We start from the raw sequence: 143,010 nt of genomic DNA, 5'->3' as shown, positions 1-143,010 counted from the left end.
TTTAGCATGGTTTAGCAGCGCTGCACTGCGTCCTGTCCTTTTGCTTAGAAGCGCTGCTAAGTCGCCCAGTGCGAAGGAGCACTTACGAGTATTTACTTTGAATTTTGCAAGTATGAGCATTTGCTTACTTTTATTCATACGGGCCATTGTCTAATCAGTTCACCTGCATGAAAAACCTAGTTTGATCCGGTAACTAATTTTTTGGTTAAAACATAGTAGAGTTTTGTGATCGATGCATTATCAAAGTTTTACATCTTCCAAATTAATTTTCTCAAATCTAATTGCAACAGATTAAAAAAAACGGTATATTGCTAAACAAAGAATTAAAATTCATTTTAAACAAGCGCCACCCCTTATAAATCAGAGGGCTTGTTAGAGGTGGGGTGAGCTAGTATTTACATACTAATCGTAAATTTAAGAACCAAAATCGACTTCTTCAGGTTTTTTCCCAAACACTAGGTACATAATAATGCTAACAATGAATTTATTTATGTTGGGGCGTCTAACGTACTTAAAATTCGTTTGAGGCTAATACCGCCTACCGCTTTTAGGATACGCAAATTTCTTGTACATAGCGGTCGTCAATTACATAAAGTATACGTACATATTTCCAGTTTTCCTTTTAAATTCCAAAAACAAAGGAAAAATTAAAGCTTTAAAGTATAAATATTACAAACCAGAAGGGCCATCCTCGAAAATAATATACGGCTTAAAGTTCGCAAAGTTTCTTTACGGATAATGGAGTTTTATAAAAGATATTATTTGTAAAGTTACTGCGGTTCGTATATTATATGGATGGAATTATCGATTCTCATAATATTAGCTTGCTGTTGCGAAAATTTTAAATTTAAAATTTTAATCTGTGGTGTACATAAAATTTCATCAGCCGGAAATATGGCGGTAACTTTCAAACTTTAATGAAACCCCATTGAAGTTGTACCTTGACGGAATGAAAGTAATTAAATATTTTTAGATTATTCACCTTTTTAGCTTTTCTTTAGTCTTTAATTTAACATCAAACGAAATGACTGGGCATTTAATGAGACTGGTGCCCGAGAGAATGGATCTGAATTGTAGGTAATTAATTTCTTTTAGTTTCCCTTGCTGGCTAAAACAGAGGTCCGTTTTTGTAATACGCTTTATAATCGAAAAGGAATTTATTGCCCAACGTGTAATGGAATGCGTCATTGTGCCCCTTTGCACCGTTGCCCATGTGAAACGTTGGCCGGTAATCGCAGGTTGCGAAAGTGAATTTTTTTGTACCGTAATTTATATAGAAGTTGATTCTAATTTGTAGTGCAGTTTTAATCATTAAATAGATTTTCCTAGCAAAAAAATTGTCAAATAAAACAGTAATTTTTAAGTTCGTCGCAACAAAATGCCAAGGTAACTTCACGGAATTCTCGAGGAATATCAAACAAATTCTATATCAATACGTCGCTGCGCTCGTGGACTAAACATCTCACTCATCAATAAAACGCCTCATTTATACACTCATTGCATAAATAACTATTTAGTAACGGGAACGAGAATGTTTTTACTATTTACAACAATTACAATCTTGATTAAATATTTCCTTCCAAACGGATATTGTACTATTTATTTTTAAGTTATTGACGTATTTACAAAGGCACTTCACTTTCATACGTGAATTTATGTTATGACCTCTTACCTTGATTTTGTTCAAATTGCATGGTATTTTTTAAGTATAACAATGTTTTCCTTTTTCTGTTTTTTCCACTTTTTAGAAAAGAACTGAATTTTCCCATAGATGATTCTCTAAAGGGATTGCGATGAGTATTCTTCAAGAATTCCTGATAATGTAAAAAACTTAGCTATTCCTTATAAAATGTTTATTGATGAACGAATCTTGCAAGAATCTATCGGTTTTTTATAAGATCTTTTACCCTAACAGCTATTGGGATATTGTTAAGATTGGGATTATCTCTGTGTTCATTGGAGTCTGATCAAGCATATTTTAGAAATTCCTACAGGTCGTTGGTCTTTCGCGAGGATCAAAATTTATAAGATAACCTTAGCAATTTTTAATTTACTTGATGTAATTATGAGTAACAGAAACAAAAGGTCATTTTGAAACGTTTTCATTTCATAAGGCAACGAGTTACTTGAATTGGATTTTTTACTAACCTTCATATTGGAACTTTCAAGGCACCTTTTTATTAAAGCGTCTAGGATCCTTATTTTTAAACATTTTACAAGCACTCGCGAAACTATTTAATTCGATTAATATGGCAATTCCCGCACCAACATGCATACAGGTGAAAGCATCTGCTTCCATTCAAAGTCAAAATCACATTAAACTAATAGAAACTTCCCAACCTCTTATCTCGAATGATTCAACGCATTACCAAACCATATTGATGTACCCGTAACTTGTTAAAATTATTTAAATCAGATCGAGCGTTATCAGTTCCAATATAATTTGGTGAATTTGCGTCACTTTTTCTAATTTTTCAGAAATCTTCATATGTGAAATTTAATTTTTTGGGGCGAGGACGAACTTCGGTTGGCATTTTTTATCCTTATTGCCTATCCAATTTCCTCATGCCCATGCTTTAATGGAGCTGGATTAAGTTGTCTACGTAAGCTGGGGTAGATTGTTCCATTCACCATTTTTACAAAAGTCTCAGAGCCGTATAGTCTACTAGGAGGGTTGGTTGGTTTATTGCAAATTACGCGGGGTTACAATATCCAAATTATTTCCAGAAAAATAGAAATTAGTTTATGAAAAGAAGTAAGTACAAGAAGTTATGTAAATAGAAGAATCAATAACATTATGCTAGGCTAGATCAATAGAATTTATAATTAAACTGTAACGCTATAGATTTTTGTTCTGAAGTAAGGGGATACATTACCGGAGAGTTTACACCCCGCAGCCACAAAAGAGAATTGTTTAATTTTGAGTTACACTTTTTTAGCTCGGGAGTATTTCATATCCCCCAGACCCACCGGTGGTATATGCTCCTTATTTTCAAAAAGAATCAATAACGTTCTGCTGGATCAATAGAATTTATAATTAAACTGTAACGCTATAGATTTTTGTTCTGAAATAAGGGGATACATTATCGGAGAGTCTATACCCCGCAGCCACAAAAGAGAATAGTTTAATTTTGAGTTACACTTTTTTAACTCGGGAGTATTCCATACCCCCAGACCCACCATTGGTATATGCTCCTTATTTTCAAAAAGAATCAATAACGTTCTGCTGGATCAATAGAATTTATAATTAAACTGTAACGCTATAGATTTTTGTTCTGAAATAAGGGGATACATTATCGGAGAGTCTATACCCCGCAGCCACAAAAGAGAATAGTTTAATTTTGAGTTACACTTTTTTAACTCGGGAGTATTCCATACCCCCAGACCCACCATTGGTATATGCTCCTTATTTTCAAAAAGAATCAATAACGTTCTGCTGGATCAATAGAATTTATAATTAAACTGCACAGGGTGATTCAAATTGGAGGCTCACAATTGGGGTCTCCGAAACGGTGAGAGATACAGTGTAGGTTAAATGGGGAAAAATTGTCCCTTTTTGTGACAAAAATTTGAAATTTTGGAAAATCTTTGATTTCGTATCCATGGTGTCCATAAGAAATTAGAAAGCGGTAGCATGTAGCTTCTATATCTACTTTAGTAACTACAACAAAATATAATAAAAGTAGCCGAATAAGCCGAATACTGAATAATAACGGAATATTCGTTGCAAGCCTAGTTTTTACTGTCACACTTAAGCTCAGTCTGGCTATCAACTAAAAATTTGAAATTCAATTAGTACCATTATCTGAAAAGAGCTGCAAGAGACCCCCTCTTTTAAATATGAACCGTGTAAGGCATGGAATGAATTTTTCCGAGGTAAGCCTAGTAATGCTAGTAACAATATCAAGGTGAATGGCGTTGGTGGAGACAAATAAAGAGGCAAACCCAAGCCTTAAACGTTTTATACCCGCGTCCTTTTCTAGGAAAAACGGTGCACCGTAATCTACGCCGGTTGAATGAAAAGAAGGGGTTGGAGTGACCCGTTCTTTTAGAAGATCTCCCATTGGAAGAGTTTGAAACGAAGGTTTTGCCCTAAAACATGTTATACAATTATTCCGAGCAGTGCTGCGGCCTGAAATTGACCAGAATGTATCTCTGATAGATGACAGTAAATGGTTACAGGGTCTCGTTTTTCGAATGACCATGAACAATGTTTGAGTCTACCACCAACAAGTATCATCTAACAAAGGCGAAAGACAACAAATTAATACCTACTACGCTTTCCTACTTAGCTGTATTATTTATTCAATGAGCTTATTTCTGAGCTGAACTGGTCTGCTTGCGTACTATTTTGATCTGAAGGTTTTTCTCCCTAAATAATCAAGATTTCTCTGTGAAAGTTTAATTAAAACCTGCCCGATACATCTTACATATATTGTGAAACGACATAACTGTGCCATCGGAAACGGAATAAGATGAAAAACAACTCTTGTTAGACGGTTGGTCCGACCATTTGTATGCCGTTTAAGAACCAGTCTGAAGATAAAGAACACAACCCAAGCTTGGTAGTGAGTGGAGAATGAATTAAATCCGCACACCCCCAGAAGCGAGTATGGTTAAATGTTGTAAATGAATGTAAAAGGAGTACTTAGTTGTATGTTTGAAGAAGTACTTTTGATAAGTCGTCCACCCACTATCCAACCAAATTTAGTCTTATGAGGAAAGGGACCTGAAGGTGTGAAAAGGATTAGATCTATGCATAATGATTCCCGAAATAAATCCGAACATATCAGTAGATCGACTGGTTTGGGATTATGAAATTGAGGATCTCCCAATTTAATAATATAATAATAATATAGCTTTATTCCGGGTGATGCAGCAGTTCACAAATACGATCAGGTACCTGTCTACAATTTCAATTTAGATATTAAGGCAGATGCACATATATAACTCTCGCCAGGAAAGATTGCCGGTCACAGCACACCTTGTGTCGATCTACAATCTATGTTTTTCTTTAAAGTCCCTAGATTGGTAGAGTACCGCAATTGACGCCATTTTGACTCCAACACTTCGGTGGGAAATTTGAAAAGACGTCACATTTAGTCTAGATAAATCTACAAAAAGCACAAGGGTTGCCAGTGCGCTATCGAGGCGATTGTGGTACGGTATTCTTGATTCATAATTAAACCAAATCATCGACCGTTTACCGACTTTCATATACACCAGACGTATAAAAAGCCACTTTGTTAAAAATTATTATCATGAACGCTGGAAATTTCCATCAACATATGTATATATGTACTTACTTCACAAACAGATGCTTTTGGAGCTAACTCATCTTTGTTAATAAACTCCATCCACAGTTTAGTTCTCTCTACATTATTCTTATCACAAGGTAACCTAAATAACCTGTAACCACGTTCGCTTCGATTGTTACACCCAGGAACACAACAACCCGGCATTGTTTCAGTTTTTTAAACCAAATAACACGAAACACGTTCTCTCTGGCAAACACGAAAACACGATGACGAATTGACGAATATCAACAGTGATATCAACGAAAGCAGGTTATGATCTGTGGTTATGATATCAATACGATGCCGCGATGCCGTCAGATGTTATCGGCGGCAATTTTAACTCCAAAGGAGTGGACAAATCAATTGCGGTACTCTACCAATCTAGGGACTTTATTTTTCTTAAGATGCGAGCGACTTCCGGAATAGGATCGTGCCAGTGTTGAACGAAAAGTCTTTTTGTTCAACATTGACACAATACTATCCCGGAAGTCGCCTACATCTTTCGAAAAGCATAGAATGTAGATCGGAATCAAGTGTTCTGCGACCGGCAATCTTTCCTGGCGAGAGGTTTATGCAATAGACTGCAACCCCAATAAGGCGAAGTTCGGGTGAAGAGCAATACTCAAGGACTGCTCTTCTCCGCTCTACCACTTAACCTCGAAATTGCTGCGAAAGACCCCTCTGTATTTTTATCTTCTATTTTCTTGGGCATTTTTGCTTTTTGATTCAGAAATGAAAGGAAATTCTCAAAATTGGGTAAATCATTCAAAAAGTCGTTAGATTGCCACTTCTGATTGTCACTAAATCAAGTCTTGTACATACTAAATATGCAATTAAAGTATCCTAAGATTCTGTGGGTTGTCCTAATTCTTCTTACATTGTTCACCAAAAATGGCTGAGATTTTTGGAAGATTCTTTTTTGATAGGTTCAATATTGAATAAAGGTTTGGTGTGTACATGTAATAATGCTCTTTTATCTATATATTGTTTACATAATAACTATTGAAAAATTGTCATTTGTGACTTGAATATTGGCTATAATTTCAAAAGTTTCATCCCGGAGGGCTCTTATAACTATTATTAATGATTAAGATGTCAAATGAATTCTTAAATTGTGATCAATCACCTGACTCACCTGAAAATGTTGGTAAATTTATTACAAGCAACTTTACTTCTGAGTACCTACTGATTAAAGATTTGATTATCATTTGAGTTACGACCCGAGCTCGCCTCGTTTTCTGCATAATTGCCTTGTAAGTTGTAATAAACTTTTTGTTGAAGGATACTCCTTTTCAAATTATTCACGAATATATCGATTTTCCAAATCTTCATCCTTTATTAAATATTTAATTTCTAAATGTTTGGCCAGAAATTCATCCAATAAACTAGAGGAAATTCTGTTTTTAATTTCCCTCTCGTTGTTTGCACGTGACTGAGAACTACATATTTATTTATGTAAGTTCGAAAATTAGTTAAAGGAGCTTTTAAACTATCACGTTGAACACGAAGTTTCGTAATTCTAGTGACGATTCCCTGATTAATATGCAAATACACTACACGTTACAGATTAGCTGCCGTCTGAATGGAATGTTGAACTTGAATTCGCTTGGGAACGACTAGAACAGCGCTTGAAGATGTAACTTCTGGAGAAATGTGTTCCCGGTACTGGATGTGTTTTTCAATACAAAATTATTGAGGTATATTGTCTAATATCGGATTATTGAGTAATAAAATCGGCACTCACGGAGGACCATGTGTAAAAGCTATATGTTTTGAAGTACATTCTGTATTTATTGTAAACTCTTTAGACATTTTTTATTTGTTGGTGTTTTTGCATTGTCATTCTTATAACAAACCATGTATGCTTGGAAAATAGCCAAACGTCGAGTTTCAGTCTTGCTCTGGCACCGATGGGGCGTAACATTTTTACCAATATTTACCCTAATTACATTGAAACTACTATACCATATTGTGGATTTTGTTCTACTTTAATTCCTTGTAAACCCAAGTGAGGTTATTCATACTAAAAATTTTCACATTCTCTTCTTGGATCAATCGAATTACACACCACAGTTTTCGTTTAGTTTCAATCGAGGTTTCAATTCGAAATTTATCCACATTTGCAGTCCCTTTTATTTCTTTAACTAATCCTGACATATAACGCGCACAATAGTTCTCCAGTAAATGAGAGGCGTTGAGTTACAGTACGAGATTCGTTAGATCGCTCAATACAATTTTCATCATAACGTTCCAATTCCACCCTTTTCCCTTATTTGAACAATCCAAATGCCTATTTTAGGTAGGTACATCGTACATGGCCCAGATTTCTAAGAATAGGTAAGTTGTGTGCAATATTAAATTTCCTTAAATATTCCTCGTATATCTAACCACACAACTTATTTAATCTTACAAATCGGGACCTAAAATACACATTTCTAAATAATTACCTACACGTCACCCTGCTTATTGCTACAACAACAACTTTCGGGCAAATCATCCTCGTTAAATGATAAAAGCGATAAGATGTTTACGTCGGCTTAGACAAGAGTTTAATTTGTACGAGCAATTCCTTCGAGTTTTATACAAGACGTTATATACGGGTCTCCAGAGAATAAATTCAAAGGGTATTTAATAGCGCGCTAGCACGCGAAGTTAACGACAAACTTACTTATGTGCCACCGACCTCTCCCAACGTTATCACCAAATAATCAAGGCAATGCTTTAGCGTGAGTTTTTAAGGTGAAAGGTAAATTCATTCTCCAAGTTCAAAGCAGTGGCGTGATATTGGAGATGACATACAACCGAGCTGTTTCACTTAAACACTTGTATATCACATTTCCTTTGTAGGAGAGCGAAGGTAAATTTTATCTGGCACAGCACGTCAACACGTTGCTATTGTGAGCGTTTATTATAACGGTAAACATTGCTAAACCACAACAACACAGTAGAAAGACTCTCCATTATGTATTATTTCTGCTTTTCATTCAGCAATCAATATAAATTGTACGTGACAAAAGATTCATTTTGAGAGCTATCCGCTCGCATAATTGCATTAAGACAGATTTTAGTAAAATATTGGGCTTTTTTTAATATACAGAAGCAGTATCTATAGAAATAGAACATTGGAATGTGATAAGTGAGGCTCCAATTTAAGCGACATTGTAGATGATGAGGCACGACAGATGAGTTTGGTTCAAATATGCAAAATATGCGAGACGCACCATTTCAAAATTTCCATTAAACAGAATGGTCCCTGAATTTGAAGGGAAAGAAGGAGGGTTACTCTCACTCACTGTATCACGGTAGATAACACAACGAAAAATGTTCAAGAATGGGACATGTCAAGTTTCCCAGTATTTAAAATGTGAAAACTCCTTTGTTCGCCAAACCGAAAATTAAAGGTAGCTTCTAATTACATTCCTAAAATTAACATGAACAGTTTTTGTAGAAAGTGGACCGAAACGAAAATTATACAGCCGCCGTCACATCTTTAATTAGTTTTTTGGCTTTTATTTAAGGAAACTGTAAAGTAACAAAAACCAAAATGGAAGAAAAGTCTGCGCTTTATTCAAACAGATCTTGGTTCTGTATAATGGGTCTATCTTGTACATGGCAATAGAGTACATTTTTGGGAAATATTGAAGAAACCTAAATAATTCAACAATAGTTCGGTTTAGGCTTAGAAATAACCGAAAACTGAAAATATTTTAACTGAAACAATTTATTTAGGACCTGAGAGACACTTTGTCCAATAGACACAGTCAGGATTGCAAATTGTGAATTAGTATAAGTAATTTAAGGATTGTTATTCCATTTATTGAGTGTAGGAAATTCAAGGAACGTATAAATAAGGAAACATTTAATTTAAAAAGACGTAAGAACGTTGTAAGCTGTTATCGGACAAATTAATCGGCTAGGTTTGTCAAAAGGACACTTGCATTGATTGGCGCCACACAGATGGGCATTAATTTGGCGACGTAGTCGGTTGTTTATCTTTCGTCGGTCAATAACGAGGCGGAAAAAGAGAGTGGAGGGGAGATTGCTTAAATAAGTGGAGCAAATTAACGACGCGGCTGTTCGGGTGAAAAATCTCTATACGCATGTTGTCCCAAGTTGATAGATGTTTATGTCAACGTTAAGTTCTGGCAAGTAGTCGAATGGGATTTCTAATCTGCTTCAAAATTTATGTAGCGTTGGAAATTAAGAAATTTGATTGGGGCATTTTATTTTATTATGAGTGTTTAAAGTCTACGTCAGGATTTTTTGTGCCGGGACCCAGCTGTACCCTGAATTTGGTGTTGAAAGTTAATACAATCGTGAATAATGATAATTGTGAGCTAGCTAGGTAGGAGTCCGTGCAGTAGTTTTGCTTTTATTATTGTTTTCCTATGTCCGTGGTAAGGGTCACAGCAGTTATTTTTAATAACGCGAAATATAGGTGCACACAGCAATATGTATAAATTTTCAGAAGCCTATTCGCATAAGTTTCCCATATACGAGTAGCAATCGACCCAGCTCGTCTTTAAACATCCAGTATTTAGGTTAAAACATAATTATGGAATTTCTATCTACCCTTGAGGTGTAGCGAGTCTTTTTTACGCTGAAATTTGAACCTCAATAGATGGAATCAACACATTCTAAATGGTGGTCCAAGAAACCAAGGTTTTGAAGAATCAATTTTTTTTAAATAAATCGATTAACTTGTAATTTTGACAGTAGGTAAATGACCAAAGGATCAAAACCTATATGATGCCAAAAGGCGCTTTCACTCAATCTCGGGGATCGAAATTTTTTGTTATAATTTGGGAACAGACACAAAAATGAATTCTAACCAAAAAGGGCTTTATACATTTTTTTTGTAAAATTAATACTTTCGAGTGACCGAAGGTATCAGCTTTTCATAGAAAAACATAAATGTTTTTAATAAGCTTTTCCAGGGAAAGTTATTTTAATAAGATTCCTTATTTCGATAACACTTTTCTTTTTAGGTTATGCCATATGTTTTAATTTAATTACCTATCTTTGACCTATATCGCATTCCGAAACCCCTGGGATACATAAGTTTGAATCAATAGAATTTTGGTCTGATTTTGTCATTGTAGTTTTTGCAAGGATCTTTCGTGTAACGAGCATTAACCAGTCCTATCCATGAAGTACCGTCCTGTAATGAAATGCTAAACGAATTCACCAACCTATGACTGATGTTCTGCTCAGCTGGAACTCATCTAATAAAAGGTATTTAAAATCAGACGTTCTGCAATGCAATGTGTGAAATTTCGCAGCAGCTGCCAAACTGTAGGTAATCTGTAATTGTCTTTGCCGTGTCTCTTCTGTTGCTATACATGTTTGCTACCGTCGTGACGAATCGCTCTGCAATTGATTACATGAAAGCGAGAAGTTGCTAATGTGTAATCAACTGTAAAGTGGCTTTTAATTTATCTTTTGCTTTTGGCGCTAATGTTAACGCGAGGTAACTCAGTTAATTAATTTATCTTTCTGTCTCTAAAGAAGATTTGATTAAATTATCCCTTATACCTTACAGCCATTTGAATTTTCTTTCGAAGTTGGTTTCTAGTCTATAACTTTTGATTGAGAAGTCTGATCGAAAAAGTACGAATTGTTTGGGATTCTACGCACCCAAATTAATAAGGAAAAGTGTTTTCCCGAGAAATTTTGGTGCAGTCGATTTTTGGAAAAAAGGAAGGTTATACACTGCCTTTTTTTTGCCCCGAAAAGAAAATTGTCTCAGATCGTCCCGGAAAAAAATTTTTCTTATAGAACGTGGCCTGTAGAATCCATAATTTCAAACAGTTCCAAGATTGGGCTAGTAGTTCAAAAGTTACAGCCCTTTGAATTTTCTTTCGAAATTGGTTTCTAGTCTATAACTTTTGATTGAGAAGTCTGATCGAAAAAGTACGAATTGTTTTGGATTCTACGCACCAAAATTAATAAGAAAAAGTGTTTTCCCGAGAAATTTTGGTGCAGTCGATTTTTGGAAAAAAGGAAGGTTATACACTGCCTTTTTTTTGCTCCGAAAAAAAAATTGTCTCAGATCGACCCGGAAAAGAAATTTTCTTATAGAACGTGGCCTGTAGAATCCATAATTTTAAACAGTTCCAAGATTGGGCTACTAGTTCAAAAGTTACAGTCCTTTGAATTTTCTTTCGAAATTGGTTTCTAGTCTATAACTTTTGATTGAGAAGTCCGATCGAAAAAGTACGAATTGTTTTGGATTCTACGAACCCAAAATTAATAAGAAAAAGTGTTTTCCCGAGAAATTTTGGTGTAGTCGATTTTTGGTAAAAAAGGAAGGTTATACACTGTCTTTTTTTGAGCCCCGAAAAAAGAAATTGTCTCAGATCGACCCGGAAAAAAATTTTCTTATAGAATGTGGCCTGTAGAATCCATAATTTCAAACAGTTCCAAGATTGGGCTAATAGTTCAAAAGTTACAGCCCTTTGAATTTTCTTTCGAAATTGGTTTCTAGTCCATAACTTTTGATTGAGAAGTCCGATCGAAAAAGTACGAATTGTTTTGGATTCAACGCACCAAAATTAATAAGAAAAAGTGTTTTCCCGAGAAATTTTGGTGCAGTCGATTTTTGGAAAAAAGGAAGGTTATACACTGCCTTTTTTTTGCCCCGAAAAAAAAATTGTCTCAGATCGACCCGGAAAAGAAATTTTCTTATAGAACGTGGCCTGTAGAATCCATAATTTTAAACAGTTCCAAGATTGGGCTACTAGTTCAAAAGTTACAGCTACGGAACGCAATACCGGGATCCCGAAATACCGGGATCCGGCAGCATTTTTGCGGGATTAATCCCGCACATAAATGGAGCGGAATCCCGCGGGATTTGCGGGACTGAGGAATTTGTCGACCAAGGGAACGACTCTGTTTGCTTTGTTAATGAAACGCATAACGGAGAAATTAGTTTTAAAATAATTGTTAAACTTTTTTCGTTAAAAATGTACTATGATTTTTGAGGCACTTTAGAAGTTCACCTTTTTGTGCTTTACAGGTGAGGTTTTTTTGAGTTCTAAGTTAGGCTGAAGGTACTTTTTTGTTGAATATTGTGATAATTAGCGATTTATTTTAATACAGAACTTAACTGCACAAAATTGCTTATTTGCCAATTTATTTAAAATTTTGCGGGATCCCGCAAATACCGGGATCCCGCGGGATTAACATCTAAGGATCCCGAAAATACCGGGATTGAGATTTTGCTGCGGGATTGCATTCCCTACTTATAAGTAATCAGCGGTACTGAACATTTGCATCGAGTTAAGTGTAACCTTTCCTAGAATTACTAGTTTGTTTACTGTTTTATGCCATTAAATAGCATTTCTGTAAATGTATTGTTCTTTGCGAAGACAAAAGTTATTATATCCGCCAGTGCATTCCTATTTTAATTTTAGTTTATATTGTTCACTTTTTGGTGTGACTTGTGCACACCTGACGTTCATGAAATGAACGAAGAATTATAGTATATTATTAAATTGATTAAATCATGAAAATTTGAAATTTATTTGTTTCTGTGAATAATGTATAAGTGTATAACAGCTATTTATTATACAAGGGGGAAAAGTGCGTATTTTTAACGCGAGCATAAAGTATGTGTCTCTTTATTCTGTATTGAAGCAAAGAGTAACTAATATAATTATTCTTTGATTGAAGTGTGAACAGATGTTCACGTGCGGTCCAGGAAAAATGCCACTTTTGTGTTTTTAAAAACATAGCCCCTAGATGTACCTTTATGAAAACGTTATCTAGTACACACATACAGACTGTGTCTCTACAAATTCAAATGGAAATGCACGTTTACTTTTGTGTTGTCTGAAACAGCATTATATGCTAGCTAGAGCAAATATACAATTCCACTTAAATTATTGGAGAAATACGGCAAAATCTACACCTCCATTTTAAAGCGCCATCAGATAGGTGTGAGTAATTCCAGTTTAATAATGCACATATGCCATCGAAATATCTAGTAACTTTGAACTTTTTCAAAACAAAATTTTTAACTCCCTTAACTCCCCTTATGACAAGACAGAAAAATGATGTATTCGTTCCCAAATTTCCTGAGCATAATACTGTTTTCGATACATCATTCCATTTTAGAGAAAATCTCGTTTTCAAGTGAGTGTTTCTCCCCCTAGCGGTTATCGTAGCAAACTAAAAACTTCAAAAAAGCCTTCGGAAGGAATTCTGTGACTCAAAGAATTTTTCAATGGGCATAAAATGTTTCTTAAGAAGATTTCTAACCAGATATCTAATTTTTTAAAGAAGGTAAGTATTTCTAAGGTTTGGAAATAACTTCTATAGTGCAAATTGTAGGAAAATATCTAAGGTTTGTGAACAGATTTCTAAAAGGCAGAAGATTCCCAGACAGGTTTTAAAACCCAGTTGAGGTTTCTATGTCCATTAACCTAGCAGAGCCAGATCAGCAGAACACATAAAATATATTGTATAATTAGGTGCTAATGAAGTGCCCTATTCTCCAAAATACGAAATACGAAAATACGAAATGTATGCTAATCGGTAATAAAATGCTTATTTTTCAATATACTATAAAGGGTTATACATTAAATTTATTGCTCTAGAAGTTTGGTAATAGGTAAAATTTAGATACTTTAAAAGATAATTCTGAATATTTCGTTCGATTCGTCATTTTGGAACGGCTGCCTATTTTAAAGTGTTTATATTTCCGGAACGATTCATCGCGCGAGCTTCAGTTACGTTATGTGGTTGTGTATTGAGATATGTAGGGACGATACGTATAAAAGGCCTCTGTAAACTTACCAAATTACTCCTCTTCTTGCTAATGTTTACGGACACAGCTTACCTGCAACAAAAAATTATTTTTGAGAATTTTGATACTATAAATTACTGAATTTACATTTTAATAAAGTAGGAAGAACAGTATCCGTTCTGGATCAATGAAGTCATAATGAGTAGCAGGCTTTAAATACAAAAATTAAATATCAATGGAAAGCATTTGGTAGTAAAAAAAATTAACGGCCAAATCGTAATTCGCTTTATAACTTGCAAAGTACAAGGCTAATTAAATTGGTAATTAAACTTTATACATTGCCTGATTGAAGTGTCTATTAATGTTACAAATGTACAACATCTAAAGGCGTAAAGCAATTCCATCCAATAACTTTAATTAGTAGGGCGAAGCTAAAGTGCCCTTTATCACTTTTAAGCGGTGCGAGTGTAGGGAAAGGGAACCTACTGAAAGTAATAAAATTAATTACTGTTTGTTGCTAATTGTCAAGGGTAATGTTGTGCGTGCATTCGTAAAGACTGATGAAAGCACCGTTTTATTCATGCACTTTATTGCCGATATTGTCACGATAATACATATACGTTTACCTATTTCAAGACATAATGAACAAATAAGTAAATAAAATAAATGTGTAAACAAATATAGCAAACCAGCTCCTGGGGATGGCTATAGCTTGGCATTGCCTATTATATGGTTAAAGCTGTGCTCATTTGGAAATTCATACAATTCGGTTCATAACTAACGGAGATGTCAAAAGGTTTACTTATTTTTTAGTCTACATTTCGAATTCACGAACTCCGATCTAAAAATTTGATAAAGAATCCACCTGAAAAATCGTAATCGCTCCATTCGATTTCGAGATATCGTGCTAACGGACAGACGGGCAGACATCGCAAAATTATTAACTCGCTGAGAGCTCGCTAATAATTAAAAGAACCTGTAAGAAGTTCATGTTTCGAGTAAAATTTGAAGCGCTAGGCTCTAGCAAAATACAAACATTAAATTTTTTTAGGATCTCAAACTAAAGTTTGGCTTTGAATGTTTGCCGGCACGAGCGCAATGCGCATTGTGTGGTGTCAGATATTTCGTTAAGACCGCCGGAACGCATCAAAAACAGACCTTCGCTATTCCAACAATCCTGCTTTTATTTAACAAAATTACACTTTCATATTAGCTGATATTGATCTAGAAGGTTCAGTGTTGAACCTAATATACTTTGTTTGTTAATATATTGCTCCATTTTCTCGTAATTGTTGGAATTGCGAGATACAAAATACAATGAAGCGCAGACACACACCCATGTCCATTAATTGTAAAATTGTAGCAGTCCGTACTGTTTCGTAGTTCAGCCACTATATGAAGGATGGCATTATTACCTATCGCGTTATATTTTCACAATTCGTATTTTGTAATTGCCGCGCCGAATGAAAAATAATTTCATGCAACGATTATACCTTATCACTCATATTGAATGATATATTGTTCTTCAGTAAACAATAAGCGTTTTGTAGTAGGTAGTAGGTAGGTAAACGTTTTAGAAACAAATGCATGCGTTGGAAAATCTAAAATTTTCGCAAGTAGGAATTACACGCAAGTGCATCATAATAATACATTTTTTTGAAAGCATGTTGTCTAAAAACTACATGAGCTATTTTCATATTTTGACCAAGCGCTCTTGCTTGAAACAAAATATGGAAATAACCAAATTCAATCTTAAAAAATTATCAGGTTTATTTTAAAGAACGAGTCTAATTCAGTACAGTATTTCTAGAATCTTTGATTTAGTTCAAATTAGCATAAATCTCATTAGCACAAAAAGCACTCGTTGATAAACACTAATTATTTTGCCTTGTTACTATAGACACGGGGTCTATAAGAAATTATTGGCGGTATCTTTCACATAGTGGGAAATTACCTATCACTGTAATTGAGTGATAATTGCCCGCTTCATATGGGAATTATTACGCATGAGGCGCTCTTCTCTCTTCAGTTTTTTAGCGCATTTTTTAAGAATGAAAAAAATGTGCTATTGTTTGCGTTATGTCCGTTCGTCCGTTCGGGCCCACTTCTACCGTTTTGAACTACTAATGGTCCTACAGTCATAAAATTTTTTGCAGTAGATACCCTATACCTTGAAGGCCATCAAATTTCGCTTTCTAGGGGGGGGGGGGGGGGGCAAGAATTATTTCCTGAGATGTTGTTTTTGAAAGTAAAAGGGCAATAGCTTATACATACGACAACCAATTGGTCTCAGATTTTGCATACGCATGCCTTTAATGGGCTTTAGAACATTGGCGGGGGGGGATTTACAGTGTTCTACCCTTAATGGTATTCTAATGAAAGGTCTCATCGAAATAAATTGGTTTGTACAAACTATAACTTTCCCGTGCGACTCTTTTTTGAGATCAGTGAGCGACGGGGCCTGAGGGGGGGAAGGGGTTAAAAATTAATTTTATCTCTCATTGTATTCCTCGTTGTATTCTAATGAAAGGTCTCAACGAAAGGAACACTTTTCTGCAAACTACTGCCCGTTTTTCTGTCCTCTTATCAAAGTACGGGGTGGAGGGGAAGGGGGGGGAGTCAGGTACTCTAATGAAAGGTCTCAACGAAAGGAATTAATTTATACTAACCATAGTCTTCCTCCTCGATCCCTTGTCGTGATCGGTTATAATTCCTTATATCTTAAGAGTGAATTATCAAACGAAAGTACCTACAAAGGGCGATTGGGACGTTTGGAAGAAATATAACCATTGGGCATTTAAATAAAATTTGATACATAGCCACTTGGAATAAAACCAAATTTAACGCCAATTTCAAAATTTCGTTTTGCACATGCGCAGTGCTAACTTTCTTATTTATGGAGGCATTTAAATGAAATTTGATACATAGCCACTTGGAATAAAAGAAAATTTGTCACCAGTTTCAAAATTTGTTTTTGCGCAAGCGCCATATCAACTTTCTTATTTATGGAGGGATTTAAATGAAATTTGATACATAGCTACTTGGAATAAAAGCAAATGTAGCGCTATTTTCTAAATTTTGTTGTGTGTAGGATGTGCAGTGCCAACTTTCTTATTTATGGAAGAAATTTCGTAGGGGTGTTAAAAAAGAATGCGCTTTACTTGCACAAGGGTTGTGCACAATTGGTACTTGTTAAACCTTAAATTTCATGTTTTCTTTCAGCCTAACAAAGTTTCGTGGTTCGCAGGATCTCGATTAGGGAATCGTTTGCAATACAGATGCACTGCTTGCCCACGGTTTTTATTGCACTCGAGGTACACTTGCAACATATCAGTTAATTGACTGAAATCCATTTAAAAAAATTTAGCCAGCAACCACAGTAAAGTGTAATGTTGTTTCCATGGCATTCCATAAAATTTCTCACGATTTCTGTTACATTCGATGCGTAAAGAAGATTGTTTCCTTGACATGCCAGAAAATTTTGAAAAACTAGCTTCTTTAATTTTCTGTGTAAAAAATTCCAATCAAATATCAAATTCAATTAACAAAACATAATCATGCAATTTAAAATATATAAGTCAACCATAATAATAATTTAAAACATTCTAATTACGGCCGTTTTGTAGTATGTTTACAATCATGAAATATGGTTTTTGTTGCATTTAATTCGGACAAAAACTGTAGGCGCTACAGGTTGAGGCGTTTTTTAAGTTACATCCTGTATTGTATCCAGACGATCCATTTTGCCTTTGTGGATGCTCTCCTCTCAGATATCCCAATCGCCCTTTGTTGAGTACTCTCCTCCGACACTGTGCTCTTTGAATATAAGAAATTATCACCGATCACGTAAAAGGGCCGAGGAGAACCGGTTTAACCTCCCCCCCCCCTCCAACTCTGATAAAATGTGGGCGAAAAGGGCGGTAGTTGATAGGGAACAGTTCCTTTCATTGAGACCTTTCATCAGATTACCATGAAAGGTAAAAACATTTCCGCCCTCCGCCCCTCCGTCTTTCCACGTCACTCTCTTATCTCTAAAAGCAGTCGCGGAGGAAAGTGGTAGAAACCAATCCCTTTCGATGACACCTTTCATTAGACCATGAACGGTAAAAAGTGTGATTACCCCACCTCCCATTTTGAAAATTTTATTTGCCAGGCGCATACCAAATCTGACACAAAAAGACGCAAATGAATATGATGCACCTTTTACTTCCAAACAGCATCTCGAAAAACAATTCATGGGGGGAGGAGGCTTAAAACAACAAAATTTGAAGACTCTGCAAAAAATTCAGCGCAATTACCTAAAATGAGTTCAATACCGCGGAAGGGGATCCGGACAGAAAAACGTACAAAACGCAAACAATAGCGCACTTTTTTAAATAAAAAAAGCATACTAAAAATTTACAGAGCATTCCGTAAAAATACTAATTTGTTGAATGTTTTAATAAACCTATGCGCAACTACTCTTCTAATTTAATTATTCTAATTTTGTCATAGTCACTATGCAGATAATTTTGACCTGTAAAAGGTGGCGTAAAAGATTTTATTGTTTTAAATAGCCCAGAACAAGAGAGGGATAACAAATAAATAAATAAATAAATTTGGCTCCAAATAACATGTATTTGGAAAGTGCACACCATTTTATTCCCGGCACAACTTTTGGCAGCCAAAAAACCTCAAAATGTTTGGAATTTTTTCAGTTTTTCGCTTAAACCTCGAAAACGGTCCATATTTAATGAATAACACTTATTTAGTGAATTAAAGAAATTAAAGAAATTCGGCGGTGATCAAAAGATGAACAAACAAAATCGGTCCAATAGAAAAAATTTTACAAGCGATCAAAGAACACCGATTTTTTCCAAGCTTTCTAAAAAAACTTAGTGCGTTGTGGCTCCTTGCTTGTTTGCTTGTTCATTTTTTTCACTGTTGATCGACGCAGAATTGTGTTTTCTTTAATATACTTACTAAAGAAGTGTTATCCATATAAAGTATAGACCGTTTTCGAGTTTTAAGCGAAAAACTGAAAAAAATACGAACATTTTGAAGTTTTTTGGCTGTCAAAAGTTGTGCCAGGAGAAAATGGGTGTGTACTGTTCAAATACATGTTATTTGGACCCAAATGGACCATTTAAAACGATAAAATCGTTTACACCACCTTTTGCAGGAATCGCCCCTTCTGAATGCTCGGGCCGTAGCCAGATTAGTTACTAAGAGCGGGCAGGAAAAATATTAATAATTTGCTGTGTTCTGCCGAAGGAATTCGTTTTTAGCGCAATCCACGAAAGTGGTGCGCTTATGACTTCACATTTCCGTCCGTCTGCGTGTCGTTCCGTACTATAGCTCAGTGGCTAAACCTCGTATTGACTATCAAAAATGAACTTTGGCATTCATCACGTGTTATAGCCCTAAATTGGTCAAAATTATTATTTATGCACCAATTTTGTTGAGAAAACGATCAAGCTCGATTGCTCGATGACCAAGAAATGATACATTTCTATTTTTGGCGACCAAAATATTTTTATCTAAAGGATGTCAAAATTGTTATTTATGCATCGATTCTCTTGGGAAATTCAATTGCGCAATGCCCAAGAAGTGGTCCATGTGTTTTTTTTGTTCACAAAAAATGTCAAAGTCGTTATTTATGTACCGATTTTCTTGGGAAGAAGAACTCGTCGACTTCTAGTTTTCATCAATACAGATAAATAACCGTATGAAACTTGGTCACTAAGTAAGGAATTTTACTATTACAAACATTAGTTACGGGGGTGTCGAGCTAAATATAGCCCAGGGCGTTAAAAACATAGCCCGGGGATATATTTGCCCGGGGTCTGACTGTTACACAGATTATTGAGAATGAAGTAAACATGGGATGCGTTCTTTACCTTTAATTTTACTTTACCACTGAATAAAGAATCTGAACTTTATTCAATAGCTGGCATAATAATAATAATAAATTAATTATTTTAGCACCTGAGTAAGTCTAAGTAGCGTTTTTTCATGTTAGGAACAGTTTTGGTTTATACGAGTACAAATTTTAATATCGTTGATTAGTTCGATTAGTTGATTGATTAGCAAAGGCGAGCGGGAAGCAAATATATTTTGCTTGGTCTAACAAAAAAGTGTAGTACAATTTTTTAAATAATGCAATCAACCAAATGCGCTTCATAACATGACAATCGTTATCATTAGGTATATAAAAAATAATCGCGTACAAGAACCTGCAAAACAAGCGTGTCGCTAAAAAATCATTTCAAAATACAGATCCATAATGATATTTGTCCCTTTGATAGTTTATAAATTCGAATTTCGAGGATAAATTACCACTGCATGAGTGTTCAAATATGCTCATTCGTGTAGACTGTAGACGGCGAGTTGAATTTCATTTTTACAACCGGTATAAAGAGGTATAATTTGCTATCAGCATTCGAGTGCAGCTATCAGCTTTCAAGATAAATTTAATCAATGTTATCTTTTATGAAGCGCCAAAAGCGGCATCTAGTTTTGTATAACCATGGTATAACCCAAATATTTAACATTTTACTTCGCAACTGCCATCTGTATATGTATAGTACAATTTTAATGTTTAGGGTAATTTTCCACGCTTAGCAAGAGAACACGAGGGATCGGGACGCGGGTCTTAATAAAGATACCGCGACCACGGGAGTTTTAACGTCCTGCTATTTCGAGACCTTTGACCTCTTTAAAAACCCGTACATGTATTGAAGTATTAGCAACCTATCAAAAAAAAAACTTAATTCAAGTACAGTTCAAAATTGACGAAAGAAATCCTCAATCTGACTTACCCGGGTCGACTGATAATGCCCCCCACACAATACACATGATGCCCTGAAAACAAGTCGGTATCGCCGCCACTGAAAAAAAATTCATTCGACTTCAACCATACACTTCTCGTCACACCGGCAAAAATTCAATAAACATACTTTAGGCATGTGTGCACGAATTTAATTGGAAAAAGTGAAGAGGCTTTAGAAATTCTAAAATATTCGCGTAATCATAAAGAATTGACAGCTTTCGCTTTTTCATTTCAGTAGGTACTTCATGTGTGACATTTGGGTCTCACTTTTGTATCGGTATAACTTGCCGACATTATTATTAAACCAGAAACGCCTTGTGCATAGATACGAAATTTCCGCCGCAAGTTAATCGGAAACGCATTGAAATTTGTATCTTTCCGATACTTTCGAGAGGTATATTTTGGTTGATTTCCGAAGTCCCTTTTTAGTGGCGAACTTTACAGGAAACTTGATTTTAGTTATTAGATAGGTCAGAATTGAAATACACGTTATATAATGAGATATAAAAGAGGTGTGACATGAAAAATGGTAGGTTTTGTCATAAAACGCTAGTTATGTACTGAGATTGTAGGTAAATGGGCACAGTTGGGGTATCTGCACCTTTTCACAAACAACTTAAAAATACATGCTGCAGTGCCTATGTCAATAAATTTGAGTGCTTTTAAATTGGTCACCAAGCAGTTATTTAATATCTTCTGATGCTACAAATTCAGTCAGCACGTCCTTCTGTTGGTCTCTCAGCTCAATATATTATTGCGCACCTTGCGGTTTTTGTTTTGTTTTCAAACGCCCCCTATGGAAGTGTGCCACATAGCATGAATAATGTGATAAATTAAACTATCAATGTGGATCAGTTTAAATTTTCGACTTTTTTAATTTTTCAATGCAATGCCAGTTAATGAAACTGGGAGTGATGGAGATTGGCTGTGAGGACTATAAATTCATTAATAACGTAAAGCCTGTCCGACAGATAAAAGTTTTCCCTTTATCTTTAATTATTCATCGGACAGTACGTCGAAGATGATTAAACGTTAATGCGAATTTTGATCAAGTTTCAAACTAAAATTAGTTTGCTAATAATTGATGTTTTCTTGGTTGCTAATAATCGACCTGACCGCATGCACTGAAGAAGCTATCAGTTCAGTTATCCGCGTTTATATAAATATCACGTAGGGATTAATCTTCATCGTTAACATAAGCATGATCATGATACGACGAGTATAAATTGGTTTCACGTACCTTAATGAATTAATAATTATTGAAGTGACACAAAAGAATGGAGGTGCATTGGTTTCTTGCTGTGTATTTACTTTATTTGGTGCACGTTTCAAGAGGAGGTAGATATCATTTGGTTCCCTAAACATTTGACATAAATTATTTTTAGCCGAGTGTCCAGAAAATGAAGAATTGGATAACTGTAAGAGCCCCTGCGAACGCACCTGCCAAAATCCAAATCCACCCCCGTGCTACTTCTTCGCCTGCAATATCGGTTGTGTATGTAAACTTGGTTTTATTCGCGATGAGGCCACACAAAAATGTGTAAAACAACATTTATGTCCTGTGGGTAAGTGAAAGATAGTTGAAATTGCGTCAGCAACAAAGTTTGTGCCACAAATCAAAACAGGATGTTGAAATAGTGTATATGTGTATGGTTAAGAAAAAAAAACATGCATAAAAAAATACATGCATCGCAATCTTGTATAAACTTTGCATCATTTTGATGTAGCACATGATCCTGTAGCTCAAAATTTGAGGGGTGGGGGAAATCTCTTTAAGGAATTGAATGTAACTTCGGTTTACGTTGACTGATTTTCACGTAATTGGTTTTATTGCAAAAAGCTCTCTTCGTGTAATCAGATTTTAGTGCGCGCGATGTGACATTAACATAAACTTTGCGTTTTTCTTGAAAATTTTAAATGGAAAGATATAATTATTATATGATATACATATATCAAACAAAATGAAAAAGTGAAAATATCAGTGAAAACCGAATTTTGATATCCGTTTCCTAGGCAGAGATATGGCGAAAAAACACAAATTTATGTTAGCCATAATTATTGCTTTCCTTATTATTTAATTTGTATTTCCCTGATTTAAAATTTAAATAGTTTAGGTATTTGTTGGTCATAATTTAAAAACTTAGGTATATAACGGGCGATCAAAAAGAGTTGTTGTCGAGTCGCCTTTGGAAGTTCAAGTTAAGTACAATTTTCCATGTAAACAAAAATTCCAAACGTGACTCGACAGCAACTCATTTTTGATCGTATAGTATTGAGCCTGGTATTGAGTGATAATTTTAATTGTCGATTGTTATGTGTTCTTTTGTTTCAAAGTCAACTTGGATTAATATAGCTATTGCAATTTGTGAATATGCGATTTTCGCCATATCTTAGAAATAATGGTTATATGGAAATATGCTTAGAAAACAGATATAAATATGCGGTTTTCACTGATATTTTCACTTTTTCATTTTGTTTGATAATATCATACAGAGTGGCCCAACGAGAAGTATACAGAGGGCTTTTAGGGTATTAAATTTAGAAATTTCGAAAAATCCTCGAACACGTTAATTTTGTATTCGAGGGGGACAACTTTTGGAACACAAATCACGAACCCAAGTCTTCACCCCTCTACGTAGGGAGCTTAACCCCTAAAATTTTAAATGAAATCCTATGGCAAATGGCACATTATTTGAAAGCCAATTTAATCTTGAGTACTAATCTGCTTTGCTTTTTAAATTCTATTGATTCGTTTGGAAGATATTCGCATTTGAAATAATAATAATAATAATAATAATGTTTATTTCCAATGAACATCATATAGAACAAAAGGAAAAAGAAAAAGTACATTCAGATTGGAAAAAGGACCACATTCAGTGCGCTATACACTGCTCTTCCATGTGGCCCTACATCATGAGATATGAACTTGAACTAAACATGGTATATGGACAAATACATTAACACTCACACGCAAATCAAAATAGTTTTTTCTAAACCAAAACAAATGCGATCTAAGTCACCTTGTATTAAAATTTTATTTTGACGCTTCAATTTGTTTGTTAAACTTAAGTGAACCTGTCAGTTCTCCGAAATGAATCAATATTAGAATTTAAAAAGCAAAGCAGATTAGTAATCACGATTAAATTGGCTTTCAAATAATGTGCCATTTGCCATAGGATCCCATTTAAAATTTTAGGGGTTAAAAAATTGACGTGTTCGAGGATTTTTCGAAATTTCTAAATTTAATACCCTAAAAGCCCTCTGTATACTTCTCGTTGGGTCACTCTGTATAATAATTATATCGTTCCATTTGAAATTTTCAAGAAATCCTGCAAAGTTTGTGTTGATGTCACATCGCGCCTTCTACCACTCACCACACTTACTAAAAAACTCTATTCATGTAAAATCTGATTACACGAAGAGAGCTCTTTCCAATAAAGCCAATTACGTGAAAATCAGTCGACCTAAAGAGAAGTTACATTCAATCTCTTAAAGAGATGTTCCTCTTCCCCCGCCGTTCATATTTTTTTAGCTAGTGCAACATGTGCTGCATCAAAATGGTGCCATATTTGGAGGAAAAGTATAACTATTCATGGCCTGCCTTCTATTAGCCGCTTGACTTCGTTCGGCGGCTAAACACAGGCGTGCCATGAAAAGTAATACCTACTTCTCCGCCGTTTCGGAAAGTCATTTTTCGACAAATATTTCTAAGGATACGCCCAGAATATTTAATTTTCAAGAATCCTAGGAAGATTTCGAAAATAATCCTAAAGTCTCTAAAAATTCTATAAGTCACTGTAAGACTATCTCTAAGATGAGGGTTAAATTGAGCATTTTTAAACTTTTCTACAATATGACTAAAGTGAATGTATGATGAATGGAAGAGATGCAAGGGAGGAAGAATGAAATCTCCAAATAAAACCCATTCCAATGGAATGAAATCAATGTTCAATCTTGAATAGGCTTGTATCTACTAAGTCAGTAGCTCAGTATTATAAAACTTTAACACGAGATGCATTCATCCCTCAGTTACCCTCTTCTTTAACAATAATATGACTCTTCTTAGTTAAGCCCCTTGTTTGCGCATAATTAATTGAATTCTAAAGTTACCTCGAACTTGCATGGAAAATGTAGTGTCAAAACCTGACATTTATTTTTCTATCCTATTTCCAAGACAACCCTAAACATGAAATACACGCTAAAATAATTGACCGCCCCGTTACCGAACCGTGACGTGACCGATAATGCGATTCGGCCTTTAAAACTAACAAGAACGTCTTTGGTGTAATGTGCATGATATTACATCTCTTCAAGTTTCAAGTATCTTTCACACGTTGATTGGAACTCGGACTTTTACCGTTGTTCCTGATCGCGTCACGTATGGTCCCCCACACGCCGTAGTCGATTGAGAGAAGAACGTTCCTTCCTCTTTCTCTCTCTGAGGTATTTATACCGATGCTATCTGCTCCATACTCACTGCTGGCGACTTCATCCTCGAATATCGTTGTCAATGCGGGAGTTGGAATTAGAATCAAATGAAATCGGTTACGGCGAAGATTTCTGCTTGTCGCGTCTCGAATTCTCGATTTGGAGCAACTTTGGGAGATCAGGAGTTACCACCGATTATTGGTACTAATGTCCAAATTCGTCGTCCGTTCAGTAGCTTAGAAGGTGATAAGCCGTCTGCAAGGGGGGTCGCTCTGAATCGGCAGCGCCTCAAAACCATCATCCGCCTTATTCAAACTGCTTGTCATTATTTTGCCGGCCGATATCAAGAATCCGTTACTCTCAGGAGAAGGAGGGCTTCTCGTGATATGAATAAAACGTCGCTCCTCGGCAAAAGCCGCAAAAGCAGAGCCGAGTAGTGAGCCGAAATGTGTGCCGTTGTCGGTGCATACAACTTCCGGCTCGCTCTATTCCGAAGATAATGATTTTAAATATTTCATTGATATCATCTCTTGTAGTGTTTCGATCGGATAGATAATGGAATTGGTAGAAATCCATCGCGACTCGTCAGTTCGATTGCACCGTTTGTACACTGAACACAGTCACCTTTTACTGGCACTGCAAACTAAAAGTCCTTCGCATTTCAGAATGCAAAAAAGACGAAAAAGAAAATGTTCAAAACACATGCGAGCCCACTTGCCCCTCGATTGCTCACGCTCGACCATTCGTCGTACAAATCAAAAAATGCATCTGTAAAGACGGACTGGTGAGACACAAAAACGGAACCTGCATTCCTTTGAAACAATGCGACAAATGTAAGTACGCAACATTTTTCGAACCACCATCTCACTTTTGGCATGCCACCAGTATGCGGGAAAAACGAGGAGTTATCGAACTGCGCAAATCCGGCGTGTCGAAAAACCTGCCAAAATCGCGGCGAGACAAAAGTTTGTGCGCAAATTTGCCAGAAGGGCTGTGTTTGTAAAGATGGATACATATGGGATGAAGATCGCGCAGAATGCGTACTGGAAAGTGAATGTCCGGAAGGTGCGTTTGATCGGTCCTGATGGTTTTAATTTAAATTTTGTTTTCAGAATGTGGCGAAAATGAAGTTTTTATGGTGTGCAGTGATATTTTGTGTAGAACCACGTGTAAAAATTTTGGGAAGACTGTTATATGTCCTAAGATTTGTGTACCTGGTTGCTCTTGTAAACCGGGATTTATTTGGGACGAATTACAGAGGAAGTGTGTTAGAAGAAGTCATTGCCTGAAAGGTAAAGGTTTCCACGTTTTCTCACGGTTCGAATATGATTACTTTTAGGCTGTGGAGTTAATGAGGTCTGGTCGGACTGTGTGAATGCTTGCGCGCCAACCTGCCAAAATCCCATTCCAAGGATTTGTACTTTGGAATGTAGAAGTGGTTGTACTTGTCGTGATGGATATTTGTGGGATGAGTATGCTCAGCGATGTGTCAAAAGATATCATTGCTCGCAAGGTGGGTTTTTCTACACAAAGGATTAAGTGTAACGCATTTTGTTTTAGTTTGTGATGAAAATCAAGAGTGGTGCGACCACGTAGCGGATGACCTACCTACGTGCCAAAGTCTTTATAGACCGCTGTTACCATATCGATATGCGCCACGCTTTGTACCACTGAGGCCAGGTTGCACCTGTACATCCGGATACATAATGGACGAAAAAACACGCAAATGTATTTCTTTGGATGACTGCCTCAACGGAAAACATACGACAACAACTGAAAGATATACTTCACCTTCCAAGACTCATCGCCCAGTGACCAAAAAAATTAGTACCACTCAAACTGCCATTACACACACCGAAATGGCGCACCCAAACCAAACTGTGCACTACCCCAAAACAAAGCATACTTCCACGTCGACAGAAAAGGCACATCCAACCCAAACTCAAACTGCGATCCACCCTAATACACAACATGATTCCACTTCGATTTTAGAATCAGCCCTGACAACAAAACATGTGCAGACACAGTAGACGATTTTCAATCCTTTGCAGAAAACAAGCCTGCGGATGCTTCCAATTAGCATTCACATTTAAACCAGGGTTTTCATTTTGGATTTATGTTAAGATAAGCAGTACACCTATTGTACATAGGAAAATAATGGATCAAAGAGTCGTCAACTTTTTAATTAAAAATATGTATTGTCATAAAGTAGCAGGAAATTTAATTAAAACAGATTTCGTTTTTAAAATCATAAAATATTTTTAGACTGTCACATTCATAGGTAACATAACCTTTGTGTTTACACAAGTTAGTCTTCGTGATCAAAAATTAATAACTAAATATTAAAACCCAATTGCATCGTATTATTCACAGAATTCCATCAGTCCGCGACCTGTGTGGATGTTTTTGTGAAAACGGTGTCCTATCAGTATCGACATGCTTTTATAACACTGGCATTTTAAAGCGCTTCTAAGATTCATTAAGCCCCAGTTGCAACAACAAAATTAAGCCTTGCTTAAAGTTAAGTCGAACTTAAAATCTATGGCGACGATTATTAAGAAAATCGTTACTACGGTATTTAAGTTATGCTTAACTTTAAGGGACACATTTTGACGGTGCAATTGGCCCTTAATAAGTACAAATTTTGTGTTCCAATGGTTACGGTAATCTCCTTTTTTTAAAATTCAATTCCACATTCACGAAAAAATTGCATAGACAAAAATGCGTCTTGGTCTGCTTTGTGCCAATCTGGGTTCGCTGTTGGAAATATTGTGTTTAATAGTGAGATAGGGTTGATAGCGTAACGCCAGTTTACAATGGATACCCCTAATGAAACTTGTAATACGAATGTGGCCGCAATGCGTGTGCTTAATTCACATGGACTGCCCCCTTTGTCTAGATATGGTGAGCCCGTAGTGGAATATTTCTTTCCCCCTCATCAACCTACTTGTCATACCACAACCACCCCTTACGTTGACTCCACCAGAGTTACGAAGGTCCCTCCATTATATCCCTGCGGTAAGTTTATAGTTTTCCGCTCCTATACGGGGCAAAATTTTGAAACAAACTGTCATACTAAATTAAAGACCAAAAACTGGAAATAGTTATTTGTACAACTAGAGAAGAAAGTGGAATTTTTCAACTCGGGTTAAAAACATTTTCTTCTCAAGTTTACATATATTTTTTTCTGAAACTACAATCAAAATTGAAAAATTATCGTACGCAATAATGAAGTTTGAGACATCGCAATCTAGATACGAGTATGTTTCAATTTTAAATGTCATTATTAAAGATTAACGCAGCAATTATTTTTTACTTTCCTCACTAGAGACGAAAATCCTCGGGAAAATCACATTTTCTTCACCCTTTTTAGACGAACATAGTTGTTTCTAAAGTAATTTTAGGAAAAATATGTTCTCTTTCTGCAGTGGACTACAATAGGCAACGTCCTTTAACAATGTGCCCATTTAAAAATCTGAAAAATAGGTTTCCGCTCAGTGACCCCTTAAGCATTTCTAAGACATGTTTTAGAAAATCTCCAGAAATTCATGGTAGATTGAAAGGTTTCTTTATAGTATATTCGACTAGGTGCATTTCAAACACCTTCTGCAACCCTCATGAATAATTCGCTCCTCTTGAGAGTTAGAAAACTTAAAGATTCCATGTAGGTGAAATGTTTATTGATTCTTGAAACCGTTGTTTCAAAGAGATCGGATATGTCACAGGTATGATACAAGAAAAAACGTTGCACTCTATAATTTCCCGTTACATAAATTATCGTATTCGGAGAAAGGTTGTCAGTATTCATTCATAAAGTGCTTCTCCAATACAGGAACATTGCGGTGGACTAATGATGAAAATGATGAAGATGTGTTTTTTTGTTCATAATTTCATGATGATTTTTGTAATAACTTCTATTGATGAACTTGGAACGGCAAAAATTTTCCGCATTTTCAAACTGTCACACACCCTTAATACGGCAAATAGCTCCTAGCGTATAAAAATGAATAGGTCCACGGCTGGAGACTTTTGGTCATTGCTAATGGTCAACCCTACAACTGAAAACAACAATCCGTTGAGCACTATTTATTTCCGAATTGAGGGATTTTTTGGTCTGGCGTATTGTATGAAAGTGAGTGAAGGTTATTGCTAGAAGTACATTCTCTCGCTCTTTGGCCTTTTGGAACTGTTTCAAATTCATTTCACCAAACATCTTTCATATAATTTCATATATGCCTTGACAATGGCCATCAAAATTATATGGCCAAGATATATAAATGTAAACAAAAAACGGAAGGAGTAAACAAATTTGGTAAAGGACAAATAGAACTTTATCATTTTTTGCGACTTGAGAATATACTGTTATCAAAAATTATATTAATATTAGTATTAATATTTAAATTTTGATAACCATACTTTTTCAAATTATGCATTACATTCTGAATTAAATGTGGAATTTTTATTTTCTTTTTATAAATATCTGCTTTTGTTGTTGAATTTTGCTCTTCGTCTTGAGTTTCACAATTAATGCACACCACAATCTGAAAAGTTCACATAAGTCTCAGAATCTAAAACCGAAAACCATATTTAGTTGAGAAGAAAACAAATATTTACAAAGTACAAGCAAATTTAACCACAACGCGTAACAAAGTTACTTACGTCAGACAGTTGACGAGGTATATAAATGTTCATATCAGCTGTTACAATATTCAGAAAGTACAGAAATGATCACCGCAAAGATCATCGTGTTGCTTATCGCAGTTTCTGATATTACAGTACGATCAGATGATGCTGATGATGGCCATGAAGGTAAGTCAGTTCATGTAACAAGGAACTTTAAGTAAACATTGCAATTACTTTCAGAGTATGAATGCATAGAAATCAATGAGATCTTCACCAACTGTTCAACTTCATGTCCCCAAACATGCGAAGATAGGGTAACAACATGTGATTATGTGTGCAAAACCGGATGTGTCTGTAAGCCAGACTACATACGAGAGGAGATTGGGGGTAAATGCATTCTTATACGGGATTGCAAGAACGGTAATTGAAAATGCTTTTCACATTGTGCACTCAATAGGATCATGAATTAACAACCATTTCTAACGTCGTTACAATGATTCCGATTGTTTTGCGGTAAGTGTTTAGAAGACCAAACCAAATTCTAATAAAGCTCTCAAAACGAATCCCTGTGAAATGTTAGAAGAGACCACCAAAAGTTTTTTTTCAAATAAACCGAGTTTTAATTTGTGGCCCCTTTTTTGTATCTCGGTGAAATTTCTTATCTGGATAGTTTTGAACATTAAAAAAAAAATATTAAAATCGTTGGCCAGACAACGAAAATGGTCAGAATTTCATGAAATTTTCATATCGAATAGTCCACTTTCTTTATGGAATCGCTTTAGTGAAGTTGAAAAAAATGCCCTCCGACAGTTTTTTTTAGTATAACCAAAGAATTAATTTAATCATTTATTTTCCAATCTAAAGTACTAGGTACCAATAATTATAAAGTTAGTGGAATCCTTTTTCTTATGCGTATTCTTATACACGGTGTTTTTTTTAAGAATTTGCATTGCATTAATTGTTTCAGTCATAGCTTCCTCGCGAAACATCTGCCACAGTACTGTAGACATTGTTTCTAAATCAACAAATTTATTCAAATCAGATATAAACGTATAAGATTACAATCGGTACTCGAATTGTTTTCCACCGGTAACCAAACAATACCCGGTACTCGGCATTGAATACCTCGCATTACCACTCAGCTACTGTGTCCACTCTTGTACAAATTGTACTACATGAACACCTTTTCGAGTGGCGGAATACAATGTTGCTGCTTCGTTGATGCAGTTTGAAGAAATCAGATCGAGAACTGTCAGTGAAATAACTAAACGCAAGGCCAAGATTTGAGAACAATTGGCGCAATGTAAATTTCCCTATGGCCCATTATAAATAACTCAACGCCTTTACATTGTCTGTTGTCACACACCTACGGTTATGATGTATGCTAGGTGTGTACTTTCTATGGCCCATCTTTAAAAAAACACCCTGTATGAGAATATCGACACAACACAGTTTTTCTACTAATTTGAAAAACTGTTAACGCACTTTATGCCTATGCTTAAACGGGCGGAGTAATTTCGTAATTTTTTTTGTAGGAAGGTTGGAGCACAATATTCTGGTTGTTTTGAATTGTACAGGCCCTATAAGAAAGTTTTTTCTCGCTCGATTTCGGACGTCATTTCTTGTAAATTTTGGCCTGTAGAATCCATAACACAAAATTTCATGATTAGAACATTTACCCTTGAATATAGTGATGATAATGAAGCCTATAAATTTGGATGTAGTGGTCCAATCTTGAATCTTCAATGTGTTCATCCCAGCGCAAATTATAATCTAATATCACTCCCAGGTAGTAGTCGATCTTGAGCCGATAATGTCATTACTGCCAACCTTTAGGGTAAAGATATGTCTCCGTTTTCGGTGGTTTTCATATTCATAATAATGGTATTATCTGAATTGATGTGCAACTTGTTATTGTTACGCCATTCTAATAATTCTTGCATCACAAGCCTTAATTTTTTAATTTTTCTTGCGCATGATTGTAGTTCTTGGCGTTAACAACAGTAGCCGTGTCATCGGCGTACATGAAGGTTACTCCACTTTTAATATACCTAGACAAGTCGTTAATAAATAAAAAGAAAACGATCGGCCTTAGATTGCTGCCTTGGGGTGTTATAATATTAAGCCTATATTCATTGGATACCGTGTTATTGAATTTAACAACAGACTTCCGATTTGATAAGAAAGAAAGTAGAAGATTAAAAATAGGATTTCGATACCGAATTGTTTCAATTTTTCTGATAATAAATATAGATAAATGCAGTTGAATGCTTTTCTGATATCGAAGTATACCACAACGCATTATTTTTTTGGCCTGATTTATTGTTAATATGTTGTATTAGCTGTATTGTGGCTAATCCGATTGACGATCCTGATCAAAACCCATACTGTTTGTTATATATGATATCATATATTATTTCTAGGAATGTAGTTAATCTGTTACAGATGCATTTTTCAAATATTTTGCTCTAAGTAACGAGATTACTCTACAGTTTGACATCTGTTTCTTATCCCCTTTTATCTCCACATTGGAGGGTCCGCCATGTATGTAATGTAATGTACGATCACAAATTTACAATAATTTTTAATTACCACCCCAGAGCCGACCAACACCACCCCAGTGCCGACCACTACCACCCCAGCATCGACCACTACCACCGCAATACCGACCACTACCACCCCAACACTGACTCCTGTCACACATCTCACATCCACAGAGTTGTGTCTCACCCATTCAACCACCCCAGTGCCAACTACTACTACCACCCCAGTGCCCACTACTACCACTCCAGCACCGACCACTACCACGCCAGTGCCTACTACTACCACTCCTGTGCCCACTACTACCACCCTAGCTCTAACCACTACCACTCCAGGGCCAACTACCACCACCCCAGTACCGATCACTACTACCCCAGTGCCCACTACTACCACCGCAGTACCGACCACTACCACCCCAGTGCCTACTACTACCACTCCTGTGCCCACTACTACCACCCCAGCTCTAACCACTACCAACTCCAGGGCCAACTAACCCACCAACCCAGTTACAGATCACCTACTACCCCAGTGCCCCACTAAACTACCACCGAAGTACGCATGACCACTAAACGCACGCCCCAGTGCCTACTACTACCGACTCCTGTGCCGCACTACTACCAAACCCCAGCTCTTAACCACTACCACGCCAGTGCCGACTAACCACAACCACTCCTGTGGCCAACTAACCAACCACCCAGTAACCGACCCTCACCCAGTAGCCGACTACTACTACCCAGTGCCCACTTTATCTGACCACCGCAGTATCCGAGTACTGCCAACGTCCAGTGCCGACTAACTAAAACCACTCGCTCGTGTCCAATTACCACCCACTGCCAGTACCGACCACTAACGCAACCCCAGTGCCGACCACTCCCCAAACAGTACCGACCACTTACCACCCCAGTGCCGACCACTACCACCCCAGTACCGACCAACTACCACTCCAAGTGCCGACTACCCCAATCCTGTGCCAACTTACTACCACCACCCAGTACCGACCAACTACCAACCCCAGTGCCGGGACTACTACTACCAACCCATCCAGTGCCCACTAACTACCACTCAGCACCGAACCACTAACCACGCCAGTGCCTACTACTACCACCTCCTGTGCCCCTACTACCAACCCTAGCCTCTAACTCACTAAACACTCCAGGGCCAACTAACGACCACCCCAGTACCGAATCAACTACCTACCCGAGTGCCCACTACTAACCAGTCACCCGCAGTACCGACCACCTACACCCTTCGCAGCTGCCTATGCTTACTGTAGCACCAACTCCTGTTGCCCACTACTCAACAATCCACGCATGCGTCTAACCACTACCACTCCAGGGCCAACTAACCAACCACCCCACGTACCGGATCCTAAACTACACCAAAGTGCCACTACTAACCACCCGGCAAGTTCCGACCAACGTACCGACCCAGTGCCTACTACTAACCACTCTGTGCCCACTACTACCACCTCCAGTACCTGACCACTACCCGACGGCCAGTGCCGGACTACCACCACTCGTGCCAACCTATTTCTAACCAGCCAAGTACCGGACCACTAACCACCCCAGTGGCAGGACTACTCTACCACCGCCGGTGCCCACTCTACCACTCCCAAAGCACCAGACACACTACCACTCCTGTGCCCACTACTACCACCCCAGCTCTAACCACTACCACGCCAGTGCCGACTACCACCACTCCTGTGCCAACTACCACCACCCCAGTACCGACCACTACCACCCCAGTGCCTACTACTACCACTCCTGTGCCAACTACTACCAGCCCAGTACCGACCACTACCACCCCAGTGCCGACTACTACTACCACCCCGGTGCCCACTACTACCACTCCAGCACCGACCACTACCACGCCAGTGCCTACTACTACCACTCCTGTGCCCACTACTACCACCCTAGCTCTAACCACTACCACTCCAGGGCCAACTACCACCACCCCAGTACCGATCACTACTACCACCACCCCAGTACCGATCACTACTACCCCAGTGCCCACTACTACCACCGCAGTACCGACCACTACCACCCCAGTGCCTACTACTACCACTCCTGTGCCCACTACTACCACCCCAGCTCTAACCACTACCACTCCAGGGCCAACTACCACCACCCCAGTACCGATCACTACTACCCCAGTGCCCACTACTACCACCGCAGTACCGACCACTACCACCCCAGTGCCTACTACTACCACTCCTGTGCCCACTACTACCACCCCAGCTCTAACCACTACCACTCCAGGGCCAACTACCACCACCCCAGTACCGATCACTACTACCCCAGTGCCCACTACTACCACCGCAGTACCGACCACTACCACCCCAGTGCCTACTACTACCACTCCTGTGCCCACTACTACCACCCCAGCTCTAACCACTACCACTCCAGGGCCAACTACCACCACCCTAGTACCGATCACTACTACCCCAGTGCCCACTACTACCACCGCAGTACCGACCACTACCACGCCAGTGCCTACTACTACCACTCCTGTGCCCACTACTACCACCCCAGCTCTAACCACTACCACTCCAGGGCCAACTACCACCACCCCAGTACCGACCACTACCACCCCTGTGCCAACTACCACCACCCCAGTACCGACCACTACAACACAAATGCCAAAAGGTACGAATATAAAGGGTGCAATAGGAGTCGTAGCTAACTATGTATTACAGTGTGCGGGTACAACCAAGTCTGGGAACAGTGCAGTGACAAATTCTGCAGAAGAACATGCGAAAATATCAACGGTCCAGTCGCTTGTCTTGATCTTTGCCTTGAGGGTTGTTCGTGTATGCACGGCTTTGTTTGGAACCACGACCAGACCGAATGTATTCCAGTTGAAGAATGCTCCATTGGTAATAACAGCTACTGTTTCGTCTGAACAAAAATAAGCGGATTATTTGCAGAATGCGGGCTTAACCAACACTGGTCCCAATGCAGCGACATTCAATGCAGACGAACATGTGCTAACTTCGGACAAGACGTTCCGTGTCCACAACTGTGTATGCCTGGGTGTACTTGCGATTCGGGTTACGTATGGAACAGCAACGAAACGGAATGTATTCAAGCTTGCGATTGTGGAAAAGGTTTGTTTGTGACACTACTTTTATACTTCTTACATAACACGTCATGCTTTAGACGTTTGCCATGAAAACGAAGAATGGGGTAAGTGTGCAAATCCCGAATGCAAGAGGACTTGCCAGGACACAAACGAAAAAGCGTGCTCGGATTGTTTCCCTGGATGTGTGTGTCGTCCGGGATATATTTGGGATGAAATTCTACAGGAATGCGTCCCAGAAAATTACTGCTCAGGTTACAGTCTTAAAAAATTAAGTAGTAACTAATGTGTGCATTTTTCAGGATGTGGTATAAACGCAATTATGTCTTCCTGTACGAGCGGCTGTGAACCAACGTGTCAAGGGCTGAGCCCTTTCCCTTGTCCAGCTGTTTGCATCCCTGGATGCACTTGTTTGCCAGGGTATCTAATGGACCACCATCAAGGCCATTGCGTTCTACCATCGGAGTGCTCTTCAGGTAAATTTTTGGAAATGATTTGTCGTTAGCTTGAATACGTCTTCTAGTGTGTCCAAGGAGGAAAACGTGGTGTAGACATCTTCCATCCAACAGAGTCACCTGCCAAAATATTTTATACCCCCAGTGTGCCCATCAAAGTCATGCAAATCAAACTTCGTATCCTGGTTGTGTTTGTAAGGAGGGATTAATATTAAACGAACTTACGAACGAATGCATTACACCGAAGCATTGCTTGAGGTTATTGAGATAAACCTGTAGAATTGCCAGAGTCCAGAATATCTAGCATGAGATTAATTATAGTTTACTGTTTGTTATAGCATCAATGTTCAGTTCTTCGCAAATAAAATAATAATAACAATAAAGTAATAATTGATAAGCACTGTTAAAAAATGTACACACAGTTTGGCACAAATTGGTATGTGATACTTGCCCAGTTTGTACAATCTTTCAGGGTTATAATTTCATCAAGAATCTCGAGGTAAGTATGACGATTTCTAAAGGATTATAATAATTTTCAAAGTGCTAGCAATTCTAAAGATTGTGAAGGTTCCTAAGATTCTATTTGCGGAATGCGGGATTAATCAACATTGGTACCAATGCAGCATCTCCAAAAGTTTCGAAATTAATTTTGCTCTTTAATCAACACATTTTTGAATAGGAGTAATGTCTCCGACAATTGAGACTGGATGTCATTTTCATCTACTTAATGAGTACATACGGGCTGTATCGCTTTCAGATACATACTTAAATAATGGAGGGAGGTAAAGAATTATCTTTATCCCCAAACCTGGCAAAGATGATCACTGTACATAAATCTACAGAACACCGCCCACTTAGTTTGGTGTCTTTTCTTCTGAAGACACTTGAAAGACTGTGCGATAGATACATAAGAGATACGGCGCTAACACGATTTCCGCTGCACTTAGCCAACATGCATACTCCCTAGGAAGATCTACAGCCAGTCCCGCAATGCGTTGTAGGGCGGATTGAGAGATCGCTCAGTCCACACTGAGAGTTTTCATAAATATAGAAGGGGTTTTTAACAAAACAACCTTCGATACCTACAATAGAAATGGCTTTATGCCACCACGGCGCGGCGTACAGAAAGTCATATGAGGCTTGCTGGCAGAGTCGCTTAGAACCAGAACCAAACACTCCATAAGCGTAGCACTTCTTAACCATGTGCAAGCCTTGCCTGCACGGGCGTATTCCGAACACCCACAGCCATCACGGGAGCCCTTCTGGGTTTTCCTCCACTAGATCTCCACGTGAAAGAGCAGGCTACTCTGGCATCCTTGCGTCTGAAAAATAAGGAGTTGTTGAGGTGAGCCGGACTAAAATGCGCGGCGAATTGTAAATTGACATTCTGAATTAACTGTGCGGAAATTACTAATTTTCATTTTTTTTATTAATATCACCTGATGAATTTGGTTCTTCGTCACAATTAACGCACAGCACAATCTGAAATGTTGACAAAAGTCAAAAACAGAAAACCAATATCGATTTTCAGTAATTTTCTTAAGAAGAAATCGTGGCCCGGGTTTGGATATCGGGTCTCAAAGAAATAAATTTTCTATTTTACTGACCCGAACCAGATCCCACTGAAATAGTCCACAAAATGCTTTATCAGACAGATAAAAGTTGCAATAAAAGCCTTGAGCTTTCCATTTGATTTTTTTTTAGTTGAAACTTTGATCGTTTCATACCATGGAGCGTAATTAATTGCTAACAAATAAATTATTCTTTTAAAGCGAACCCTTAAAGCGTTATTACGTAATGGTTATAATAAAAAACACAACCTTGTACAAATAACTTACAATCCTCTCATTGCAAAACTCTTATAGAAATGTCACAAATAGTGTTATAAATAACAGAGGGTAAATATTTGTTGTGATTATGCTGAAAGCGCAAATCGTAAGTGGCACAAAGCACATAACGACATAGTGCAAATAATAACGTTACATATGTACCTATTGTTTCAGAAAGTTAGATGCCGCGCGTTCCCAGAAAACAACACAGCTACTTAGAAAAAGTTTGTTGTTCTCATGCTCTGCCAAACCTCCAAGGATCATGCGTCTAAAAAAACACAGCAAGTAACGAATGGTGACCATACCGAAAGCGATAAAAAGGATACATATTTAGTTGAAAAGAAAACAAATATTGCAAGGTATGGTAACCAACAGCAAATTTAAACACAACGAGTAGGAAGTTCGTAGTATCTTACGTCAGACGGTTGACAAGGTATATAAATGTTCATACAGGCTGTAACAAAATTCAGAAAGTGCAGAAATGACCCGCGCAAAGTACATCGTGCTACTTATCGCAGTTTCTGCTATTGCAGTACCATCAGATGGTGCTGATGATAGTAATGAAGGTAGCATTGAAGGTAACGCAGTTCATGTGACAAGGAACTTTAAGTGAACCTTAAACTACTTTCAGAGTTTGTTTGCAAGGAGAATGAGATCTTCACCGACTGTTCAACTCCATGCCCCCCAACATGCAAAGATAGAGTAACAACATGTGATTATGTGTGCAAAACCGGATGTGTCTGTAAGCCAGACTACATACGAGAGGAGATTGGGGGTAAATGCATTCCTATACGGGATTGCAAGAACGGTAATTGAAATTGCTTTTCAAATTGTGCCACTCGATAAGATCATGATTTCGAGACCATTTCATCTAACGTCGTTACAATGATTTCGATATTAATTAATTATTGTAGAATGCTCTAGAAACCAAATCTGGCAAGAATGCAGTGATACTCTATGCAAAAAGACTTGTAGTAACATAGATAGTGTGATTACGTGCCCCACACCTTGCAATCCAGGATGTTCCTGCAAGGAGGAGTACGTTTGGGATGATGAATTAACAAATTGCGTTTCTAAGTGGGAGTGTCCCGCTATAATTATACCATCCAGTATCTCCCTAGTGCCGACTACTCCTGCCCCACAGCCGCCAATCACTACCACCCCATCACCAATCACTACCACCCCACCACCAATCACTACCACCCCATCACCAATCACTACCACCCCATCACCAATCACTACCACCCCATCACCAATCACTACCACCCCATCACCAATCACTACCACTCCAGTAGCGACCACTACTACCCCAGTGGCGATTACAACCACTCCAGCGGCGATTACCACCACTCCAGCGGCAATCACTTTCAGCTACGATCTGACCACTACCACACCAGTGCCGACTACTACCACCCTAGAGCCGAATATTATCACACAAGTGCCAAAAGGTACGAATATACAAGTTTTAGGGGGAGTCGTAGCTAACTGTTAATTACAGTGTGCGGGAACAACCAAGTCTGGGAACAGTGCAGTGACAAATTCTGCAGAAGAACATGCGAAAATATCAACGGTCCAGTCGCTTGTCTTGATATTTGCCTTGAGGGTTGTTCGTGTATGCACGGCTTTATTTGGAACCAGGACGAGACCGAATGCATTCCAGTTGAAGATTGCGCCAGTGGTAATGCCAGCTACTGATCCGTTTGAACAAAAATAAACGGCTTATTTGCAGAATGCGGGCTTAATCAACACTGGTCCCAATGTAGCGACATTCAATGCAGACGAACATGTGCTAACTTCGGACAAGACGTTCCGTGTCCACAAATGTGTATGTCTGGGTGTACTTGCGATTCGGGTTACGTATGGAACAGCAACGAAACGGAATGTATTCAAGCTTGCGATTGTGGAAAAGGTTTGCTTGTGACAATACTTTTATACTTCTTACACAACACGTCATGCTTTAGACGTTTGCCTTGAAAACGAAGAATGGGGTGGATGTGCAAATCCCGAATGCAAGAGGACTTGCCAAAACACAAACGAAAAAGCGTGCTCGGATTGTTTCCCTGGATGTGTGTGTCGTGAGGGATATATTTGGGATGAAATTGCACAGAAATGCGTCCCTGAAGATCACTGCTCAGGTTGCAGTCTTGGGAAATTAAGTAGTAACTAGTGTGTGCATTTTTCAGGGTGTGGTATAAACGCAAATATGTCTTCCTGTACGAGCGGGTGCGAACCAACGTGCCAAGGGCCGAGCCCTTTCCCTTGTCCAGCTGTGTGCATCCCTGGATGCGCTTGTTTGCCAGGGTATCTAATGGATCACCATCAAGGGCATTGCGTTCTACCATCGGAGTGCTCTTCAGGTAAATTTCTCGAAATGATTTGCCGTTAGCTTAAATACGCCTTCTAGTGTGTCCGCGGAGGAAGACATGGTGTAGAGATCTACCAACAAACAGAGTCACCTGCCAAAATATTTTATACCCCCAGTGTAACTATCAAAGTAATGAAAATCAAACTTCATATCCTGGTTGTGTTTGCAAGGAGGGATTAATATTAAACGAACTTACGAACGAATGCATTACACCGAGACATTGCATGAGGTTATTGAGATAAACCTGTAGAATTGCCAAGAAGTCCAGAATATTTAGCAAAATATTAATTATAGTGTACTGTTTGTTGTATTTTGAAATATCGATTCCTAAGCAAATAAAATTTCTGCCACTTTAGCCATTCGCACACAATAATAAAATATAAGATAATGTAGGTAAATGTAAATTTTTACCAATTTCTAATGTTTAAAATAGTTTGCAGTTCAGTTCTTCGCCAATAATAATAAAGTAATAAATTAATAATTGATGAGACTGTTAAAAAGTGTACACAGTTTCGTGCAACTAACTTGTCGTTGTCAGATAGAAACAGTAAACGTCTGCACAATCTATTTTGGTTCCAATGCTTCCGCCAATTTGGTGGTAACTATGAAGATTGTAATAAAAGTTCTGATGATTTTAAAGATTGTGAGAGTTCCTGATATTCTATAGGGATATCCCCAAAGTTCCCAAACTAATTTTCCACATTTGCAACATTATCCCGTGGCGAACCTCGTCGCGAACCGGCGTTTCGAACAGTACCGCACTCTTTAATTTAGTCGAACCGAACAAATTCATTGTACTTTCATTTATTTCATAGAGCCACTGGTTTCGGAAATACTAAAGGAAAACCAAGTGACCCTTCAACCCTCACCCACCCTTACGCATAGCTGTTTAGGTGGTTAAAGCTGAGAAATTTTCAATCTTCACAATTTTTGTTCCTTAGAACATTAACTTTAGAATAATGATAGAGCAATAGTTACGCCAATCAGAAGGGATACAGGATATAATTGAACATTGAAAATAGACAATGAAAATAGTGTATATTCTTTATATAATATAAAGTCTGCATTCTTTCTTATGGGGCAACAAACTTTATAAAAACCGTGAGCGAGTTTATAAATCCCTGTGTAAATAGCGCCAAGATTTTTTGGGATTTTTCGGACACACGTCTAGTCACTGTGGTGACATACCCCTACGGTTAGGCAACTCACCCCTACATGAGAAAGAATAGCAATGGGGAAAATATCCTAAACGCTATGTATGTAAAGAAATCGTTTTGCGCAGATGCCGAAGAAACAAGGGTTTTTTCACGTTGGCATCGGTAACGGGATCTTCTGCTGGCATCCCCCTTTTAGTGTGTGCGTAATTTTATTTGTTCTTGTCTTTTCTTACACACAAAACTTTTATCAAAAGTATTATTCGATGCTCTTCCCTATTATTCCTCACGTCCAACACTAAAAAGTACCACCACTAATACACAACGTGGGAGTTTGTAAGTGCTATCCAGTCTGAGTCGACTGCTAACGAGACGTCCGTAGTTTCGAATTGAGTTAGATTGCTCTCCCCAGAGTTGCCAACTGTAAGTTTTAAAATCAAGATTGCAGTTCCGGCTTGGTAGATCCCTAAGAACATTACAAGTAAGTAAAAGTAGGAGTCCAACCTTTCACCACAGGTGGGGACAGATGAGCAATTGTGCGTGGTTTTCCAAATCAATAAATAGTGATAGTTTACCATTTCGGGTACCTCAAAGATTATCCTCAAACTTTTTTATTTAAATTAAAAATTATGTAGCAGGCCCCGTTTGTGTCGCATAAAAGGTCAACAACAAAACATTATTTCCACAGTGCACTATTATAAATAGATTATACCAGATGGCTAATCCTGTACATACCAAAGACTAGAGAACATTTTGCCCATACCGTACAAACTGGAACTACGTTGCAGTATCTCACTTACCTGAAATCAAAAAGTACATTTAGATTTGTGACTTCTAGTATCACCATTTACAGTAATAAAACTAGAATGTACAGTGATCGACAAAATTATTGATTCTTCAACAATTTATGCCTAGCTCACAACTTCTTCGAACTTACTTTGACCATTGTGTGTAATCAATGCTTTAACGCTAACTATATGTGATGGAACCAGTGTTGAGCGCTAAATTTAAATTAAGGATTGACGGCTTTTATTCTCTTAAAAAAGCGCGTCTTCGTCTTCGAGGAACTTGAAACAGTAGCTTTTAATTTGCATTTATTTTTTTAAAATTTTGTTGTGAAGTTAGAAAATGTTGGGACTTCTAAGAGTACAAATTTCACAGAGTATCGAAGTCGAGCGGGTTGAATTGACTCTCCAAATAAATAATATTCTTAGTGGAAACAAAGAACAAACTGGTCAACCGTGATGGAAATGAAGCTCATCTTGGTTGCATTGTTTGATGTAAATGGAACATTGTTTCATAATGGGTTTCGGAAGCCTTTCAAACCGAGATGCCAGTTGGAAAGCACAACCTTTTCCTTCTGGCATTCAACCCAAACTGTGATCCACACTAAAATACAATATGCTTCCTCGCCGATTTTAAATCGAACCACGACAACAATACATGTAGACACAGTAAACCATTTCCACCAATCCTTTACAGACGCTACTAGTCATCCACATTCCAGGGGTTTTCATTCTGAACTTAGTTATGATCTCGTTTAAATGAGATCGTTCTCGTTTTACAAATATGAGCAATAGACCTATTGTATACGTAGAATGTAAATCCGAAAATAATGAATCAAAGAGTCGCAATTTTGTAATTAACGACTTAATTAAAAGTTAAAACCTAACTGAATCGTATATCCATATACAGGGTTGATCGATCCAGGTTACAATTGACACCGCCGATTACTGCTTTGCAAATAAAACTTTTAATACGAATATAACCTCAGCACGTGTGCTAGTGATTCACATGGACTCGTCCTTTTCGTCCACCAGAGTTGCGAACGTCCCTCTGTTGTTTAGTCGCCTTTTACGACACGCAGTCTCCCTGCGGTAGGGTTATTCTTTCCCGCCCCTACACGGGTAAATTTTTGAAATAAACTACTAAATGGATAAAGATCAGAAACTCCGTACAATCGGCATAAACAGTTTGGAAAAAATATATTTTAGTATCCGTTCTGCAGCGGGCTATAATAGTCGTAGGCTCACGCCTAACAATGTGCCAGAAATTCATGTTAGATTGAAAGGTTTCTTTAAATCCTTTACAGTATATTCGACTAGCCGCATTTCAAACACCTTCTGAAAGAATTCTCATCTTAAGAGGTTAAAACATTTATTTGTTACTCAGTTGTAAACGTTGATTAACAAGACAAAACGCAAACGGGTAAACGTCATGTTTAAACGCTACTGACTTGTAAAACTGACAGCTGACCTGTAAAACTGACAGCTGACCTGTAAAAATTTTACAAGTTAGTAATCTAGTAATTTCATTGGCCAGAATTAATGCGAAGTCTCTGTTACATGGATAACATGATATTTTAGACATTTCTTCAAGATCAATTTAAGAACTAATTATTTACGTTTACTATTGTTTACAAATGAGTAACAAATAAAATATTGTACATTATACGCCAGGTAATAATTTTTATTCACGATCATATTGTAATCAGTATCATAATTGTCATTTTGAAGGATAAGGAAGTTGTATTTTACAACACTTATTTTTCCAGGAGGGAGGAAAGTTGATTCTGGAGGTTAGTAATATTCGATTCGAGGTTAGTAATATTCATTACCTACCTCGATTTAGTTGCTAATATCCTAATGGATGGCGCTCTCATCGTAACTGTCTGACACTGATGACAGCTGATTTAGATTCAAATTAATCAAAACCGCATTTTAAAAACAATTCTTAATTTTACTATGAGTAATATGGATTATTTTAAGTTTTGTGCTTTTTTTTGTAAATTGCAAATGAACGACCAAACGCCAAAAAGTGGAATTGATTGTTACTTTAGAGAGACCATTACTGTTTCGATTTCTGGGTGGAAAAGTTCAATTCTTGTCTAGACATGGAAACATTGGGTTGCGAATTATTTTATTTTTGTTAATGGAATGATTATAATGATGATCGTGAATAAAATCGTATACGAACCTCGACGAAAGGTTATTTTTCTTAGAATATAATCACCCGAGGCGCGCAACATTCTTCGAAAAATAACCTACTTTCGCACTCGGTGCGTAATATACTATTACTGGCTCTAGGAGATGACAGGCTCGCCTGACGCCTCGCCAGTCAACTTCTCCTATCGCCAGTAAAAACTCACTTACCTGGCTAATAATGTAAAATACTATTAAAGATCCTATGTATGTAAACTGTTTATTGATTCTTTAAAGACCCAGAAAGGGACTTTTTCCAGAAATTCCTTGCCGGTTTTGTGACGCTTTTTCAAAGATAATTCAAAAATTCTTCAGAAATTTAAATATTTTAAATTTCTTTGATATCCTTTGGAAGTATTCTTTTGTGATTGTGAGAGCCATCTAAAAATCCGTACTCTTCAAGGGTTCAAATATTTTCTAACTTGCAGAGATTTATCAGGAATGCTTAACAACGTGTTAAATGTTAAAGACAAGGTAAACTATCGGTACAAAAGTAGGTGCCCCATTCTTATTATGACAGGAATATACGCACTGTCAATATTCGACGAGATTAACTGGCCTTTTTGACCATTTGGTGCACCTTAATCCGCAAAAAGGTAATACAATTTAAAATTGAATCCAGTTCCAGATACAAATTTGAATTTAGCATCAGTTTTTACACTACGAAATAGAACGTTGACCGGCCATCATTGCGCATGATAATTCTAGAACGCAAGATCTTAGGACCTTGAAACTTGCAACCTCTAGTGCAATGTTGAACTTTCAAGAATTATTCTTAACAGATTTAACATATATTTTTAGAGATTGTTTATAACTCGGCCAGATGTTTGTAGAGATTCTTCAGACATGTCTAGCAAATTATTCTTTTCTAGAAAACATAAATGATTTTGTAGTTATTCTCTTGACAAAATTTAGCTTTACTTTCCGGCGTGCTTGGTTTAGTACGTTAAATTCGTCAAATAGTGCTCAATTTTGCATTCGAGCATTTCGATTTTTAAGTGAATAGTGGCTCGAGACGATGAAGCAGCTCAAGCTAAAAGATATTCTTAAATTGTTTATCAAAAGTTTTTCAGAAATTTATGAGATATTCTTCACAAATTCTTAACGATTCTTTCAGAATCTTTACGTTATTATACCGAGTGAATATTTTAAAACCGAACATAGGCAATTAACATGGGAAAAACGTTTTTTTGCATATCGTTGCTCCCCAGTTTAACTTAGAGGGTTTATAATGACACCAATCAAAAGAAGATTTTTTTCTCATCTAATGATATACGAATGAGTTTATTTTTCAGGTGTATTTCTCATTATTTTATCAAAAATTCGGCATTAAATCTAATTAGCAAAATCATGTTAAGCCATGGAATTTTCCTAAAGAATTGAAATAGGTTTTCACGAAAAACAAATATCGCGTACTAGAGTAAATATTTCCGCTGTAAACGTTGTTTATTTATAACAATACTTTTTCCTCAGTGAACTGCATTTTACAAAAAAATTAACGCCAGCTGTCATAAACTGATATTAATTTCGACTTTGAATCTGATTTTTGTCTTACTAGTCATGGCTTAACGTGATTTTGGTAAGTGGATTTATTGCCAAATTTTTGATAAAATAGTGAGACGAGGAAAAAATCTTCTTTCGGTTAGTGTCATTATAAACCCTCTAAGTTAACATGGGGAGCAACTATCTACAAATAGTTATTTATGCATCAAGGGCATTAAGGCGATATATATGCCAAGGCCGACAGAGCCCGAGGGCCTCCGGCCCGAGGGATTGTAAGTCGCCCGAGGGTTAAATATTGAGTAATGCCTGAGGTGCATACAACATTTTATTTTTCATTGTTCCAAAGAATGCATTTCCAATATACAAATGTCATGATTATTGTTTGCCCAACATTAAAATGCTTCATACGAATCAAGTTGCATCTTTTTTATTACATAATATAACTCCGTCAATCAATTTGACAGGCCGTTTGAGGGCATAATGAGATGACAATCCATTATGCCCTCTCATTATGCCCTTGGGCGTAATAGACTGCTGTATATATCACATATGACAGATATAATTGACATATAATAGGCAAATGAAAAATAAAAACCTTTTTCTCATGTTAATTCTCTATGTTCGATTTGGGACTATTCACCCGGTATGTAGATTTTGCACATCCGGCTATGGCTTATGAAATACTGTAACCATAAGCGCCACTGATGATTGATGAAATAGTTACTTGAGAAGAAAGTGAAGTTTTTCAACTCTAGTTCAGTGTTCGACACGCGAGCGTGTTCCAATTAAACGAGAGTTGAAAAACTCCACTTTCTTCTCAAGTTTTACACATAATTTTTCCTGAAACTACTTTAGAAATAACTACGTTCATCTCTAAAAAGGGTGAAGAAAATGCGACTTTCCTCTCTAGTGAAGAAAGTAAAAAACAATTGCTACGTTAATCTTAATAATGACATTTAAAATTGAAACATGCCCGTATCTAGATTGCTAAGTGTCAAACTTCATTATTGCATACGATAATTTATTTTATTTTGATTGTAGTTTCAGAAAAAATTATGTGTAAAACTTGAGAAGAAAGTGTTTTTCAACTCTCGTCCAATTGACACACTCGCTGAACTCGAGTTGAAAAGCTCCCCTTTCTTCTCTAGTTGTACAAATAATTATTTTCTGAAATTACAATCAAATTGAAAAATTACTCGTGGAGTCTAGATACGGATATGTTTCAATTTTAAATGTTATTATTAAGATAAACTCAGCAAAATAGACTATTTATCGGCAAGGTCAAACATTTGGGAGAAAATAAAAAAGTAGCAGGTACTACCTAAGTAGAAAATGCAAAAATGCAATAAAGTATAGACACTAGAGGCCACTACAAGGAAAACTATACCTACATCTATACACAACGTAGGTAGCTGGATATACGACAAAAGGTGCATGAAATTAAACGCAGTGAAAAGCAACTAAAGGAGTGAAAAGGACAAGTAAACAAGGAAAATAAAAATATTTATACAAGGGAGAGAAAGGAAAATTTGAATACACTTTCCAGAATGAAAAACAAATCCCCCAAAGGTCCCTAAAGATAACCCTATATTTTAACGTTAACTTGAAAAAAACAAACGAAAACGTCTTCTCGTAGATGTTATGCTTATTGATGGCACCAAAACTAAGCGAACAATTTTGCGATCGGGGAAGGTAACACTCTTCTCTGACTTTCTGAAGAGCTTGACTTGAACTTCTGAAGTACTTTCGAAAGAGTCTACATGTGTTATCTAGGATGGTTAGTAAATGTTTAAAATTCAAAATGCATAATTCCTCTACCTTCGCACGCGCCGCCATATTGAAAAAATAGAAAAAAATCGGCACTTTCTTCAGATTTTTGCTTATATCTTTATTTTGTTTCTAGGACTAATAGTTACGGCGATATGCATTTAAAAAAATAAAAAATCGCATTTTCCGGAAATTTATCCAACTTTCTTGCTCTTTGTTACAACGATTGGTCAACGAGCAAAGTTTTTGGAATTACTGTTTCAATATCGTTTTAAAAATTTGTCAGTGGGGGGATATTCAGTGATATTGGACACCACTCTTTTAAAATTATGCCTGCTGCTGCTGTTACTACTCTCAGTCTCTCCCCTTTGCGATCAGGGGGTTTCATTGTACTTAGTCAGTATTAGATACCAACAAAACCTTCCCCATACCAATTTTAATAAACAAATTAAGGAAGCAGCAACTAGTTTCGACCAAAGGTCATCTTCTGGCTTAAGGAGATTACAGAATTAAACTTTTTAAGACATTTAGACGAACACAATGCAAAATTTATAAGACAGCATGGGGGAAAAAACGTTGACAATTAAACAATAACATTAAAAAATTCCATAATTTAATGTAATCTTGGTCACATAATGTAAAATAATTGACTTATAACATTAAATGAAATGTCGGGCGTAGGCGGAAGACGCCATGTTTATTAAAATTAGTATGGGCAAGGTTTTGTGTTTTGTTGGAATCTAATATACACAACCCCATTTTGAGTCACATCACACCATGGATATCTCCGATCCAGTATATTGTATTTTTGAAACAAATCGTCGTTTCTTTGAGAGTGACGACTAAAGCTGTGATATGCCAAATGCATATCTTTTATTTTTGGTTGTACTGAGTACTCGTATGAGATTTTGTACATTTTCGATTTGCAACATTTTGAAGCAATTAAACCTGATATTCTTTGCATTTGTATTATAAATGTGCACATTTAAGATGTATTTTAATTTTTGCTAGTTTTAATCGATTGTGATTGGAATTTTTAATACATTTTTGCAGATTTTCATAACAGACATACGAGTACTGCAATAACGGGAAGTAAGAAAGATTTATTGATTTAATTGATGTTTAATTTCTTCATTTCCAAACTATTTTCTCTTTCTCTTTCTCTACAGTGATATTGTGGAAGGTATGAAAATAGCTCCCAATATTTTGTCGGCCCTTTCTAATGCACATATTACTTCTGATTATGTAGAAAGAAGTTTCTCTGCTTAGTGCTTATAAATTAGTTCTTAGCGACAGGAGCAGAAAATTTAGAGAAACATCTTATTGCTGGTGTTTATCGTAATTCTTCTTTCTTAGAAATTATGCAAGATATAATTTTGCATATGTTTGGAACTTTGGATATACATTAAAACTGTTTGAATATTTTGAACTAATTTTCTACATATATATGCGCATATTTCACTATTTTCTCGTTAATATAATTCACAGCTCTAACTGCTAACGACCATAAGGACACAAACACTATTACAGTGTTTCGGCCAGACCAGTATAGCCAAAACGAAACGAAAATATATGCGAAAATCTGAAGAAAGTGCCGATTTTTTCGGTTTTTTCAAAATCCTAGACAACATATCAAAAATTTAGAACCGTTTGTAAGGTAACCCCCTATTCACTGGCACTGTTTAGTGTGAAACTTCAAATTGAATTGGAGTTTGTGTGGAAAACTATGTCTCAATTCATTTCTTAAGAAAATATTGTTATCACAAATTATTTTAATTTAAACATTTCAATTAAAGTGACCATCTTTCTCAATTTTCTCAAAAATTGACATTCTGAATTAAATGTGCAGAGATTCCAAATTTTTTTTTAATATCTCCGTGGCAGATGAATTTGGTTCTTCGTCTTGAGTTTCACAATTCATTCAAAACGCAATCTGAAATGTTGATATAAGTCTCAGGATCAAAGAAAAAACCAAAACAGAACACCAATATTGGTTTTCAGAAATTTTTTTAAAGAAGAAATTGTGGTGCTGGTTTAGATACTGGAGCTCAAAGAAATAACAGTTCTGTTTAACGTGTCCGAACCAGATCCTATTGAAACACTTCTGCGCAAAATGCTTTATTACACTAAATAGTTGACATGAAAGGCATGTATGGTGAAGTGAGGTGAGGTCACTTCACCATACACGTCTTTCATTCTTCACAATTTTTACAGATTTTCAAAAATAATATTCAGATATAACGTCCAACATTCTTCACTACATTTTCATGATTCGTTAACCATCCTGACGTATCGCCTGATGATGGACGAGGAAGTCCGAAATCGATAGCGACCAACTAACATTTTCAATAAAAAAATTAGTGTAATACTTTCGTCAACTATTAGGCCACACACTAATTAATATGGAGCTATTCATCAACAAGCTTTATTACACATTTGCTGGGCAGGTAAAAGCCACAATAAAGGTCTTTGGCAGCGTTCCATTTGCTTTTTTTTTTAAATTAATACTATGATCGTTTCATAAAATTTAGCTACACTGACGTAACTAACTGCTAACAAATAAATTATTCTTCTAAAGCAAAACCTTTAAGCGGTATTTCGTAATGGTTAAAAATAAAAAGCACAATCTTGTACAACTTACAATTACGAAACTCTTAAAGAAATGTCACAAATAGTGTTATAAATAACAGAGGGTAAATATTTGTTGTGATTATCATCTGGAAGCGCAAATCGCAAGTGGTGCAAAGCACATAACGACATAGTGCAAATAATAACCTTATATACATGTGCAATTGTTTTACAAAGTTAGAGCCCTTTCCCGAAAATGACACTACTACTTAGAAAAAGTTTTTACCTCAGTCAAGCCTCCAAGGACCATGCGTCTAAAGAAAAATATAGGTACCCACTCAAATAACAAATGGTTACTATAGCGAAAGCGATAAAAAGTACCTACACATATTTAGTTTATGAAGAAAACAAATAATTACAAGGTACGGTAATCACAATAGCAAATTTAAACACGAATACAAGCTTACCTGTATCTGTTACGTCAGACACATGACGAGGTATTTAAATGTACGTACCAGATGTTACAAGATTCAGAAAGTGCAGAAATGGCCAGCGCAAAGTTGATCCTGTTACTTATAGCAGTTTCTGCTATTGCAGTACAATCAGATGATGCTGTTGATAGCCATGAAAACAGCCATGAAGGTAACGGAATTCATGTGACAAGGAACTTCAAGTTAACCTTATAACTACTTTCAGAGTTTGAATGCAAGGGAAATGAAATCTTGACCAACTGTTCAACTCCATGCCCTCCAACATGCAAAGATAGGGTACCAACGTGTGATTATGAGTGCAAAACTGGATGTGCCTGTAAGCCAGAATACATACGAGAGAAGATTGATGGAAAATGCATCCCTATTCGGGATTGCAAGAACGGTAATTGAAAACGCTTTTCAAATTGTGCTACTCGATAATACCATAATTTCTCTACCACTTCATTTAACGTCGTTACAATGATTTCGATTGTTTAAAGGGCCAAATTATACTCTAATGTTATAGTAGCTCACTACAATTTTATTTTAACAGGGACCAAACCGAGGGTTTTAATTTGTTCCTTTGAAATTTGATTATCTGCAAAAGTAACTCTCAAGGGGACGCAATTGCCGATTTTACCTAGGTTTTCGGTATGCATTTTTTTGGTAAATGCATGAAATTGGTTATCTGAGTAATTTTTAACATTAAAATAGCGAATCCGTAGAAATTGCAATTAAAATCGTTGGCCGGAGAACAAAAATGGTAGCTAAGAAAGTTCATAAAATTTGCATATCGAGCTGTCTTTGAATATGATTATTACTTATTAGGTATATTTATTACAATTATTATGTATACATATTTTTTGATAGAAATGGGAAGGAATTGAAGTCGAAAAAAAATGCTCACGTATGCCCAAGCGAAAGATTGATTAGTTATTGATTTGATTTGCCATTTTCAAGTACAATCACTACTTGTAAAGCTAATTATGACTACCCTTCTGGTTTATTGTGCACTCAACGAGCAGAAATGTACATAAATATATTCAACAACTTTTAGATATATGCATTAAAAGTTTTAAACATACAGCGTGCAGAAACGGTTTACGCACCATAGGGAATTTCTTTATATCGAAATATCTTCTCCCTTAATTAATTTAGAGTAAAGTTGTAAATAGGTTTCTTGTAGCTTGAACAACTCTGCGTCTGATCATGTCCCTTATTTATTTAAATATTTAAATCACTCGTGCCGTGAAATTATTGAAATAAAAATTAGATTTATAATCATAATTGTCCTTAATTTCTCCGATTTCCCACAACAAAAAATTACAAATGGGCACATGAATAGACGCAACACAAAATGCATTTACAACTTTGCTGTAAAATAATTAGGGGAGAAAATATTTCGATATAAAGAAATTGACATTTAAATCCCTATGGTGCGTAAACCGTTTCTACACATTGTGTAGGAAGTTATGTTTTATATATCTGCAGGAGAGCATCTATGAAATACATAAAACTTCAGCTTCATATATTTATCACTTGTGGCGCTACAGTAACCTCAAACTACAGTGAGTCTAGAGACAGTGTGGCCATATGTTCATGTCCGCCATTTTTTTCCAAATTTATCATTGAGCTTAGAGGAGAATTGCATATTTAATTTTTTATAGACTATAGTAGTGGTGCGAAACCCACAAAAAGCAGAAAATGTAACTATCCCTATTAGACTTTGGAATTGTTAGATGCCTATTTATTTTCAATGATCAATCGATACGTAATCACCTGGGATAAATGAACAAAAAACCTTCACTTCAACGAGTATACTGGAAATAAAAAACAACGACCATATTACCGTAACAATTAATTATTTTAGATTGCTCAAGAAACCAAACCTGGCAAGAATGCAGTGATAATTCATGTAGAAGGACTTGTAATAACATAGATAGCCCGAATATATGCCCCGCAGTTTGCATTCCAGGATGTTCCTGCAAAGAGGGGTACGTTTGGGACGAGCAATTGTCAAAATGCATTTCTAAATTCGAGTGTCCACCACGTATGTAAAATAATGCGACGTTAACAAACTTACAATAATTCTTGAAGAATGTGGATCGAATCAAGTATGGAGCAGTTGTAGTGATAATAACTGCCAACGAACTTGTAGCAATAAAGACGAACATCTAGTTTGCGATTCTGAATGTATTCCTGGATGTTCATGCCAACCTGGATTTGTTTGGGATAGCACACGGTCTCACTGCATTTCCGTCGAGGAATGCCCTAGTAATAATCCCAAACGCCAGTATTCAAATGCTAAGTCGCGTTCTTGTAGAGTGTGGGCCCGATCAAGTGTGGGAGAAGTGCAGTGATAATCATTGCAAGCGGACTTGCATCAATTTGATTTTCTACATGACGTGTGCCCCAAGCTGTATTGAGGGTTGTTCATGTCGTGAAGGATTTGTTTGGACGGATGAAAAAACTAGCTGCATTCCTGTTGAGCAGTGTCCCAGCACCCTAATACCACCCACCACCACCCCAGTACCGACCACTGCCACCCCAGTGGGGACTACTCCCACCCCAGCTTCAACCACTCCTACCCCAGCGTCAACCACTACCACGCAACCGCCAAAAGGTACGAATATAAAGGGTGCAATGGGAGTTGTAGCTAATTGTTAATTACAGTGTGCGGGCACAACCAATTCTGGGAACAGTGCAGTGACAAATTCTGCAAAAGAACATGCGAGAACATCAACGGTCCAATCGGTTGTCCTAGGGTTTGCGTTGAGGGTTGCTCGTGCATGCACGGCTTTGTTTGGAACCAGAACGACACCGAATGCATTCCAGTTGAAGATTGTTCCTTTGGTAATAAGATCTGCTGGTCCGTTTGAACAAAAATAAGCGGATTATTTGCAGAATGCGGGCTTAACCAACACTGGTCCCAATGCAGCGACATTCAATGCAGACGAACATGTGCTAACTTCGGACAAGACGTTCCGTGTCCACAAATGTGTATGTCTGGGTGTACTTGCGATTCGGGTTACGTATGGAACAGCAACGAAACGGAATGTATTCCAGCTTGCGATTGTGGAAAAGGTTTGCTTGTGACACTACTTTTATACTTCTTACACAACACGTCATGCTTTAGACGTTTGCCTTGAAAACGAAGAATGGGGTAGTTGTGCAAATCCCGAATGCAAGAGGACTTGCCAAAATACAAACGAAAAGGTGTGCTCGGATTGTTTCCCTGGATGTGTGTGTCGTGCGGGATATATTTGGGATGAAATTCTACAGGAATGCGTCCCAGAAGATCACTGCTCAGGTTGCAGTCTTTACAAAATTAAGTAGTACCTAACTAGTGTGTGTATTTTTCAGGATGTGGTATAAACGCAAATATGTCTTCCTGTACGAACGGTTGCGAACCAACGTGCCAAGGGCCGAGCCCTTTCCCTTGTCCAGCTGTGTGCATCCCTGGATGCGCTTGTTTGCCAGGGTATCTGATGGATCACCATCAAGGGCATTGCGTTCTACCATCGGAGTGCTCTTCAGGTAAACCTCTCGAAATGATTTGCCTTTAGCTTAAATATGCCTTCTAGTGTGCCCACCGAGGAAGACATGGTGTAGACATCTACCATCAAACAGGGTCACCTGCCAAAATATGTTATACCCCCAATGTAACTATCAAAGTCATGAAAATCAAACTTCATATCCTGGTTGTGTTTGTAAGGAGGGATTAATATTAGACGAACTTACTAACGAGTGCATTCCACTGAGGCATTGCTTGAGGATGCTGAGATAAACCTGCAGAATTGCCAAGAAGTCCCGAACATTTAGCATTAGATTAATTATAGTTTACTGTTTGTTATATTCTGATATCGCGTCCCTAAGTATATAAAATCCACTCACTTTAGCAATTCACAATCAATAATAACATAATATGTGTAAATGTTATTCAATTTCTAATGCTTAAAATAGTGAATCAATGTTCAGTTCTTCACAAATAAAATAATATAATAATAATAAAGTAATAATTGATGAGCACTGTTAAAAGGGTACACACAGTTTGACACAATTGGTCGCCGTTTGTGACACTTGTCGTTGTCAAGTAGAAACATATGTTCAATCTTTCATGGTTCCAATACCTTGGTCAATTTGGAGGTAACTATGACGATTCCAAGGTTTCCAATAATTCTCAAAGTTCTGGCGATTTTAAAGATTGTGAAAGTTCCTAAGGTACTGTAACGATTCGATTTTCGAATAAGGCTAACGATTTTCCGACGTGTTTGGGTATGCAGTTTGCAATTTTGAAACAATGTTAGCAAAATTCTTATCGCAGGATAGCACACCCTCATTTTAAGGGTAGGAAAAAGGACCAATTGAAAACGTGTAACAAATTTATGTTCACAGTGTAAAATAAATACATTTTAACAGTGTAACTTTCTCGTTTATTCAATTTTATACCACTATAAATCCTTGAAGGAACTCAAAATTTCCAATAGATAAGCACCAATACTTCCTTGATAGCTACGAAAGCGAAAAGACGGCTGCGGTGAAACGAATTACGCCGTAGAATTTGTTGCTAATTTATGGCAAACTGCAAATATAATCTTGTCAAAAGTAGTACCGTACCTACCAAGAGTTGTTTTTTGAAATTTGAGTTCGATTAGACGGTTTTTTGAAAAGGGATTTGTTGCCAAGTCCATTTTATTTTTGGGTTTATATGGTTTATGTTTTCCTGAAAATTTGGTTTTGGATCAAGTTCTAAATATAAAGCGAAGCTGCTGTGCAGAAGAAATACTTACCACGTTTGGGGTTCGACGTTTTTTTGGGTTGTTGTCAAAAGGCGCCGAGGCAATCGTTCATTTGTTGGGAGTAACCTTCCGTGAAAAAACCTCTGTGGATAATCCTACCGCCATTCAATCTGGAAAATTCGAAGTTCAATTTATAACAATACACAAATCAGTTGGTATGTAGTTTTGGATTTGATTTTGATTTATTTTCATACAAATTTGTTATCTTTGTTTAAACCGTGGACAAGCACAGCTTTGGGTAAAAAGTTGGTAGCTAAAATAAATTTGTTCTTTTGTTGTTTAACAGTTGATGTTGGTATATTTATTAATTTAACGTAACTAGAGAGTAGCTACTTGTCCATTGGTAATTGATGTGTTCAAACCAATTACTTACCTTCTAAATCTGCAGCGCTACTTGTAAGAATATGGCCATATTGACATAAAAGCTGTGTGTTGTAAGTTTCATTTATATGAATTTAATTATTATCTCTGTTCACTACGTGCCAACGAAAACTTTTTTTTAAATTTTGAATAAAGATCTTTGTGTTTGAGTAAATGCATGAGTTTGATTCTTTTGGTGGAATGTTTAAGTGGTCTTTTGATTACAGATAAATTATATGTACTTACCTACGACCATTGCGCCGACCTGATTAGCTGGCATATTTTACCTATTTTTTGTAAACGTTGTTTTCACGTTATAAACGTAACATGAACGTGAATCATTTTTGTTTTCCAGAAATTATTGATAGGCAGGTAATTGCATTGTTGAATTCACCACATTTTTTGCACGGTAATCTTAATTTTGTTTTTTGAATTATATTTTTTTGTGAATCTTGTTTACTTTTAACCTGTTGCATGATAATGCAAAGAACTGAAATTTAAAAAAAATAAGATAAGTCGCACCTCATTCACAATGTAATAACCTTTGTTTATGTTTAACCTCAAATTTTACATTTATATTTTGTGCCGATTCCAATATTTTCAGGTTTAAAATGAAATTGTAATTTAGTGTTGATAGCACAAAAACGATACTTATAATACTGCAACCCTGACTGCAACGATAATTGCAAACAATAGTGGCCCTGTGGTTTATTGATACTCTAATAATCCGTGAACGATTATTGCTACAAAATGCAGCGAGGTGCTTATAATGTTATACTGAAAACAGAAGATTCTAAAGGATGGTATCACAGGCCTTCGAGTAATCAAGAAACATCTGTAGATAAATTAATTGTCTTTCAATTTGATGTGGGAACTTATGTTCTGAAGTCGTTATATTTTTCCAACACCGAATACCCCAAAGCGTTAGCCGATGCATACATTTAAATGGGCGTGTTCGATCAACGCATTATAAATTATCGATTAATTTTCATCGTTACTTAGCTATTTCCATGAAAATGAATTGTTAATTTAAAATATGTGGATAGAACTCTAACTAACCGCTCATTTCAATTTATTCCATATAGTAATCAATCGTTTTTAATAACTTTATTTTATAGCATATCTTAAATTGACATTTTAACATGTTTGAATGAGTAGGATAAGCCGTTCTTTAACCGTAAGGATAGATAAAGTGATCACTTTTATTAGGGCCAATTGCACCGTCAAAATTAAGTATCCCTTAAAGTAAAGCATAAGTTCGACTTAACTTTAAGCAAGGCTTAATTTTGTTGGTGCAACTGGGGCTAACCGTAGGGTAGATAAAGTGAAACAGATGAGTGTGCATTCACATCTGTCACTCTTATTTCAAATTCAAATACACGACATAAAATGACGTTCAGGAGCATATAACAAGTCTGTTTCTATGGAAATGATCGCGACGGCAGAACCTCGGCTTGCTATTTTTGACGTCTCTAAATTAAATTCTGAATTGTCAGAAGATTTACAATGATTTATATGACTTCTGCTATAAACGACAATAAAGGAAAACTAACCATCTCGTGAAAGTTAATTCACTCAATTGAGAGATTAATTGTTTGATATGTTAAACAGTAGGACTTGTACTTTAACTCAGTTATTTTTTCATTGACAAAAAATTAATTTCAATCTTATAATCTAAAAAGACTACTATTTGATTTGGAGAGAGGTGTGTATTTCGCGATATTCAAAAACCAATAAATTTGATTATTTTAGCTTCGAATAACGTCCTAACATTTGTGCTTCATAATTTTTACAATAAAACCGTTTTATAGCGTCAGCCCTGTTATTTAATAGTCATCATAGAATACTTTTACATTAACCATACTAAGATTTATCGGAAACGTATAAGATCTCAACTGTTGAATTGAACATAAATAACATTTTGATTTAGTAACTAAAGGTTTATTTTTAGTGCACGTAGTAAAACGTTATCAAATCTTGGTAGGGAGGTAATAAAAACATACATTTTGTAGAAATCAGACCATTACATCAAAACTTATTTCCGCGAAAACCACTACTGGAAAGTTTCTTGAAAACGCACGAAATTGATTGTAATTCACCAGACTTTTAAAACTCCTACGCCTGCTGAGTTAGTAGAATGGAATTAGACGAAATACAAATTCCATTTCAGCGCAATTAAATATTCCGTCGACGTATAAAATTCAAGTGTAATTGGTATCTATTCACTCAGTAACATCAAACTTTTACACGAATTTCGCGGCGTCATAAAATATTAATGGACTTTATATTCTCCACTTAAAAGCTCTTCGAGAAAATTTTGTCTTTACAGTTCGGTAGAATTTGGTGGCATGTGAAAATCTATCCGTGCGATCGTCTGGCATGGGGATGAATAAATTTGGTTTTCCTGGTTAGCGTTGCAGTCAGTTCTCACAGTCCAATAGCGATTATATTACGACTGCAATCTGCTGAATTCACACAGAGTTTCACTAGTTTTACTGTCCAATCAATAACCTATTTCGCTCTTGTATTATTGTAAACGTTCCGAAAGTGGAAACATGCAAAAAGATGCCTGTGAATTTGATTCAATTTAAAACAATCAAATCAACCCTATCATGTAACACTAACGTTAAACTTAACGTGTAAGTTATCTGATTTTGCCCAAACTAAATATCGAAAAATAACATTTTTTAGTAGATAACGTGCACGTTTCAAACATAGGCATTGCATTTGAAAAACAAAATTTGCATCGATTTCCGGTTAAACCGGAAGTGATACCTAAAGTATCAACATGCTATCGGATAGTTAGGAATGTCAGAAAATTATATTTCTCAAAGTTTTCGTATCTCTTATAACGAAAGCATTTATATGCGTAACATTTTTGCGATTTTGTCCTTTTGAATTATGCGTAAGAAAATTTCCACGTTCAAAAAAGAGTGTTTCAAGAACATTTCATCAAACAAATATTACTTGGGACAAGTTTTAGATTGTCGATTGTAATAGTAGTAGTAATCTTCTTACACGTTCGACAATGAATTAGTTCTTCTAAATTGTGTCTGTACATTGTATGGCTTTGGTTTTGAATTACACGCTAGGAATCGGTCGTATTAAGTTATTATCAAGTTAAGCGCAACTTGGAAAAAATTGTGCTAGTAAAACACACTTCTAGAATCAAATCTCATTAACTAGCAAATAATTCAACATCGAGAACAACACTGCATTCTTCAATCAATCAGCAAAGCACAATCCAAAGAGTCGTCGCCGAGAGATTTGTTTAAGCCGGCGGGTTTAAGTATGTTACCCTTTAGAAACATCTGATACCTACTCGCTTGGCGAAAAAAAAATAGCCGTAAGAATTCCAGATTTTCCACGTCGAAGAAAAAAATTGTAAATAAAATGGTTAGTCGAATTTATGCATTTTGTCAAATTTATTCGATAACTTTAAGATCCGTTTTCAAAAGTAAATATTGATTTGTTGTAATCGTACTAGTAACATTTTAAACCAGAGATCTTAATGGAGTCGAACAAAAATGGTAAAATTTTGTCTTTTAATGTGTGTTATAATCCAAATGATCTCATTAATTTGGTGTCATTACTAATTAAATTTGTTTTGTCGCAATCAAGGATATTGCATCGACAGCAGTGTAAATGAAACCAAGTTCAACGGTCATGTATTAAATAATTTGTAACAGTAAAATCAAAATTAATGTGTGATTAAACTGCAAAGGTACTTATGTAAATTAACCACGAATCCAGTGCAAATTATTAAGTAATCTAGCGGTAAGAAATGAGATGGCCATTTCAAAGTAAGTTTTAATTAACCGAAATTGTGACGGGTAGATTTTTAACCGACGAAGTATTAATGTAAAAAGGGAGGTGCATTCTTAAACATTTTCCAATTTTTCTTAATGTAATTTGCACGAAAAGGTGGACTGCCAATGCTGAATTGACAAATGACACCTCCATGGGGACAGCCATGATGTGCACTCACTTGGCGCGAAATTCAAATCAACTAATAAACAAGCATTAACCTCACGTTTTCTAAATAAATTACTGTGACACGTCATTTTCCAAGGCTGCAATAGTCTCAAAACTTGAGCACTAGGAAAATTCCCCTAGAAAATAACTAAAACGTGCACATCATGGCCGCGCCCATACTAGGGCCATTTCTACCTCTATGTAACTGTTTGATTAGCAGTCCATCTTAATTTATAAGTTCGTAGTAATTTGGCATGTTGGTGTTATTATTTTGCTGGTCAGTAAGGAAGCAAAAAACCTATTTGTAGCAATTTTCAGATAAAAGAAGGAGATCTCTAACGTAAGCAGGGGAAGTAAAAGGGGAGTAATGTTTATTAGAAAACCATAAGGATTAGTCGACGGCATTTGAGTAAATTTCCAGTAATACAGTTTTCCTGTTGGAATTTCCAGTTTTACCCAAACGAAGGGTCCTTTGCAAAACGGCACCCAATAGTGGGGATTTAGTATAGATACCGTTGCACACTGACCTTTAATCTTGAACGCATTATACATATCACAGTAGTCTTTCAGCAATTATCGTGGATTCTGTTGGTAAATTAATCATTATTTAAGGAAAGGGTAGTTTAGAGACTTATTCCAGAGAATGCAGAAAATCTGCATTCTTCTCTTGCCTTTTGTATACTTCCTTTTATTGAACTTTTAAATAAACTGGCCGTCAAATTTGCGTTTATTTCAGGAAGTAACAAATAAAATTACGTCTTAAGTGCTCTAGAAAAAACATCTAAAAATTAATTATCAGAAAGGCAATGTTATGAAGAAACGTAATCAAATTGCACAAACAAATTAAGTTATGAAAGTAAATACTCTTCCACTCCGTAAAGAAATACGAGCCAATAAAATGACGAAATTGTGTTACCATTAAAATTACGCACGCACATAAAGCAGTTTGCCTCGAACCAGCGGTCTAATGCCAAAATAAAAACTGACAATGCCTGACATTAAGATTCCCCAACACGAGATGTGCCGTTCAGATTTATGTTGTACGTTACACTTGATTTGCTTTCGAGAAAATGAAATTTTTCGACGCAGTCAGACGATAATAAAAATATGAGAAACGTAAGAAAGTACAAAGAATGCAAACACGTTAAAAATGTCGTAATCTTCGTGAGGTTGAAACGAACAGAAACGCGTTCGGGCTTATCGTGCGTGTGCAAACGCCAAAATCATCTCGGTGTTACTGTAATATCATTTCTGAAATTGTCACATGAAGTGAAATATCAACAAAGGAGATCACAAATCTAGTAGAATCCTGATATTTATTTCCGCTCCGGTCTAAATCATTTGTAGACATTTCGTTTCGCTTTCAAACCGTGCAAAATTCCCTTAGAACTGAATTTGCGAAAGTCAACAATCATAGCGCCTCAAATGGTCACACAATGTGATCTGCCAATACTGTTTGATTGCTGTCTACCTTATTTTATAATTAACGTAACGTCCAATACACCTAATATTGATTTTTTTAATGATACATTTTGGAAAATAACTAATTTCGTCAAGTGGCAAAAATGTATAACAATGTTCTGCCCCAGAAGTCTTACTCTATTAAAATTACTCTGTCAATGAAGAGTATTTGAAGGAACTAGTAGGTGCCTTAGAAGATACCTGCCTAGATCAAAAAACATTTGAACATTTGATTCTTTTTTGAAAAGAGTCCTTAGAGAAGATTTAAAAACCACTCAAGAACAGTTTATTTTCGTACGTATTAATTATTTTTGGTTGATGGTCACTATAGTAATTGTTTGAGACTCTCTGGCATACTTAAATATTAAAATCTTAATTCAGCAAACAGCGTGTAGGGTGATGGTGAAACCTATGAGGTTCTAACTGCACTTTCCAAGTATAATTATTCTATGGCGATTGAATTTTGTGGATTCCCGATTTAGTTTGGGTTTCACTAATTACGTGAGTTACCGCCATTTTGTCTAATCCACTTGGTTAATTTGGGCACTCTTTTAGATTTCTACAGATCTATTATCAATCGTTGCTGTAATATAATGATTTTGTGAACAGCCCTCTTGTTTTGGAGGTTTTAAAACTTAGATTCGTTAGATACGTTTAATTGAGTAGTACATTTTTAGGGCTCAAGAACCACTACATGTTACTATCAAGTTGTGTGAACAGCTGATTTACACATACACGTACACCCACTTTAATTGTGAGATAGCCGCAGTTATCAAGACACCTGTATACCTATCGGCCATTTTGTTCTGGATGGCTACACAAAAGCAAGGTCGACATCTAATCAACACGTGATTGGGCTAACCTGCCATTATGCTTTAATAAGGCTGTTACGTAACTTGTCGGAGCCAGGACTTGAATTTTTGCAAGAGTTTAGGGCTGATTCGAGTTCGTTTAAGGAAATGGTATCATTAAAGGGCTGAACGCATTATTCATCAGAAGAGTAAATTTACGTTTGTGCTCGAGGAATTGAGGTTTAAAGTTAGTGTCACTAGAATTGTTTGCAAAAGTCTTGGCAAGGGCGTTAGCAATATTTTTGGAACCTGCAAAGGGTATATTATTGTTTTTAAGTGATTAAATGCTTTTGGATCGTTGCAAACCTCTGAGCTTGTGTAATTTATCCCACATTACTTTGGTGGAGAGGTGTGATTCATAGTACTACTGAAAGCTTGCCAAAAGTATTTTTTTGATTCGATAATAGTTTTGCGTGCAATTGATCTTGCCTTGGATCTTGCTGTTTTAAAAATTGATTTTGATAAATAGATCGTTGTGGTCTTTTTTGTATCGATTGTTATACCATGTTTATATGCAGCGATATCAAATTTGCATTTTTTATTCCACCAGGGTACTTTGCGTTTAAAGTTAGTTATTTTCACTACAGAATAGTTAAAGAAGCGGTTCCAAAGATAATCTTAGTGAAACCTTTTACTAGTTGGTCGATTTAATGGCTGTTTGCTGACTTAGGTTGCCGAAGGTTGGATAATAATTTGGAACCAAGCAAAGCAGCAAATTTTTTTCCAGTCCGCTTTAGTATAAATCAGTCGTTCTTGGGGTGTTAAATTGGGTTGAGGATTGGATTGAGGGGGTTGGCAAGTGAGGAGAAGTGAAGAGAAGGAAAAGATAGTGATTAGTATTTATTACGATGCTGAGAATAATTTGGAGTTTTCTTTAAGATCCTTCTTTAGGTTTTTTTTTAGAATATTGTTGATCTTAGATTGTCACAATAAGCCATAAATTGAACTTAATTATTCACCAAGATACGATGTTTCCAAAAAATGATAATTTTCTTAAAAAGTGATGGAAATTTAGATTTGGGAAAATTGTTTGGCCTCGTCGCGCCATGAATTTGGGAGATGAGAAAAGAAAGCTTTAAAATGGACAATACCTGAACTGACTCGCTCAGCTACGAATGTTGCAATTGGTAAATCATTAAAGATCACCACGTATAAGCATCGCTTCCGTTTGCGCTAAAACCTGAAAACATGAATGAATATATCCATTATGGCACCAATCCAATAAGACTTATCTTTATTGTGTCTTTTCCTTCTTTCCAAAAATATCGCGTTGCCTTTGACACTCCTAAACGAATTTTGTTTTCTAAACGTATTTATTAATCTGAGTCATTCTTTACATTTACGTACGTAAGCCGCCGCCTACACAAAGATCAATACTTTACGTCTGCTCTTCGCGTTAAAAGAAAATCTCAACAATTCCATAAACTCCCATAATTTATTGCACCTTGGAACTTTGAATTTTAAACAAAGTCAAGCAGCTGAAGTTACTTTTAAAATTTACGTTTTTAAGTCTTTTCGGCACTTTGCTATGTCCCAAAGCGATCCTGTTTCATACTTTCAATAACTTAATAAGTTTGCTATATACAGCGTCATAAATATTTATTTTCAGAGAGATTAAGGAATGCTACATTTCGTTGTCAGGTACATACAAAAGTGATGAGCGGCTTAGATCCGTCATGCTTTGAAATTCGTCCAAGCGTGAAGGTAAACTAAGGAGCTGTATCGTTTAAATGAGGATTAGTTGCGAATTGTATTCAATAGATGTATATATCATTTTCATTGGAAGTGATTTTTATTATTTAAATACAACCGTTTTTATGTTTAATGTTTATGTTTGAAGTGTCAAGGTTTAAAAAATAATAAATGCCAAAAACGATTTAAACTAACTAACGATTGCTTGAAAGGACCAAAACAAGATCCTAGATTTCTCAAAACCTCAGGAGTTCCGGCGATCGTCGATAATACTTTGTACTAAATTTTCGTTGAGACTCGTGTTCAAGAAGTGCTCTCATAACTGAATGAAAGAACAGGATTTTCCGGCATTGATTGAATGCAGTCCCTTTTCGCTTGTTTACTTTTTTTTATGGGGAATTAGTGAATATATTATTATAATGTAGGTACCACATCTCACATTACTACTAAATTCCTTTTAAAATAAATAATTAAAAAATTCAAAACTTGCAAAAACAGCTTTAAATTTAGCCACTTTAATATCAAATTGTGTCTAAATACACAGACATCAATTGTAGAGGTAACACAAAGTAACAATGGTGAGAAAGACGGAATTAAAATAAGAAGGCTCATTTAACATCACGCAGACATTTTCAAAGAGATAACAAACAAAGGCGCTTCATAAAGCCCTGATGTATGTACGAGTAACATATTGATGTATTTCCCGAGAGTGACAGTGAAAAATAAGCGTACAATTTCTGTGCACAGGTTTAGTATAGCGGTTCCTTACGAAATTTTATTTGAAAAGTATCATTTTGTTTTTTAATAATAATAACAAAAACTGAAATATAGATACGCACCAAAGAAACACAATAAAATTAATGCATCTCAATAGCAAAGCTGTCATCATTAGCGAACAATTCACTGATGATTATAAATTGTGCTTGGGAAACGATTACACCAGTTATTGTCAAATTACTCTTAGTTATACCGTACGCGCAACGCAACAATCGGGAGATACGTAATTTAAAGTTTGCTTATTATTGAGGTATCGATTCGAGACGGACGGGTATATAGAGTAGAATGCTAACAATCAAAAAGAGAATTCAATTTCTAAAATTTATTGGAGAATATTGCAAATTTTGCAGGTAAAAGGATTCTAAATACTGTAGACCAATGGAAAATCAGTCACGTAATTTTTATAAAATTTAATACTTATTCATTTTCTTAGTTGAACGCCAGGTTGAAGGATTTCCATTGTTCGCCTGCATACTGTAAATGTTGTGCGTCTTTTTAACCGATTCTCCTTGAAAAGACTCCCAACCCCCTTCTTAGCTCACTGAGTGAACGATTCTATATATGCTCGCCCACTGGAAATAATATGGGTTCCAAAAAATTCACAGTCCTTAAACTACGAGCAAGCTATTGAAGAAAACTTAAAACTTAACGCAATGGAGAACAACTGTAGGAGTTACCTGAAATGAACATAAGAGGGGCCTCAGAAGAATGTGATGTGAATGACTAAACGTGAGAAAACACTTGACGGTAATTTGAAAACATTTTGAGGAAATTAAGAGAAACTTTAAAGGGACTTTGGAGGAAAACTTGAGAAGGATTTTATAGGAAACTGAGGAGCACTTGAGAGGAACTTAACGCGATGTGAAAAGACTAGAAATATTTGAGAGAAAAATTTAAGAGGAACACTGAATTTAAGGAAAAATGTTCAAAATGTCAAATTTGTACTAAAGACTACCTCAAATTTCACTTCATTCTCATCTCTCCAGAGGGGTAATAAATCATTTAAAAAGTAGATGAGTATAACATCATTTTTCGTGTGATCATTTGAAAGCTCATTCTATTCCCATAATTTGAAAACTCTTATTTTCTATTAAACCAAGCAGACAAATTCCAAATTAATATTTTGGTTTGGAGCAAGATAAGGAATTTTAAACGTTGTATAATCGCCGATTTAAAACGAATGATCAAAATCACATTCCTTTTATAATTTTTCTTTTGAGAACTATAAGACGTATCAAGAACAATGGCTAGGGTATGGGATATCTACGATTTTGAAAAAAATCGTCCAAAATGCCTACCCTAGGATGAATTCTGATTTCGACGAAATTTGATTTGAGTTCTCAATTAGTTTTTAGAAATTCGCTTTTTTGGAACTACAAGATAAAGAATAAATATTTCAACAGGTCGTTTTAGCGCGTGACTCTTTTTAGCGCATTTCCACAAAAATAAAAAAAAAATGCGCTATTGTGGCCACTTTGTCCGTCCGTCCGCTAACTTTGCGACGCTACTAGTTCTTTATCTTAAGAGCTATTGTTCTACTTTTTTCGCTATTTGGTTCGTTATGGTGTCGAGTCTTGTACCAAGGGAGGAATTTTTTCTGTACCGCTTACAAAAAAAGTTATTGTAAAAAAAACAAAAAACCGTTTTTTACATGTTCCATAATTTTACACTTTTGCCGTTTATTTACGATCCTAGAGATCGTTTATAATTTTGCATAGATATCTGTCGCCTGCCGGTTGGTCTCTCCGTCTGTTCCTTTGTCTGTCTGTCCATCTATCTGTCCGTGTGAACGATAACTTTGTTTAGAAATGTTCGATCGCTTTTACATCTCCGTTAGTTATGAAACTGAATTGCATGAAATTCAATATGGGACATTAGCTTTGCCATATAATACACAATGCCAAAAGTCGAGTCGAATCGATTCAAAATTCACAGTGCCCTTTTTCGCATCTCGACCATTTATAAACCGAATTGCAAACTTTTTTACTTATAAAAGTATTTGAATGAAATTTGATACATAGGCACTTGGAATAAAGGAGAATCAAACGCCAATTTCAAAATTTGGTTTTGCGCATGCGCAGTGCCAACTTTTTTATTTATGGAAGAATTTAAATGAAATGTGATACCTAGGCACTTGGAATAAAGGAAAATCTAGCGCCAGTTTCAAAATTTTATTTTGCGCATGCGCCGTGCCAACTTTTTTATCTATGGAACTATTTAAGTGAAATTTGATACTTAGGCGCTTGGAACAAAGGAAAATCTTANTTCCCATTATTGCTCCGGTTATTCGGTCGTTGTAAGGATTAAACTTTGAAGGTAGCTTTGCAAACTATTTACCCTTTTGAATATGTATAGTATACTCGTACATGTGGCGTTTCAATTATGAAGGGACCACCCATAGGACGTACTAAATAAGTAAATTGAAATATATTACCAACAGCGTCGTGCCTGTTGACGACAAATACTTAAAGGGTCGCAAAATGGAACTATAGGTAGGTATAATCAAAATCGTTTAAGAAACCCTACGTTTTGATGTCATTTGCATAGGGATTATATAAATATTACATCGGTGATTTATTTTCGACGTAAACAGCGAACTTCCGAAATTTGAAGTGGTTCATAAAGTTTGACATATTGGCTTATATAAAATAATTTATAACTTGTAAGTGGAAATATAGCCCACGTGTAAACCTGCTATAAGTGAAAGCGCCGTAGGTTTCGATACGATGTTGTGTATTTATTTCAAAATAGAATACGACACTTCATTTATCACGCAGAAGGTGGAACTTATGGCGTCAAAACACATATATTATTCGAAGTGATACGGCGGAGGGATAATATTTTTCTTTTCTTGGTGTTTCGGGTAAGGAATATAGAAAAACCTGATTTTTGTTAAATGAGTTTTCTACGTAACATACTGCATGACAATGAAGGAATTTTTTTTAATAGTCTACCATAACACTTTATACAACTATTTCTCATTACCCATGACATCTACATGAAAACTTATATAGAATACAATTCAAAGCAAAAATTAAATAAAAATTGTGAATATTGAATTCTTGAACTTCGAAAGTATTCTACCCTCGTGAGTCTCATATCATATCAGATGAGTCAGATAAGTTTAACCGAAACAAGAACAACCGCCCATAAGCGAAAATATGGGCGCTAAACCCCAGCCCAGCCCAGCAACTTGATTTGCAAAAGTAGCGATTTGAGACCTTAGAACCTGCCTTAGAATGAAGTCTCCGAAACCGAAAGATAGTATAAGGTCAATATAATGTTGAATTTTACGACCATCCTTGGAAATGATAGCAGAATGAGTTTTGAATAGTTCATTTGACTGTTTCCGGGACGAAATTGGTAAAAACGTTTTTAATAATTTAGCACCTCTATTAATGAATACCAACGCAACGTAATACCATAGAGTAAATATTTACTCTATGGTAATACATAACGTTCTGGCCCTTTCAAGACATACTAAAGCCAAACTGAAATTCATTTAAAGAGGAAAAAATGGCCGCGTTGCAATTAAATACATAATTAAGAATACAGGCAAAAGCAATTTAAAAATTCAGAATGTTATGAACGCACTATTAAGGCGCTAAATTAAAAAAAAAATTTCTGTTGAATGACGTTTCACGAATATAAAAGTGGGCATTAGATTCTTTGCGTGCGCTTTCAATTTTAACGTCGTCTTAACGATATTTATTTTAAAAAAATGAACGTAAAGCCGGCCGTTCTGAAAATTGTGATCAATATCATTATGCCTCCAAATTGTTTACTTATCGGAAGCGACGTGGTAAACGCCTTAAATTATTCACTCATCAGAATCTTATTCCTCGTTTTATTGGGATTAAGAAATTATTCAAGGGTGGCACTCCTATCTTCAATTCGAGATTATTACGTGCATTGTCGATTGTGTAAATTACCTATAATTGCGTCTCGTGAATTCAGCTCATTTATTTTGGATTTCAGTCATTCTACTGACTTTATTGGACTTTCACAGTTAGGTTCCGTTGATTATGAAACGATAAATCCGATGAACAAAAGGTGACATTCATTAAATCTTAGGTAATGAACGTGGAGAAACCCTACAATTCAAATTAGTGATAATCATGTCGCAAACGAGGTCCCAAACTATGGGGGTGCGGTCGGTAACCAATTGGAAAGGGGTCATAAAAATACGTTGAAAGCGATCAACGAAATTTTCGAGCTTAAATTTTAGAAAATGATATTTTTTGAATCTTATTAGTTATGATATTTTGATTTCAATATACAAATATCTAAATTGGTTTGGCTTTTATACAGTGAATTCATCCAAAAGTTTATTTTAGGAACGTATTAAAATCTATTATTAATGAGGACAAATATCTATACTTACTAGCCGTTCTACTTCTTCCAATTACAAGTCTTTAGATTTCTTCTTAAAAGGATTATGAACTCAATTTGAAGCTAAAAAGTATCGACGGAAATTCGTAGTCAAGTATTCTAATGAGCTACTATGGTTTTTAAGATTTAAAACGGTTCCAAAAGAATTTTCCAGTCGAACGGCCAGAATTTCTATATCCTGTCCAAAAAATTGGTAACACTAAAATTCCATTTCTGATCTCTGCCATAAAATTTGCTATAGGTAGGTACACGAAATAGGCTGCACACTGCGATATAGAGAATTGATTACCACAGGACAGTTAAAGTATCCTTACACGCCTATGGGAAAACGATATACGATCAACGTTATTAGAAACGTGTTGAAATTTGTATACATTTTCCCATACTCCAATATTGTTTGTCCTCAATATCACCTGCGATTCAATTATCCTAGACAAATAATCCGAAAGTGAATCAATGATACATGTAAGGAAAAAGCGCGATAAGAAGAAAATGAGCGTGTTTAGTAACAAAAAAAAATATTGTATAGGTCAACAAAAGGAAAACCACGCCGTTAGCGTGCTTATACATTCATTATAAATACGGAACTGTCTACGTTTTATCCCATTTTGATTTTATCATTTTTATCCCCAATGTGAATTCAATCTTCGAAGGTCTTACTGTACGTGACAGTAGGTAGCGAGCATAAAATAAGATTGTTGGCGGAGCTTACGAGAATATTTTTAAAGTGAATGTGTTTCGATATATCTTATGTATGAAAAGCCGGGGGTGCTTCTCATAAGGATTTTCATTATAATGGCGAGTGAGAGGTTAACATACGGCCTGGCGGATTTCAATTGGCTTTCTTGAACGATTGTGATGGCTATTAAGTGCAAACAGTAATCGATTTTTGATCTAAAATAACATAATTCATTAAATGGCTGTTTTTAACGTAAACTCATTCATCAAAGCAAAATCGCGTATTTTGAAGTTTTCCAGGTACACTTAACTCAGCGTTCTTGTAATCTAAAAGTATTCAGACTTTCATTGATAAATTAAATCTCAAAATTTGCATACCAACATAGTTATTCATGATCTATCGCAAGAAAATATTGTCATGATCGTTTCACTTTCGGTTTTACCGGATGTCGATAGCAACTTTCTTATTTTAAACAGAACACCCTGTATTTTCGAAATCTGGATGAAAATCTACGTTCTCTGATGCCACATGTTCCTATACCCAGCATCAAAGGTTGTCAAAATTATTGACGTTCGGCCGTTTATTGTCTTATTCTTTCAATGTATATAAGTAAGTAATAATTGTTAACATAGGCAACACGGTAATTGTATGAATCTTGTAATTCTTTGCTTTGAAAATGGTTTGTCATTAACCAGACCCAAACATATGTCACCAACTCTTACATCGTATCTGCAACATCCGTAATTACCGAAGCAAAAATATAAATTATTGCTTGAGGAAGACATCTTGTTTTAGTGCTTAATTTTTCAACCCAATTAGAGAATATGGAATTTCGAATGTTTAAGTCGTTTCGTTTGTTTTGAGTCATGATCAACTTAACTATTTTAAATACGGATCTGCATTTATATTTCATGTTTTGAAAAAATACATGTATCATGCTTCCATCGTTACTAAATTCTACTACTCTAAAATTGACAAAAAAACAAAGTTTACTCAAAAGTATAAGGCTCGTGAGCTGGGCATTAAATTTTGAGAGGACTTTAAATGTTAGAGGGGGGCGCACGAAAGTTGTAAGTAATATAGCAGGGAGGTTTTAATGCGAAAAGTACCCCTTTGCCTCCAGAGCGATGGAGGCTCGAGGAAATTTTTGAAAATGCAATGCAAAATTTAAGGGTGTTAGTTTTGCCAAATCATGTTAATAAATAATGTCAAAAATGACACCTGTTTTGACAATTTCCAGCATAATTCTTCAGCCAACACGCCCTACTCTCACACCAGCCTTCAAAACGAGCGACTGCACCTTTTGAAGTTTTTGCTAAAGTAGTTGTTCGCGATACTCACGCTACTTAATGATTGTTGCTTAAAGGAAGTATTGTTTTATGAATGTAATATTTAATATCATTTTTCCTTGACGTATTTGTTAATTAATTAACTCCAAGATTAATTTATTCAACGTGCAATACAGAATATTTGAACGATTGTCAATCTTACACGATTTTAATACGATTCTAAGCTACTGAATAATTCTCAAGAATTGCTCTCAATATTATTGAGTGTGAGCTAAGTGTGGTACACGGTTTCATGCATGTAAATAAATTTTAAGCATATTATACATTTTTAATGATTTTTGATACAATAAATTGCTTTGCCACAACTAACAAAAGAATATCGTTTTTTTTGCAACGCAAACAATCATTTCCCTTAATTTGAGTTTTTCTCGGAAATTTGCTATATATCCAAAAAATAGCTATATGCAGAAATTGTACTCTTTAAGAATATGTAACGAAAGGTACTCGTTGCCATTAAAAAAATATGGCCCCCTTCCCCATACAGAATTTAGTAGCAAACTTTATAATTGTGGATACCATAAACTTTCTTTAAAAAATCTTATTTTGAAGATATATCCAGTGTTCCAGACAAGACTTGTAACTAATTCAGTTAATGTTGTTTTGCTACAGCATTGTTCTGGTTTCTACTTAATACTTGCAATTAACATTTCCCAATTCTAGGGCCAGGTTTGGGCGTAAGCGGTGTGATCTTCCTCTTACCGCCCAGACAAGAGTAAAGCACAAACATTACTCAAATTTAATGACTGCCGAATCAAGGATGTAAAACGACGTTTATTTTTAAGACCGCAAACAACATTACCACTATACAAGATAAAATGAAAAAATTTCTAATAATGATACTGGGTTTTTAGAGTACCTAATGGCACTGGAGAATTGAATCTTCCTTATGAGACATTGATTGATCGGTGGTACCGAGTTTGTCGGGTCTGCTAGCAAGAAATATTGTAGCCAGAAATCCAGATAGACATCGAAAGGCCTTGAAAAATTACGCAATCCTTCCGGGATAGATGGATGTGTTTTGTTCTAGAATGTTCGGATATTCGGGAGTACTCCAGAACACTTGAGTTTGCTATATAAGTGAATCCGAGTGCGTTTTAGAACAGTTCTAATGTCTACACCGAAGTAATAAATAGTTCGCCCTTTTATAAATTGTGTATTTTTGAATAATATTATGACTGTTACAAATCACTTCAATTCGTGACTGATATAAATGTATTGTTAATTAATTGTAAATAAATAAATAAAAGTAATTTTATATTGTCGATATTTATTTATTTTTAGACTTATCGAAAAAATAAAATTTCTTTGGTTGAAAGAGACCTTGACTCAAACCCCTCCCACTTAAAAATAATTTATTTATTTATTTTTGGACCCAAGTTTTAAGTGGGTAAGGGGTTTCAGCCAGGACTGGTCTACCAACCCAGTCCACTGTACATTCACAAATATCAATGCCCGAACCCGGATTCGAACCAAAGACCCTTAGTATCGCAGTGGTACTATGCCACTGCGCCACACAAGATATTCAGTTAGTTTTTTTGCTACAATATACCTAGTAAGTTCCAACAGTAATACTGTTTGTATGTATTTTTTCAAAATGACAAGCGCTTACAATGAGAACGTGTAAAATGTTTCCCAAAATCCTCTCATATAAAATTATCGAAAGCATCAATAGGAAATTGAAGCACGTGTTTTTCATGATATTATTTCTGTTTCGGAGTACCTATATGATTTGATTTTTTAATGTTGCGAAATTCAAACAGCAGTTCATTTATTTATCGTCAGTTGGCAGCACTGTTACACTGACGGAGGCTGCGTCATATTTGAATTTAATTTTACAAGTAATTCGGTATCTTATTAAGCACGGTGTACATTATCCATGTGAATCCAGAACAGTTAATCCTTACTCCTCGTGAAATAAAAGACTTTGCACATTCAGTGGTAGATAAACTGTTACCAACGAAATCGCGTGAGAACGAACATTCAAAATTTATTGCAGATGCGGACGATAACACTTTCTTGGCCAATGACAATGCAACTGTGTCGATGAACATTTACAGTCACTGCAACAATAAACCATGAAGAGTAGTTAAGCGATTGGATTACCTTAGCTTCCTGCAGTGGGATTTGTAGTTATTTGTTTATATGTTATTTGTCTGTATTACTTAATTAAATGATTACATGAAAATGGAGATTTTGAAGAATTTTATACAAGAACATGTTTTTAGGTTAACTTGAATTTAATTTGAAATTTGTCCTTAACAAAGGTGTAAATAACGACCGCGTTGCATGGTTGCCAACTACAATACATTTACAGTTACTAAAAACGATGATACAATGACTTCCATTGTAGCACTGTTTTCTCCAAAAACAGTTGTACAATAATGTTATTGTAATACCGAAATAGGAATAATTCACGGCCATTTGGATTTTAAAACGTAAAGAAAGTGCTTAAAATTATTTTCAATGAGGCCCGGATCCCAAAACATCAAAACGAGATTTAAAAATTGTTGATCAGTTATAGTTATAGCGAAGTAAATCCGGGGACATATTGTATACAGTGCTATTCATTTAGAAGTAGACATAGGGATTTCCTATGAGAAAAATCCTTCTGAAAGACGCGTAAGTTTATGCAACCGAAATAACACGCGCACGTATTTTGCATTGGCATTCTAGATTTTAACAAAAACGACGATAATGCTTTTATTTCCCTTAAGATTCTTATGGGATTCTCTTCCACAAAAATTAAAACATTCAGTTTTATATCCTCCGTCAAAAGTGAGTCTTGTTTACGGTGTTTGTGGATTGCATTTAAATATCCGCTATGACCGCCACTATACCAATTGACAGTATCAACTTTTTCTTCAGACATCGTACACGAACGAAATAACAATAAGAAAGCCAAAGCAATAATATTCCAATTAATTAATATGACACTATGACAGCAAAATCTTCATTTGTTTTAGGAAGTTATTTCGGTTGCATAAAATTAGGCATCCTTCAAAAGAGTTTTTGTCATTTAAAAGTACATAGAGAAAATCCCGATGTCTACTTCTAAATGAATATCACTGTATGTATACAGGCAATCTAAAAATAAAATATAAATTTGGTGATGCTGAATGCAGTTAAAGCCTAAGACACAATTATAATAGTACCTATAAACACTGAAAATATAATACTTGTGTCACAATTTGGTCATAACACCGCATTATCATACAAAACCATCCCCTGGTCAATGTATTGGGTCCACGAAATTTGCTCTCAGAAATGAGAAATGAATAGAAAAGTGAGATCGAATCTATAGTGCAACGTCTTTGATTAGCGGACTTTTACCGCATGCAGTGCATTTCTGCAGTGGAAATATTCTTTCCCCGTTTCCACACAGGGTAACACATATTATGAAAATTTTGGGGCAACGAGGGCTATTATTAATACATATTATGCATTACAAAAAATAATCAGTCATACTCAAGTAGATACATTGTAACCACTTATTGCTGTGACAGAATCATGAACAAAATCGTAAGCATCGCATCCCCATTTGATATTATTGTGGTTAAAAGCGTGGTTAAATTGAGTAAGGTGCACAACGACGAGGCTTAATCCGTATTACCTCCCCTACGATTACCTGATGAAATTTCCTGCTACTACGCGATAGAAAGTTTACGTTCCACCTACAAGTAAGACCTTTTGTGACAAACGAAGTCTTTATACCGTAGATATAAAAATAAACCGCCTAGGTTCTCACATAATGGAAGCTAAATCAATAATCCCCGTGCAAATTCACTCGTATAAGTTAATTTCAACCCCTCTTTCGGATACGACCCAATTTACTTGGGTACGTCTACGTATTTACTTTGTGAAGATACGTGTGTGTGTAGCACGTCGTAAACTTTTAGATCTCACTCAATACGAAACCGTTACATTTTAGATCCACGTTTGCCTGAAGAGGAACGAAACTGTAAAACTCCTTTGTGAAATTCGGTACATTATAATTATTTCTGGCTCGTTCCGCGAAATAAAAGATATTTCTCGAAACAAAGAAAAAGAAAATTTGCAGCAAACAAGAGCGTCCGTTATCAAATGCCTGCTCCATTTTTTCTCGCACGCCACATTTCCGTATTTGCCCTCCTATACAATTATCAAAATTCGGATTTTTCCCGCTCAAATATTCACTTTAAGCCCTCTCTTTAATAATTAACAATCGTAATTGAAAGAGCACGAGGTTTTAATTTCTTCTTCAAAGAGAATATCATTGGAAAAATGCTGATGTAAGAGCTATGATCAAAGGGCAGAAATAATGGTTTCGTAGCTATACCCCAAAGCAATCGATGTGAAAATGACGACTTCAGTTGGAACAAATGTGGTACATTTTCACAAAGGGTTACGACACTCTCACAATAAAACTCTTTGTGCTGACAGTTAAGACCTTACAGAGCTCCGATTCCTGTTCCCTACGCCTATCCAACCCCTTGTGCGGGTTAGTGTTTGTTTCAGCCTCAATTCGAAATAATTTTACGTTACTACATTCGTAATTGTCATTAACGATTCGAATAGTTTTGAAAATCTATAAAAGAAACTCGAACTTGCCTGTGAATCTGATAAAACTTTCATTTAGCTCTTGAATACTTTAACAACTGTCGTGGAAAACAGAATTTTCTATGAACAAAGGGCAATTTATGAAGTTTGGTTCATTATTAGCCTGTTGCCGTGCTAAATGCTCGAGTTGATAAGTTTAGGGTTGGACCTCTTTAGACTTGGCCTGCGTATAAAATTGTGCAAGATCCTCACGTATGTTTCAACAGAATAGCCAAACTAAAAGAATTATTTCTGTATTATTTGAACTACAAATGTTCTCCAAATACTTAATAAATTCAAATGTTCTAGAGATTCATTGCATTACAATGCAAAATTCAATTCTGTTGAATGTCAATTTTAATCCCTCTATGAAAAGGGTCCTTTAGATGGAACTAAACACGTTGTTTTAGTCTACTTAGTACTAAATTTAATCAAAGTAGCAGTCTGCTCAGTTTCGCTTTACTTATAACATGACAATAAATTAAACTGGTATAGTTTAACATGAGGGTTTTTGAACTATTATGGAAGCAACTGACGATTTAACAAATAATGGAATGCGTCAATAAAAATAGCTGGTAGGTACTTTTCAACAAAATCAAACAACGAAACAGAAACTTGCCATCTTTAGCTATTTATGGTTTTCCATTAAAGTTAGCGAAATCCTTCTTTTTGTCGAAAAAATAACACCCACCACTTACTGAACGAGGTTGTACAAAATAAAATCAGGAAATAATATACAAAAAACCACGTAGCTTTATGGCGTTTTGCGATTTCATAAGAGAAGATCTTTAGGCAGCAAAGGAGAAATTAGGTCGTGTATTAAATGAGTAAAACAGAATAAAGTTAAGACTTGTAGGTGGTTAAGGAGAAAAATACCCCTCGCTTTATTACACATGCCTCATTTAAATTCTGCAAACTTTAAACAAATTATAAAGTTTAATCTCTTCACTACGTTGTGTTTTGGGTTAGATTTTAGTACGTGCTGATGAAAGATACTATACCAGCTCAAAACGGTAGAATACTGCTACACGGTCGCTCTACACTTACAAAGTTCAGAAGTTTTAGATCCACTAAAAACGCAACGGAGCTACTTTCAGGTGGTTTTCAGGTAAACAAAAATTAACATGCTGTTTTTGAATCAAGGTGGATTATAACAAAAGTTATTCTTTGTAAAGGCCCTTGTCCTTTGCATTTTGATTAGGGCCTTTCCGTACACAATGAAAGATTAATTGCTTAATACTGTCACTATCATTACGACTGACTGTAAGCGAGCTTAGCAGTTTGTGAGTAATTCTATTCACATTACTTGGCACATAGATTTATCGATTTTAGAGCATTGGGAACTCGAATGATTAAGGTTACGTTATTTACCTCGTTATTTACCTTAGCTAACTCATGATCGTGGGGTTAGTGAAAGTATCTCCTCTGTAGGTGGACTAACGGAACGACTTCCCTCCAAAATGTTTGTGAGGAGACGAAGTAGCATTCACTAGTTCAAAGCAATACGTGGAGATGGGAGGATCAAGTATTAAACGGAATACAAATGATTTGAAAAAAATGATGGTCTGGTTTACGCAGCACTATCCTTTTACTGACGTTACAGACATCTTATCTCTTACCATTCGTGTTGTAGGTGCAATAACTGTCACATGACCAAGGAGATTGGACTTCTCGCAGTTGATAGAATTCGAATTGTAGGCGGTGATTGCTAAATTCTACAGGAAAAACAGTTTTGTCACTGCTACGATGAAAAAGGGAATCAAAATAAGTGATGAAACCACCCCCATCAATCAATGCTTTTCAAAGAATAACAATAAACAATATGATGAGGAATTCTTACAATACGAACTGTGACATTTTGACCTACCGTATTGTGCCGTGTGAACAGCCTCAAAATCTCTAACTTCACAACGAAATTTCGAAAAAATATAAATGCAAATTTAGCGCTACCGTGCCAGTTTCGCGGTAAGCTACTGGAGACAGTATGTTATGTGCAAGCACATTGGAAATCCGGAAGGTACCTTAAGGAGATTGGGCGTAGGTTCATCTTTTAAAAATGATGCAAGAATTCCCCGGTTACACATAAAGATGTTCGCCTATTTCCTAGAAAATCAGCCAGCCAGAGAACTGCGGCGCTTGCTACCACCGCGTTGAACAAAGCGATTTTTTATGCGAAATTGGTTTCAGAGATGCTGCAAACATTGTGTGGCAATAATAAGCGCAATAATGCTAACAGAGAATGCAACAATCTTACAAACATTCGGCATCATTTTGTACGCGATTTCATTAGGCAATAGAAATTTGTGCTGCGGCAGACGACTAAGTCGCGGACTTTCCTATACAAAAGATCAAGCGAGAGCGAAGCATCTGTGGTGCAAAAATGGTGGAAGTTGCTGGTTTCCTAAATGAGGAGAGGTTTTACAGCTTAGAATGACTTAATTTTACTAATTAATTTTTCTGAACATACCGAAGTAGGTACGTGAAAGTATAAATAAAACAGAAAAGGTGCTCTACTGTTTCTTTCTGGATATCTAAATTCTGTTCAGGGTTCGTGCTGAGGTAAATAAAAATAAATGTAATTGCTTAGTTTTAAATTGCATTTTACGCCATGAAGCGAATTTAAAATTGAAAGGCATTTACCACAAGCCGAATTCTATTCATAAAATAAGCCTCTTATCTTTCATCCCTGTAAGTCTACCGAACATCTATATTGACGTCATCCCTTATTCCGATCCTAGACACGTACGGAGGTAAAGTGAAAACCCCATGTTTTCCCAAACCCACACTGAGACACCTCGCATCCGTTTTATTCGACATAATTCCAAGAGTGTGTCGCAAAAATTCCCGCTGTAAATATTTACGGTTCTAAAAATTTCGCTTGGATTAGTATTTAAACAATGATTATACTACAGTATTTACTATTTTGTTGTATTTCTTGCCGAGTTTATAGTTATATTTTAAGGCGCTTACAACAACCGAGCGTTCTCCCTTCGAAAATTGCGTCGAGTACGCTTCAGTTATGGATTTGGTTTAATCGATTTACAGCACGAAGCACAACTAAAAGGAAGAGACTTTTTGTATCTGTCAATCACACCACGGTAAAATTTGCTCGTGATCGGAAAATATATGTGTAGAAGGTCTAAATGTCATCTCAGAAAGCACTCACCTGAGAAACATGTTCATTCCAGTAGACTCCATGGCCCTGCTAATTCCTTTCCAAGACGCCACAATGGTATACTTCTGTCTCGCGGTTAGTGGTAGACGTGGATCGGTCGGGGCAGGCGGTGGGGGCTCTTCGGTTTTAAGCCCGGCTCCGCCAGTGCTACTGGCCGCCAATTTTCCCAACTTACACCCCATTTTACACCTTAAAGTAACGTATGCACGCGTGAAATTAATGTTCTAATTGAACACGCCGGTTATACCGCAGCATTTTACAGTGCGCCAGTATCGTACTAACCGAAATTACAAGATCACTACCGACCCGATCTACTTTCATATTTTAGCACACTTAAATTTGTGGACAGTGTACACAAACGTGCATTGTGCCAATCTCAGCCACTAGTTCGAAATTCCGCACCTGAAACAAACCCAAATGTCATACGTAAATAAACGCATTTTTACACTGTTTGAAAATTTCTTATTAACGAACATTATGTGAGAGAGAAATTAAGTGTTAGAAACGTTATTTCCTGTACGTAAATTTAGCCATCTTCATACAAATCATTGTTTATTATATACAAGAAACCAATCGTTTGAAACATAGCCAAATGTTGCAATGATTAGAAACCACACTGACATAACCAAATAAACAGTTCGTGCATGCAATTTCGTTTGCACATGTTGCTAAGGTACATGCATCTGCTGTACGGAATGTAAAAGCTTCCCTAAAGATTGCAAACTTTACTCCATTACAAATTTAATATACCTACACTGAGATTCCCTCGGACGTGAATTCCCCTATGCATCCTCTTAAATGGATCACATCAACGGATCATTAGGGAATTTATGTATCTTGCATTCAACGTTTATTGAGAATATGATATCTAGTGCAATTTGTAAGTGCCAAAACGGCCGTAAAGGAAAAGAAAATGTTTAGTGTGAATGTGAAAGTAGAGTACGCCTACGAGGACGGGATGATGATATTTTACTTATCAACATAATCTCCCGAACGTTGCATTTCTGCCAACGATGTTCCAAGGCATTATTCCTTCGCGACAATAGTTTTCTTCTAACTCTGCAAAATAAGTGGTAACTACATCTTCAACCTCTTCATCAGTGGAAAATCTTTGAGCGCACAAGAATTTGTTTAGGTCTCGGAATAGATATGGAAGTCAGACGGCGTTAAATTGATGAGTCGTACATCAACTGTTGAAGTTTAGAGGTGGCAAGATCGCTGATCAAAGTGTATTATGCTCTTTTTGAAGCGAAAATGAGATACGGAATCCTACTGTGGGGAAATACCAATAAAAATTTAATTAGCGACATTTTCAAAACTCAAAAACGGGCGCTTCGGACAATATTCTCGCTACAGCGAAGGGAAACCTGTAAGCCGTACTTTCAACAGTTCCGCATTCCTACTCTGTATAGTTTGTATATTATTGAATCTTTGTGTTATGTTTTTAAAAATAAGGCATTATTCTCCTTTAATTCCGATTACCGCAAATATAATACAAGATCAAAAAATAATTTTGCAATAACCGCCTCCAAAAGTAAAGTGTATGACACATCACATCTACAAATGGGTCTACGATTTTACAATGCTCTCCCTAGAAATATCAAATCTATATCGGCGTTCGTCCCATTTAAAAATAAAATTCGGAAAATACTTAACACAATGGCACCATATTCACTGGAAGACTTCTTCACAAATATCGCAATTTATTAACTGTACTTTTTATCGAAATTTTTATATACATTTAATATTGTTATGTTGTTGTTTGTTTAATTTATATCATAGTCTATTTAAATTTTATCTTTACATTTAATATTGTTATGTTGTTGTTTGTTTGATCTATATTATAGTCTATTTACATTTTATCTTTATACATTTATATGAAGTTGTAATTGTTCCAATGTTATACCACAAAAGTGGTTCAATAAACGATCTCTCTCTCATATGGGGTCGGGAATTGTCGTGATTGCGAATTATTTGCTTCCTCAATAAACCAGGTCATAATTCTTGAATTTTGTGATTTAATTTTGTTAAAAGGTTGGCATAATATTCACCTAACGCATTCTTCACCTTTACGAAAAAATTACAAAGAATAAATCAGAAAATTACATTCTTGTTTCACAATCTACCAACGAACAAAAGGGTAAACAAATGAAACATATGACCCCTGAAAAAACAACACCCTATAAATTTTCACTACCATTGACACGACCAAATTATCTAACTCTACAGCATAACCTATATTTCCAATTTGAGCGAAATATCTCAAGAACTGCAGGTGATATAAAAACAAATTAAACAATTTTGAAACTTTAACACCCTGTATATCGACAACGAAGCATTTGTGGACCTATATTTATAAGAACTTTTAGTCATAAAATAAGCCAAATAACTAGCCCCTTCCGTACTTTCATCACATTTAGAATCCGACCATAAGGTAGGTGCGCTCATATTATTTGTGTAATTTTGGGTGTTTACTGCTGCAATTATTTTAGAATGAATTTTTTTCAGAAGTATTTATTGCATCTACAGTTGGAACTCATCGTTTCCATATTTAATTAGTTACCATAATAAAGAAGTTTAATATTATATCGTGTAAACTACCCAAAATTGCGAATGAGCCGAATACATTTGACAGTAATTGTCGAATTTTTTATGGGGAAAAAATGGTACTCAATACAATATGTACTTTTTTTCGGTTCATGTAAAAATATGTAGTTGATGATGGTTTTTCAGAGACCAAACGTCGCACATTAGTCCTAAATTTCTAATTTAACCGACTCTATTTCTTATGGTTTCCGATTTCCTAATGCTAATTCTTATCTTAGACACACTGTATAGTGCAGTATATCCGGGTGTAGTGCAGGTTCAATGGGCTCCGTTAACTTAGCACNGTTTATTATATACAAGAAACCAATCGTTTGAAACATAGACAAATGTTGCAATGATTAGAAACCACACTGACATAACCAAATAAACAGTTCGTGCATGCAATTTCGTTTGCACATGTTGCTAAAGGCCGCTTTACATACTGCAATTCTTTGTGCAATACAGTTGCAGCAAGTTTAATTGCAAAAATACTGTACATGCAATAATTATTGCACTTTGGTTTTACACGCGGCAATTTTCTTTTTGCAATAGTTTGTTACCAACATTCGCATTTAAAATTGAACTAAAAGCTTTATTCTATTCAAAATTCATCAGGTGTTGTTATAATTCTGAATGCGTTTTGAGTAAAAATGAATAGACACTTTAATCGAAAAAAGGCAGTCGCAGCTTCAATTTGTGTAGTAATAGTAGTAATAATAACAAAGTCTAGTTTCTACGTTTGGGAATTCTAGAACCTGGCGTTGTCAATACTTTCCCCCAAAATATCACGTGCAAGTGCAATAAAAATCGCGCGCGACCGCTAACCTGCAATTGCAAGTGAATTGCCAAAATGAATCAGCTGTTTCTCAAACGCGCATGCTTCTGGGCAAGTTTTATTGCGTATTGCATGGTCTTGCATGAAGAATTGCAGTATGTAAAGCGGCCTTAAGGTACATGCATCTGCTGTACGGAATGTAAAAGCTTCCCTAAAGATTGCAAACTTTACTCCATTACAAATTTAATATACCTACACTGAGATTCCCTCGGACGTGAATTCCCCTATGCATCCTCTTAAATGGATCACATTAACGGATCATTAGGGAATTTATGTATCTTGCATTCAACGTTTATTGAGAATATGATATCTAGTGCAATTTGTAAGTGCCAAAACGGCCGTAAAGGAAAAGAAAATGTTTAGTGTGAATGTGAAAGTAGAGTACGCCTACGAGGACGGGATGATGATATTTTACTTATCAACATAATCTCCCGAACTTTGCATTTCTGCCAACGATGTTCCAAGGCATTATTCCTTCGCGACAATAGTTTTCTTCTAACTCTGCAAAATAAGTGGTAACTACATCTTCAACCTCTTCATCAGTGGAAAATCTTTGAGCGCACAAGAATTTGTTTAGGTCTCGGAATAGATATGGAAGTCAGACGGCGTTAAATTGATGAGTCGTACATCAACTGTTGAAGTTTAGAGGTGGCAAGATCGCTGATCAAAGTGTATTATGCTCTTTTTGAAGCGAAAATGAGATACGGAATCCTACTGTGGGGAAATACCAATAAAAATTTAATTAGCGACATTTTCAAAACTCAAAAACGGGCGCTTCGGACAATATTCTCGCTACAGCGAAGGGAAACCTGTAAGCCGTACTTTCAACAGTTCCGCATTCCTACTCTGTATAGTTTGTATATTATTGAATCTTTGTGTTATGTTTTTAAAAATAAGGCATTATTCTCCTTTAATTCCGATTACCACAAATATAATACAAGATCAAAAAATAATTTTGCAATAACCGCCTCCAAAAGTAAAGTGTATGACACATCACATCTACAAATGGGTCTACGATTTTACAATGCTCTCCCTAGAAATATCAAATCTATATCGGCATTCGTCCCATTTAAAAATAAAATTCGGAAAATACTTAACACAATGGCACCATATTCACTGGAAGACTTCTTCACAAATATCGCAATTTATTAACTGTACTTTTTATCGAAATTTTTATATACATTTAATATTGTTATGTTGTTGTTTGTTTAATTTATATCATAGTCTATTTAAATTTTATCTTTACATTTAATATTGTTATGTTGTTGTTTGTTTGATCTATATTATAGTCTATTTACATTTTATCTTTATACATTTATATGAAGTTGTAATTGTTCCAATGTTATACCACAAAAGTGGTTCAATAAACGATCTCTCTCTCATATGGGGTCGGGCATTGTCGTGATTGAGAATTATTTGCTTCCTCAATAAACCAGGTCATAATTCTTGAATTTTGTGATTTAATTTTGTTAAAAGGTTGGCATAATATTCACCTAACGCATTCTTCACCTTTACGAAAAAATTACAAAGAATAAATCAGAAAATTACATTCTTGTTTCACAATCTACCAACGAACAAAAGGGTAAACAAATGAAACATATGACCCCTGAAAAAACAACACCCTATAAATTTTCACTACCATTGACACGACCAAATTATCTAACTCTACAGCATAACCTATATTTCCAATTTGAGCGAAATATCTCAAGAACTGCAGGAGATATAAAAACAAATTAAACAATTTTGAAACTTTAACACCCTGTATATCGACAACGAAGCATTTGTGGACCTATATTTATAAGAACTTTTAGTCATAAAATAAGCCAAATAATTAGCCCCTTCCGTACTTTCATCACATTTAGAATCCGACCATAAGGTAGGTGCGCTCATATTATTTGTGTAATTTTGGGTGTTTACTGCTGCAATTATTTTAGAATGAATTTTTTTCAGAAGTATTTATTGCATCTACAGTTGGAACTCATCGTTTCCATATTTAATTAGTTACCATAATAAAGAAGTTTAATATTATATCGTGTAAAATACCCAAAATTGCGAATGAGCCGAATACATTTGACAGTAATTGTCGAATTTTTTATGGGGAAAAAATGGTACTCAATACAATATGTACTTTTTTTCGGTTCATGTAAAAATATGTAGTTGATGATGGTTTTTCAGAGACCAAACGTCGCACATTAGTCCTAAATTTCTAATTTAACCGACTCTATTTCTTATGGTTTCCGATTTCCTAATGCTAATTCTTATCTTAGACACACTGTATAGTGCAGTATATCCGGGTGTAGTGCAGGTTCAATGGGCTCCGTTAACTTAGCACCACCATTTCAAATTGTTGACTAAAGACAGATTGCGCTAGAATATCTATGGCTAGCGCCAGCTAGCGCCACTTTGAGTTCAGCTAGCGCCATTATAGATTTTGCAGAAAAGCCCTTGATTTTCGGGGGGTGCTATGTTAACGCTAGCACCACCATTGCGTCCGATCACTTCCAAAAGCAAGCGCTGTGTTCGTCAGACCTAGCGCCAGCTAGCGCCACAAATTTTAGAGCTAGCGCCACCCCCCAATAGTGCGGGGGGCATTTTTTCCTAGCACCACCATTTTGTTTTTTCGGGTAAAATTTTGACGTTTTGTGTTTTGCTGACCTAGCGCCAGCTAGCGCCACAAATTTTAGAGCTGTCATCACCCTCCAATAGTGTGGGGGGAGGGGGCACCACCATTTTGTCTTTTCGGGTAAAAATTTGATGTTTTCTGTTCTGTAGACCTAGCGCTCAAGTTAACCTAGCGCAATTATAAATTTTGCAAAAAGCCTTTAACTTTTGGGGGTGGTTTATTAGCCTCTAACACCACCATTGTGTTCGATGACTACCAAAAGCAAGCGCTGCGCTGTGTTCTTTAAACGTAGCGCAGAGCTGGCGCCCAATCCCCAACATTGTGGGGGTCCTTTTTTTTATAATACCACCGGTTTGTTTTTTCGTGTACAATTTTGCTATTTTGTGTTTTGCTGACATCTCCCAGATAGAGTCAAAATCTTAAGAGTAGGCGCCACACCCAAGTAGTCTGGGACAGTTTTTTCCTAGCTTTATGACTTGGCACCACTGAAATATTTTGGATTAATTTTCTAGTAAAACGAGTGGTGTGGTAGCTGAATCTGCGGCAAGTATTAAAATAAGGAAATACAGTTCAATTATTATAGAACAGAACCATATTTTTATACATTTCGCAGTAGAGACATTGGGACCTTGAAGCTCGAAAATTTTTGGAATACCTGGGAAAACGCATTACCAATATTACTGGGGAACCCCGAGCTAATTCTCCATGCAATTTCCAAGTTCACCAATGGCCAGAGAAATCACAACTTCCAGAACAATGAGGGTTTGGAAAAGAGGAGACGATGGCCACCTTCACCCTGTAAGGAAAACAGTTCCGCCAGCTCTAGAGGAAATTTTATAGGCCATTTTTGCCGATGTTCTACTACCAACTGCGAGGATAGCTGTGGGTGCAACAAGGCTGATCCTAGCAGAAAATGAAGAGGACGACCATCCTCATGGAGAGGAATTCTTTGTAGATCTTAATTTGACATTATCTTCGCTCACGAAATTTCACTTCATTTTTGTTTTAGGTTAAGTCGAACTATCGAAGCATAAATACCACACATGCCAATAATCCTTGAAGAAAATTTATCTACTATCCACTTGTACGTTAAAAGTGAACAGGTAATGAGGTAGAGGAACAGTTAGACCGAAAACCTGCGATTTTTGAAAATTGCTGACCTTCAAGAGTCCGTAGCTGGAAAATAATGTGTCTTCTGGAAAAAATGTATAAACACAAAGTTGTGGAGAATGTTATGAGCTTTCGATGTTGATAAGAACGTTTTTCCTACGACCCACCATTTTCGAGAGACAGCAATGATCTTCTACTAATCAAATCATAAGGTGCAGGTCACGTATCCGAGTAGCCTGATACGAACCTAATTTCGAGTGATTCAATTCTTGATTGAGAATCCAATTGAAACATTTTAATTAGACAGGTACTGAAGTGGTCGAAAAAGTAGAGGAATTGAACTACAAGGCAAAAATTTGTTTTTCTTGTTCACAAAAGCAAATCAAGTAGATGATAGAAAGAAAACGCGATCACCGCTAGAAAATACATAATACAATGGCACTATTAAACGTTCTATAGCTTTACACAATAAAATATATCGTGTACTGACATTCATTTTATTAAGTAGACTATTGTGTTGGTACTTCAATCGAACGGTTTGTATTTTTCGTGTTTTGCATGAATTATTTTCATTTTGGATTTACCGGAAAGGATATCTTTCATGCGCTTTTGAGTACGAACGGATTTGCAATAAAAAGCTTTTAATAGATTTTTACGCTCACTGATTCAGTGAACGAAAGTAGAGTCCGTTTTGTATCCATTCGGATTAAAATCGTTGACAAAATTAAAACACACAATAATCGCTAGCTTTATGTGCCTTCATACGTGTAGGTCGAATGGAATTGAAAATGGAATTAATAAACTTGAATTTATCGAAACTGTTTTATTTAAAATGGAAATGAGTACCGTTGATTACCTATTTTGAAATGTTTTAATTAATTTGTACGTAGTTAATGTTTTTGACTGCTATTGTTAGTACCCCTATTGCAATGAGGGTGACAGACACTTTTCCATTAACGTACCGATTACAAATCACCATTATATCCTAGTGGAGTGGCAGTTACCGAAATGACTATATACATTGCAAGGTTTTACGTGACACTTAACCATTCTTAATTGTTTTATTTCTAAAAATGCAATGACACGTGTAATTAGGTTTCGCATGCTATTTAGGGAAAATTACCCTAATTCATTAAACAATAAGTACCCTCCTCTTTTAAAGAAATTTCATATTTCACCTCTTTCTTTCAATTACATCAAACAAACATAGTTGGCAACATTATATTAACTAATTATTGAGGGAAATAAGAATTGACAGCTCTTTGAACTTATATTTTAAAGGTTTCCATTTAAGAGCATTCCAGTTATAAGGATTATTAACCATTACATTGGTTTATAATACGATTTGCGAAATCCTCAATTAAACATAAAAGTGAAATGGAATGGCGGTTTTGCGATGAATTCAACTGATTTTAAATTTACTTAACCGATCCGAGGAGGAATATCGTTTGTTTTGATCCTGGTTGTAAAACAGTTCAGTTTTAAGAGGAATTAGTCGACTCAAAGCCCCAGAGAGTTTTACGACAAACGTTTTAATTTGAAGGAAATTAACCGCTACGTTGAAATTAATAATTCAAGGATTTAATGACATTTAATCTGTGAAATTTAATTTAACATTGTAAATAATTAAATGAGGAAACGAAAATAGGTACAGTTTTATGAATAGGCCTCGTTATTTTTGTGTGGTAATATGAAAGCCCTGTAAACTCGTTGTACAGATTGACACTTTGCCTTTGATTACTGGATTTTCTACAAACGAATTTGTGTTTATTGCTTATATATACAGAATGGTCCAGATTACTGAGAAATGGCGCTTTAGTGTTTCAAATAAAACGCAAAAAAACGGATTGCTCTACTTTCATACAATAATTAAATACGACTCTGAGTCAAACCCCAGATCAAGACCTCACGAATTATTCCCCGGTATTTGACTTTGTCATAGTATAGATTTTAGTTGAGACACCTTGTATTTCCGCTGTTACATTTGTCAAGATCTTCTAAATCAGGTTATAAACTCGTTATAAATGGAATGTCGAGTTTGGAAAAGAATTGGCGTCGTGCTGGCTGTAATTTTTGAAAACCACGAGGTTGTATTGATTTTCCAGTCTAAATACAAACTTTCCACCTTTGACTGGCCTATACACTTGAATAAATGCTAATTGGGATTGCGACAAGCAGTCGGTTTCAGATTATTATGATAAACTATCCTACAATTACACGTCGACATTTCCATGGTAATTCACTCCGTATTGCGGTAATGGCACGTGGTAGTTTCCAACTGTAGAAAAGTACAAGCACAAAATACGCCCTAGCGAAAAGTTAACGCCGTATTAAACAATTATTTGGTAAAATAGGTGCCCTCGAAACTCTCGTGCCATATTTAGAATTATTAAGATTCTGTCACAGGTCACAGGGTAGTCGTTTAGCAAATTGCTTGTTCCCGGGAAACTTTTACAATGAAGCTGAAACGTACTTGTTGAGCTGCTCCATTAAATTTTAAATTACTTACGTCCGAAAACGGAAAATTTGCTTTTCACGAAATTACAAGAGATTGAAAATTCGAACTGATTTCGAAAGATATTTGGGATTTGTTTGCTGATTTGTTGTTCGTCTATTTATCTGACGATTTTACAGCTTTTCTTCTTGAATAAGTATAATCCTAACAAATCGATTTAGTCGAATTCCTATACAGCTCAATTCTTTGAAGGATACTTCACTCTTGTTCATTGATTGCTAGGAAAACAGAGCTGCCACAATAATAATCTAAATTTAACCTACATAAAAAATTTACAATTGTGTAAATAAAGGAGGGTATCTAGGTGTATTATGTAGTGTTATCATTTATACGAACTAATACCGTGCATAGTTTGTAGTAGGCTAAAACTAAATTTAGTTATAGCCGTAGCGTGCAATAAAAGTTGGTGCAAACGGCCATTACGAGTCTAATATCCCAGATACGGTTAACCTTCGAGTAAAATCCATTTTTTATATTAATCTTAATATGTAAGTGAACACTTGCCTAAAGAAATTAAGTCAAGGCTACCATTAATTAATTAAAATTAATGTAATTAATATTTCTGTCTGCTTCTATCACATGGAGAGAGCGCATGCGCACTCTCTTGCATCGTTGGGTACACCACGATCAGCTGTTAGGCCTGCGTCCTTCTCTTTCACATGGAACAGTACGGTTGCCGGGATTCTAGTAGCACCTGGTATTTAAAATTCATCTGGTATGGTAATTCAATTAAACATATTAACGGATCTTAAATGGACATTTAAAAATGTTTGAATGAATAGGCTAAGTGTATTTTTTACTGTAAGTAATCAATTTAAAGACATGGGTGGATAAAGTGAAACAAATCATTGTGCATTCCATGACATCTGTCAGTCTTATTAAAAATGGGACGCGGAGCACGATATAAAATGAAGTTCAGAACAGAATACAATATTATTCCCATGGAAACGAAGGGAGAACCTAAGCTTGCTATTTTGGAGGTGTAATTTAGACCTACAGAATTGGCAGAAGTTCTATAATGATTTATATCTTCTGCTATAAAATAAAGTTTTGTATTGTACGTTAAAGTTAATTCACTCGATGGTTAAAATATCCCTTTATCGTCTTGTAGGTATAATAAATGACTATTATCTGTTTCCTGAAAAGTTGTTGCTGTTGACTTATCCCCTTTTGCCTGTTATGTTCCTACTTAAATGCTCTGATCAACGACCATAAATTGAATCGATACCTAAAAGTGCTTCAAATGCAACCTAAATGCTCTTCAAGGATTTTTTCTTTGACACGTAAACACAAGATTTTGTACGAAGCTTTCGTATAGTATGAAACAATTCTGACATACCTACTCACATGAAATATTATTGACTCAAACGTAATTTATGATGCATGATGCAGACCACAAACTTTATTCACGTTCATCATTAAACTATGATTAAGTACATATGATTTGGATGGTCACTGTTCTTTTAAAAAGATCTCTTGCCAATATTTCTATACCAAGTCGTTAGTGCATTATGCAAGACGCAAAGGAAATAAAAATGAGAAACTTTTTGATCGAAAAATGTATCCGACAAATTAACTAAACAGTTTCTGAACTAATTAAAACTTCTACCAGCGAATGATTAATGAGTTCGTTAGTCGTAGATGAAATCACTTGAAAAGCACGAATCAAATTTAAGGTGTGGACAGTAAATTTAGTGAAAATCCGTCACATAAAATGAAGTTTATAACAAATTCCTTTAAATTTCATTTCAGCTCTAAATTATTAGACAAGAAATTTAATTACATGCCACATCAAAAGTACTAATTTTAATGGACGTTGGCGTTGTTGGGGAGGCAAAGGACAACGGTCAGCATCTAAAGCTTTTTCAGATTGAATTAATAGAATGAAATAGATCCTTATTCTGTATCAAAGGAAGGAGTTTTGGACCGGACAAGGTCAATTTACGTTCAAATAATTTCAAAATTTGAATATACGTCATTTCTCAGTGGACTAGATTTAATTAGAAAATTATTTACCAAAAGATACCCTCCACATCAAATAAATTGCGTTAACTGTAAAATGGCAAAGTTCGTTTCTGTTATACATAAAGTTTCCCGAGTTTTATATATCTCTATTATAGTAGGTACGCACTCTTGGAAATGTGGAGTTCCGCTGCCCAGTGTATGCATGTTTTGAAGTTTTTCTGATATTCGAGTAGACCGAGAGATGGTGACACTTTTTCTGGTGTGATTTGTTACAAGTATGGCGACCATTCAAAAGTTTAAGTACTTCTCAAAACGAAAATGTTGCGAACTCCCTGGGAGTGAGGCCGTTATTTCGTGACGATTGTGTAAACATGTCGGAAAATTTAATGATTTTCGACAATTTGCACATTAGAAAACAAAAAGCACTGTGCTTCATGCAGATCTCTCTTAATCTCCTTTCCTTGGAACAAGCATGGTATAATAGGTACAAGAAATCTTCTACGGGAATAACACAAATTTTATACTTTTTAGCGCATTTCCACAAAAATAAAAATAAAATGCGCTATTGTGGCCACTTTGTCCGTCCGTCCGTCCGTCCGTCCGTCCGTCCGCTAACTTTGCGACGCTACTAGTTTTTTATCTTAAGAGCTATTGTTCTACTTTTTTCGCTATTTGGTTCGTTATGGTGTCGAGTCTTGTACCAAGGAAGGAATTTTTTCTGTACCGCTTACAAAAAAAGTTATTGTAAAAAAAACAAAAAACCGTTTTTTACATGTTCCATAATTTTACACTTTTGCCGTTTATTAACGATCCTAGAGATCGTTTATAATTTTGCATTGCTATCTGTCGCCTGCCGGTTGGTCTCTCCGTCTGTTCCTTTGTCTGTCTGTCCATCTATCTGTCCGTGTGAACGATAACTTTGTTTAGAAATGTTCGATCGCTTTTACATCTCCGTTAGTTATGAACTGAATTGCATGAAATTCAATATGGGCATAGATTTAGCCATATAATACGCAATGCCAAAAGTTGGATCGAATCGATTCAAAATTCACAGTGCCCTTTTCGCATCTCGACCATTTATAAACCGAATTGCAAACTTTTTTACTTATAAAAGTATTTGAATGAAATTTGATACATAGGCACTTGGATAAAGGAAAATCAAACGCCAATTTCAAAATTTGGTTTTGCGCATGCGCAGTGCCAACTTTTTTATTTATGGAAGAATTTAAACGAAATTTGATACATAGGCACTTGGGATAAAGGAAAATCAAACGCCAATTTCAAAATTTGGTTTTGCGCATGCGCAGTGCCAACTTTTTTATTTATGGAAGAATTTAAATGAAATGTGATACATAGGCACTTGGAATAAAGGAAAATCTAGCGCCAGTTTCAAAATTTTATTTTGCGCATGCGCCGTGCCAACTTTTTTTACCTATGGAACTATTTAAGTGAAATTTGATACTTAGGCGCTTGGAACAAAGGAAAATCTTAGTTTATTAGTTAGTTATAGTAAATTAGTTTTAAAATTTGGGTTTGCGCATGCGCAGTTCCAACTTTCTTATATAGAAAAGCATTGAAATGAAATTCTTCTCATAAACTGAAATTGAAGTAGCACGTCAACAATGGATTGCCCATGTGCAACGCTATCTTTCATATTTGTGGCCGGATTTTTACGATTTTAACAGAAGTTGCATCTTACAAATGGGAAATGAATGCAAGTGGAAATGCGCTTTATGTAAATCGTTTACGATTACTTTTTAACTTGTTTTACCATTTTATTACTTATACAGAGTAGGGAATGCAATCCCGCGGCAAAACCTCAATCCCGGTATTTGCGGGATCCTTAGATGTTAATCCCGCGGGATCCCGGTATTTGCGGGATCCCGCAAAATTTTAAATAAATTGGCAAATAAGCAATTTTGTGCAGTTAACTTCTGTATTAAAATAAATCGCAAATTATCACAATATTCAACAAAAAAGTACCTTCAGCCTAACTTAGAACTCAAAAAAACCTCACCTGTAAAGCAAAAAAAGGTGAAGTTCTAAAGTGCCTCAAAAATCATAGTACATTTTTAACGAAAAAAACCAATTATTTTAAAACTAATTTCTCCGTTATGCGTTTCATTAACAAAGCAAACAGAGTCGTTCCCTTGGTCGACAAATTCCTCAGTCCCGCAAATTCCACGGGATCCCGCCCCATTTATGTGCGGGATTAATCCCGCAAAAATGCTGCGGGATCCCGGTATTTCGGGATCCCGCGATCCCGGTATTGCATTCCCTAGCTGTAACTTTTGAACTAGTGGCCCAATCTTGGAACTGTTTGAAATTATGAATTCTACTGGCCACGTTCTATAAGAAAAATTTTTTCCGGGTCGATCTGAGACAATTTTTTTTCGGGGCAAAAAAAAGGCAGTGTGTAACCTTCCTTTTTTCCAAAAATCGACTGCACCAAAATTTCTCGGGAAAACACTTTTTCTTATTAATTTTGGTGCGTAGAATCCAAAACAATTCGTACTTTTTCGATCAGACTTCTCAATCAAAGGTTATAGACTAGAAACCAATTTCGAAAAAAAATTCAAAGGGCTGTAACTTTTGAACTAGTAGCCCAATCTGGGAACTGTTTGAAATTATGGATTCTACAGGCCACATTCTATAAGAAAAAATTTTTTCCGGGTCGATCTGAGACAATTTTTTTTCGGGGCAAAAAAAAGGCAGTGTATAACCTTCCTTTTTTACCAAAAATCGACTGCACCAAAATTTCTCGGGAAAACACTTTTTCTTATTAATTTTGGTGCGTAGAATCCAAAACAATTCGTACTTTTTCGATCAGACTTCTCAATCAAAAGTTATAGACTAGAAACCAATTTCGAAAGAAAATTCAAAGGGCTGTAACTTTTGAACTAGTAGCCCAATCTTGGAACTGATTGAAATTATGGATTCTACAGGCCACGTTCTATAAAAAAAATTTTTTTCCTGGACGATCTGAGACAATTTTTTTTTCGGGGCAAAAAAAGGCAGTGTATAACCTTCCTTTTTTCCTAAAATCGACTGCACCAAAATTTCTCGGGAAAACACTTTTTCTTATTAATTTTGGTGCGTAGAATCCAAAACAATTCGTACTTTTTCGATCAGACTTCTCAATCAAAAGTTATAGACTAGAAACCAATTTCGAAAGAAAATTCAAAGGGCTGTAACTTTTGAACTAGTAGCCCAATCTTGGAACTGTTTGAAATTATGGATTCTACAGGCCACATTCTATAAGAAAATTTTTTTTCCGGGTCGATCTGAGACAATTTTTTTTTCGGGGCTCAAAAAAAGGCAGTGTATAACCTTCCTTTTTTACCAAAAATCGACTGCACCAAAATTTCTCGGGAAAACACTTTTTCTTATTAATTTTGGTGCGTAGAATCCAAAACAATTCGTACTTTTTCGATCAGACTTCTCAATCAAAAGTTATAGACTAGAAACCAATTTCGAAAGAAAATTCAAAGGGCTGTAACAGAGTGAGCAGATGTGGAAAATGCTACCAAATTCATGATGTCGAACCCACCGTTGGGTTTACGTTGCTATACCGCTATTCAACGTGTAGGGTACAAATTTTGCGTTATTTAACTGTCAAAATCAAAAGATCAAGAACCAAAGAATATAATAAACTTTTGGGCTTAAGGAACAATTAATATAATTAAATTACATCGCATAGGAACAACATTGGCGTTGACTGAACGATCACTCAACGGTATTAGTAAAGCATAATACACTGAATACAGAATATGTCCATAATCGAGAGCATGAGGTGGCTACATTATTGCATGTTGTAATGAATTACAAATTTTGCGATCGATATTACCCAGCTAAGGAGGGAGAGAGGCAGTACAATTTCAATTAACGGAACGTTGGTCCGGCGAGTGTCTTTGATTAACAAACTCACATACCCGCCGAGATGTATAAATAAGGAAAATTGGCATTTGTAGTTCGTCTGGAGGCATCTAAATGTAACGAATTTTCGACTTGCTGTTATTTAAGCAGGAAGGACATGTATGGACAATCTAAACTAAATTTGTTCGAAAAAAAAATGTAAGACCTTGCTATGATTCTTATTCCTTCTTTTTTTTACATTAACATAAATGGTCTGATAGACCTCACGAAATTGAAGAATACAAGGTGTAAACGTAATATGAGGAACCTAACAATAAATAGGTAATCGGAACGGAAGAGTGCGAAGAAGTAAAAGGATTGGATTTGATGGATCCAAAGAATCTAAATGGGCAGAAGAGGCATGAAAAATAAAGTTCTTCTTAAACTTTCCTGAAATTGTTACCAAATTTTACTCAAGTTCTTTCACATTTACTTCATACCCTTTTCAATTGTCCTTAACCTTAACCAGACTCGCCTCATTCAGCTCATGTAAAATACTTCCTTGAAAGTTTTCGTCAGGTTCCTAAACTTTTTCTCTAATTCCCGCTCAAACTTTTTCTCACGTTTGTTTCGAAATCCCATTCACATTCCAAGCTTCTTTTAAATTTTTATATCAAGTTTCCGTTATAGGTTCTTTTTTAAGTACGTTTTCTGTTCCTCATATTCACCTCAGGTTTTTAAATCATTCCTTTGAGGTTCTCTTCGTAAATTGCTCCCAGTACCTCAAATTCGTCTTAATCAGTTACACTTTGATTTCAAATTTGCATCCAAATCCTTTTCAACTTTTCTTCATAGGTACTCCCTAAGCCATCATAAGCCCGTCTCAAGTTGTTAGGCACAAAGTTCTGCTTCTGTTTCTCCTAAATTATTTATATTTAACCTTTACAATTGATTCTTTCGCATATTTTAATGGGATAAAAAACGGTTTAAATTATTAGATTATCCGTAAGATTCAATAGGATGCAGCTTAGTGGCTCGTAGGTGCTGTTATAGTCATAGCATAAAGTTAGCCAAAACTGAAGGATGTGGTGTACGTTTAGGAGAGGAGTGCATTAGATCAAATAAATTATTAACGAATAACTTATACCGAGGCTTATACATTCAATTAAATTGTTCTGATGGTGATACCACAACTTCCTTCCTTCATTAAACTAAATCGTCCAGACAAATGATGTACTTCATTCATTTCATTTGTCGATAAGTGGGAGTGCAACTACACGTAGTTTTTGTCATACAGTTTAGGTCATTAGAAAACGAATCGCACACGTAGGTACGTTTGACTTTCCACTTAAAAGAAGTTGGAAACTGGAAGTACCTGGCTTCATTCGTAGGCGTAGATATTGCATAGCATGAACTGGATTCTTTAGTGGGAGTTGTAAGGAAAGTAGTGTAGGTACATAATTCTCTTGAAACCGACAAATCCGAGTGTGTAAAATATACCGCTTTCAAGGCGCGTAATCTAATATCATAGTGTAAATTTTCCACTCTACTAATACACTATTGAAATCTGATAACATTTCCCTCTGCGTTTCACGTGTGTGGAAATCCAATAGGTTGAACGGGAATTTCCTAATTACGAACTTTATTCGTTTTTGAAGTTATTAAGTAAATCGGAAAACTTTAGAAATCAATCTGGTTCATCTCGATCCAATGAGGGAAAGTATGAGTGAATGGACTTTTAAAATATTTCTCAAGTTTTCTCATATCGCCAAGCGCATCTTTCGTTGACTATATCCATATCTGATCAAGGGGAAAATTTTACCGAGGAGCCTCCTCAATAATCATTCATGATTCCAGGAGTTTTTAGTAATTAATTCTTCTGTTACCCGTCGCCTGTTGCCGTTTACAATGGTCACTTCTTTTTCAGTATCTGCTTCGGCGCTCACTAGTCACTACTCACTACTAAACAGTCTGAAGTTAGTCTAAAGTATATTATGTAAAAACTGAAAAATATCAGAGGTTTGAACAATTGAGCCATTTTACCGGACATTTTGGCTGTCGTATTATTAGCCAATACACAAACAATCTTGTTGTGGAATAGTTTAAAAAAACTTGTGTCGTTTTTGGAGACAGCAACCCCAAATACGTTTCGTATGTAGTAATTAAATTTCCTGCACAACATTTTCCACAACGTAACCCTGTACTTACTGCAGTTCTGATTCTACTCTTTATGTTTTTCAAAATTAATTAACTGAAGTATATATTGAGGTATACGGTTTTCCTATTAGTTTTCCACTAATCACTAATCAATGTATAATTTATTATAAAAATTCAGGAACTGAGAAATCATCCTGGGTGTTGATGCATACAAGTTACGAATTCTTCTGAAATGTCTAATAAAGCAATTTACGATGGCAAATTAATATATCGTGCAGTGTAGTTTCCCCTGCTCGGCATAAATTGTTATTGATTCTGATTTAAATTTATTTTACTGTTCACTGAGTTTTCAAACCTATTTGAAATAGATTTTCCAATTTGATAGATGATGTGCTGCCTGTACTATTATAGAAAAGCACGATTCGGCGAACGCAAAATGATGTTAACCCCGGCAAGTGGTACTTAAGTGGCTATACTATTCCATCTTGTAATAAATTGTAAATTTTGCGATCAATATGAATGAGAAATTACTGTCCAACTAAGGCAAGAGGATCACGATTTCAATTAAATTTCATATTGCGTATTTCAGCCAACAGGGTAAAGTTTGTATTATTAGAGCCTTGCGTGCCTGTTTACTAAATTTGAATGAGTACCTAGTTTTCAAAATTGTTTCGAGATACTAAGAAAGGAATTTAATTTTTCATTATATTACCCTTAAAAATGTTGAGGTTTCTCAAAGGCTTAAGAAAATAGTAAATAATTTAAGCTATATGAAACCTCGTATGAAACGGATAGTTTTACTTTGTAAGTGAGTTCGCGCCGGTAAAATGTGCTAATGTTATACTCCGCTAAAATTTCAAGGCAGAAGCCATAGAAATCATTATAAAACTTCTGAAAACTCTGTAGGTATTTAATTTAGACGTTCAAAATAGGAAGCTTAGGTTCTCCCGTCGTTTCCATGCAAACAATATTGTATTCAGTTCTGAACTATATTTTATATCGTGCTCCGCGTCGCATTTTTAATAAGAATGACAGATGCCATTGGAATGCACAATTATTTATTTCACTTTATCTACCTCTACCCTTACAACTAAAAAGTTTACTCCTTCAAACCTATTAAAATGTTAATTTAACATCTGCTATAAAATGAAGACATTTGAAAGCATAACGCATTTTGAGGTTAAACTTTTTCCGCAAACGTCAAATAATGACGACTTTATTAACCTCAGTTCGTTTGATTTCACAGACGTTATTCTTTTCTCCGCCCGTGAGCATAATCCTTGTTTGTACGTTCCGGGGCTAAAAACGGCACAGAGAAATTGACTTCTTACGCGTTTCAACATCAAGGTCGACAGAATCTCATTCATCAGAAGATTTTGTTCGCGGTTTCTTTTATATTAAATAAAGAATATTCTTTGTATCCTTCAACTCCCCCCGATTTACGAGTACAAGCAAAGCTGAAATTCGGCCGTCAAACATTATGCCTTACCACAGAAAGTCACACTTTTACTCCTAATAAAACAATACTAATACTAATCTCTATGAGTGACGTCTTTGTTTTAAATTGTATCTGTCGCCCCATTGCCAGCAAATAGTTCCGTTTTATGTGATAAAAAGAGGTAATATAAGGTTTCATATCTGACGTTGCGAGTTGGGTTCCTTTGACAAGGAGATAAGTAAATTTCTGTTGCCTCGGCATTTTTTTGTAGACCACTTTCGATTTGGACAATGCCAATAGCCGTTTTAAGTCAGTTCAGTGTAGAAAGACGAGATGAGTTTTGTACAAAGTAATTCATTCGCATTTGGTTAGTCAACCAGGAAGATTTTGGTCCGAACCGTTGGTGCGAGAGCTTAGCGTTTTGGTCAGTAAGTTGTTCATTTTACTGACCTTTACAGAATAGAAATAATAACTTATACAACTTATTGAAATAAATAATCATTTAAAAAAAAGCACGAATAAAGCTCGCTGTCAATGCATTTCGTTTCAAATCCCTTTGCTTCCACAAGGCGCGTAGACTATTCGTCACCTTATAAATTGTGGTCGATCTATAAATTTGCATGCCCTAAAATCAAGAGGGTCGGTGTATCCAATCTAAAGGTAGCTTAAACGGCGAGCTTCTGTAATAGATATAAAACGATTTTGGTATTTTCATCATCCATTCTCGCGCGCTAACGTCACAGGAATATTTTGCACGATTGACCCATTTAAAATCAGCTATTATTATTTAAAATCGACAACGCGCACCTTTTCACATTTTTTATTTAGAACGAGCCAGTTCAGGTGAATAATACACAAGTGTCTTTTGCGTTGTACAAAGGGACTTCAAACAAAGGTAGGCCACGCGTAATTAAGAGATGTCCACATAAAGTGTATTAAATTTTCTCGGGTTTTAACGAGGGGAGGAGGGTAGGTATCATTTGCTCTTGTTAAAATTGTAGGTCGAGTGAGGCAGGTTTAGTGGCAGAAAGTCTATTTTAGTGTTCTAACTACTTTTTATGGATCAGTAGGTTGAGTAGCGGGAAATGGGAAATAGAAAACGAAATCCATCAAGAAATTCAGAATTTGATTTACGCGTTTTTGTAACGGAATAGTTCGCACTTTACATCAAAGGAATTTAATTAGAGTGTCTTGATGAAGGTGCTCTAAAAGAAATACTGTCCAGCTACGCTTCGTTTGCTTTATTGGTGTGAGATGCCCATTATTTCTATCTTGTCGCGTTCCTTTTTTTATATAAAGGAAAAAGACAGTACCCTATTGTTTAAATTGTTTTCTACGGTTCTTGTTTAATTACCGCCCTTTATTTCGAACGCTTCTAACAGGGCTGTGCTTTTCACAACAATGCTTGTTGAAGTATTCAATTTTATTTCATTAAAGAGAATCCAGAAATTTTGAATTAGTACAAGTTTGTAGAATATTGATGGTTTGTTGCACTGTGGCGGATGATTGTTTCTCGCCTACTGACGCTAATTTTAAATTTAATTTAGCAAATGAATATGAATAAACGGTGTTATATGAAAAATGGAAAATACAGCGCAAGGAGTGTGATGTATAAACACATACACAGATACATTACTAAAATCACAGATTAATTACAATCAATACTAAAATAAAAAGAAAATCCGTGAACAGAGAGAGAAATGACAGCAATTGTACGATAAGATTGTCTGAACAACAATGGCAAATAAATATCGGTTATGTGGAGAATAAATTATTCATTAATTAGTGTAGTAGAAATTGGAAAAACAAATTAATAGCAGATTATTTTGTCGGAAGGAAATATTATATGTGAAAGCGACAAGGACAAGAGTGCCCACTAAATTGTCTAGTCAAAATAAAATTGGAAAAAACAACAAATTTAGGGTAGAGCGATTAAAACTCATAGACCAAACACAAAAGGATACAGCTGCACTGAACTGACACAAAAACTGTAGAATTCCAACAGAAGAAATTAGGCTAGAAGTAATACAGAATGAGCTTAAGGGGCTTAAGTTAAGATAAAGAAAAATGTAAAATGCGCCTAAGAAGAAAATACTCTTCGCCCTCATTAATCAAACAAAATGCAAATTCATGAAAAAAAGTATCACTTTCAAAACTAGTTGTACAAATAACTATTTCCGGAGGTTCATTACGAATCTTTGGATATTTATCAAATATAATAGGTAGGTTGATTTAGAGTTCCTTATATGCTGTTAAAAATTTATTTGCAGATTTTGCAGGTGTTCATATTATTTAAGCACCTCTCAAAGAATCTTCAAGTCCTTGTCAGAATTTTTGAAAAAAATAAACTTCATTGTCTCTTTTTATTCGCAGAAGTTCATACATTCTTCAAGAACTGTTTACAGATTATCGGGAGGTCTTTCAAAAAGTCGTCATAGATACTAAGAAATTTATCACAAATCCTTGAGAGAGCCCCTTGAGATTCTTAGACGTTCTTTAACAATTTGTGAGATCGTTTCTGGACCCGCATTGAAAACGTAACTTGGAAAGTGAACGTTCCCCGCCTTCTACATTAGAGAAAACGACTCCCATCAGCGTTTCTAACCTCAATTTCTTTCTTTCATTTTACCACGACTGGAAGTGAGCTAGTATTCCGGGAACGCTCTTCAAGAAGAATTCAAGAATACGGACCCTGGACGATTCTTAGTAATTGGGGAGCAATTTTGCAGGGGTTAACTGTTAACTATCGAATACCTGAAAAATCTCTCATACATAAATCAACATACCTATATTTTGTGAAGAATATTTTTGCAGAAACGTTGGAAAATAGTCTTTAGCATATATTACTGAGGACTGTATGCAATGAGTTGCGGTCCCTACGCCATCCACAGAACACCTGCCCAGCTCAAAACGCATTTTTTAAACCAAACCTAAATAGCTTAGGAAATCATGGCGTATAACTATTTATCGATAACTGTTGAGGTCCATCTTGATATTGATTATCTCACAATGGGGTTAATCGTTAATGGAGATCCAAAACACAAACCATTCCACATAAAACTTTAATTCAATTCAATTACGGTGAGTAATAACCTTTAAAGGCGTAAAACGCTACTGGTTTCGGCAAACTGCCATCATGCTAATATAAATAGAGTATATTAATTATAAAAGTCAAAATCTAATAGACCGATTACCGATTACCTTAGAGTTACAGTAATCGTAAAGTTTAAAGTTGAGAATTATTAAAAAATTTAAGTTGAAGTTACATCACTAAAAAAATAAAGTTTAGAGCAAAAAAGGACGACTTAGCATTAAAATTATTATGTTTGGTAGAAAAATGTTCCGCAATTCTAGTTTTAAGTTTTCGACCAGTTTCGCCGATGTAAAAGGCATCGCAAGTGGCACAATTTAATTTGTAAACACCAGATTTTTTTAGTCTGAACGAGTTTGTTTTAAAGATTATCTTTGGACGAAAAAGAGATGTTGATGTTGGAGTTTATAAAAATATTCTGGAAAGAGTAGGAAGAAAGACCTATATAAACGGCAAGGAAGAGTAATTTTGAGGGATGTCAGATCCAATGGGTTGTAAAGAAGTATGATGTTTATATAGTTGAACTTGTAGAAAACTTGCAGAGTTTCCGGAGTAGGCGAAGATGATATTCAGTTCTTTTTTAAAATTCAGACGGCTTAAAGGAAGGGTGCGTAGTCTATTGGAAAAACCGGAAGGTAGCTAATTTATGGGGAGGTGGATGAAAATAAGTAAAAGGAATCACGTGGTCGGTAGTAGTTGGTTTTCGATAAACAGCAAAGTCTAAGGAATTCTGTAATCTGGAAACTTTGAGGTCTAAGAAATTGAGAGTCTTGTTCTTTTTCAAAAGTGTCCTTAATATGGGGATAGAGCTGGTTTAGAAATTGAAACCAGTGTTGTATTTCTTTATCACAAGAATGTCATCTACGTAACGCTTGTAAAAAAGTGATCGCGTTTATAAGGTTTTTTGTTCTCCTCAAGGGAAGTAAGAAACAATTCGGCTAGTACTGAAATGTTGTATGTACCTAAGCACCTGGAATAAAAGTAAAACTAATGGCAACTCAAAAAATTGTTTTACAAGCTATTCTGATCTGGTAGGGACATAATCAACTCCTTGTAAAAACGATGTATGTGTGAAGATCTCGAGGATCGTTCGGTATTCAGTTGTATGGGATTTTTCATTCTGAAAATCTAAAGTCCAACTTAGTCTTTAATTCAGACTTTTTAATGTAACCAAGAAAATTTCAATCGGAAAAACTTGATTTCAAGTTATAGCAGCCTCACTTTAAAAATCAGTTTTCCGGTGGAACTAAGCGAGTATAAATTCTAATTAACCTATAAAAGCTTCCCTTGCAAATAAAATTAGGCCGACATTGTTAGAAGACACCCAGAACAAGAGAGGGATAATAAATAAATAAACTAAATCAGTTTTCCGGTGGAACTAAGCGAGTATAAATTCTAATTAACCTATAAAAGCTTCCCTTGCAAATAAAATTAGGCCGACATTGTTAGAAGACACCCAGAACAAGAGAGGGATAAATAAATAAATAAACTATTATGTGTGTACTAGTTGAGACCATTTTGGGCAACAAATTGTATACACTCAAAACGTTACATTTGTAAAATTCATTTATTTTGAACTTTTCCATGAATTTGCATAAACAGACCGATTCCAATTTGATTTTGTGGGTGGGGTATATTGCTGTAAAGAGCTTTTAAAATGATTGTCACTCGATGCGTGAGTTATAATTTTAGAGCGGGGTAGCTGGAGGTGCGGGAGCGATTGCTAATACAAAGGCAAACCTTCCAACAAAAATCCCCCTAGCTATCGACTCTCTCCACTGAAATTGCTAAAAAAAAGACCAAGATAGGAAACGCGCAAAATTTAAATCCTCCAGTTCAAAAGTTTGTAATTACATAAATAATTTTCTTCTTCTTTATTCGACCCACAAAATGCCCACAATCAAGTTATGTAATACTGTTCAAATTCACAGACACTATTGTTCAAATGCAACTACAAGCATTAAAGCAGGACTTGTGATAGTGATCTAGCTTGGATTACTAAATTAACGGTACTTAAAGCTGCAATACAAGTGTGTGCAATTTACACCGCATACCCAATAACACAATAAACATCAACTCTTTCCATCTAAATGTAAATTGAAGTCACAAAAGCGTACAAGAACTGCAGAATTTGTTTTAATTTTCCAAGATTTCATGTAGGTACCTATAATTATAAATACACATACAAAAATACACGCTTTCATTGTATAATGCAACCTGTTATTTAAAACAAAAATTTAACCGTTCTTGCTTTTTGACTAACCTTTACATTGCTGTGACTCCATCAAATTTTGATGCACCTTTTTTATCAATAAAGCGTCAATGATCCTTATTTTTAAACATTTTACTTGTACTCGCGAAACTATTCAATTCCCGCACTAACACGTAGTATACTGGTGAAAGCATCTGCTTCCATTCAAAGTCAAAAACAGAACTTTCCCAACTTCTTATCTTGAAAGATTCAACGCATGGCCAAAATCTTGTACCTGTAACTTGTTTTTCGAAACGCATCAAGCGTTATCAGTTCTAATATGTTTACTTTATTGTATTCGTGTCGTATTGTTAGAATTGGTAATTTTTCGGAAACCTTCGGATGATTTCTGTGTAAAATGATGTGGAATGCTTTATCGTTACTAATTGATTTTCTGTAATTGAGATGTTGGCAATTTGGTTAGCATTTTCGCTTCTCAAAAACAGACCGGTCTGCATTTCATATCCAATTTACGTATGCACCGGCTTGAATTTTAACAATCGATAGGTAAGGTTGCGTAAATCAGATCGGACGAAATTTTAGGAATGGACAGAAGGTTTCTGTAAATGTTTTTAGTAATGATTACGAAGACAAGTTCTGACTTATGAAAATTGCTTAAACGTTTCGTTGACATCCACTATCCCTGTGAGATGTTTTGTCCCCTCGAATTTTGCTTGCTTGATTGAGCAACTTCTGCGTTGATTTTATCTTATTTTTACGATTATTCTTTTGTCTAGGGCAAATTTCTTAAGTGAGAACGAATTAATTCATTTAAAAGCATAAAATCTTTTTTAGTGGCGGTCATTAATCAAATCATCCTGGATTGTGAAGTCAATTATTGTTTGCGTTCTATTCCTATCAAGTATTTCATTCCTTGAGCTTTTCAACACCAGTATGAGGATCTGCCTTGTTTCCCTCTTTTAGGAAGTATGCTCTCCTCTCTTTTGTAACTGACTAAAGACTAGGTAGCGCCTATCCGGTTTACTATTACTACATTTCCCTTTTTGCTTATTTTTCCCTTATATGATTGTCCGTCTGTCTGTTCCTCGCCTAATTCGAGAACCTTTGCCAATCGATTTCAACGAGTTCAAGGATCAGTGCTATTGAATATGAGTCGAATCAAAAGCCTGGTTTCCAAATACGAGCGGAGTGACAAAAAAAACCCCTACTGAAAATCGTATACGATTCTTCGTACCTATCTTGTTTTAGTACTTAGCGACAATAGTTTTACTCGTTTGGGTTTGAGTTTGGGTTTTTAGATTCCAGCCTTGCGTATAGTTCCAGCCTTCAATTGGGGTAAGTGACGGTGTGTCACCATACCTTCTACAACAATTTTGGATATTTTAAAAAATAAGTATAGTTGATTCGTTGTCAGTTCTCCACAAATGCTTCTTAAAACAGACAGAATCTACATGTGAATCTGCCTGTGAAAAACGCAAATGCAATAAAAAATCATCCAATTGGACCATATAAAAGTTCATACAATTTTAAAAATGGCGTTGTACCTGTATTTCCTCAAGCTTCTGAGAAATCCACTATATCCCAACTTTAAGAGACCAATACTTATGTCTTGCCATGGCCAGTCATATCTCTTGATCTTTCGTCTACTAAACGAAACGTGGGTGCGGAAAATTATAGGCAGAAAATTGAGGCATTTATAAGGCCAACACATGAAGTTCACGTGTCGTGTTCCTTTTTGGAATTTGTATCAATACGTTTCAACGTTTCGGTTAAGTTTAAAAGTTATAAGGGAGTTCACATCTTTTATATCTAAGGGATTCCCTTCAAAATCTTAAAGCCGCGTTAAAAACAACATAATATTCAAATTCATCTTAATGTAAAGTAACTTAATTTCTTTCTTCATTCGCACCCCTTTCGTTTACACAAAAATATTCCACAAGTAAAGAACCGAATGCAAAAAAATCGCATGTAGATATCTGCGAAATTGAAAGTAGTGAGAATAACGACGAAGGCGTAGACGAACAAATCTAAGCGAATACTTTAGGAAAATGTGCTAAAAGCCCTCGTAAACGATGTTGCATTGTATATTGTATGTACATTATTATAAATCTACTACATCAAAAACCCTCACCATAAATAATTATTGGCCAATTTCTGAAAAATCGAAGTGCCATTAAACAATCATTATTGTTTCCGGAGGGAAAAATGTTTCTACTTTCCTCCCTATTTTAGGGCTGTACCAGCCACCAACCTAGCTTTATAGTGGTAAAAAATGTAAGCATAAACGATTAAACCTTTATGAATTATTCATGGCGTTTCGGCAAACAGGGTCTACGCATTATTTCAGTTTCGTAAAACCATGCGATACTAATATTCGATTCCGCTTTGGGTCAATAAATTTTGGTAATTTCTAGTGCGCCACCAACACCGATTCAGGATATACTAATTGGCTGTCCACTTATGCTAATTTATTTTGTAAATAAGGGAGACCAAACAGATGTATTTGCATTTCCGTGAGCTTGTCACGTAGCAAATCGAAACTTGAATTACAGCGAACTTTACCAACAGCAACTCGACTCGAAACTGTCAATAGGATTCAATTAATTTTAGAATAACAGGTTGAAACATATCGGCTTCCGTTTCCACGAGATGACTACACAAACGATTAAACAGTAATTGAGACTGACAAAGTGCTCAGAATTTAATTCGTATACAGACTAAATTATCTCATTAGTTGTGCACAAAGAACATTTGCTAAATTTACTTAGTGCATAAAAGTGAGTACGAGTACTGACCGAGGACTTACCCCATTCTTTTTGCTACTAATTATGGCTGATCACTTTGTTAACCAATGATTCGTTTATTTCCACAAAAAGAAAGTTTTCGCTGTTAATTCTAACGAATAATGAAGAATGATTACTAAAATCGCCTGAACATACAAATTGAGGGGATCAAAACAGCATTATAAAAATTATTTAGAAAAAGCCGTAAATGTTTTGTTATTCGACTTTTTTATTACCCTATTATATCTAACATAAAAACCGACCTCTCCTCATTTTTATAACTTTATTTATCGGCAGCGTTTTTTGTCTGACATTTCTGGAGGTTCATATTTTATTCCGTAACACGCGAATTACCACACATGACGATGTTCTTTGCGAAAAATTGTTCGTGTTTAATCGCGATGTCGATACAAAATTGCACACAATTACTAAATTTAGTAATTTATAATTATCGCTTAAATTCTGGTGTATAAAGAAATCATTCAATCGAAAGGGATATTCATTGGAAACAAGTTTGAGGAAGATGTCGTCGCCATGGCAAGGGAAATTTACTGAATTTTCTTAACTGAGAGTGATAAGACCAAAATGAATAGTCCAGCAGTTTTTTTTTCAGTAATTACGAACAGGCTAAATCTTGGTGAGTAGGTTGGGCTCCAGGAGGTGGGATGACTATACAAACGTTTACTAAAATGGTCATATAGTCTTACAAATTTAGTGCTACGTTTCCCCAGTTGGAAGGTTTAACACCTGCGCAAATCGTGAGCTGCCTCTATCTACCTACTCACGAAGATTCAGCCTCGTTTTAGCATTTCATAAAACTTACGTACCTTATTAATGAATGGGTTTCGGTTTGCGATATAGATAAAAGAAAGATGGGTAATTGAATTAAAACAGATGGCATAACCTAAAAAAACGTGTTAACGAAATTAGGAATCTTATGAAAATAACTACCTCGACCAAATACAACAATGCCTCATAAACAATTTTAGCTTGATAACTGGAATTCTCCACTTCAGAAATCAACATCTTTTTTTGTAGCAAGATGATTAAGAGAAATCTAAATCTGTGGTTCCTTAAAGATATCTACCTTTGGGCAAATTTGAAGCCATTTTGTATTTCATGTATTTTCCCACTGATTATTAGAGTTAGAACTGATAGATAAAATCAGTAGTTTTTTCATTTAAATTTTTTACCTTAGGTGGGTGCTGGTTTTACAATAAAAATAAATGGTCAAGGTTTAGCATGTTTCTCAGTTTGTTTCAATTCAAATTAAAAATCAGGCTCAGCACTATACGTTTATTTTATGTGAAAGTACTAATGCCAAAATCAACAAACAAATAGGTTTTGTAGGAATGGGTTACTAGGGAAATGTATGAGAGGTTTTAAATGTATTTCGGTAGATTTTCGCCCTCTACCCTTCTTGTTGATCCCTCAAACGGCACCGTCTTCAAATTGTTTGTTTTATTGAAGTCTATACTACAGGTGAGAATAGAAACAAAATAGGCATATGATCAAAACGTAATTAATGGCCTCAGAGGATAACGTTTAACTAATTCAACTTCTGTATGGAATACCATTTGAATATTCACTCACTGGATTTAGAATAGGTACGTAGATGATGATTAAGGATCAAGAATGCAGAAAATAGTTAAAACAACAATTTATTCACACCGTCCAAAGTGGGTTTTGTCCAGGAGAGAAAATAAGGGGGCGAACTCGAACCCCACTAAAGATTAATACTCTTTTGAAAAGTACCGGGAAAGTGGGCTTTCAAAACCGTCACACAAGACGACGGACGTGAATCTAAAATGAATGAATGGTGGTCAAAGTCGCGAAGACCGAATTTTCAAAGCTCAAAACACGAAGCCAAAGAAGATGTTGACGTACCCTCGAACGTACCTAAGTCAAGAAGTAGCTTCGATTCACTAGTGCAACTAATATTCCAAATAAGCAAATGAAGAAATATCCATTCGCATTCCTGACGCAATCATATTTGGAGAACTGAGTGATTAAAATCTAACCGCGCCTCAGTTGGAATTTAGATGAAAATTAAGCACCCCTAATAGGGTAAAATGGGATATTTAGCACTAATTGACGGAAGCGAGCAGATCGTCCTATCCGAATTACGTAAATTATTCTCTTATGTATATTCCCATATAAAATACCGAACATATTTCTCAGTATGATGAAACAAAAACTAATTCTAGATCCAAACCAAATTCAATAGATTCTAAAACAGCGGTTTCCAAACTGGGGGGGGGGGGCGTAAAGTACTGTTAAGGGGACCGCGAGATCCCCGAAGTGTGGTTGCTCAACTAGTCAAAACCGAGGGTGCCATGAAAAGGATAGATTTTTACCAATTTTTTTTGTGTAAAGAAGGTGTAGCTCAATACAGGTATTATTATTAGTATTACCTAAACTTTGCGTATTAACCAAGATAAAATGCTAGAAATTATTGTTAGGGGAGGGAACATGCAATCCAAAACAAAAGAACATTCAGAATTTCAGAATTTCAAACTGGATTTAGAATAGGTACGTAGACGATGATTAAGGATCCAGAATACAGAAAATACAATTTATTCACACCCTTCAAAGTGAGTTTTCTCCAGCAGAGAGAATAAGGGGGCGAACTCGGACCCCATTAAAGATTAAGACTTTCTTGAAAAGTACCGGAAAAGTGGGCTTTCAAAACCGTTACACAAGACGACGGACGTGAATCTAAAATGAATGAATAGTGGTCGAAGTTGCGGAGATCGAAATTTCAAAGCTCAAAACACGAAGCTTCAACCAAAACAAGATGTTAACTTATCTATTCAAGAAGTAGCTTCGATTAACTAGTGCAACTAATATTACAAAAAAGCAAAATGAAGAAATATCCATCCGCATTCCTGACGCAATCATATTTGGAGAACTGACTGATTAAAATCTAACCGCGCCTCTGTCGGAATTTAGATGAAAATTAAGCACCCCTAATAGGGTAAAATGGGATATTTAGCACTAATTGACGGAAGCCAGCAGATCGTCCTATCCGAATTACGTAAATTATTCTCTTGTGTATATTCTCATATAACATACCGAACATATTTCTCAGCATGTAAAAGTGGGTAAATACTATTCATGTAAAAATACGAAATACTGCCGGTGAAGTAACGCACTCTAATTAAATCTGCATTCCCATTGCGATTTAATGCTTCGCCTAGTTTTGCGTACAGTCGCTGAACATTCTAATCTATTTAGACTCTAAAGGAGGCTAAAAGGAACGGAGATGTATTTGTATATACCTTAGGGAGATTCCTTTATTTGTGTCGAGAATGAAATACTTCGCGCAGCTGCTCTCCTGCCATACTTGTTATTACAAATTAGTACAACTACTACCTACTCTACGTCGGAGCAATCTAACGCTGCGGCACTTTCGACAATAAAACCGAAATTGGTCAAAGAGCGAGCTTGATTAATGACCACACGTCGAAGAGATTTTTGTGTTATAAAGGGAGATTGAGCGCTCCCTCGTGTAGGATACGTCAGTTTGAAATACCTTATTATTGTGTGTCAATTCAGAATCGATTGTTTTTTATACGCAAGCAAATTTAAATTAAAGAGAGAAAGTTGCATTTGATGATAGGTATTGTGAAATGAGACCGGGTCTTGGAACAATTTTATTCCATACAAGTTCTTTTAGTTGCAAATGGTTAAATCCAAACGTACCTACATTATGCGACCACGAAGTCTGTAGTTTTCAGGAGGGTATAGTTTATGGAAGTTAGTTATACCAAAGATAGTATTATCTTTGGTTATACGAAGGGAAAGGGACTCAAAACAACCTTCTAATGGAAACTTGCTTCCGCACTGCCCATTCCCTGTAATGCAATAGTATAACTTTCTAAGGCAGGTTGATTCGGAGAGAGATTCTCCTGATTTGTCGCTTTCTTGTAAAGCCAATTTTCTGTTAACCCCGTCCGATACCCAACAGTGTACAGGTTAAAATGAAAAAGTTTCATTTCCTCCAAAATTGGCTTTTAGAAATCAGAAATTAAAATTGCATAATTGCATAAGGGTGTTACCTTCATTTTGAGTAAAATGATGATATTCACTACAAAGATCCCTTTTCAGGTAGACAATAAGCCAAGCAACAGTAATGGCTTATGAAGACAAATTTGCAGGTAACCACTAGGAATCCACGATCTTCTCTCAAAGTACGGGTTGTACGCAAGACAAAAATTAAGGAAGAAGGAATATAATTGGAGAAAAATATGTAGCGTGGACTCTAGCGACAAAAGAATGAAGTAAGGGCGGTGAAACTTACAACACTCGGATGGCCTCTATTAAAAACTATTGTAAATAAAACCCATAATATCTATCTACATATAGACTAAACGAGTTTACAAAAGAAATACATATATTGCGAAAGAATACATCTTAAATGAAAAGAAAATCGAAAAGAGTTGGAATTTGGAATTTAAATTGGTTAGAAAAGAAGTTACAAGAATGTTTGAATAAGATCGACATTAACAGTAAATAACAATGTCATGTTGATAAATGTCAACATAACACCCTTGTTTTGACGTCTATAACATCCTCCATTGTAATCTTAAATTCACAATAGTAATCAAATCTATCAATTAATCCGTCAATATCCAAGACTTAACACTTGCTAAATCCTCGTGGACATAGGTGTCTATCGAAAACCTACCATCACTGACCATCCTCTTTGATTCTCTCAATTTATTTGAAGCACCCTATTTCTGAAGCTATAATATCACATTGGAAAAATGCAGTATGACGTCCATAAGAAATCAGAAAGTGTACCATGTAGCTTCTACATCTAGCGAGTTATGAAAATTGCGATAAGACATTCAGATTCTCCGAAAAAATGTGCCCATAGAAGCTGGAACCGTGCATTTCCGACCGTTTAAGGTAGTGAAAATGAAAACAAAGTTTGGCATTTTCACTTTTTCGGTGATTTCTTTAGTTAAAAAAAAGGGACAACTTTGCCCAAATTTAACCTACATTGTATCTTTTACCGTTACGGAAATCCCAATGGTGAGGCTCGAGTTTACACCCCCTTTACAATGGAACAAACTGCTATAATTGCGAGATCGCCCTGCAATTGGAGACACCAGGAAAAATTCAAAGATAAAAATTCGTTGGGGTTGTTATCATGTTCTTACAGATCAAGAAATTACATCAATTTGTGCAACTTTTTAACTAATACGACGTGTATTGAATATTGTCGAAGCAACACTGTTATCCTAGCTGTTATCCTTACTGATATGTTTTAAAGAAAGTGGAAGGTTTCTTTTCCATATACTTAAATTCTTAGTAATGCAAAAGGTTCCTTCACAAGGATGATACGTTTAATTTTTAGCCTGTCGCCCGGAAGTGGTATGCGCACTACGCGCTTGTTTTTCCGAGAAACATCGGACTACCCTGTTTTTGTAACTAATACGCGACGAATTGCTAGAATTTCATAATTCCTTTTACCACGTTATAGTCCAAAGAATTGTAACGAAGCACCTATTTTCGGCCTTGATGTTTACACACTTTCATAACCACCCGGTACGTGAACACCATGTATCGGCGCTTCGTTACGAAAAGTTTCGTGCTGAAAGTATTTGTGTTAATTCTAGAAGTTGAAGCGTAGAAGGTAAAAGTAATTAATTAAATTTGTAGAGTTGTGTTTCAGCGCCGTTATCGTAAACAAAAGCTATAATTAATTCGCCCTTTGCATCCGTTTCCGTCAAAATATTTCAATTATCTTTATTGCGTCCGAAAGCTCTTGCCATCTAGAAGACGAGGACGAATTTTACATTTTCAGCTCCGTTATGGCATAATTAACCAGTTTTAGTTTACTATGGTAATTTAAAACGAGGATTAAATCTGCACGCCGGCATCAGTTTGATAAGGCCTGACCAAAGAAATTACAACAGATAACGAGTGTTTTAGAATTATGAATTTAAGAATACTATCCGGGGAGAAGTGTAATTAGCGGTAGATAATTGAATGAGTCTCAAAAGAAACGCTCTTAATTAATTTGAATTGAGACTGAAGATGATCCAGATGAGATACTGGACATACCAACAAGAGGAACAAAGACCATATCATACGGGCTGCTAAGATTCTGTGTGCCTCGGAATGGAAGGTACGCCGACCCTGCCACACATGGAGCACCACCATAAACCAAACGGTAGAGGTCTCGGGGATTACCATAGGAAGATGGGAAGAAAAGAGCAAAGACACACATCAAGGAAGAAAGAAAGCAGAAGAATACTGGAGGTGGAGGAAGAAGCCAAGGGGAGGAGGAAAAGGGGACAGAAAGTAACGCAGGGAGAGGACAACAATAAAAAGGGCCTAACACGAGGGAAAACCGGGAAGGGAACGAGACCAAAGGATAGGAACATCGGAAGCCAATGAACGCCCGGATAAGAAGCTATCACTAGAAAGCAGAGTTCCCTCTAAGGCAGAATACCAGTGGCGAAGCTGTGGCCGTACCCGTTCGGGTCGGATAACACCCAGTTAGCCGCCCCCCCCCACAACCCTCCCAATCCACAAAATCCACCACATTGTTTGGCATATGTCGCGGCCCAGCGCGATGTCAACAAAGTAGTGGAGAACGTCCCTGATAGAGTCTACCAGGGACGCATCGTCACGACAGTTGACTAAATCCTGGGAGAGGCGGCGACGCCAGGCATATGTCAAAGTTTCAAGTTTCAAGTTTCAATTACAGATTTTTAGAACATCAGCAGGCCACACAATTAAAGAAGTTTTAATTTTGGATGTAGATAACAGAATAGGCGGGCCGACTTCGAATTTCCTACGTTCCCTCCATGGCATGGCAGAATTTTAAAAAGGCAAAGTCGTTGTTTTGAGGGGGACTTTTGCCTTTTTTATCATCGCAAGTTACGTTTTGTTAGTGCCGTAACTTTTGAGATTTTTCGTAAATTTACCTGGGCAACCGTACCGTATTTCAACCATCGACATTTGCCTTTTGCATGTTGGGCTTGTCGCCTTGAATACAAAAACTCGAATCTCTGAGGTTTTCAAAAAAATAATCTCCCTTCTCAGGAGCAATTTTTTCACGCCGACAATGGCCAATTATCTTTCAAAATGGCGATGTCTTTTGTTACTACCAATCCCAAACGAATTATCTCCAATAAAAAGAATACAATTTGAGCAATATTGACTCCAAAAGTACTTAAAGAGAAAGGCCCATACAAAATATGGATATGTAGAAATGACACGTATTTCATTGACCGCAATCATTCAGATAAATTCTTTACTTCGATCAAAATCACTAACCTTGACATTTATACGACCACAAAAATTTTACTTTACGTGTTTTTGCCAGAAAATCGAAAATCTAATTCTCTCATTACAACATTGTCATTTTCAGCATGTTATACCCTAAAAAATACAATCGATATTTAAATTAAGTGTAAATTCCGTCTCAATATGATCTTAAGATAAAGTTTCATCCAAAAATCATTCGAAAGTTTTAACGACTTATTTTAGCAGCCTATTAATAACGTACTGTAGCAACCTACGCAACCTTTTTAAATAATTAATTAATATAGGGGATGGATATGTCTCTTTTACGGTTGCTTTTCCTTGGAAAACTTAATCCTTGTCCCATCCCATTTGTTATTTTCAATGTAAAGTGACCTGGTCGTAAGGGTTAAAGAGTGGAGGATGAAAAGCACGCCTAACCAAAATTTATATTTAGAAGCGTGCGTACCTTGATACATTGGCCCGTATGAATAAAAGTAAGCAAATGCTTATACTTGCAAAATTCAAAGTAAATACTCGTAACTGCCCCTTTGTACTGGTCTGTTTAGCATGGTTTAGCAGCGCTGCACTGCGTCCTGTCCTGCTTAGAAGCGCTGCTAAGTCGCCCAGTGCGATGGAGCACTTACGAGTATTTACTTTGAATTTTGCAAGTATAAGCATTTGCTTACTTTTATTCATACGACCCATTGACATGCAAAAAAATAAAACCGGGTGGCAATTTTCGAGGGGCCCGCGCACCTTCTGTGTGTTTTTATACTATACCTATACTCGAACAAAAATTATTACCCAACTTTTGACTTACTGACACTTCCTAAACGATGCTTTGTAGAATGCTGCTGTGGGATTAGCACGACTGACATAACTTCTTTGTGCTTAGAACCAGTAAAATGAATTAAAAAATTGTAGTTCTTATTCTGCGTTTTTCTAAAAATTGTGTTATTTACTTGTTTACCATGATACGAGCATTAAATTTAATTGTGAACAAGGACATTTGAAACTAAACTAAACTGCGGATAAATTAAAACTTTTTTTAATCCCTGGCTGGAGTCGAGTTGATAATTGTTGAGGCATGAATATTGGTAAACGTATTCCTGGCAAAAGTTTCATATAACGAGTATAAAAAGTGAACCAGATTTAGGAGATTCCTACTGGTACACTAATTCAAACTCTGAGGGGAAGGTGTTAACGTGGTAAGGGAGGACGCAATAAATTGAAACAAAAATATATTAAAAGCATAGGCAGGTACACAATTCTCAATATAAAATTTTGAAGTAAACTTTCGAGCTATTTTTGCACGTCTATTAAGTTGAGTTCTGTAAATAGCGATTCTGAGGTCTTTTTATAGTTAAACATTGTTTCGATATTTGTCTTTCTACAAAAAATGACAGCAGACAATAGTCCTGCTTTACAGAGATAGAGCGTCGGAAAACCTAACCAAATTTGAGCTTTTGTTACAGAGAATCCAGGTTCATTCGAAAATATTGTTACAGATTTGGCATTGAAAGCTACGTTTAGTGAGGTGCTTGACGGAATATTTGTTAGTTCTTCCAGTAACATGCCTTTAGCATTCTTGTCAATTGCGTTACGAACCCAATTCAAAGGGTGAAAATATTGACATGTAAAAAAGTATAGCTGGAAATTTATACCTGCTCATAAACTTCTAAACTTTGTGGTTTCCTTTTATAGGAAAATACCGCACTACCGCACAATTTTCGGTCTTTTAAGGTCATTTTATGTCATAAACTCATAACATCATCTTTGCCGAAATGTGATTAGATTATGAACAATTTCTGCACAAATGTTTATGTACTTAGTCCAATGTGTAACAAAATTACTCAATGAAATTCACATGTACGCGGGGTCGTTTTTATATTTTCGGACTGGGCTGTTTTGAATTTTGATGCAATTTTTCATTATGCTGTTTTTTAATCACATAATTATGCCTTGGTACATTGTGTGGAGGAGACAATTATCATTTTGTACGGGATATTATAGCGAGTGGTGCAGTGGTTCGGAAATATGTATGCATAAATGACATGATTGCAGATATTTTGACGAAAGGATTATATGCGATAAAACATGATAAGCTGTGTAAGTGCTTAAATTTAAGTAGGAGCTTTTTGCCTTAGTGGGGGTGTTTTAGTTAGATCAAAACGCTTATTTATGTTGTGGGATCAAGCTAGTAACCCTTAATGTCATCTTTATGTATTGTATTCTCTTCTAACGTTAAAAATAAGAGTGTTGTAGTCTTTTATTCCTTGTCTATAGACGTGTAACGTGTTTCTGTTTTCCCACTTCAACCAATATGATGATCGACGTCTAGGGCACCTTGTTCACGTGATCACAATGTTGTTAAAAAGACCAAGCGTTTAGTACCGGAGAATACAAGACTAAATAAGCGGCAATTAGCAGCTTCACTAAGATTGACAGAAACCGCGGTTTTCAGAATTTTACGCGAGTACCACGATTAATGCAATCGAAACAAGAATCGATGCAGTGGCATTTTAAGGACTCCAGTCCTCCCAAGAAGTTTAAAGTCACCCCTTCTGCAGGAAAAATAATGGCAAAAATTTTTTGAGACCATCATGGAACTTTGCTGATTGAATATATGAATAAGGGTAATACGGTAACGGAAGAGTATTATACAAACCTGGTGCATCGAGAGATGCTATTAAAGTGAAGAGACGTGGAAAAGTGACGCAATGTGTCTTGTTGCTCCACAACAATGCATCAGTACACAAATTCAGACTTTCAAACGCTGCTGTAGCTTATTGTCGCTTCGAAGTAATTGAACTTTCGCCTTAAAGTCCAGATCTAGCTCTTAGTGACAATTTTTTGTTCCCGAATCTCACAAAAAAAACACTAGGGAGGACAATGACGAATTTATTGCAGCTGTTAAAGACCATTTTGCGGAAAAACCAAATGAAATGGATGAAAGATGTTATTGAAACGATGTTACCTGTATTCAACAGCATCAGGGAAACTATATTGAAAAATAAAATTTGTTGTTGCCCTAGCTAGTACTTTGTTTTCATGCCTAGTTCGGGAATATAGAAACGACCCCTCGTAGATACTCATACATTTTTAAAGAAAAAAAGTGTAGGTGGATTAGCTTTATGTTATAGGTACTTTTTAATTTTTATTATTATTCCTACAGGTGACCTTGCGGACGTGACGGAGAAGGATCAACATTTCGGTCAATATTGCAATGTCTTAAAGAAGATGATGTTCCAGAGAGCATAGCGATATGCCCCACGGAGGAGAGCACCTTCTTGCAACAATTCTGCGACGATTAGTGTTAGATATACAAAAGGCGATTCAGAATATATCATTCAAGCAAGTTCTTCAAACTTGAAAAATAAAATTAAGTTTCCTACCTACAAGTACAATCGCTATATATTTTCAGTTTCTTCGGCCACCCAGACTGATCATGACTAGCTGGTTGCCATACTATTGAGTTCGTAATCACAAACTATTTGCATTAGTTGTTCAAAAACACAGTCTCTTATAAGGACACCACACTTAGTTGTAACCATACGCCATTACTTTTATTTTTTTCAATTCATTTGCATGGTAAATGAGAATTACACAATGAATTACTTAACATGTTGTACTATAAACGAAAAGCAAATAATTACGGAGTTGGCCCACACGTTTTACTGCACAACAAATACGAACACTAGTATAGAGGCGAGAAACGTCTCAATCATACACTTGGTCTGCCTTAGAAGTAAACAAAATTTACATAAAATCAATTTTCCTGAGAAAATCGGATGTTTGAAACTATACACGGATAAACTTAGAATAATGGAAAACTTCGCACATTGAAATGTAGAAAAAGGACATTTTCATAAGAAAACTTTGAACTGTGAGATTGACACATGGTTCCATTCAAAGTTTTCCCTACTATTGCTTTTGTTTAAAGTGTGATCGTTTCCTACATTGATTCTGGAACAGCGTATCGTATAGTAGTAATCTTAAAATGTGTTCGATATAAAAAGTGCTAGAAAAAGTACTGACAGTCGCGATTAAATTAATACTCATTGTACAGATTCTGCAAATTATATGTTAAGTTAGTAAATAAATTGAGTTCACATATTGTTTAAACAAAAATAAAGCATCTAAAATTGCCTGTTTATAGGCGACAAACTTCAATTCCTCCAAGTTCCATTGTTAGGCATTACATATGATGAAAAATTGATAGAGTCGTCAATTTTCCAATAAATTATTTGACAATAGTGGAATTGTAAAAACGAATCCGTAAACCGTGATGGAAACGAATCTCAATATTTCTACCTCATTTGATTCCTGTAGGGCACTGTCTTTTAATAATTTTAGGAAATCGGCGCCTAGGTGTCGGGAATTTAGATCATATTCAGTCATCTTAATTCGAGCTATTTCGTTACAACTACTAATCATTATGTCACTTTAGTAGTGTGGAAACTGCAAATCTAGCATATTAGACAAAAATGAAATTTGATCTATTACCCTAACTCCTATTTGATTCGGGAATTAAATAGCGAATTAACGATTAAATATAGCCCTTCGAGTTAACAATTCGCCATTTTGTAATGTGGTCATTAATTAAGGAAGATTAAGTAGGAGTCGTCCCGGGAAGATTTTGTCATTTATTTGCGTTTTGACTACCAGCGTAATTTGTGTGTGGTTTGGAAATTAAAGTTTTGACGCCGGTAGCACATAAACCTCGTCGTTTATCTCCAAATAAACTAGCTAAGAAGGAATTTCAAACGATGATTCAACAAGGAATAGCATGGCTTCACTTACTTAAGCAGTCAAAGGAATGGAGACCATGCGCATTGGCATTGGCGTATTATTTGTAAATGCCGGAGGAAGGAAATCATTCTATGATGGAAGTGGTGTCCCCTTATATACGTGAAACATGGTAAAAGGTGAGCTGCTGTTGTTAGTTCGCTACGGCGAAAAAAGCGTGTACATTTATTTACGCTAAGTTATGGGCATTTTTAATTTTATTAAAGACTCAGGTCGTCAGTTTCGAAATAAAGTGTGTAAAAGAAGTTATGTACTTTTATCAAAATATTTAAATTATCGTTCAGAGAAGTAAAAGTCTGTGGAAAGATTTTTAAAAATGGTCTGCCCGTTTACAGAACAAGTTAGAACGAGTGGGAGTCAACAAAGGCTGTCTGCTTAGTGAAAGTTAAAAGTTTCTACCGTCAGAGCAACCGTCGAGAATCTTGTTCATCTTGTTTATCAAGCTATTTCGACTCCAGTTTGTTTTAAAGACGAAGTGAAGACTAGATTATTAGGATTATTGAAAAAGAAATGAAAGGTGTAAGCAATTTTAAGATTTTCTTATTTTTAATTATCAACTATGTCCAAACAAGATTTGTAACCTTCTCTTTCTTTCGGGAATTTTGTTTTAATTTTTATTTAATGTGTTTCGGAATAAACGTTTGTCATTGTCCATCAATGATTTGTGTGTTTATTCGAACCCATTGTGCGACCCGGATAGTGTTCATATCAGTTTTCTTTTCGTATTCAGAGTGTTGATCAAAATCTGTGTAGTGAATTCTTCGGAAATTGATCGAGGCGACTTAGAAATCTCCCAAGTTATTAATTAAGGTTAATATTGGGATTTTTCTTTGTAGCAGGTGAAATATTGATTTGTTTGAGCTAGACAGGTGTTTTGTGGATAATGTAGTTGACCGCACGCCATTGCACACAGCATTATTTATTTGACATCCAAAGTCAGCAATATTTACCAAAATAAAACAATTGAATTAAAAACTGTCATTTGCGTAGAGAGGAGTAAAATTGTCGCTAAAATGCTAATAAAGTAAAAGTTAAGTGATCCAATGGCACATTACTTTATTCATGTAATGGGAGAAAAGCTAAAGCCTACCATTAACTATAAAAATGTTCTTTAAATGCCCATTTATCATTCAGATGAATGATACTGCTATTGTATCCTTACAGTTACTAAAGTTTTGTGGTACATTAATGTTCCTTTTGTCTGCGACGGAAGTGCACAGGTCGTGAGCCGAACTAAATACAGTAAGACCAGAGCTTAAGGTGCCATAATTAAGTCCATTTAGAACTGCCCTAACCCAACTAAAAGGGCTGCAAAAACAAATTTCAACTTCGTTTAAGTAGCAACTACTTATTAAAGCTAACGATTATTGTACTCGTTAAGTAGGCAATTATACGAGTTGAATAATAATCAAGGGGTTCTGAAATGAAGCAATTGGAAATGGAGGGAAGGGATTCTAGTTTTGTGTTTCATAACACACAACTTACGAATAGATCGATCTATGTATGAACAATTGAAGACATACACTTTCGAAACTACAGCCGCAAGCAAATGGGATCATTTCGTGTTTACTATACACCTTTTCGCAATTTCTTTCTGAGCCCCAAGAAATTGGCACGTAACGAAAGCGTTGCGAAATTGAAATCTACAGTGAATTTGTCAAAGGAAATTGAAATTACGACGGAAGGTAGAAGAAAATGCGAGATTCCACTGGTAACAAATTAGGTTGGTATCACCTGAGTACATAAAGTTAACAAATAATTCATAGCCAATACTTCCACAATTGTGAAAGAATCCCATTATTATGTATGGAAGTTATGGAAATATCAAATATTAAAGCTCTTTATGCGACGAGAAACCCATTAGGTTTCGTTAAGGAGATTTATCGGACGGTTTTTATCGTATAACCATAAAGTAAGTTGAGAATTAAATAACTCCATGTATAGCAGTGATGGAGAGATGACGCTCCATTTCGGAAGCATTCTATATGCAAATTTTGTTTTTACGCCAAAAGTATATTAAAAATATTTGACCAACAATTACTTTTGGGATTATAAATATTTATGAACTTTATGAATATCTAAGCTGCCCTGTTCTTCTTGGCGTAAGACCTGTTTGAATAGTTGAAAAGTAGAGCAGTCGATAATTTTTATAAATTCATGCACTCTGTAATATGTATACGTAATTGATACCATCCCTTTGTTTTTTTATTTAGTAGTGTCTCCGATAAACTAAGAATTATTATATGAGGGATCGAATACTTTTACGTAAGCTGTTCTCTACAAGTAATCGAAGCTCTGTGGAGACTTATACATTGTGCACGGATGTACACAATGGATGAGGGTTTACACTCATATACGTTATCTGATATAAAGCTGTTACATGGTTTATCATTTAAAAACTGTACGTGTTCAAGTTGCGCTTACAAGAACAGTCGAAGGTTATGACATCAAACTTCTGCAGTAGTACCTATACCTGATATGGCAGGCGAATTGAAACGGAGGGAGACCTCTCTATAGATTACTTTGTAGATTCTATTTCCTAACTTCTTAGACTTCTTATAATGGGAGTAAATAATCCAATCGCAGAACTTAAAAGAGAGCAAAAAACCGATCAGACATTATCTTTACCCCATTAATAAACGAAATGATTTATAATTAATTTTATGTTGACCTGAATAATCTAAAGATGTATCCACTGCTAATCCTTTACCCCCTATGTTTGTCAGAAATTGTTTCAGAACAGTTTCAACATCAAAGTTAATAGCTTTGTTTTCGGTTAGAGTCATTAGGGCCATCAGAATTAAAGATTCTGATTATTGATCCCAATCTGACGAAAGAAATGTGAATTTTTGTCCTCCTTTTTTACAGGTACATTACACGTCACCCCAATTGCGACTTGTCTCCAACTGTGAGTTAGTGATATGGGTGTTTGTAGGGATGTTATCTTCAACTTGAGCCAATACCTTTCTCAGCAGAAGTGCGATATTACAAACACATCATGCTAAAGAACCATTCCTGGAAGTATTAAATGTAGAAGAAACAGAGGAAATTCTTTATTTTTTTTACTAGATGTCCTTGTAAGGTTTACGGAGTTCTCTATCAAAACCATATAAGCTCTTGAATGGATAATTGAGTGTGCTATAAGAGCATGACATTGCAATTGATCATTCCATTGCCATGGGACCGTTTCGCTTCGCTCTGTTTAAAACCGAGCACGTCTAAAAATGGAGGTTATTCGTTTAAAAAGGTAAGCTAGTTGAAATCGTTTCGTTCAGAAAGGATGGCCCGTTTCAGTATTTCTGCCGGGCGACATTCAAATAGCAAAAGAAGTAGAAGAGTGAGAGGTTATAGTTTGGTCTCGCAAGCAGAAAGGTACCATTTTGAGTGCGCTAAAAATTATAGCGAGCGATCACGTACACTGTTTGTGGGTCAATGTTTTTACCGTTTAATATTTATTATGTAAGCTTTTCGCGAACCATCGCATACAATTCTAAGTGTGCTGAAATTGAACTCTTCGAGTTAGTTATAAAAGCATTCACGTGCCATTTTGTGTGCGAGAATTTTATATTTCGTGTATTGACGAGGATTTACGGAAAACTATCACGCACAATTCCGTCGTGCGATTTCATATAGTTGCTGTAAAGTGTAACTGTTGATAGGAAATACAGACACCAGCTAGTTGTGGCTAAATTTCAATCGCGCCATTAAGAATTGTGTAATGTAACGAAGCACCCGGAATTTCTGAGTGGAGTTTGCCGTTTATGAGGACCACCCTGTATAGTAACGATTGGTTTGGGCTTCGTTACATAGAAAACCGTAATTTCGAGAACTTTCCGCGATGCCATGGACACAAGAAGATACCGTAAATAATTAGTCCGCCTACGACCGTTCCTGTTGGAATTTTGGAGTTATTGTTGTAGCCACCGAAGGCTCCCAGATGTTCGGGAATTTTAGCACGAACAGGAGCCGAGTAATGAATTAAATATCGAATTGATTGGTTTCGATTTCGTATTGAATGCGCGATGAGTTTGGATTTCCCTGTTCCACTTCTACCAAATTGGGTTTTCTTGATAAGAAAAACTCAATTTTGGAAGGATCTATCTATCTATCCTTTTGCGTTCTACGTGCTGGAAGAAAGTTTGATCTTTTGCCTGTTTTATTGACCTTTGTCCGACCGCGATATTAATTTTCGAAGGTAAACCGTTTTTTTAATTACATAGGGGGGAATTGTTTTTACCCGTTTTCTCCGGAAGAACAGTGGCGTACCCAAAAAGAATGCACATTTATTGCTCAATAAAAAAGCCTCGAATAGGTAAATAATATAGAAAATGTAGCTTGTTCTGCAAATTTTCAAATTTTTGGAGAAGTAGCTTAGATTTTGTACACCTTTTATATCTATAAAGGTAACTTAGATACGATTGCCTTATATTATATAGAGCTTCAATACGAAACTACGCTTTAGACCCCGAACAAATTAAATCCGCAAATTATTAGATGCCCTTCAAACAAAGTACGCCAAACGGTCGACAGAGGTAATATACAAAGTAGGGTTTGGGGAAAATACACGACCGCTTGTTTTTGCGGGTGGCAAAATCAATCAATATACAAATGGAATTAATACAAAGTTTCTCATATAGGACAATTATAAGCAAACAAAAACGCCCACACATCCAATTCCTCACGCTAAAGCTAGTCTGAAACTTTCTGGTTTGGCTCCGAATAATAATGGAAGCGTTCATACTGGAGCTGAAGTAACTTTTGTAGCATGAAAACCGATAGAGAACTCATTTAATAAATAGAGAAACTTTTCCACTTGACTCTTTGAGGGACGAATTTCATTAGAAAATGGAACTTTAATTAAAGAGCAATGATCTAATATCATTAGTGGTGTGTGTTGAGAACTGTAGCGCTGTAAGTTGTTTTCCGGGTTAAAAAAATGCCAGTTTTAATCACACGAAGGAAATGTAACAAGCGAGATCGCCTTCAATGAAAACTTGTGCAATAATCAAATTGTGGGGGTTACTTCACAACTTGCAACTAACCTTTTTTCCGTTGGTATCGAAGAGCAAGAAGACAAATACAGAGAGCTTAAATTACATCTGTTATAAATATGACATTTTGAATAATGAACTAATTAATCACAAATGAAGAATGGTAAGGCATTAGTTGGCAGAGAGCGAAATTAATTGATACTAGTTTATAAAAATTACTTTGGATATTATAATTACGGGCCATAGACAGTTATGGAGCTACCCGCAGGTATTTTCGTCTCGACATGAACAAGAACAAAACGTTTCATGCACTATTATTGAATTGATTTATCACGCTTGTGAAGTAAAATAATGAAGCGGAAATGCAATGACAGTCTTTGAGGACGATATTGCGTAATGTCAATCATTGCTAACTGACCGTAATTAAATAGGGCTATTAATTAAAAAATGCCATCATGCACTCCATCGGTTTACGTCAATTACAGGGCGTAGAATATTGAACATCATCATTTAATATCAAAGCATACCTCGTTTCCAACTTTTAATAAGCGTAACAGCTACACAATCGATACTAAACCCCTAAGGCGGTGTTTTGTTATGTAAAATATTCGAAGTTCTGCTGCTCAGCGTTTTTTTTGCGTTAGAGTTTCGTTATCCTCCGAATGAAACTTCTCTTGAGAGGGTTGCTTTCGAGCACTGAAGAATGGAAGTTTAAATTGCCTATTTTTTAAATAAAAAAAATCGCTGAAAAGGTGCAAGCAAAAGTTCAGGCTTGAATTTGTTTGGCTATATTTCCTTTGAAAGGTCTTTTATTGATGAATGCTGTTTTTAAGCACTACCTTAAAATTTTTATGATTTTCTGTTTTTAAACATATGTGCTTTTAAGACAATATTATTTGTATTTTTGCAATATATTGGCCTAGTTTCAGGTTGTATAGATGAAACAAATACTGAATAGGAACATTGGGTGCTATCGAGTTTGTGGTAAAATACCATTTGCGAAATCGGATTCAATTTCATTATCGAGACCAAATGGCGGATTGAAAATAAAAACTACATTAGGATTTCAGGTTGAAAATTATTATAATTTTAGTTAACTGTGTGCACGGAAACCTAGCAGTGCATTGTGTGGTAATTAAGTAACACGAGAACGAAGTACACGCTATTTTGTTTCCTTTAGCGTGTGGTGTCCTTTCATATAATAAACTTTTCAGAATGGGAGTAGCCTTCCTAGTCTACACTTGAATCTTATCCATTCGAGGAAAGAAATTTTCTCCTCAGGTCCCATCCGTCATCCACCATCCTGCTGAAATATTCGGTACTATACACCACATTTTGGACATCGCCATTCACCGCACCGTCATAGCTATTTTTAATTGCACATTACTTCTGAGTTTCCCCAAAAGGGTTAGGAAGATAATTTATAATACTTTAGCAAATTTTCCACAGACAATAAACCATAACGACCAATTTAATAGTTATTTATGCAATGAGTGTATAAATGAGGCGTTTTATTGGTGAGTGAGATGTTCGAACGAACCAATAATCGCCGATTTATACATGAATTGCATACAACGTTTTTTCGTCGACTTCACTGGGGTAGGTAATTTTAAATTCAACTACAAGAAAATACAAACGAAATTATGAGCTCCGACGATTTTTCACTAAATTACAGCTACCTATTGTCGTTGCTATAGTAATGTGTTGTTTTATGCTGTACCGTCAGTCCTCGTAATCGCAGTGGAAGATTATGTTGCTTGCTCTGCTGCGGAGGCGATTTTAACATTATATCCACTCAAATTAAAAGAAACTTATTGGAACGGTTTCGATCAGTTCGGCAATTGATGGAATACAATGAATTTGAAAGGAGATATTTCCGAAAATGTCACGTTGACATTTTACCTTGAAAAGGTAGGTATGTGAAATTAGAATGTAATTAATTCTTTTGCAACTGTACTAAAGTACTCGTACGTGTATTAACAGTGAAAGATATGGAAATGTTCATCCCTGTGGTCGACGTACTCAATGTTGAAGGTAAAGTAACTGAATACCTTAACAATACCTTATCCGAGGAGCTACACATACATACATCAGGATATGCTTTGCTGAGATCGTTTGGCGACCATACTGGCTGCTGATCTCACTACATTAAAACCGAGATTAAAATGGTTAGGTGGATGGAAGTTCTCAGCTGTTGCCGAAAGTGAATTGTTATATAATTGTCATTTCCCTTTAATAAAATGGTTGTTATGTATAAGTGGTTGCTAACGATTAATGGTTGCTAACGTATAATGGTTGGTTGCTAACCATTAATGGTTGCTAACGATTAATAGGCTTCATCATTGTACTCGTCACTAAGGAGTAATTTATATTGTTATCGAGAGATCGACGAAAAACCATTATACGTACTCATATTTTCATTTAATCATCATGTCCGTGCGTTAAAGCTGTCAAACGAAACAAAATTGAAATTATAATTACAGGTCGAATACTGAATAGTGGTTTGTGTTTGTATCTGAAAGAACAAATCAAACTCATTTAATTAATTTACTCGTTTCGACACATGTATTATGTTGGAATTACATGGATATTAATTAGTATCCATCCCACGCTGCCGAGTATCAAAAGCAAATGAGAGTTAGTTAAGATTCACTTCAGTGGTATTTGATATTACAGTTGCCTAGCTTTTTGTCAAGTGAATATTAACCAGCTGAAAAGTCCTCGAATATCGCAGTGGTTTGCATTAAATTCTCACGAAGGAAGAATTTTAAGTTAGATTCATCCATCCATCTATTTCAGACATGAAATTTGAATAATCTTGCATTTAAAGGATACCAACAGTAAGTAGGGATACTTCCACCCAAGTGTGGTATCGTCAATCTAATTTACAAGTCCATTTTGTACAGTGTTTTATTGCCAGAGTTTAGTATGCATTTTTTTGAGAATTTTACGACATATACAGAGGGATCATTTTGTCTGTAACACCTGATATATCTTCAGAAGAGCATTTTTTTTAAGAAGCTTGTTATGGTATCCAAAATTATCAAAAATTGACTACCAATCTACGTTCTTTAATTTTGTGGTCAGTGGTGTACTTTGCATGGTTCAGAGAGGCATATTTTTTTTAATTGCATCTACTAGTTTTTATTACATATTATTAAAGAGTACCCTTTTTTGGATATATGTTGCAGCATAAAAAACTACAATACATAATCAGATATAAGAGAAAAACTCAAATTAAGGAAAATAGTTGTGATTAATTAATTTTATATTTATTTATTGTTATATTTACTAGTACTATTAAAAAAAAAGTTTACTCTTTAGTAGTACCTAATGAAAAATAGCGCTTTTCATGGAAAAAGTGACGCTTTTGGTTCTGTAGACGCATGCCACTGTACATAATTTTTAAGCGTATAGATTTACATATAAGGACATTACATTTAATGATTTTTGATGCAATAAATTGCGATGACATGATAAGAATAGCGTTTTTTTTCAGTGCAAACTAGTAGAATTATAAAATTATTTAATATAACTATTTTCTTTAGTGTCAGTTTTTCTCTTGAATTTGATTATTTGTTATAATAAGTTTTTTATGTTGCTATATCCAAAAAAGTGTACCTACTCTCTTTAAGAATATGTAACGAAACATTTACATTAAAAAATATGCCCCCCCCCCTTCACCATGCAGAAGTACGCCACTGACCACAAGTTTAAAGTACGTAAACGTGTAGCAAATTTATAAAAAGTATCTTTAAAAAATCTCGTTTTGATGATATATCCAGTGTTCTGGACAAAATGTTCACCCTGTATCAGACAGTAAATGGAAAAATTTTCCTACATATAAGATAACGTTGTACAACGTTGGGGTGCGCAACCTGACGTCGGTGCCCGACTTCGGTACGACGTCGTGCCGACCCATATATGCACCCATTTGGTGAATAAAGTTTGGGTTGGAACGACGTTCTGATTCGACTTAGGCATTGGTACTGCTGACCTAATCTTCACTAAAGCTTACGTCGCTGTAAGGTAATTTTACTGTCCCAAATTGCAGGCAAGATTTACCAACCTTCATTTTGTGAACGCCATGATTATACCTACTAAAAATCTTTATGACTTGAAACATGAAATACAATAATTTAAAACCCCGCGTGACTTGAAAATCGAAACGAAAGAAATGATGAATGTGTCCATGGTAGTTCGAAAAAAATAGTACCCCTGAAAAGTAATGTCTATTAAAAGTTATTAATTCATTTTTTCATAATTTTAAATTTTTTAAAAAAGTTATTCTCCAAAAATATTCTTGCAAAAAGTTGCCCATGTATTTGTATGAATAAATAAATCGTTTTATTTACATTTTGCGTTACAGAAATCGTATATATTAATATAGCATTATTTTGATGCCACCATGGCCGCCCATTTAATCACACAGTTAATGTAGGAAAGGTAGGAAATATGGCGAAGTCGGCATTTATTACCTAATCCAACTTAAGACTGAATTGGTTGGTTGCCGACGTAGAACCAGACGTCACCCGATTTACCAAAACACGTACCAGACTAATTTAGTCGGACGCCGACGTCAAACCGACGACGGTATCTGACTGAAACATACCTAGGCCTACTGTAGAGGTGGAACCGACGTTGGTCCGTCTACACATCATAACCTTTACCTCTAAGTCAATACCCAACAAGTAACTGTAATTATTCCGACGTCACGATTGGTAAGAATTTAGTCGGTAGTCGGTAAAATGTTACTTGGGTAAAGTAAGCCTCAAACAGTAATCTACTCCAAAAGCCTTTTACAGCATCAAGGAGTTTTAATTTAATAATGTTAACCCAAGTTTGAAAACCGACGAACTAAAAATATACTCCTCTTCTTTTCGTTTTTCTTTTCCAACTGGACATGGCATGTGAACTTTATCGTAATTCAAGCAACTGAAATGTGTATTTATTATTGCTCTATAGTTATACGTACTCTACTACCACTTCTCTTTGGACTCTTTCCATAAAGTACAAACAAAATGTAGAAGGACACTACGACTATACCAATAATTAGCACAAGACCAAAAGTTAAGATTGGGATATGTTAAATTTGACAATCAAACTGACAGCGGCACAGGAGGAACTCTTATAGCAGTAATAAAAACGTCTCTGTATTATAAAGAGCGATTTTGAAAACTTGCCAATCAGGCTGTGGGGGAGATAAACCATGGCAGCTACAAATGAATAATGAGTGAGGTTCTATTCAAAATGCATGCATAATGCTATGCTTTAGGTTGAAATTTTGCCGACAATAAGGGTAAGCCTTCCTGGGTGGAGATGGTCAGGACCTAAAAAGATTAGCACGCCAATGTGCGAGGAGCTCTCGGGTCATTTGACTTAGTCCATTGCTTGTAAATTTCAAATATGCATTTTTTCCGACAGTCAGCCGGTGTTTCGAAGTCTTGTTTTGTCAGTTAAATTAAGAAGAAGTGATATATGAATAATTTTCCGATTGCTGTCCAAAGTTAGTGTTCACACAAGTTACAGAAAAGGAACTGATTCCTCAATTTTGATGTTTGTATCCGAGCTGTCATTTCAATAATGTCATCGTCAAAAGAAGGAACAGAGAAGAAGAGAAGAAGAACACCGTTGTGAAATGTGACTTTATGTTAAAATAATTCTGTGCAAAGTCTTTTGTTTTGGTCGTTGATCACATCTGTACAGGAGGTATCAGACCAAAAATTTGGATTATTACACCACGCTAGTGAGTACTTTTGAGACTTATTTTTCCTACCGTTTGTAACGTGGTGAACTGTTTCAATAAGGCAGATTATTGGTTTATTTTGTAGAAATTATTTTATATATATTTTATTTTTGTCCTTGCCATTGTGTTACTATAATGCGTGAGGATTTATTTTGTATGCAATCTCAGAAAATTATTTGTCAATTTGAATTCCAGTAAAAGTAAAGAAAATACTAGATAAAGTGTGTTTTTGTTGTTCAATGAAAATTTCGCTTGTTTCGGGTTAACCGATGGTCGTTTCCATTTTTTCTTAGCAGATTTGTACCACTTTTAAATGAGATTTTCTCTCGAATTTTCTAAACAATATTCCAAAACTGCACCTCAGAATTGCCAAAATCTGGTATGTATGTATTTTGAACACAAATTATAGAATTGCACAATTGATTTTGAACAGTTATATGCAACATTGGCTTGAGTTCTCAAATGCATAAAAGACGGATTTCGCAAATGTTGTGAAATTATAGCAATTTTTTTTACGAAATTTCAAAAACTATTGCTTATACTTGGTTCCAGAACTTTACTGGGTACAATCTACCTCTTTGAGCTGCTAAATGATCAATATGGCATAAATGGCAATATTTTCAGGGGATAAATTCGTAAAATATGAACATCAAAGTAACCAACAAATGAACAAAATTGCAGTTTAGACTTTAGGGTAGTCTAAAGCTCTCTCTGTCTCTATACTCTTCCATTTTAGGCAGTGCTGCAATGGACATTCTATTTAACCCAATTCAAAGTAAACTAAATTCATGAGCTGTCCAAACCGATCCTTGTCTCTATAATTAAGTTAATAAAATTGCTTGAGCATAAACCGCATTGCAACATTGTAAATTATAAAAAAAGCGATTCATTAATTCAATTGTTCACCTGTGCTTAATAGGGAACGACTATGTCCATATTCTTCCCTCATATGGACCGCAATAACATACATAAAAATAATAACGTTGAGTAGTTTATGCGTGATCGCGTGACTTGATTAAATAGACCAAATCTTATGAGCACGTAAACCATAATCCAAACGCAATCGCCTGCAGACTACAATTTAGCAGTTTACGATCGCATCTCATCACATTCCGGGATCGTAAAAATATTGTGAGATCTTTGACCAGATTCACCTTCCCGAAAATTCGCGGCATCAAAAATAAACGAACAGGTGCTCGTTTTCTAAATTATTGGAGATTTATCGAACTCGTTTTCCATGTCGCACCCACCGAAACGAAACTGGGAGAAAAACTAGACCATCCAATTCGACACCGAAAAGCTTTTAATACGCGTGTTATCGAGGTAAATAATAACCAATCGAAATTAGTTTCTCCCTCGTTCATATTTCAGAAATTAGTGGAGTAGGAGTAATCGCCGTTGCAAATTTGCTGTTTCTGACCCAAACGGGTTCAATTTAAATTAGATGTGTACAACCCCGTCATTAGTTTTTGCTAATTACTCAGAGATTTAGCCATCAGTCCACTCACCCTTCGTTTTCACGTGGAGAAATCGGCGATCACAACACACATCACTTTTTTAAGTGTCTCCAGACGTTAAATCACACACTCGTTCTAAATTTATTCACAATTCAACTCCCTAAACAACATACATGCAACCCGCGACGGCTATCGCAAAATCGGTTGCCTACATTCGCAAATCTTCCATGAAACTGACTAGAGATCCAGAATTTTTGGCGTAGGGCATGCGCGCTATCAGCTCGACGGAGTCCTCTACCTATCAACGAAAAAGAAAAAAACTATTACCATTAAATTTCGGACCGAAATGGAGGGTAGTTCGGTGAAGAGCTGACATTGCAGTTCATATAATATATTGATTTGTACTCGCGTTAGCGCGTTCTGTTTGTTTTTCAAATTACGAGATTTTCATTACGTTTGACAAGATAGCTCGTTAAGGGAAATGCTGTATTCATTATTTACCTATCGGGGATGAACGGGCTTTTGTGGTATGAATTCAAAATGAAAATGCAATAGCGTTAAATTGCGGTTTCCAATGCAAAATTGGAACGCAATTGTATTTTCGATGTCGAAAAGGGAAATAAAAAATATTTCAGCATAAAAGGGATCGAAGTGCATAGTTACAAACTTTTAGACGTCTATGCGTTTATTTATTGAAAATTGTTGGACCAATACCTATCGTTCTAGGAGTCCAATGAACGTAGGGACAATAATATCCACGCAATACATGCTCCATGTTCCTTACTGCTCTACATTTTGGGCAGCGTACATGTTAATGAGTCATAGAATATAGAATTTTATAATAAAAGCCATTCGCAGCATTCGCGGATTGGACTCTTTACCTTTCATCATTTTAGGTCCACTGAGATTTCTATCAAACGATTTACAACAACTGAGCTTCTGACAAACTTCTCGAATTTTACACAGGATTTCTTATAGTAGATTAAGTGAATTTCCTCAACTTCCTAAAAACTGCTAGTGCACTTTCCTTAACTCTAATCAAAGTTCTTACAAATCCACCCTAAATTCCTGCTAATACTGCTCTAAAATTCTTCTTCAATTTCTTTGGAAGAGCTCCTGAACTACTTTACAGGTCTTCGTACTTTTTTCTTATTTGCGTTTCGAGATTCTTGAATTTGTAATGAATTAGTCTTGAAAGTTTCATAAGTCTTGAATACAAGCTCTAAAATCTTTATAAATACCCCTTAAATGACTCCTGAATGTCTCTCGGCCGCCTTCGGCATGATATCATCTTGAAATCTTCCTGATAAGTTAATAACTAAGACTAACTAACTGTTATAACTGATTCTTAATTTCTCTTAAAATTGCAAAAACCACGTATTTGGATATTTCTTAAAATCCTTTTAAGTCATCTCTCGTTTGATGTTCATCCTCAAATCTGCTAAAATATTGTTACAACCCTCTTTCTAAATGTATAGAGTATTTTTTTTGCATTCCTCCTAAACGTTGCTTTTAGTTCCTCGTAAATATTTCTTTAATTCCTCTGAAATGGGTAGAGATGTACTTAAATTCCTCATATAAATTGCTATTGAGTTCATATTTTTCATTTTAAACCCACAATTTTCCATGAATTCCAATAAAGTACTTCATAAATTTTGCTTGAATACAATTTCTTTGGAATTAATTAATGACTTTGTTCTAAAATTCTTTCTGAAAAGGTCTCATAAATTTCTGCTTTCTGCAATTCTAGGTTTTTTAGTGCACTAATTTTCAATAATATGAATATGAATTCTTTACCCATTTCTCATCTTTTGAAATGGAATTCGTTTTCAAATCTGTTCTTAGATATTTCTCTTGAATTCTTCCAAAATTAGGGTTTCTTCTAAATTGCTTATAAAATCCATCCATTCTTGTTGATCATGTATAAACCCATATTCAATGTTTGTAGTATTTTTCTCAAATTCTAAGATTATTTTAAAAATTCTTTTTTTTTAGTTCGGAGCACGATATAAAATGACGTTCCGAACATATCACAATTAGGTTTTTATTGAAACGACCGCGACGTCAGAACCTAAGCTTACTATTTTTGTCGTCTAAATCAAATTCAGAATTGTCTGAAGCTTTACAATGATTTCTATGGCTTCCGCTAAAAAATAAAGTTGTACTGTACACGACGATAGCGGGAAACTAACCACGCGCGCGAATTAACATCTTTCACTCAATTGGCACCATAGGCACGCTCTCCAGTCGTACCTTCTGGTGTCCCTTATTTATCACAGTTAGAAACAGAAGCTCGTTCTTTGGATGTACCTTTTGGTTTTCCGGTTTCCTGTTCCAGTCTTCTTTTCACCGCAGTTCTTGTCCTCCATTGACTGTAATTCAACGGAAGCTGATGAACGAGCAGGCGTTAAGTGAGGTAAATGTTCTGTATTTGTTTCTATTACTGTCCTAATTTCGGTAATTTCCCTTTGAATCAAAGCTTGAATTTTTTTCATGAAATCATGCGAACGATGGGTGTGAGTATAGACAACGTTCTCGCCTGTTACTTCGCCTAACCTAATCTTATGGAGGACTTGAATTTCTTGAATTTTAGCCTCTTCTTTAAAAATCGGCCATGATTTAGAAATAGAACCATAAGATCCTTGACAATTTGGACATTTAGGAATCTCACATGCTGTCTAACATCAATTACTCCTTAATTTTCCAAATTTTCTTTAATCTCCTTAGAGTCGTCAAACTGTTTTAGGTATATTACATGGAAAAAGAGGAAAGGTAAACGGGATTGTCTTTTAAGAAATGGAAACTGTGGAGAGGATAGTTTAGATAGCATTATATGAGGGGATTGGACTCGACGCCGCCTATAACCATTGATCGCCTTTTACGATCTCCAGGATGGGAGTGGGCCAATTCTACCCCCGAACCCACAGGGGGCTAAAAACTAACTCCTAGTGATTTAAAAATGCTCCTTACGAATTCACCTTAAATTCCTTTTGTTTTCATAGTACACCCATCTTAAATTTTTCATGAACCTTCCACCTTTCTAATTCCTACAGAATTTATTCCGTATTTGGTGGTAAAAAATGGAAGGTGGTACGAATCGATTGGTAAGAATGGGAGCGAATCGTGGCAAAAAGTTTCCAGTACCAAATTCTATTTCTTATCCGATCTTTGGGTAGAATTTATTTGTATGCCTACTGTCTTTTGGGATGTAACTCCCATTTTGGCAAACTGCGAGTTTTATTTTTGCAATAGTTTTTTAATAATTTGAGTTTTCGGGAAAATTGGATATTTGTGACTTTTGACTTCAATTCTAGGAATTCCCCGCTTTGTGTGTTTCCAATTCTTCAAAATTTCTTGCATGCAAGTCATCGTTTTAAAGTATACATCCCTTTTTTTAGCGCATTTCCACAATAAAAAAAATGCGCTATTGTGGCCGCTTTGTCCGTCCGTCCGCTCGTTTTGCGACGCTACTAGTTCTTTATCTTAAGAGCTATTGTTCTACTTTTTTCACTATTTGGTTCATTATGGTGTCGAGTCTTGTACCAAGGAAGGAATTTTTTCTGTACCGCTTACAAAAAAAGTTATTGTAAAAAAAACAAAAAACCGCTTTTTACATGTTCCATAATTTTACACTTTTGCCGTTTATTAACGATCCTAGAGATCGTTTATAATTTTGCATTGCTATCTGTCGCCTGCCTGTTGGTCTGTCCGTCTGTTCCTTTGTCTGTCTGTCCATCTATCTGTCCGTATGAACGATAACTTTGTTTAGAAATGTTCGATCGCTTTTACATCTCCGTTAGTTATGAACTGAATTGCATGAAATTCAATATGGGCATAGCTTTAGCCATATAATATGCAATGCCAAAAGTTGAATCGAATCGATTCAAAATTCTCAGTGCCCTTTTCGCATCTCGACCATTTATAAACCGAATTGCAAACTTTTTTAATTATAAAAGTATTTAAATGAAATTTGATACATAGCCACTTGGAATAAAAGCAAATTTAACGCCAATTTCAAAATTTGGTTTTGCGCATGCGCAGTGCCAACTTTCTTATTTATGGAGGGATTTAAATGAAATTTGATAAATAGCCACTTGGAATAAAAGCAAATGTAACGCCAGTTTCAAAATTTGGTTTTGCACATGCGCAGTGCCAACTTTTTTAGTTATGGACGCATTTAGATAAAATGTTATACATAGGCACTTGGAATAAAGGAAAAGCTAATACCAGTTTCAACATTTAGGTTTGCGCATGCGCAGTTCCAACTTTCTTATTTAGAAAAGCATTGAAATGAAACTCTTCTTATAAACTGAAATTGAAGTAGCACGTCAAAAGTGGCTTGCACATGTGCAACGCTATCTTTCATATTTGTGGCCGGATTTTTACAATTTTAACAAAGGTGCGTCTTACAAATAGGAAATGAATGCAAGTGGAAATGCGCTTTATGTAAATCGTTTACGATTACTATTTAACTTGTTTAATTTACTGACTGCCCTGTGGCATGAAAAGAATTTGTTTAGTATTTTCCATCAATGATCTTTTCGAGAGTAAATCCTAACCAGTGAAAGTTCTTTTAGAGTACTGAAGGAAACAGTATTTTAAGTAATTCATAGCAAGTCTTTTTTAGAAATTGGGGTTGTGTTCTGGACTCTCTTGCCAAAATCACGTTCAAAATTCTGAAGAAAGATCTAATTTCATTATTTGTTTAGATTTTTGAACCACATATATTTCTTGTGCCAATTGTACTTCGACATTTTGAATATGGAGTTTTATAAATTGTCTTTTCAGAGAACTATGTAGCTATGAGGAATATGAGCATATTAGTTCCTTGACTTCTCGTAACCCTCTGATTCTTTCTTTGAATTTTGGAATGATGTCCTCAGGAATCTAGAAAAGTTAATTGTTGGATTTAAACCAAAACAGATTGGGTTTGGATAATGCACAACACAACAAAGAAATATTCAAAAATTAACTCATTATCAAATCTTACGAATCTAAAGTGTTCTTAATAAGCATTCGTTTTAAAGGCCTTTAAAATCTGGAAACTGCACACATGAAGCTCATATTTCATATCGACGCAAGCTGTGGTCGGTCGCTTTAAAATTCTCGGAAAACCTTTCTAATTTTCTAGCGAAACTACTTTGCAAACTGTATCTGCAATGTAAACCAGATGACACCACATCAAGTATAGAAAAGTTTGGCTTTTAGTATGGCTTCGATTTACTTTATAACGTTAAAATAATCATAAAAACACTTCTTTTGCAATGCTTTTAATAAACAAGAAACCACGTATAAAGCGGATTTAGAAAAACGGCAGGGTGATGTGATATATCCTATGGGGTTATTGGATTGGCCCATTGTCAATAAGCTTGTTACAGGTGGCATTTAGGTCGACTGTGTAGCTCTTATTGTTAAAAATATCGTGATGTAAACAGGGTTATGCGCTGATTTTCCAATCACTGCAAGACAGTACATTGCAAAGCATTTAAAATCCATGGTTTAGGCAGCCTCTAAATCGACGTTATGCTATAAAAAATATTATTTCCACACGTAAACCCCTAGGGCATCGAAAGGCCAAATAAAGCGTCGGCTTCTTACGTTTAAGAAATGTAAATGCGGAACGAATTTCGCAATTTACTACAAAACGAAATTTACTTTTACCCCAGAGCTTAAGGTCAATGTAATTACTGGGAACTTTTTGATCTTAAAAAATTGGAATAGCTTCTGCAATACGCCGTGCAAAATTACTCAAAAGGCACGAATTCTAATTTAGTTTAGACTGTAAAAGTATTTATCTCATCGAGGGCTCTTTAAAAAAAGTAAACCAAAGTGAAAGGGTTTTATTATGTACACTTGCCATCTCTGCTGATGGTGGTGGAAAGAAAAATTAAAAACCCACAATAGGATATAGGTCGTAGATGTACTTTACGAGCACAAAAGACATTCGTATCGAAATACACGATATGCACTCGGAAACCGCACCCTAAGCTTGGGAAAAGGTTATAGATAACTAAATTATGTACCATCAAAAGAGTTGCAATAATTACCAAAGGCGCTACGGAAATTGACAACGTGAATTCTCCTCAACGGTGATTAATTGGGGTAGCACAAGTTAATGGATATTTTTTCGGCGTCCCACTGAGCAAACCAAATCGGGAGTTCTCGCGGTAGTAACAGTCATAAGCAATTTGGATTTTGTTTCCCACAAACAAGATTTTCTGCTCTCGTTTCGTTAAAATCTAAATATCGAAAGCTTCAACTAGCAGAAGAACTCAAAGTCGCTGTTTCCAATATAGAACCCAACTGAAATAGGTTGCATATTATTTCATTATTTCTACTGCTCCCCCATTTAACGCATCACATACACTAAAATATTGCGAAAACGGATTTATTAATAGGGATTAGTAGGGAAGGGTTTCGCTAGAGCTGTATTGACTGTTATCTATGCTGATTTTACAATAAAGTTCAAGCACAACAAAACATTTAGGAGAATTACTGCTGATAGAAAACTCTACAATCTAAAATTTTGCAATTTGCGAACTCGTTCCGGGAATTATGGTAGCAGAGGTGGAAAACTTTCAGCGTATGCAAATAGTTGCCGCAAATAAGGAGCTTTGGGCGGTTGAGTAATAGACAGTCTCTGAACAGTTTGAAATTAGTCTTTTGATGTCGATTGAAACGTTTTGCCGATTATTTAATGTACATTTCTATTAATAGCATTTTCATTTTAAATAATGGATGCCTACGGGTTTTGGAACAGTCCATATGAAAAGGCTTTAAGCCTCTGAGAGATTTCCAGTCCGTGGCCGTGATTCCAAGTCTCAATATCAAATACACCAGATGAATTTTTTCAACACGAAGGTCCAAAGAAGACAGGTGAGTTCCCCACCGTTGCCCCTTACGACGTGCAGTAGGGTTATTCTCATTCCCACGCCTACCTGGATAAAGAATGTAGGGAAAAACAGAATTCTATGGAAAATGCTCAGATATAAACCTACCGGAAACTATACGCGAAATACTTTACCATTTACACTAAAAATGTGATATTACAATTATCGGGTCTATAATAATTTGATTTTTTATTTCTGAAAGAGAATAAGTTTACCGCTTTATTAATTTTTTTCACCAACAGGTACCAAACAGATTACAACTGTCACATTAAATGACAAAAGAAGCTTGACAACACGTATCAGGTTGGTATCAGACACCAATTTTCCTTTAGGCTCGTTCTCCACCTTTGGATATAGCTTCTAGCACAATTTATTGCTATGTGTCGATTTAAAGAAATTCTTAGGAATGCGTAGCATTTCTGTGGATTCCATAAGAAGATTTTCAAGAAATTTTATTCTGAGAAGAGAAAGACTTATATTTTCTTGGTGCCGAGCCTAATTAAAAACAAAATTTTTGTGATCAATAGTATTATAATAATGACTTATACTTTAAAAGCGAAAGCTCTTTCATCTATGGAGATTGACATCCCTTGCTGGAATTGTATTACTAACTTCATAGTTAGAATTCGTACAATTGCATAGGTATTATATGGTGATGCTATTTCTAACTTTATAACAACAAATTTTTTCTGGGAACTAGGAAGAGTTCTGGCCAGATTTCCATAGCGCGTTCGCACCTCCAGTGCGATAGGGTGCAAAAATTAAGAGTTTTGTATTTTGGTAAAATCATGCCTGTAATCCCTTCTAAAAATGTTGAAGACGAAAGTCACGAAGTACACGAAGGCGCTTCTTTCATCCCCTAAGATGTCACTTGCTGAAATAGTTTAGTTTGTGTAAAACATTGCATGCTCATGCTTCCAAAGTTTGTGGTTGTAGATTGTGACAATTATGGATATTGGAGGAAGTTGCACTATAGAAGTCTTGCAGATCAAAGGAATTGTTAAAAATACGTAGACTACATAGAAGATGGAGAATCGATGCTGGTAATTAGTATTCCAGACTCAAAAACTAAAAGTCAAGAGTTTTTACCATTGCTGAGGCGGTGAAGAACTCAGATATTTGGCATTATATAGGAAGCGTTGGATGTACAAAAGAAATACTAATAATATTTCCCAAATGCTCCCGAAAAGCTTCGGAAAACTCAATGAATATTTCTAAGAAGATTACTAAAACTGGATCTAAAGAGTTTTTCAAGAATTCTAGCAATACAGGGTGTTACCAAAGTTGTGGGCTGGCTATATGCAGCCGGATTTTATGACTAAAAATAAGAAACAATGTTTAAAAAACATATCGTCGTAGTCGTAGACAGCAAATTCGCAACACACCAGGAATTTTTGAGCACATGAGGAAATACATGATCCTATGAGCTCAGGTGTTTATTATAAATATTTTGCTGCAGCGCAGTAACGAATCTCTTTAGGAGATATGTTTATTTAATCTTTTTGCTTATGTTTCTAACACCCGCCTGTAATCTTTTTTTAATCCGACCCTTTAAGTGAGTATAAATACCGGTAGCTAATCGGATGTATTGGAGCAAATCTCGTCTGATTGTAATATTGTGTGTAAGACGTCAGAGAGTCTGGCAATTAAGTAAAGAAGTTTTAATTATTGGATGTTATCACCCGGAGTACATCGGCCGGCTGGAAATTCCTATGTCCCCGTTCCGTATTTTGGGAATTCTATAGATAAAAGGTAACAGAATGATTTAGAGGGGACCTTTTTATTTTCTTTGTTTCATTTTCCCGTAGCTCGTAGATACCGTCAGTTAATTTGTGCTTCCGTTCCGATTTGGGAAATACGTCCCGTGTGCCGTAATTTCTTTATTGCCAAGGCAAAATTACAAGTACTACAACTATTTTACTTTAAAGGGCTCTGGAAAAAGTCCACGCATGGTCAAGAAGCGTGGGTATAATTTTTCACCTCCCAAAACCACAGAGGACACAACTCTCAACAACCCAATATAAATCTAAATGGAATCCCACTGTAATCAGTCTACCACACATTCTTACGAATAACATTCGATAAATGTCTTACATGGAAACAACAGACACAGAATACAAAAGGTGAATGTTTCAAACGCATAAATATAATCTAGTCCTTAGCACACTATCATTGGGGAGCGGAAGAAGAACGCAAACAAGTAAGAATTTACAGTTTTGGCTCATTCGAAATTAGACTATGGAAGCATACTGTATGTCGGCCAGCCCATCTGAACTAAAATGCCTTAAGGCCATGGAGGCTAAACACTAAATTACATCAAGTCCAAGCCAACATCACTCCAGCCAAAAGACCACCAATGTAAAGAAGAGACAAAATCATCAAGAGAAGACTTAGGATAGATCATACTCGTTTTTCACATAGATATCTAATGGCTTCCGAAAATCCCCCTGCCTGCGATACCAGATTAACGATAAAGGATGCTCTTTTACAATGACTTTTTGAAAACAACAAACCTATATTGTATTTATAAGTATTATTATTATTAAACGTGTCGATGGCCATTGTTCTCTGCCATTCGACTTTAACATCCAAACAAAGATTAATAATTATTGAAAACGTAGTATCTAATTATAACAATTTTCTGTTGTTATGTAACATTTCCTTGTACACTCATTTGGCTATTGTAGTAGGTATATACTCGTAATATCCGACTACTCACCACATGGGCTGCCCTATGTAGGTAAACCACATCTTAAAATAATTCTTAGTTTACACGTTTAACAACCAATAAAGTAAGCTCTTCACATATTCGATGGTAACCAACTATACTCTTACAAGTTCATTCATTTTATCCGTGACCCGAATGTGCTGTTTTTGGTGAATAAGTTACGAACACCTGATAATAGTGTGCAAAATGAGCAATGGTGCCCTGTGTTAAAACTGGAAAGTAGAGGAGTAGGGTGCCAACGATGTGCAGCTCCGTTGTATGTGATCAATATTTCGTTACGCCTTTTTTGACCTATGAACGTTTCAATAAAAACTCACTGTCTACAGTTACGATATGTATAGCCACAGATTTAAATATACTATTTAAATCTGTGGTATAGCAATGTACTGCATCGCGGTTTTTTCGTGACCTCCGACCTGGTAAATACTACACTTACAAGAAACGGAGATCAATCGTTTACGTCTTGGGCAACAGCTCCAAATCGTGTTATCTGGACATTAGAACGCTGCCATTATTCTTTACCGTCTACGTGCGACATTGGTTTTGCGATAAGCTTGGAATTTCGCAGCCGGTGCGTAAAAAACCAGTTTCCCCCCCCTCGCATATATTTAAGCAACAGATGACCAACGCTTTGTTTATTACGGCTCAGCTTCTGCTAGTATCTTAACAAAATGAAGGCGACGGCGATATATTTCCTATGTAAGTAATTGACCGGCATTATTATTAAAAAGATTTATTCTGTATTTTAGGTGCGCTAATCTTGTGCCAAGTAGTGTCCATTTTTTCACAGTGGGACTGGAACACCGCAAGGGGTTTTCAAAATTCTCGCCGTCAAGGTCGACAATTTAATTTTGGCAATAATTTCGACTATGAAGATCAAAATGCTAATAATCAAAACCAACAAACCAATAATAACAATGGCAATGTTAACCCTGCAAACTACGACGCATGCTTCCGAAATTGCCAATTGAACGTGGTAAAGGAATTTAACCCTGTTTGTGCATCCAATCAGATTACTTACGACAATCGTAGGATACTAGGGTGCGCACAGCGGTGTGGATTACGTAAGTCATATCCGCTTGTATAGGGGCACATTTTAATTTTTTTTTTTCGTTTAGAAATAACGGAGATATCACAAAGTACCTGTCAACCATCCGCCGGGGGAAAGTAGATTTAACCGCAGTGTAAAAATTATTTATTTTATGTGAGTTGCGTAAGCTTTGGTCGTTTTTTGATAAGCACGTGTTGGTTTAAATCGCAGAGTGATATGCTTGGCGGTGTGACTGTCAATTCTAATGAAGTATTATTGTATAAGTTGTAAATTAAATATTCATTAAACAGATTAAGCAAACTATTTCCTGTTATCCAAAAGTATGGACCCCGAGATATGAAATTCTAAGTGTTTGTTCCTACATAATACAAGCCAACATTGAAGTCTAAAAGACCGAAGTAACTGTTGTAGAACTTTTCCCAGCCTACGACACTATTTGTTTATTAAAGTACATTTTATGTTATTCTCTGCGAAACCAAACAATTAATTTTACCCAAAATGGTCATGAAACCTTCATTATGATGCCTACTTTATGTCAAAAATTTTTAGTTTCCATGACAGAGGCAGACCAGACTACTAATCTGCCGCCTGAGGCATGACACTTTACCGGCCACACCTGTTACAGATTGACATTAATCAAAAGTTCTATATGAAAATTGAATTTTATATTAAAAAAGATGATTTCGGGTAAATAAAGTGACACTACTTCACTCAGGAGTTTAAGTACTCTGTCCTCGTACTCCAATATCCCCTCGCAAGTAATGTGGCATTTTCATGACTTATGTAAATATCAATTGAGTAGAATTTTAAATCGTTGAAAAGGATCTGTGTTTGATCTAGGGCGCGTGAAGCTATCAGAACATTGGCAGCATCGGACTACGTGGATTGCTTAGTGCTAAGCCGTAAAAAGTTAGCAAAACAAACCATTTGGAAATGGAAGTAGTTTCGATTTTTAGATGTTCTGCTAACTACGCACACTTTTGTCGGTACAAATCTCGGTAACGAAAAGTCGTAGGAAGGCGTGCGAGGTATCGTCGGAAAGGTCTCGGCGGCGCGGTTAGGATGGGTCGTGTTAAGTTTCGGCGCTATTGTAGGATTTTCCTTAGTTTGCGTGCACGTCATCGATGCATTATGATGTCATCACTAAGTATGTTTACATAGCTAACATAGCATCATGCAATCAATGGAAGAGAATACGTAGGTCTATAGGCAGCCCTCGAGGCAATGCTGCATTGTGGGTAGAATACCTTAACGACTTCTACTGACCAATTACTAAAAAAAAATGTTTTGATAGTTATTTGTAACAGGTTGTCTATGTCATGATCTTTTACTAACAAGGTGGGCATTATTATTTGGACGTAAAGGACAAAATGTAAAAGAATCATTTTAATTGTTTTTACGTAATAGTAACGCCCGCAATAAAGAAGTTGAGAAGCGACTGCAATTTTGACTTTACCCCATACTCACGAGCAGAGCCACCGTTACTTATTCATGTCCAGAAAAATGCGGCACTTTCGATTTTCGGGTAGCAATCGGGGTTAAAACTGGCGGTTTTTTGATACACAAATGGGAAAGGAAATTGAATAAACAAAATTTTGTGCGTAAGAAAAGACGAGAATGATTTCGTATAAAATATATTACACACACAACCAGGCAATGTCAAAGACAACAAAAGTAACGGACAATCCACTTCCGCCTAACTTGTTCGCCGATCTTCCTCTTTTCGTCCTGGTAAAAATCGTACCACAGCCTTTTTACCGAGGACGTGTTCCTTTTGGATCTCCACATGAATTTTGAAACACCGCAGGCGCCCTTCACCAGCCATTTTGTTGACTTCAAATCTTGAGGTCGACATCTGAATAAACCGGAAAACATTAATCTGAATCATCAGTTACAAAAATATCATCTTCCAAATGAATTATTAGTATGGTGGTCATTCTAGGAAATACAGAAACAATAATTCGTGTAGTTCCAATTTGTTTGGGAATGTGTGGTTGAAGATACCCTGATGTTCTGAGCAATTTCGGTGCCGCCGGAGACTGAAGGTACAGTTTTACAGTTTTTCTGCTATATCCCGAAAATGGGAGCTGGTAGGAAAAAATTTTCTCATCAAAATCAAAAGCTCATCAAATTTTCTACAGCTTTGTTTCTATGCATTTTTCCAAAAATCTTTTCCAGGTGCGGGCTCTTGAAGGTGA

The 143,010-nt window shown here is 35.9% G+C and overlaps 6 protein-coding genes and 1 long non-coding RNA gene across 11 annotated transcripts; 6 read left to right on the top strand and 1 right to left on the bottom strand.

The window, feature by feature from the left end:
* Window positions 1-21,963: 21,963 nt before the first annotated feature.
* LOC116168153 (zonadhesin-like) lies at window positions 21,964-27,520 on the top strand. Its single transcript, XM_031483823.1, has 7 exons — window positions 21,964-22,195; window positions 22,243-22,422; window positions 25,951-26,118; window positions 26,171-26,350; window positions 26,398-26,577; window positions 26,625-26,798; window positions 26,846-27,520. The coding sequence occupies exons 1-7, from the start codon at window positions 22,135-22,137 to the stop codon at window positions 27,313-27,315; spliced, it is 1,413 nt and encodes a 470-aa protein (XP_031339683.1). The 5' UTR covers window positions 21,964-22,134; the 3' UTR covers window positions 27,316-27,520.
* A 2,479-nt stretch (window positions 27,521-29,999) lies between these two features.
* On the top strand, window positions 30,000-36,354 carry LOC116168150 (mucin-2-like). 2 transcript variants are annotated; one of them, XM_031483820.1, is made up of 9 exons: window positions 30,000-30,094; window positions 30,149-30,328; window positions 32,509-32,729; window positions 34,077-35,094; window positions 35,145-35,324; window positions 35,376-35,555; window positions 35,608-35,781; window positions 35,830-36,003; window positions 36,051-36,354. In XM_031483820.1, the coding sequence occupies exons 1-9, from the start codon at window positions 30,010-30,012 to the stop codon at window positions 36,251-36,253; spliced, it is 2,415 nt and encodes an 804-aa protein (XP_031339680.1). In that variant the 5' UTR covers window positions 30,000-30,009; the 3' UTR covers window positions 36,254-36,354. The 2 variants fall into 2 exon arrangements, with proteins under 2 accessions (XP_031339680.1, XP_031339679.1); XM_031483819.1 differs by having other exon boundaries at window positions 32,509-32,876.
* A 627-nt stretch (window positions 36,355-36,981) lies between these two features.
* LOC116168155 lies at window positions 36,982-130,429 on the bottom strand. 4 transcript variants are annotated; one of them, XR_004144718.1, is made up of 4 exons: window positions 105,898-106,054; window positions 78,696-79,106; window positions 55,241-55,528; window positions 55,054-55,201 (listed from the first exon to the last, which is right to left on the bottom strand). XR_004144718.1 is itself a non-coding variant. In XM_031483825.1 (3 exons), exons 2-3 carry the CDS (start codon window positions 78,884-78,886, stop codon window positions 37,178-37,180), a joined length of 318 nt encoding a protein of 105 aa, XP_031339685.1. In that variant the 5' UTR covers window positions 78,887-79,106; window positions 130,195-130,429; the 3' UTR covers window positions 36,982-37,177. The 4 variants fall into 4 exon arrangements, 2 of the variants coding, with proteins under 2 accessions (XP_031339685.1, XP_031339684.1); XR_004144717.1 differs by having other exon boundaries at window positions 55,054-55,342; window positions 55,410-55,528; window positions 105,898-106,053; XM_031483825.1 differs by lacking the exons at window positions 55,054-55,201; window positions 55,241-55,528; window positions 105,898-106,054 and adding exons at window positions 36,982-37,304; window positions 130,195-130,429.
* On the top strand, window positions 37,982-40,531 carry LOC116168152 (zonadhesin-like). The gene is made up of 8 exons (XM_031483822.1): window positions 37,982-38,389; window positions 38,443-38,619; window positions 38,726-39,259; window positions 39,310-39,489; window positions 39,541-39,720; window positions 39,773-39,946; window positions 39,995-40,168; window positions 40,216-40,531. The coding sequence occupies exons 1-8, from the start codon at window positions 38,293-38,295 to the stop codon at window positions 40,416-40,418; spliced, it is 1,719 nt and encodes a 572-aa protein (XP_031339682.1). The 5' UTR covers window positions 37,982-38,292; the 3' UTR covers window positions 40,419-40,531.
* LOC116168151 (zonadhesin-like) lies at window positions 50,606-54,892 on the top strand. The gene is made up of 10 exons (XM_031483821.1): window positions 50,606-50,791; window positions 50,846-51,022; window positions 52,490-52,669; window positions 52,717-52,893; window positions 52,943-53,242; window positions 53,293-53,472; window positions 53,524-53,703; window positions 53,756-53,929; window positions 53,983-54,156; window positions 54,204-54,892. The coding sequence occupies exons 1-10, from the start codon at window positions 50,668-50,670 to the stop codon at window positions 54,404-54,406; spliced, it is 1,869 nt and encodes a 622-aa protein (XP_031339681.1). The 5' UTR covers window positions 50,606-50,667; the 3' UTR covers window positions 54,407-54,892.
* Window positions 130,430-138,156: 7,727 nt separating the features above from the next.
* LOC116168156 lies at window positions 138,157-139,671 on the top strand. Its single transcript, XR_004144719.1, has 3 exons — window positions 138,157-138,465; window positions 138,498-138,785; window positions 138,842-139,671. It is a non-coding gene; the product is annotated as an uncharacterized LOC116168156 (long non-coding RNA).
* A 601-nt stretch (window positions 139,672-140,272) lies between these two features.
* LOC116167589 (probable WRKY transcription factor protein 1) lies at window positions 140,273-141,115 on the top strand. Its single transcript, XM_031482982.1, has 3 exons — window positions 140,273-140,460; window positions 140,511-140,825; window positions 140,880-141,115. The coding sequence occupies exons 1-3, from the start codon at window positions 140,433-140,435 to the stop codon at window positions 140,930-140,932; spliced, it is 396 nt and encodes a 131-aa protein (XP_031338842.1). The 5' UTR covers window positions 140,273-140,432; the 3' UTR covers window positions 140,933-141,115.
* Window positions 141,116-143,010: the final 1,895 nt, after the last annotated feature.

This window comes from Photinus pyralis, unplaced genomic scaffold (assembly GCF_008802855.1).
Source record: "Photinus pyralis isolate 1611_PpyrPB1 unplaced genomic scaffold, Ppyr1.3 Ppyr1.4_LG4, whole genome shotgun sequence".
NCBI classification, from domain to species: domain Eukaryota; kingdom Metazoa; phylum Arthropoda; class Insecta; order Coleoptera; family Lampyridae; genus Photinus; species Photinus pyralis.
Note: the sequence above shows the minus strand (reverse complement) of the source record. Positions and strands in the feature narration are given on the sequence as shown.

Excerpts from the sequence above, each read along its gene's own strand:
- LOC116168153 (XM_031483823.1), top strand. The coding sequence starts at position 22,135 with ATGGAGGTGCATTGGTTTCTTGCTGTGTATTTACTTTATTTGGTGCAC. Across the intron at positions 26,119-26,170 it reads TTTGAAACAATGCGACAAAT|TATGCGGGAAAAACGAGGAG; the intron begins GTAAGTACGCAA and ends GCATGCCACCAG. Across the intron at positions 26,578-26,624 it reads AAGAAGTCATTGCCTGAAAG|GCTGTGGAGTTAATGAGGTC; the intron begins GTAAAGGTTTCC and ends GATTACTTTTAG.
- LOC116168150 (XM_031483819.1), top strand. The coding sequence starts at position 30,010 with ATGATCACCGCAAAGATCATCGTGTTGCTTATCGCAGTTTCTGATATT. Across the intron at positions 32,877-34,076 it reads CTACCACCCCAGTGCCTACT|ACTACCACTCCTGTGCCCAC; the intron begins ACTACCACTCCT and ends AGCACCAGACAC. Across the intron at positions 35,556-35,607 it reads AGCTTGCGATTGTGGAAAAG|ACGTTTGCCATGAAAACGAA; the intron begins GTTTGTTTGTGA and ends GTCATGCTTTAG.
- LOC116168152 (XM_031483822.1), top strand. The coding sequence starts at position 38,293 with ATGACCCGCGCAAAGTACATCGTGCTACTTATCGCAGTTTCTGCTATT. Across the intron at positions 39,721-39,772 it reads AGCTTGCGATTGTGGAAAAG|ACGTTTGCCTTGAAAACGAA; the intron begins GTTTGCTTGTGA and ends GTCATGCTTTAG. Across the intron at positions 40,169-40,215 it reads ACCATCGGAGTGCTCTTCAG|TGTGTCCGCGGAGGAAGACA; the intron begins GTAAATTTCTCG and ends TACGCCTTCTAG.
- LOC116168151 (XM_031483821.1), top strand. The coding sequence starts at position 50,668 with ATGTTACAAGATTCAGAAAGTGCAGAAATGGCCAGCGCAAAGTTGATC. Across the intron at positions 51,023-52,489 it reads TATTCGGGATTGCAAGAACG|ATTGCTCAAGAAACCAAACC; the intron begins GTAATTGAAAAC and ends TAATTATTTTAG. Across the intron at positions 53,930-53,982 it reads CCCAGAAGATCACTGCTCAG|GATGTGGTATAAACGCAAAT; the intron begins GTTGCAGTCTTT and ends TGTATTTTTCAG.
- LOC116168155 (XM_031483825.1), bottom strand. The coding sequence starts at position 78,886 with ATGGGGTGTAAGTTGGGAAAATTGGCGGCCAGTAGCACTGGCGGAGCC. Across the intron at positions 37,305-78,695 it reads GGAATGAACATGTTTCTCAG|ACGCAAGGATGCCAGAGTAG; the intron begins GTGAGTGCTTTC and ends CTTATTTTTCAG.
- LOC116167589 (XM_031482982.1), top strand. The coding sequence starts at position 140,433 with ATGAAGGCGACGGCGATATATTTCCTAT. Across the intron at positions 140,461-140,510 it reads GACGGCGATATATTTCCTAT|GTGCGCTAATCTTGTGCCAA; the intron begins GTAAGTAATTGA and ends TCTGTATTTTAG. Across the intron at positions 140,826-140,879 it reads CGCACAGCGGTGTGGATTAC|AAATAACGGAGATATCACAA; the intron begins GTAAGTCATATC and ends TTTTTCGTTTAG.